This window comes from Oncorhynchus mykiss, chromosome 5 (genome assembly GCF_057628025.1).
Source record: "Oncorhynchus mykiss isolate SJ-2025 chromosome 5, ASM5762802v1, whole genome shotgun sequence".
Taxonomy (NCBI): Eukaryota; Metazoa; Chordata; class Actinopteri; order Salmoniformes; family Salmonidae; genus Oncorhynchus; species Oncorhynchus mykiss.
Genome location: NC_143026.1, coordinates 29,443,824 through 29,586,522, shown reverse-complemented (window position 1 = coordinate 29,586,522; position 142,699 = coordinate 29,443,824). Strand labels below are relative to the sequence as shown.

At 42.7% G+C, this 142,699-nt stretch overlaps 10 protein-coding genes and 1 long non-coding RNA gene across 28 annotated transcripts in view; 5 read left to right on the top strand and 6 right to left on the bottom strand.

The window, feature by feature from the left end:
* Positions 1–11,332, top strand: part of LOC110523577 (paired box protein Pax-8) — a 13,253-nt gene extending 1,921 nt beyond the window's left edge. For 2 of the 9 annotated variants that reach the window (XM_021602384.3, XM_036977224.2), the window contains 11 exons: positions 2,941–3,069; positions 3,872–4,037; positions 4,279–4,476; positions 4,676–4,752; positions 5,044–5,169; positions 5,561–5,730; positions 5,919–6,039; positions 6,650–6,886; positions 7,334–7,435; positions 9,186–9,272; positions 10,208–11,332. In XM_021602384.3, the coding sequence (XP_021458059.1) occupies positions 3,000–3,069; positions 3,872–4,037; positions 4,279–4,476; positions 4,676–4,752; positions 5,044–5,169; positions 5,561–5,730; positions 5,919–6,039; positions 6,650–6,886; positions 7,334–7,435; positions 9,186–9,272; positions 10,208–10,278 (1,425 nt within the window). In that variant the 5' untranslated portion in view covers positions 2,941–2,999 and the 3' untranslated portion in view covers positions 10,279–11,332. The remainder of the gene's footprint in view (positions 1–2,940; positions 3,070–3,871; positions 4,038–4,278; positions 4,477–4,675; positions 4,753–5,043; positions 5,170–5,560; positions 5,731–5,918; positions 6,040–6,649; positions 6,887–7,333; positions 7,436–9,185; positions 9,273–10,207) is intronic. The other 7 variants (XM_021602387.3, XM_021602386.3, XM_090234405.1 and 4 more) reach the window with 4 other exon arrangements.
* Positions 11,333–25,170: 13,838 nt separating this feature from the next.
* Positions 25,171–38,776, bottom strand: LOC110523576 (uncharacterized). Of its 5 annotated transcripts, none has more exons than XM_090234397.1 (17): positions 38,693–38,776; positions 37,979–38,119; positions 37,738–37,886; positions 36,490–36,584; positions 33,956–34,647; positions 33,555–33,615; positions 28,963–30,205; positions 28,704–28,784; positions 28,403–28,574; positions 28,180–28,269; positions 28,012–28,055; positions 27,632–27,804; positions 27,363–27,433; positions 27,065–27,210; positions 26,601–26,745; positions 26,194–26,340; positions 25,171–26,078 (listed from the first exon to the last, which is right to left on the bottom strand). In XM_090234397.1, the coding sequence occupies exons 5-17, from the start codon at positions 34,490–34,492 to the stop codon at positions 25,794–25,796; spliced, it is 3,195 nt and encodes a 1,064-aa protein (XP_090090523.1). In that variant the 5' UTR covers positions 34,493–34,647; positions 36,490–36,584; positions 37,738–37,886; positions 37,979–38,119; positions 38,693–38,776; the 3' UTR covers positions 25,171–25,793. The 5 variants fall into 5 exon arrangements, with proteins under 5 accessions (XP_090090523.1, XP_090090525.1, XP_090090522.1 ...); XM_090234399.1 differs by having other exon boundaries at positions 33,956–34,513; XM_090234396.1 differs by having other exon boundaries at positions 37,738–38,119.
* A 40-nt stretch (positions 38,777–38,816) lies between these two features.
* On the top strand, positions 38,817–41,664 carry LOC110523575 (uncharacterized). The gene is made up of 2 exons (XM_021602382.3): positions 38,817–39,157; positions 39,413–41,664. Exons 1-2 carry the CDS (start codon positions 38,959–38,961, stop codon positions 41,005–41,007), a joined length of 1,794 nt encoding a protein of 597 aa, XP_021458057.2. The 5' UTR covers positions 38,817–38,958; the 3' UTR covers positions 41,008–41,664.
* Positions 41,665–42,107: 443 nt separating this feature from the next.
* Positions 42,108–45,058, bottom strand: LOC149983235 (proteinase-activated receptor 3-like). Its single transcript, XM_090234403.1, has one exon. The coding sequence runs from the start codon at positions 43,082–43,084 to the stop codon at positions 42,191–42,193; it is 894 nt and encodes a 297-aa protein (XP_090090529.1). The 5' UTR covers positions 43,085–45,058; the 3' UTR covers positions 42,108–42,190.
* Positions 45,059–47,354: 2,296 nt separating this feature from the next.
* LOC110523574 (suppressor APC domain-containing protein 2) lies at positions 47,355–72,240 on the bottom strand. 4 transcript variants are annotated; one of them, XM_021602380.3, is made up of 6 exons: positions 70,959–72,240; positions 55,976–56,106; positions 51,228–51,374; positions 50,394–50,498; positions 49,925–50,044; positions 47,355–49,658 (listed from the first exon to the last, which is right to left on the bottom strand). In XM_021602380.3, the coding sequence occupies exons 1-6, from the start codon at positions 71,767–71,769 to the stop codon at positions 49,530–49,532; spliced, it is 1,443 nt and encodes a 480-aa protein (XP_021458055.1). In that variant the 5' UTR covers positions 71,770–72,240; the 3' UTR covers positions 47,355–49,529. The 4 variants fall into 4 exon arrangements, with proteins under 4 accessions (XP_021458055.1, XP_021458056.1, XP_090090527.1 ...); XM_021602381.3 differs by having other exon boundaries at positions 49,925–50,041; XM_090234401.1 differs by lacking the exons at positions 55,976–56,106; positions 70,959–72,240 and adding an exon at positions 55,233–55,773.
* A 5,352-nt stretch (positions 72,241–77,592) lies between these two features.
* On the bottom strand, positions 77,593–79,183 carry tmem141 (transmembrane protein 141). The gene is made up of 5 exons (XM_021602378.3): positions 79,040–79,183; positions 78,701–78,767; positions 78,500–78,583; positions 78,240–78,347; positions 77,593–78,080 (listed from the first exon to the last, which is right to left on the bottom strand). Exons 1-5 carry the CDS (start codon positions 79,091–79,093, stop codon positions 78,013–78,015), a joined length of 381 nt encoding a protein of 126 aa, XP_021458053.1. The 5' UTR covers positions 79,094–79,183; the 3' UTR covers positions 77,593–78,012.
* A 12,367-nt stretch (positions 79,184–91,550) lies between these two features.
* On the bottom strand, positions 91,551–96,687 carry LOC110523572 (zinc finger MYND domain-containing protein 19). 2 transcript variants are annotated; one of them, XM_021602376.3, is made up of 6 exons: positions 96,213–96,687; positions 95,071–95,130; positions 94,812–94,918; positions 94,508–94,648; positions 94,071–94,251; positions 91,551–93,861 (listed from the first exon to the last, which is right to left on the bottom strand). In XM_021602376.3, the coding sequence occupies exons 1-6, from the start codon at positions 96,261–96,263 to the stop codon at positions 93,718–93,720; spliced, it is 684 nt and encodes a 227-aa protein (XP_021458051.1). In that variant the 5' UTR covers positions 96,264–96,687; the 3' UTR covers positions 91,551–93,717. The 2 variants fall into 2 exon arrangements, with proteins under 2 accessions (XP_021458051.1, XP_021458052.1); XM_021602377.3 differs by having other exon boundaries at positions 96,359–96,466.
* A 1,359-nt stretch (positions 96,688–98,046) lies between these two features.
* Positions 98,047–108,565, top strand: LOC110523571 (B box and SPRY domain-containing protein). The gene is given in 9 exon segments (XM_036977217.2): positions 98,047–98,554; positions 99,352–99,373; positions 99,376–99,449; positions 99,599–99,829; positions 104,906–104,931; positions 105,056–105,071; positions 105,073–105,181; positions 107,893–108,248; positions 108,250–108,565. Coding segments are annotated over 9 exon segments (1,407 nt in total). The 5' UTR covers positions 98,047–98,161; the 3' UTR covers positions 108,430–108,565.
* Positions 107,055–107,833, top strand: LOC149983234 (uncharacterized). Its single transcript, XR_016495974.1, has 2 exons — positions 107,055–107,525; positions 107,648–107,833. It is a non-coding gene; the product is annotated as an uncharacterized LOC149983234 (long non-coding RNA).
* A 5,719-nt stretch (positions 108,566–114,284) lies between the features above and the next one.
* On the bottom strand, positions 114,285–138,289 carry coq4 (coenzyme Q4 homolog (S. cerevisiae)). The gene is made up of 9 exons (XM_090236668.1): positions 138,180–138,289; positions 137,501–137,690; positions 130,189–130,270; positions 117,839–117,991; positions 117,279–117,375; positions 117,038–117,140; positions 116,823–116,952; positions 116,641–116,734; positions 114,285–115,957 (listed from the first exon to the last, which is right to left on the bottom strand). The coding sequence occupies exons 1-9, from the start codon at positions 138,287–138,289 to the stop codon at positions 115,765–115,767; spliced, it is 1,152 nt and encodes a 383-aa protein (XP_090092794.1). The 3' UTR covers positions 114,285–115,764.
* Positions 119,928–142,495, top strand: traf2b (Tnf receptor-associated factor 2b). Of its 2 annotated transcripts, XM_021602372.3 has the most exons (12): positions 119,928–120,414; positions 120,601–120,654; positions 127,602–127,800; positions 128,950–129,028; positions 129,332–129,430; positions 131,176–131,337; positions 131,463–131,537; positions 136,147–136,221; positions 137,466–137,702; positions 137,997–138,300; positions 138,461–138,609; positions 138,758–142,495. In XM_021602372.3, the coding sequence occupies exons 3-12, from the start codon at positions 127,631–127,633 to the stop codon at positions 138,974–138,976; spliced, it is 1,569 nt and encodes a 522-aa protein (XP_021458047.1). In that variant the 5' UTR covers positions 119,928–120,414; positions 120,601–120,654; positions 127,602–127,630; the 3' UTR covers positions 138,977–142,495. The 2 variants fall into 2 exon arrangements, with proteins under 2 accessions (XP_021458047.1, XP_021458045.1); XM_021602370.3 differs by lacking the exon at positions 120,601–120,654 and having other exon boundaries at positions 120,188–120,414.
* Positions 142,496–142,699: the final 204 nt, after the last annotated feature.

The window sequence follows — 142,699 nt, the reverse complement described above, 5'->3', positions numbered from 1 at the left end:
ACCCTCTTGTCGCCTCAGACGCGCCATCTTCTTTCATGTTATCATAGCACCCTCTGTCAGGGGTTACAATAACCGTTCAGAAGTTATAGTGCCGCATTGCACCTCAATGTTTTTTTTTTTTTGTTGGTTTATGGATGTAATCAAATTACGTGACATACAAATGTGACATAATACATATTGTTTAAAATTGCTGGGAGTATAGGATAGTCAATAGTCAACCAAGTTGTCAAATGTAGGCTCGATCTCTAAATTAGTGGTTGATAAATAATTGTAGCTTATGGCCTGTGAGCGCAGGAGCAAACACCTGCTTATGTGAAACATAGTCTTAATTTCTTGTGAAATCAAGCAATGTTGGACAGATCACAGACAAACGATCTTGTTTTGAATTTAAACTAAATAATGGGTAAGGCTAATCTTGACCAGTGTGGCCACACATTGATTCCATAGCCTAATGGTGAGTTAGTGGGATATAGCTTACAAAACCAAAGGGTATAGGAACAAAACAGTGTAACATAAATGCTGCATTATTGAAGTTATTATGGAACCAACATGGTTTTCATGAAAGTGAGAGGTTCTGCAATATTTCGTGTATATTCTATTTAATATAAGCAACAACAAAACACTTATGGCAGATATTTCCTCAGGCGTTTCGACGGCACCTTATGTTACATTGTAGAGCATGTTCTCGTAAACATGCATCCAAAACGGTAGGCCTGTAGTAGACCTATATCATTAGGTTATTTCCCGTATAATTCAAATCAAACCAAATCAAAAATCGAATTGTGTTGGTAGCATACATATATTTAGCTGATTTTATTTCGGCTATAATGAAATCCTTGTGTTCCTAGCTCCAACAGTGCAGTAATATCGAACAATATACAACAATACACACGAATCTAAAAAGTAAAATAATGGAATTAAGATAAATTAAAATATTAGGAGGAGTCCAGATATACTACATATTCTATCCATATACTGTCCATATTGTCTATACATCCCATCACACATACATATAGATTCCTGTGTATTGTTGTATATATATGTGTGTGTGATGGGAGGTATAGACAATATGAACAGTATATGGATAGAATATGTAGCATACCTGAAGAAAAGTGTATGTACAGTTGGCTCAGTTGGTAGAGCATGGGGTTTACAACGCCATGGTTATGGGTTCGATTTCCACGGGGCACCAATACGAAAAATGTACGGCGAAGTATGAACTCACTACTGCTAAATTACAAAACACGTCAAGTTATTAACTGGAATACGGTATATACATATGAAGTGTGTAAAACATTATTTCAAGTGACCAGTGTTCCATGACTATGTAGCCTCAAAGGTGCATGGTAGAGTTAGTTACCGGGTGGTAGCCGTCTACTGACAGTGACAAATATGAGGTCTAGAACCAATAAAATTGTACATTTTACAGAGGATTATAAATTCGAATCCACTTTGATGGGGAAAACTATAAAGATTAATTATTTCAAGGGAAACAACCTAAAGAAGAAGTTATGGCATATCTATAAATGGCGCATACATGGAGACCATATAGGCTTATAATTGTGCAATTACAATAAAAAGTCAGTATGAGGGATGTGTGTGTGTGTGTGTGACAGAAAAGAGAGAAGAGAGAGTGCGCGCGCGTGTGTATATGCGTGTGTTTATTCCCTTGGGGTTGCTTGGCTTTAATATCCTGCAGGTTGGTGAAGCTTGGCGGGGAGATTTTTACACACTCCGCTAGCACCGTTAATGGTGCTCCTGTTCCCCACCCAGCCTCGTCCGGCCTCCGTTTGATGTGGAAATGAAAGCTGGGAAAGGACTGAAAAAAAGAGCCAGGGGAAGCAAGCTGCTGAATGGGTTAAATTAAAAGCATTGGGATTCTTACAAAGTCACTGATGCAGTCCATAGAAAGACAGAGTAGCTGCTGACAACTTTCAAAATGACATGGCAAACCTCTCCACAGCTGCATTTCCAAGTCCTCACATAAAGGATAAGTCGATTGTTGTATTTATTTTTTTACGTTAAAATGGCCAACTATAACTAGAACATGTAGCCTATTCCCTGGTGCAGGCCTGTGGTATTATTTTCAGCCTGGACACAAGGGAATGAATGTTCTTCTACAAATGAATATACGCATTATCCTGAGCGCATAAGTGGTGAAACATGAGAGTTTTATAGGCCTAGGCCAAATAGGAGTAACTATTTCATTAAATCCCTATAGTTCAAATACAGACAAATCTGCCATATAACCTACAGCCCCCTATATTGTTTTTAGAATACTAACCTTATTATACCAACTGACTACCGACAGCCGGAGAAGCCTATAGCATTTGTGTGGGGTGAATCAAGTTATTGAAAGCCTATTTGAGTGATATTTGACCTAAACAGTCATTGGAAACGGTCGACTTGCTCACAATGTAAAAGTGTCTAATATATAAATAACGAATGGTTAACATTTCTTTTGCGTAATTGTAATGTTTTTTTTTTCATTAGACTATTAACGTGTTATACATGTCAATCAAAGAGCTGGTTTCACATTGAACTTTGCTGTGTAGGAGGCACCCGTTGACCTCGCATACATACAACAATTTCCAAAGAATAACTAACCAAACTCCAAAACATAACATGATGACAAATAATGTACCGTGTTATTTAGGCTATCGAATTGTAGCCTAGACAGTATCACTTCAGGGTATGTTGAAATCGAAATTATGGCAATAGGGGATCATTGTGCATGTGAGCTGTTTTTCCACGTCGCGTGCTAGAATATGCCTAAATTATGGCATTTTATAAGCCCCAAACTTCTGACAAAAATAATACATCTAAATCTATCCGTATTATAACGTTTAATGTGACATTAATTTATATCAAAGTTAGGATAAACTTACTTTCTCTGCGAGGAATGACTACCCTGCTCTCGCTGCCTTGTGTGTCCCATAGGAAACCCAAACCCGGAGAGAGGAATCTAGAGGTCAGAACCAGGATTGAGAACATCTAGAATGTGGAAGACATACACAGAGCTGTCTAGACCAGAAGCTGTCAAATTTCTAGCTAGATCCGACTTAATTGGTCAGTTACCCTCTTTTACCACTCTTTTAAAACAACAATGAATTATGCATGGTACCTTTACAAAACATGTTCTGATGTGCATCATTCACATCGCTGAAGTCATCCTTTTTATATAGCCCTACTGAGCAGTATACCCGGGTTAGGGTTACTTATATTTTGATTAACTGTTTTATGATCCAACGTTCATATCAATTATATATAAACTTGAACTGGCCAGACATGCTTGTCTCCTCTCCTCAACATAAAAAAAACAACTTAAATTAACTTTATTGAAAACAATGCTTTTTTAACAAATTCCAGGAAATAAATGCACATTTTTTGGTTCATGACATACACAATTTTGTGAAGAAATTATATAAATAATATATTGATTGTACTTCACTCATACTTGTTTACTTTGTGCTGAATTTTCCCAACAGGTTCAATTACATCTTCTCTTACAAATCCAAATGACCCACTTTTTTTATCCTATTTGTTTTATGCATTCTGAAAATACTTTTGCCAATAGACACCTAAATAGTATTTTATTTATTTCATTAACTAATCTATTTTGTTCTACCTGACTGTAGTATGTCATAATCCTATCTATGTAAGAATGTTAGGTGCTAAGTAATCCCTGTTTCAGACCAAACAAATAGCCTGAAGACAAGTAAAATCAGCTCAGAACCCGTTTCAGTCAGCCCTCCCTGTGTGTGTGTGTATCTTCTGTATGAGGTAGTGCTGAGTGTGGGTGGTAGCGTGGGTGGTAGTGGGCTCAGGTTCCATGACATTTATGTATGTTTCATCCCCCCTCCTCCCCCAGGTCATGGGGGTCTTAATCAACTAGGCGGAATGTTTGTAAACGGCCGTCCGCTCCCGGAGGTGATCCGGCAGCGCATCGTGGACATGGCCCACCAGGGCGTGCGTCCCTGTGACATCTCCCGGCAGCTCCGCGTCAGCCACGGCTGTGTCAGCAAAATCCTGGGACGGTGAGGACCTCATAAAACTTTTGCAACTTTACACAACGGGGTTATACTGTTTATGGCCCTCCATTGCGTTCTCAAGACACTTAGACCAATAACCACTGTCTCCCATTATTTAATCATTCTGGGTTCGCTATACAGTATGGAATTGGTATCGTAAACACTTATTTTTGTTCAATCTAAATGATGACCATCCACATTCACTATATTGCTCTCTTATGTAGCAAACCTCTCTGTCCTTTTCCAGCTACTACGAGACTGGCAGCATCAAGCCAGGAGTGATTGGGGGCTCCAAGCCCAAGGTGGCCACTCCTAAAGTGGTTGATAAAATAGCAGATTACAAACGTCAGAACCCCACCATGTTTGCCTGGGAGATCAGAGACAGGCTGCTGGCAGAGGGAGTGTGTGACAGCGACACCGTGCCCAGTGTCAGCTCTATCAACAGGTAATGACTAACCTCTACATTATGCTATGTGTAAACCAATACATATCAGAGTGGACCTTTAAAATAACCATTGTGATCTCTTTAGTAATGTAAGACAAGTGTTTAGAAATGAACTGGGCAGAAGAAAAATAGTTTTCATTGTTCACCCACTGAAGTGGTTCAATAGATTTTAAACTCTAATCCCGGCTCTTTATTCCAGAATAATCCGAACCAAGGTGCAGCAGCCATTCAATCTGCCTCTGGATGGCAAAGGCCTAAGCCCAGGACACATACTCAGTGAGTTTCTACACAGACACACGTACACGTACACACACACACACACACACTCACATCAACCCTTGTGATTAACAATGCGCTAACACTCCCCCCACTCTAAGCACAGACACACGCCTTCACTAAGGTCCAGCATTATGATCTGATCATGCAGTATTAAGCCTAAAGAAACTCCATGCTTAATGGTACGTAAGATTAAGCGCTAATGGTCAACGATAATATTGGAGTAATAATGGTCCATTTCCCTCTGTCTGTCTGTCTGTCTGTCTGTCTGTCTGTCTGTCTGTCTGTCAGTCCCCAGTTCAGCCGTCACTCCCCCTGAGTCACCCCAGTCCGACTCCCTGGGCTCCACCTACTCCATCAGTGGCCTGTTGGGGATACCACAACCCAGCCAGGAGGGCAAGAGGAGCCATGACGACAGTAAGTACCCTCAAATTCTCGTGCAATCCCAAATTCTCCTCTCACATTTTAAGATGATTTTATTCAATTAGATTCAATAAGATTCACTCTCCCAATTGAATGAGACCTCCCCACAAACTCAAATAGATTCAGCAGTTTCTTAATATGACACACTCTCTCTCTCTGTATCTCTCTCTGTATCTCTCTCTGTATCTCTCTCTGTATCTCTCTCTGTATCTCTCTCTGTATCTCTCTCTGTATCTCTCTCTGTATCTCTCTCTGTATCTCTCTCTGTATCTCTCTCTGTATCTCTCTCTGTATCTCTCTCTGTATCTCTCTCTGCATCTCTCTCTGTATCTCTCTCTGTATCTCTCTCTGTATCTCTCTCTGTATCTCTCTCTCTCTCTCTCAGGTGACCAGGAAAGCTGTAGACACAGTGTGGACTCTCAGGGCAGCGGGGGCGTTCCTAGAAAGCAACTGAGACCAGAGCACTTCCCACCGCAGCACCTGGACTGTGGCTTCGACCGCCACCACTACCCCCCAGACTCCTTCAGCTCTGCTGCAGCTAGCAAGACCGAGCAGGTACAGCAGCCTACATGGCACATTGGCACTGAGAGCTGGTGGATCCTGATTAACTCCACTCCCAAAATTACTCTCTCTACTCCTTGTCTTTCTTTCTCTTTGTCAATTTCTTATTCTCTCCCTCTCTCGCTTTCACACATGCAACACACACTTACACACAAATGGTTAATCCGATCTATCCTCCACAGACTGTGTACCCTCTCTCGCTCATCAACGGCAGTCTAGAAGACGGGAAGACCAGCCTCTCAACATCGAGTGCTGCTATTGGTCGGAATCTGGCAGCGCACCAGGGCTACACTGTGGTGGCAGGTAAAACTCTTACGATGGATGCTGCCTTCTCACCCTGTACAAATATCAGAGCTTAAAGATGAAACCGAGGACAAACTGAACACGCTGACACATGGGAGCATTGTTTTCCATCAGCATATCTGAAGACCCAATTCACAAAGACAGTTAAGTTTAATGTAATAATGCATTCATAATCTGTGAATGTAATAGCAGTCTGTTTAGGCGTGTATACTCTAAACTGTATCAACTGCGGTTGTCATCAATCTGATTATAGATCTTGGTTTCCGACTGAGCTATCATAGCAGTTGATGTTTATCTCTGTAGTGCAGCCACATTTTAGCTTGCCGTGCCTGCTGATGCGTTGTGCAATTAATTTGGCGTATTATCACAAGCTGCCCAAAGCACCCTTTCAAGTTTAATTTAAAACAGATGTACATGATGTGCTGTATGTCTATCCGCAGCGCAGTTCGCAAACACATCAAACACGATGTAGTACCCATTCACTCATCATTCATTTCAATCAGCCAACAGGCTATTGCTGCTGTGTATTTGTTAATCCATTCATATCAGTTAATTCCATTTTATTTCATTTTCTCACCCATCCACTGAACCACTGGCCATGCCACCTCAGACCCCCTACAGCCCCTCCCACTTTGTCTGAAACAGGAAATGTCCCCAGAGGTGACCAGCACAAGCCCCTCTCCGAATGTGGTGGCCAACTCAGCTTTTCTGGAGCTACAATCGCTGCAGGCCCCTGTGTCTATCAGTAGCAGCTGCAGCAGCTCCAACCATTTCCCCCATGCCTTCAACTCATTCTCCCATCATGCACCAGTGTACAGCCAGTTCAGCAGCCAGTCTCTCATAGCAGGTAATGAAGCATTCATCTCATCCATTGCCACTCCCTGTAGGGGGTTCATATGGACAGTATACTGGTAGACTACACTCTCTTATCATGTCACCTGCCACAACCACCAAACCCCATGTGCAGTACTGTACACGAACATCACTTGCTGTATATGATGGTAGAATATGGGAGTCCCATAGGGCGGCGCACAATCGGCCCAGAGTCGTCCGGGTAAGGGTTTGGCCGGGGTAGGCCATCATTGTAAATAAGAATTTGTTCTTAACTGACTTGCCTAGTTAAAGAAAGGTTAAATAAATAAATAAATAAATACATATGGTGGAATGGTAACTGGCATGATTTCATGTACATGACACATATTTTTGGGGGGCCAAAGAATTTATTTGTTTTTCATGTGTACACTTACCTCCTGAGAAGAGCTGACATTGTGTGTTTTGTCCTTCTCTGTTTCAGGAAGGGACATGGTTAGCTCCACTCTCCCCGGCTACCCTCCTCACATCCCCTCCAGTGGCCAGACAGGCTACTCATCCTCCGCCATCACTGGCATGGTAGCAGGTAAGACTCCCATTCATTGACATTCACACTGAGACAGGCTATGGCATCTCTGATGGGATTTCAGAGAAATAAATGAATGATGTCTCTCCTTTCAGTTGAGCTTACGTAAAGGTCCAATGCAGCCCTTTTTATCTCAATATCAAATCATTTTGGGTTAACAATTAAGTACCATACTGTGATTGTTTTAGCAATGAGCAATTTCTTAAGCCATAATTTTGGGAGGGAGGGGTTTGAGTGGGGAGGGGAAAACAGAAAATGAGCTGTTATTGGCAGAGAGGTTTGGAACTTTCTTTCTTATGGGTCTGTTAACTAATTTACTGCATGGTGATGTCACCATGGAAGGCCAAAACTCCATCCCACCAAAACAGGTTGACATGACAGGCAGTCTTTTCAAACAGCTCTTACACTAAAAGGGCATTCATTTTGCAGTATTATTCCAATCTCATATATATAAAACACAGGAAATCATGTTTTTGACTGCACTGGGCCCTTAAATGCAGTTCATAGTTTTATTTGTGACCCAAACATGATCCCATCTGGGTTTTCCCTTTGGGGAAAGCTAAAACTGAATATGCTATGAGGACAAAGCACCACTGAGAAGAATGTAGACAACAAAACACAACATTGTTTTGGGGTAAGGCAGTGACCAAAACCAACGTTAAAAAAGCAAGGATGGGAGTGAGAGAGGGAGAGATAAGTGCTGGGAGGGAGGATTGGAGATTAACAGGAAGGCATGGTGGTTAATAAGTAGCCTGCTCGGCTGGTGAACTGCACGGCGGTGCAGCCAGGGCCCAGGGGGTACAGGGAACAGGCTGGGGGTTCCGCCCTGCTGCCCGCACCCCCACGCCGCCCCTCTGACCACACATCGCCATGGGAACCAGGGGCCCCACCAGACGGGGAGAGGGTGGGGGGCCACAGGGTGGCAGAGTGGGCCCGGGTGAGAGGGAGAGAGAGAGGGGGAGAGAGAGCACTGTGGTGTGTGTGTGTGTGTGTGTGTGTGTGTGTGTGTGTGTGTGTGTGTGTGTGTGTGTGTGTGTGTGTGTGTGTGTGTGTGTGTGTGTGTGTGTGTGTGTGTGTGTGTGTGTGTGATGTGCCTTTTTTATTTGAAGTCTGCCCTCCGAAGCGCGAAATGAGAGGGTCTGATTTATTATTTTTCTGGTGGGCTCGCTGTGAGGAAGCGTTCATACACAATTACTCACAGAAAGGGGGGGTCTGGGGGGGAGCGGAGGGATTCAATCCAGCCAACATAATTACCAATTAGATATTGGAATGTAAAAAAAAAGACGAAGAAAAGAGGACAGAGAGAAAGGTAGAAAGGCTAAAGCAGGAAGTGAGGGATAGAGAGGAGAGGAGGCCATTTTGGAGGGACAGGGAGGGGAGGGTTAAATGCTATAGAGAGGATGTGGAGACTAGCCACACGCATCAATGAGTCGAGGGATTTTACCCCCAGCCATTCACCTGGCTCATAGATTAATGGTTTACAAGCTACCCTAACCGTTGGTGAATTATGAGCTAAGTCTCAGCAGATGCTGGCAAGAGGACAAACACCCTCAAATGAAGGCAAAATAAAACTTTGAGGAAGTCGTGTCTTTTTAAGAAATATAATGCATAATACTGTCTAGACTGTAATTTAATTTTGTCTATAGGCTACACATACGTGTGAATTTCTTACTGAATGATGTTGGTTACTGTATATATGTCTCAATGTACATCTGATGCATATGTTGTTTTTTTGTTCCCTGTCCTACAGGTGCAGACTACTCTGGCCAGACCTACACTCACTCCCCCTACACCTCCTACAGTGAAGCTTGGAGATTCACCAACTCCAGCATTTTGGGTGAGTCACAGTCAGTCCGGCACAGTGGTGTTCACCTTTCATAAGTATTAGAAGCATGTACTGTAGTCAGTGTTGTTTGTGTACTGGAACGATGTATGATTCCACACAGGACTGTACTGTTTATAAAGCTGATGTTATGATTGGATCGAACGTGATCTTCATGAACAAATACAAAATGAAGGTCTTCAGAATATAACTCACGGATCAGACTGAATTGTTGTAGATAAAAGTTCCAGCCTCCAATTAAAATGTTTGTTTAAAGCTTCCCTTTGAAATGTTGAATACAAACCATTCATGTCATGTCAAGTTTATACTTTAAACCTTATTCTACTGCTTTGAACCTAAGATACAATTAATGAACCCTGAGTATCAATGGGAAATCCGCAAATACATATCCTCACTCCAATCCAGGAAATCATGTACAGCCAAATGTTTGGTTTCAGTCACGTCACATGTATCATGATTTCCCCTAGTCCCCATGGAAACTAGTCACCCAATTACCAGGAGGTCGGCTTCAAACCACTGCCGCCCATTGGTGTACAGTAACTCTCTTGGAGCTGACTAGCCTGAGAACTCGTGTCACCTTGACCCAGCTGATTTCACCAGTTATTAACGACACAGGGGAAAATAAACAGTATTAATGCTTGTGTGTTGTAAATGCTTAATTCTATGCATAACGCAAAACATTCTTTGATATTTCTTCCATCAAGTAGCAGACCCATCCTTTAAAGAGAGATTGCAAAACAGGCAGCTTTATTCATGGGACAAACTATCCAAGCAGGGCAGATTTCCATCTGAACCATCTGCTATTGTCATGTAGTGGATGGGATAAAGAAAGCCTGCTTTACATTGCATTGTCCCTCCTAACACCATCAAAGCCAAGCTAAAGAACAAAACACAATAGTAAACTCCTTTATCTCTGTCGCCCCCTGCAGGTTCACCCTATTACTATAGCTCGGCCTCCCGCACTGCTCCACCATCCACTGCAGCCTACGACCATCTCTAGCTCCCATGGACCAACCCTCATCAAGAGGACTGGTAATGGGGACCAATAGGCAAATGCAGCAAGGGATAGGAAGCTATGATGAGAATTGGACTGTCTCCCAATAATGGACAGGGAAGTGAAAACATGGAGACTTTGGAGACTTTTAATGGTAACACTGGACCAGCAGTGCTTGAGCATGAACTCATGGACAATACCTTCTCATGGCTAACTAATGAATTATTTATTTGTTTTTAATGACAGCCTCATCCAGGATGACTTTACACGTTTACACATGACATTCTAAACACTGTAATACATTTGGGCAACTGATTTCTATGACTTTTTCAGTGGCAACGCCCTGAATCCTGCATCCTGTATACATCACTCTAAAGCTGTTTCACCAAAGACTTTATTTTTAGCACATTTTACAACTCTGACATGCATTTTTGACTTCATGGTGACATCATAGGATGAATTGTGGTGTCACAGTGCGGTAACTGCTTTTATGTGAAGTTAGGCCTGAATTTGCATCAAGTTTACAACAGTTTTATACAATACACATGTCCCTTTCGCATTCTAGGGTATGTTTTTCAGGATTCTCTGTGTTGAATTCAAAATTCAGCCTATTTGAGCTCATCACCCTGCAAAACCTTCCAGATCTTAAATGTAACACAGTGCCAATAGTCTAAATGAGGAATACAGTCACACATGGTATCATTAACATAGCAAAATGTCCTCATGTCTTTGTCAAAGAAAATGTGCTACCTGAATTGAACTGTCTGGGTTACGCTACTCTTGTTTGGCAATATGTATATATAGTAAATTGCAAACTGCTCTTAAGAAAAAAATGCAACTTTATCATGAGGATGATTTGGGGTGAATATTGTGGGGATTAATGACACATGAAAGATTTGGGGGGTTTTCTTCAATGATATTTCGAGTTTGTTGTAATGCTGATGTTTCGTAAGAACTGTGACTAAACACGTTTTTTCTTATACTGTTATTAATATTATTGAAGATGTAAATACGGAATTTCTAAAGAATTATTTTAATAAAATAAAGCATGACAAAGTGATTCTCTGCCTTACATATTTTTTTGGACATCTTACTAAATCAAGTCAAAACTCCTATTGTGTAATAATCACAAAACTGGAATAGTATGTAGGCTTGTGTCACACAAGCAGAATTTAAAACTTTGGTCCAATTCTGTGGGGTCTAATATCAGTGAAAATCTATAGGTGTAAAATAGTTGAAGGCAGTTTAGCCTACAGTTAAAATAGTTGTTCTGCTATTTTAAAATGATCAACACATTATCCGACCATATCTTACTGCTTCACAGTCACACTGCTGTACTGTGTCCTATTTGTGCTGTTTAATTCTCCACAAAGACAGTAGGCCTACTTTGTTGCCATGGATGTAGGACGTAGGGTTCCCATTGTGCACAATAAATACTGTACATAGTGAATTAAATAGTTATAACAGAATAACTTATCATTGTCATCATCATTATTATTAGTATTAGTTGTAGTAGTAGTAGAAGTAGGGCCTATATGGTTCTACTGCAAAACTCTCAAATGTTACCTATTTTCTGCGACTCAGCAATTTACTGGAAACGTAAGAGGACAAAAGCAATGATCCTGAACACACGCACATCTGTTTAATTTATTATTTTATTTTCTGCATCATGTAGTTTTATTTGCAATTATTTCTCCCCTCTTTGCGGCCTCATTATTATACCGCGGTAACGAGGCCATGGTTCGGCAGTGCCACAGCCCACCTGGACCCACCGTCACAGCAAAGGCCGCAGGACTTGACGGATTGCCTCTCCGCCGTGGATACAGCCAATACGAAATACCAAACCACACCCCACGATGCTGGAGAGTAGACCTATACATAAAGGCTATCTCTGGAAAAAAAATGTATTTTGGTTTCGAAAGGGACCCAATCCCGTTTTGTCTCGAATTGTATTATTTTAATGTTAGACTAGGGATCAATTCGTTACTGGCTTGATTTTCCCCTAGTCCTACTGTTTCATATTCAACTTCATCAATGAGTTTCCGCGCAATTAAGCCTTGAATGTGAGCTGTCGAATGTAATAGGTTACATGCCACATACAGTGCCTTCAGAAGGTATTCATACCTTTTGACTTATTCCACATTTTGTTGTATTACAACCTGAATTCAAAATTGATTAAACATGTATTTTTCCTCACCCACCTACACACATTACCCACAAGCATTTCGCTATACCGGCAATAACATCTGCTAATCATGTGTATGTGACCAATAAAATGTGATTTGATTTGAATGACAAAGTGAAAACATGTTTTATGAAATGTTTGCAATTTTTTGTATTCACACACGAGTCAATAACTTGTAGAAGCACCTTTGGCTGCAATTACAGCTGTGAGTCTTTCCTGGGTAAGTCCACATCTGGATTGTGCAACATTTCGCTTTTATTATTTTTAAAATGTTCAAGCTCTGTCAAATTGGTTGTTGATCATTGCTACACAACCATTTTCAGGTCTTGCCATTGTATTTGAAGTAGAATTAAGTTTAAACTGTAGCTCGGCCACTCAGCAACATTCACTGTCTTCTTGGTAAAAAAAAAAACTCCAGTGTAGATTTAGCCTTGTGTTTTAGGTTATTGTCCTGCTGAAAGGTGAATTCATCTCGGTGTCTGGTGGAAAGAAGACTGAACCAGGTTTTCCTCTGGGGTTTTGCATGTGCTTATCTCCATACGTTTCTTTTTTATTCTGGAAAAATGGAGAGTTGTATTGGATTTGACCCAAACAAAACACTTTGCATCCAGGACTAAAAGTGAATTAGTTTGATTACTTTAGTGCCTTGTTGCAGACAGGATGCATGTTTTGGAATATTTGTATTCTGTACAGGCTTTCTTCTTTCACTATGTCAATTAGGTCAGTATTGTGGAGTAACTACAATGTTGTTGATCCATCCTCAGTTTTCTCCTATCACAGCCATTAAACTACGTAACTTTTAAAGTCACCATTGGCCTCTTTCCTTCCACTCTGGCAACTGAATTAAGAAGGACGCCTGTATCTTTGTAGAGACTAGGTGTATTGATACATCATCCAAAGTGTAACTAATAACTTGCCCAAAGGGATCACATGCTCAAAGGGATCATCAATGTCCGTTTTTTTTTACCCATCTACCAAGAGGTGCCCTTCTTTGCAAAGCATTGGAAACCCTCCCTGGTCTTAGTGGTTGAATCTGTGTTTGAAATGCACTGCTCAACTGAGGGTGGTAGCCTACTTCAGAATAAAGATTCATACATTATAGAATTACAGGCTGAAATAGCATTTTGTTTAGTTTACTGTAGTGTTACCATAGCACATTTTTTGTTATGTAGGCCTAGTGTTGTTTTTTTCTTTTACTATATTAATTTATTTCAATAAATGTGTTGTTTTTCTTATGAACATAGGCCTAGGCTACTGTACGCCCTTCAAAGACTGAGTGTATCATGGCCTTAATTTACCACGAAAAGAACCATCAAAAATCTAATACAACTAAGGCTAAGCTGCCTTTTGAAAAAATGGTTTTAAGCACACAATATCAATGATAACTGGCAAGCAATACAATGTAATCAGGGCAGTACTCAGCAACTGACGAAGATGAGTCATGACATCTCTTTATTTACTGTATACTGTGTCTCTCTCACTCCCCTCTCTCTCCCGCCCTCCCTCACCCCTCCCTCCCTCATTGTATTTACAATGGTGTTTGTTCTTCACTGGTTGCAATTTTTTTGTGTGGCAACAGGTCACAAATCTGGCTGCTGTGATTGCACACTGTGGTATTTCCCCCAATAGATATGGGAGTTTATCGAAATTGGGTTTGTTTTTTAATTCTTTGTGGATCTGTGTAATCTGAGGGAAATACAGTGCCTTGCGAAAGTATTCGGCCCCCTTGAACTTTGCGACCTTTTGCCACATTTCAGGCTTCAAACATAAAGATATAAAACTGTATTTTTTTGTGAAGAATCAACAACAAGTGGGACACAATCATGAAGTGGAACAACATTTATTGGATATTTCAAACTTTTGTAACAAATCAAAAACTGAAAAATTGGGCGTGCAAAATTATTCAGCCCCTTTACTTTCAGTGCAGCAAACTCTCTCCAGAAGTTCAGTGAGGATCTCTGAATGATCCAATGTTGACCTAAATGACTAATGATGATAAATACAATCCACCTGTGTGTAATCAAGTCTCCGTATAAATGCACCTGCACTGTGATAGTCTCAGAGGTCCGTTAAAAGCGCAGAGAGCATCATGAAGAACAAGGAACACACCAGGCAGGTCCGAGATACTGTTGTGAAGAAGTTTAAAGCCGGATTTGGATACAAAATGATTTCCCAAGCTTTAAACATCCCAAGGAGCACTGTGCAAGCAATAATATTGAAATGGAAGGAGTATCAGACCACTGCAAATCTACCAAGACCTGGCCGTCCGTCTAAACTTTCAGCTCATACAAGGAGAAGACTGATCAGAGATGCAGCCAAGAGGCCCATGATCACTCTGGATGAACTGCAGAAATCTACAGCTGAGGTGGGAGACTCTGTCCATAGGACAACAATCAGTTGTATATTGCACAAATCTGGCCTTTATGGAAGAGTGGCAAGAAGAAAGCCATTTCTTAAAGATATCCATAAAAAGTGTCATGTAAAGTTTGCCACAAGCCACCTGGGAGACACACCAAACATGTGGAAGATGGTGGTCTGGTCAGATGAAACCAAAATTGAACTTTTTAGCAACAATGCAAAACATTATGTTTGGCGTAAAAGCAACACAGCTGAACACACCATCCCCACTGTCAAACATGGTGGTGGCAGCATCATGGTTTGGGCCTGCTTTTCTTCAGCAGGGACAAGCATTTCGCTACACTCGCATTAACATCTGCTAACCATGTGTATGTGACAAATAAAATTTGATTTGATTTGACAGGGAAGATGGTTAAAATTGATGGGAAGTTGGATGGAGCCAAATACAGGACCATTCTGGAAGAATGGTGGACCAAGCAAGTTGGTCCTGGGGCTCTGTGGGGTCTGTTTGTGTTTGTGAACAGAGCCCCAGGACCAACTTGCTTAGGGGACTCTTCTCCAAGTTCATCTCTCTGTAGGTGATGGCTTTGTTGTGGAAGGTTTGGGTATCACTTCCTTTTAGGTGGTTGTAGAATTGAATGTCTCTTTTCTGGATTTTGATCATTAGCGAGTATCGGCCTGCATTCTTGGTGTTTTACAATGTACACGGAGGATATTTTTGCAGAATTCTGCATGCTATCTCAATTTGGTGTTTGTCCCATTTTGTGAATTCTTGGTTGGTGATCGGACCTCAGACCTCACAACCACAAAGGGCAATGGGTTCTATAACTGATTCAAGTATTTTTTGCCAGATCCTAATTGGTAAATTGAATTTTATGTTCCTTTTGATGGCATAGAAGGCCCTTCTTGCCTTGTCTCTCAGATCATTCACAGCTTTGTGGAAGTTACCTGTGGCGCTGATGTTAAGGCCGAAGCATGTATAGTTTTTTGTGTGCTCTAGGGCAAAGGTGTCTAGATGGAATTTGTATTTGTGGTTCTGGCAACTGGACCTTTTTTGGAACACCATTGTTTTTGGCTTACTGAGATTAACTGTCAGGGCCCAGGTCTGACAGAACCTGTGCAGAATATCTAAGTGCTGCTGTAGTCCCTCCTTGGTTGGGGACAGAAGCACCAGATCATCAGCAAACAGTATACATTTTACTTCAAATTCTAGTAGGGTGAGGCTGGGTGCTGCAGACTGTTCTAGTGCCCTCACCAATTTGTTGATATATATGTTGAAGAGGGTGGGGCTTAAGCTGCATTCCTGTCTCACCCCATGGCCCTGTGGAAAGAAATGTGTGTTTTTTGCCAATTTTAACTTCGCACTTGTTGTTTGTGTACATGGATTTTATCATGTCCTATGTTTTTTCCCCAACACCACTTTCCATCAATTTGTATAGCAGACCATCATGCCAAATTGAGTCAAAAGCTTTTTTGAAATCAACATAGCATAAGAAGACTTTGCCTTTGTTTTGGTTTGTTTGTCAATTATGGTGTGCAGGGTCTGTCGTATTGTAATTTGGTCAAAAGCCAATTTGACATTTTCTCAGTACATTGTTTTCACTGAGGAAATGTACGTGTCTGCTGTTAATGATAATGTAGAGGATTTTTCCAATGTTGCTGTTGACGCATATCTCATGGTGGTTATTGGGGTCAAATTTGTCTCCACTTTTGTGGATTGGGGTGATCAGTTCTTGGTTCCAAATGTTGGGGAAGATGCCAGAGCTAAGGATCATGTTTAAGTATAGCCAATTGGAATTTGTGGTCTGTATATTTTATAATTTCATTGAGGATACCATCAACACCCCAGGCCTTTTGGATTGGAGGGTTTTTATTTTTTCCTTTAGTAAATTCAATGTAATTGGAAGAATCCAGTGGGTCTAAGATTCTAAGATTTGTATTTGATCATGTATATGTTTTTGCCTTTTGTGTTTTGTTGTAAGGCCAAAAAGATTGGAGAAGTGGTTTACCCATACCCTTCGTTTTTGGATAGATAACCCTTTGTGTTGTTGTTTGTTTAGTGTTTTCCAATTTTCCCAGAAGTGGTTAGAGTCTATGAATTCTTCAATTACATTCAGCTGATTTCTGACGTGCTGTTCCTTCTTTTTCCGTAGTGTATTTCTGTATTGTTTTAGTGATTCACCATGGCTAAGGCGTAGGCTCAGGTTTTCTGTGTCTTTGTGTTTTTGGTTGGAAAGGTTTCTCAATATCTTTCTTAGGTTTTTGTATTCTTCATCAAAACATTTGTCATTGTTGTAAAAAAAAACGGGTTTTCTGTTTGACATTTTTAGACTTGATAGGGAAGCTGAGAGGTCAAATATACTGTTTAGGTTTTCTACTGCCAAGTTTACACTATTACAGTCAAACGTCAAATGTTTTGTCCAGAAAGTAGTCTAAAAGGGATTGAATTTGTTGTTGCCTAATTGTTTTTTGGTAGGTTTTCACACTACTTTCCTTCTATCTATAGCCTTTCTTAATATTATTCAGTCCTTTGGCTTTGATGCCTCATGATTGAGTATTGCTCTGTTCATGTAGACTGTGATTTTGCTGTGATCTGATAGAGGTGTCAGTGGCCTGACTGTGAACGCTCTGAGAGACTCTGGGTAGAGGTCAGTGATAAAGTTGTCTACAGTACTACTACCAAGACATGAGCTAACGTAGGAGTCCCTTCGAAGCCTACCATTGACGATGTACATACCCAGCGTGCAGTTTCTCTCTCTCTCTCTCTCTCTCTCTCTCTCTTCACACCTCTCTATCCTATGTCCAAGCTGCAACCCTCATGCTCACTCCCTTCCTCTACAGTCTGTCCTGTCCTATCCTGTCCTGTCCTGTCCTGTCTTGTCCTGTCTACTTTTGACAATGCTCCCTTCTCCATTGTTGTTGAAGTGGGATGCCACTCTAACAGAACACAGTTTTTCAGTTTCCTTCGCAGGCACACAGAAACACACATCACATCCAGAGACACAGAGGAGCTTTAAAGTATATGTCCCCTCTGTTTTTTTAACAGCAGCAAAATGAGGCAATCCCCCCAAAGCATCAAATTCAAATTCCAAAGCCTCCACATACAGAGCCAGCTGATGGACTGCCAGGGAAATAATAACAGCAACTGTTAAACATTAACAATCCTGCAGCCAAAGAGTCGAAAACAACATAATGCTGCCACAAACAACTACAACACAAATACTTAATCTCTCTCTCTCTCTCTCTCCCTCACACACACACATCCTCCCCATCCCAATCCTGGTTCTGGGCGACAGTGGGCCTATTAGTATTGAGGTTTTGGGCCACAGTGCTTCTAGTAATGAGCCCGGCAGCACAATACAGGCACCCGGCCGGAACAGCTGAGGGGAGACAAAGCCAGCAGGATGGGGAGAGCGCTGGGGGCTTGGGGTAACTACATTTAACACAGAGAGGGACAGAGTGGTGTGTGTGTGTGTGTTTGTGTGGTGCGTGCAGTGCATGTGTGTGGTGCGTGTGTGTGTAGCCATTACTGGGACAAACTAAGAGACAGATAGGGGCCCCTGGAGGAGCTGCTGACAAAAAGGCAGTGCAGAGCGGAGTGTGTGGCAATCAGTGGAATGACGGGTCAGAGTTGTCCCGCGCCAGTCAACTGGAAACTTCACCACTTATCTCTGGGCCTGAGACACTGGTGAACCAACTCAGACTCGCAAATAAGCATTGTGCACAAGACAATATTTGTCTGCCTAAATGAAACACAGGCTGCTGTTGTTTTAAACTGTGAATGGCGAGGCTGCAAGGTTGCGCTGAGGGTCTCTTGTCTGCCGGACGCCTTTGTGAGGACAGGCTTTGTGGCTTGGAGAAAAGCACTTAACCCAGACTGTGTGAGTGAACACATCACCTTAATTTATTGATTTGGATGGCGCTGCGTTCATTAATGTGAGCCCTGTTGGTCTGTTACATAAAGGTTCCCCCTCTTTCAAACCAACGTGAATAATTGGAACTATTTAAAATGAGCTCATTGTCCTGGAATGACATTTTTATACCAATTCTGAATGGTCTTTATGACGTCACCATATTTCCTCTTTGTCAGAATCAACCTAAGAAAAGCTTATGTGATTACCAATCAACATATTTGAATATGAGTTCTACTTTCAATTGTACAGATGTAAACAGTTCTGCTCCCTCAAACATTTATAATAAACACCCTCAGCAACTTTAAGGATCTCATCGGTCCATTAAACCATAGAAGGACATAAAACAATTGCAGTGGTCAAACAGGAAAGAAGTGGCCAAACAGACAGTCTCTGTGAGCCTGTGGTAGGATCGGAGGTGAAAGACAGGTGCCCTCTGTTTGACTGGCCTATTAGCACACAGCCCTGAGGGCAGGAAGCACTATTGACTGGAGACATCAAGAGAAACGCACCTTTCAAAGCACACACCTTCCGGACCCAAACACACACGCACCTATATACACCCACCTGGATAAAATCTGCCAGGTATCAGGTACTGCCCCGAGGGAGAGTCCTGAACTCTGGACATGGGGACAGAGTCAACCAAGACCAACACTGGTATCTCCATCAGACTCTTCAAAACATACTTTCCTCACACTCAACATGTCATTTGCTATAAAGTACTATTGTAGATCTATCATGAATAACACCAAGATTAAACTCCATCACAACTACTGATTAAAGATCAGTCAAGCTTAGATTGAAAAGAAAAACACAGTCAACATATATTCAGTGTTGGTCCTGCCTTCCCAGATGAAGAGCTCTAACGGCAGCATCCTGCTGCCTTTAAACGCTATGTATCGTTATGTTTGTCTGCAGCTAGTGTGTCTGAGAAGCACTGAATCCCTGCCCAGGGAGTGTTGTCACAGGCAGGAGTGTGTGGAAGTGGAGAGGGCAAAGTTAGGTCATGCATTGAAATGCCCTTAAGCCAGGCACTTTACCTTAGCTGTTCCAGTGAGAGACTCCACGGGTACAAAGGCCTTCATTCTAAAGGGTATGGAGGAAAGAGTAGAACATCGAAGTGTTATTCATGTTCGGCCTGGGTCTGCTTAGCATGTAAAATAAATATGTCGGGTCTGTGAGTCTAAAAGGGGAAAAACAACATATAGAGTGTTGTCCAGGAATAAGAAAAGGATAGATGTAGCCAGTACTATTTCTGTACTTCCAGCCTCTGTGCCCTCTCATCTGGTCACCTATGACAGAGACAAAAGAAAACAGGAGGAGAGCAATAGGAAATACGATGGTGAACATGAATCTACTGAAATGAAACAATAAAATGGATCAACAATAGAGTTACTTAAGGAAACAGCATAACTATGAAATTGAGCACCTTTTCTCTTGCTCCTTGTGTGTGTGTGTGTGTTCCAGTCCAGGGGTCGAGACGCGCACTAGAGACTCTCTACCTCAAGTGGAATAGAGGGAGCTGACAGAGTGGTTCAGTGAAGGGGGGACCAGGTTCCAAGTGGAAAAGAGACTCCTGAAAAGATCACAAGGAGAAAGAGAGAATTCAAGAGCTGGACCACAGAGAAAGCCACGCCACGACGCCAGCAGTCAAGAGTGGAGCGACTGAAAGACCAAGAATATAAAAGAGGAGGGGGCGAGGTAGAGGGAGTTAAAAGCTAAATCGAATACAGAGGGGTGCGAGAGCGGGAAATAAAGGGTTAGTGTGGATAAAAGATAAAAAGTAACAAGTAGAGCGTGGGAGGCGTCAGCACCAGATGGACAATGTGTGTCGGGAGGGACATAGTGCAGAGGCAGGAGACAGACGGAGAAAGGGAAGCAAAGGGACACATACAGTGTGTGTGTGTCTATATTAGAGCTTTTGGAATGTTATATGGCGTTCAGAACAGGACGAGTGTTTGTGTGCATGTGTCACACCTTATGCATGGAGGGGCTTATTTTGAGCCTGCTGCCCAATGCAACCGTTGGACAAGCCCCTAATGATCACAACTCTGGCTTGGCCTTTTTAATTACCCAACCAGCCCTGACAGAGCGCCACAAAGCTCTCCAGTCCACAGAATGGGGGAGTAGAAGGCGGAACAAAAACAGGACCTTTCCATCTGAAGTATGGCCCTAACCTCTGCTAATGCAAGCCTGAGTCCTGCCTGCCTCACTGCCATGGCCACTCTTTGTGTGGAGCGGAGCAAGATGGCACTCCAACCCAGCACCACTGCTGCTGTCATGGTCCAGAGGCCATGCATAAAGCCTGGGTCAAGACCCATCCATTGATGAAAGCCAAAGTATGCACTGCAATTTCTTCCCTGCATGCATTAAGAAGAAACCATATGTGAATGTATTAAAGTCCATGGGCCTCATTTATCAATATTGCATAGAAACGATTCTACTTAGAACTGAATTTAGAATGGTCATATGCCTCAAAAGTGTGATTTATCAAACAATCCTACCAGCGTCATATGCACACCAGTAGGAGATAACTATTGATAAATTCCAATTTGTTCTCAGCCTCAGTGCTCTTGCAGTACCTTGGATGTTTGTATTTCGAAACCCTCCTAATTAACCATATATGGTCAAAAGCATCCCTTTAAAGCCTGTAGAGTATATACAATGCCGTACCATGAAATACAATGGCACAACCATGGGGGGGGGGGGGGGGGGGGGGGGGGGGGGGGGGGATGAAATAGAGGTGCAAGTGTCCGAAATTGAGTGTAACCAAAAGGTGTTATTTGGCTCGCTCAGTTGTGGCTTGACCAGTGAAAATAAAAACATAGCTACAAAGAGAGGACCATCAGGACAAATTAATAGGCAAATGAGTAGCAACACTCCACAGCCATCCATCCTCAACAGCCCCCTCCTTTAGGCCAGCCTGGTCTCATAGACTAGACTTAACATAGTAAATGTAAATCCAGGACACTCAAATTAGTAAAATATGTTATGTTTGGTATGATTACGTAAGACAGATTGTTACTTAAGGCAAAAACTAAAGTATGGTGGTTGGGTGGACATATGACGCAAACGTCTAGCAACCCAAAGGTTGCGAGTTCAAATCTCATAACGTACAACTTTCAAATTGTAGCTAAATAACAACTTTTTAGCTACTTTGCAACTACTTAGCATGTTAGCTAACCCTTCCCCTAACCTTAACCCTTTTAACTAACCCTTCCCATAACCCTGACTCTTTTAGCTAACCTTAACCATAACAGTACCCCTTTAACCTAATTCCAAAAATTAACCATAACCTTAATCTTACCTCTAACCCTAACCCCTAGCCTAGCTAACGCTAGCCAGCTACCTAACGTTACCCACCTAGCTAGAATTCTTAACATATAGCACATTTTGCAAATTCGTAACAATTGTATGTTTTGCAAATTCGTAACATTATACTAATAGTAATTCGTAACATATCACATGAAATGGGTGATCGACATCCACAAATGAATACATACCATATGAAACGTAACATATCGTTCTAAATGGAGAGTATTGGATTTATGTACAGAATAATATGAAATGCTCTAAGACCAGGTTGCAGCTGTAGGTGTATAGGCCAACATTGCTGTTCTGCAGAATGAACGAGTTGTGCGTTCCACCTGGCCACCACATTCAGCAGCAGCTTTTCCGCATCAAATCTTTCTATCACCTGCACATAAAGAGTGGAAGCCTTTCCTTTTCACATAGTTGAAATTGTTTTGGGATGGTGATTTCATGGCGATGTGAGTGCCGTCTATTGCTCTGTTTGTATTTGGGAACCAATTGATGGCATCATGGCAAAGAAACGCATCTTGACTTCAACATGTTGTGTGATTCTGTATGGAAATTGTATGTGTTACTGTTAGTTTTGCTGATGATTGCATCCAAAACATTGGCTCCGAGGGCTGTGAGATGCCAATCGGAAAGCTCCCACTGAAAGCTCTTGCCAAAAACACGAGGGTGGATTTTATTTCTTTAACCTTTATTTAACTAGTCAAGTCAGTTAAGAATAAATTCTTATTTACAATGACGGCCTACCAAAAGGCAAAAGGCCTCCTGCGGGGACGGTGCTGGGGTTAAAAATAAAATAATAGGCCAAAACACATATCACAACAAGAGAGACACTACAACACTACATAAAGAGAGACCTAAGACAACAACATAGCATGGCAGCAACACATGACAACAACATGGTAGCAACACGACATGACAGCGGCACAACATGGTAGCAGCGCAAAACATGGTGTAAACATTATTGGGCAAAGACAACAACATAAAGGGCAAGAAGGTAGACACCAATACATCAGGTGAAGCAGCCACAACTGTCAGTAAGAGTGTCCATGATTGAGTCTTTGAATGAAAAGATGGAGATAAAACTGTCCAGTTTGAGTGTTTTTGCAGCTCGTTCCAGTCATTAGCTGAAGCAAACTGAAAAGAGGAGCGACCCAGGGATGTGTGTGCTCTGGGGACCTTTAACAGAATGTGACTGGCAGAACGAGTGTTGTATGTGGAGGATGAGGGCTGCAGTAGATATCTCAGATAGGGGGGAGTGAGGCCTAAGAGGGTTTTATAAATAAGCACCAACCAGTGGGTCTTGCGACGGCTATACAGAGATGACCAGTTTACAGAGGAGTATAGAGTGCAGTGATGTGTCCTATAAGGAGCTTTGGTGGCAAATCTGATGGCCGAATGGTAAAGGATATCTAGCCGCTTGAGAGCACCCTTACCTGCCGACCTATAAATTACGTCTCCTAGCATGGATAGGGTGGTCATCTGAATCAGGGTTAGTTTGGCAGAAAAGACTTGGATGTGAACCGGAATAGCATGTGTTTGTCTTTTTAAAGTAGGTCTTAAATCCTCAAAAATCCTATAACATTGGTTTTGAGACATGATATCGGATGATCCAATCTGTACTTTCTGCAGAAAAAGTCCCACCTGTCTCTAAAAACGTGCTCTCGGAGAAATGCAGCGTGGGCCAAATCTTCAAACGGAGCAAGCCATTCCTCATTCCATTTCCCATTATCTGTCTTCTATAGTATTTCAACAATAACTTCACTTTCACACGTACCTCTAATTTAACAAATGACTACTTTATATGGATTATCGTAATAAATGCACTGATGTGGTCAAATTATAGGCTACCGCATGTCAAGATATTTTGCATGAATTCACAATGGAAATACTATGAAATCGAACATTTATTTAATTATTACTCTCACAATTTCACACATTTTCAACATACATTTTCCCAATTCTACTCTTGACAAGGAGTTCCCTTATTCCCACCACTGGCCCTGTGCGTATGCATGGTCATGGCTGTGTGTAAATCTACGCACACTCTCAATCAACCAGTCATATTGATAAATCTCACTCTTTGCGTCGAAATAATCCCACCCATGATTTACACCTAGATTTGTGCCTATGCATGATTGATAAATGAGGTCTCATGTGTTTAACAGGTTAACATTGTCCCAGAACAGCAGGATTTTGGATTTCTCCTACTGTTACAATTCATGTACAACAGACCAATAACATGAAGGTTTTCCAAGATGGCGTCTTTTCAGTTTATCAGGCAGACACACCTGGAGCATTGCCATGGCCTGATGCTCCTGCCAATCATTTGCTCAATCAATCATCCACATCTTTAGAGTCTGACTTCATCTTAATAGTCTGTTGTTATTAAAATAAAGGAATAGGAACTATTGTCACAGAAAATACATACACATAAGCATTATCACATTAACCCAGGTCCTGTATCAGCAATATCATAAAATGACATATTTGATGAACCCATGTCTCATAAGAAGGGTCCCTCCTTTATCCTTACCAAGTGACCTGAACAAGAAAAACTCTGGGCCCTAGTAGTTGGTTCCCAATAAAATGATGAATGTATCATTTATTTATGAATGATAAATGTTCCTGTATGTTCCTGTTAAAGCTACCAATCTTGATCCTGAAGAGACCAGCCCAGTGAGACAAGGTTAGCCCCATCTGTATTGTCTGTACCCCTAACTGTGTTCCTTACTGTCACATCACATTCCTGTGTGTCATCCACAACAGTGACATTAAGGAGCAATGTGGGGGTCTTCTGAAACATCCTGTTCTTTATTGAGACACTCCAGGTTGACCGCGGCTGAAGATGTCACTCTGAAAGAGAACAAAACGGCCCAGAACTCCTCCATGTGCCACCAAGAGAGATCAAAAAGTTGTCTTTGTCTGCTATTAATTCCCTTTATGCCATTCCTATTACCACAAGGGGATATGTGACTGGCCGGCTCAATGAATCGGGATGGATAATTGAACTAAACTCAAAAAGGCTAATTGGGATTGAAATAAATTAACTGTCATAATCTTCTCTGTTCTCAGAAAATAATTGTGATACTTATAGTGTAATATTATGGTAGTGTTAGTCTTTCATGGAGATGCAATCCAAATATGTTTATATGAAATGACATAAAAGATACAAGAACTAAAATGAGCATATTGACATAATTTTGATGATTTTTCAAACTGTACATGCCTTCATGTGTAATATGTTGTTGTATAGCACCCTCTTGAGGTTACAATTGCACACTGCATACATAGACCATATGGCGCAGACAAGTAACATTTTGTAACTGCAGAGACACATTTCTAATAGAAATAAACACGAATCTCAACATATCACAGGAAATTCAGAGGGGTAGGTATGTTCATGTGCATTTTAAAGGGAATTAAATCATTCAGAGACAAACATGATCACTCTTCTTGACCTGTCTCAGCAGGGAGCATTGACTTCTGAGGTTTAATTCATTTTGTTCAATAGAAAGTGCACAAATATTAATTAAATACTTTTATGTAAAGCAAATATAACAAAGAAAATGACACAAGCAAGATCCCTGAGATTGATTAATTCTGTTTTGATGACTTTTGCTTTCTTGCTGAAAATGAAAACGAAAAGGACAGTGCTTAGAAGTAACACATTGTGTCTATGTCCTCAAAGGAGCCCTTTAAAAACTCATGGTAAGAGTCATATTTTAATCCCTTTTGGGCACCTTTTCTCATATGTCCCGGTTGCGTCGAGGTATGACGATCTTGCGATAGGTCCGTCTTTCCGAGATGTTGCGTTTGACTTTGACCACGTGGGGCAAGGCCATCTCCACATCCAGGGAGGGGCTGGAGTGGGACTTCTTCAGGGTTCCCTCCTCTCCCTCTTCATCCACTGTGTCCTTACACACAGCTCTGTCAAACAGGCTGAGCTCGCTGGTTCCCACCTCAGTGTCGACTGACTGATTCAAACCCTTCCAGACCTCCAGCATCTGGATGTAGGCCTCGTAGCGACATTTCTGTAGGGAGAGGTGGGGTGAGAGGGACTGTGAGTTAAAGACCAAACAAGAACATACTCACACACACACAAACCCATACCCACACACCACGCAGACTCATCGTCCTCTCACACACCTCATGCTGCAGGTACTCCTCTCTGACACGGTGTTCCTCCAGCTCCTTGGCCTTGGCCCTGCGGCTCTCAGGGAGACTCTGCTGCAGGTAGGCCAGGTCCTCCTGGAAGGACAGCAGCATGCGAGCATGGGACTGCAGCTGTCTCTCCTGCAGGGGGCAGCAGAGAGCCAGGCTCAGTGAACAGGCTCACAACACACTAGGTACAAGGTGTCCCTAACCACAGATATAGGATCAGATGAACCGACTTGCCTCAGCACAACTATAGTACATAACAGTCACAACGTACTACTAGACCACTAAATATCACAATTTACAAAGATGAAAACAATGCATTAGATTGGAAAACAAAGAGACAGGGACTATGGGGAGTAAACCAAGAGTGTGAAAGTGTGTGGTGAGTACAGTACCAGTGTGTGAGCAGACTGGGAGGCAGGCAGGATGGGTCTGCAGAACCTCCTCTGAGAGCCCACGGCAGCAGGGAAGGGAGGAGAAGAGTGCAGGGCTGACACCAGGTTAATACGGCTGATCCATGAACTCATCTCTGCTGTGGAGCTGAAGGACGACAATGGGTCCATGTACATAGAATATACATATGAACATAAACATATGTCTAATTAGTTTTATATACCGTATAAGAACATATCATGTGAATTAAAGGCAAAGTCATGCGATTACCGGACTGTTGCATCCTGATTCATTTGTTTGTTCCTTCACACCATCAAACACATTAGTCTCATGTATAACAAACGTACATTCACAATTCCAATACTACATAGATATAGTTCTTGTCTCTCTTTGACACTACCACACACACACACACACACACACACACACACACACACACACACATACACACACACACTAGACTCACGAGGCCTGGAAGAGGAAGACCCTCCAGTCGGCAGTCTGCAGACGGAAGACATGTGGTCTCTTAGTGTAGTCTGCTGCCTGCTCTGCCAGGGCATGGTGCACACTGACCACCTCCTCTGTACTCTGCCACTCCATATTATACTCATCCTGGGGAGGGGGGGGGGGGGGGGGGGGGGGGGGGTGGACAAGGTAACTAGCAGTGAGGGGTTAGTGTGAAAGGCATCCTGGACATTATCAAGAGGCTGTTCAATGGTAAGTATGGAAAAGGAGGAGTTGACAAGAAAGAGGAGGAGACTAACCTTCTGTAAGTAGAGGACCATTCCCTTCAGCACTCCATAGAAGGTCTTCCAGCTTCTCTTCCCCCAAGGAGCTGTCACACACAGTTACATTACATCACTCCTGAGGTCAAAGGATGCTTCTCAAACACACTCACACACTAAATCATTTAGTCAGACTGATGAATCATCAAAAGATTAATCAAAACACTATGATGCTCTTGTACATGGTTTATTGCCCTGACATTTTAGTTCCTATGTTTTTGTGCAAACAGTGTCACAATCTAACTCACTGCGTTTGCCATCGATGTCAGCGTGGGCCTTGCGTTTGAGAAAGCCCTGTTTGAACACTGTGGCCTTCTTGTCATGAGGCACATCTTGGAACGGGTTGCTCTTGGAGCGCAAGGGTGCGTCCTCTTTAGCGTCCTCCACCAACAGCATGGAGCTCTTCAGTTCCTTCTCATCACTGCACAGGGCATATAGAGAGATGAGGGGAGAAATGAAGAAGCAATGGGGATTAAATAAAATAAGAATTAAAATATGAAAGGTGAGAAGTGAAACAAAATCAAAATCTATTGGGGAAAGTAACAGAATACTGTGATACTGAACAGCTGGTGGTAAATAATTTAGAATAATGATACCCATTTCCTTGTTCTTAAGTCAGACTACTTACACTGCCCATTCCAGAGGCTCATTCTTAATGGTGTTGTAGAGAGCCTGAGAAAGAGACAAGAGGACACTGAAAGAAGGACACTGGAAGGACACTTAAGTCTTACATAAGGACACTTAACAGTCTCTACTGAAATATTGAGTAGGTGTAGAATGAGGAGTGTAATCTTACCTTTAACAGCTCCTTGCTGAAGTTCTCACCCTCATTCATCCCATCCAGGTTGGACACGAAGCTGGACACAGACATGGCTTTACCCACATTCTGAGGACAGACACAAAAACATTATGTTTAAATGTGTACATATCCCACAACCCACACAACCATTTCCTTACAGTGAAAGGCCTAAATATCTACATGTTTGCCACAGTATTTCATCACTGCAGTGGGGACTCACCTGTCCATGCAGATCAGAGTTCAGAAGCATCACAGCACAGGTGAGTGTGAGTACTTCTCCTGAAGAGGAGAAGGTGTGAGGGTTGCACTGCTGGAAGCGGCAGGAGAAATGCTGCAGTACTCGCTCTCTCTCCTGGGTCTCACCGATCAGCACCACCACCCTCAGGAAAGACCTGGGAGAGGAGGGCAAAATAGAGGAAGTAGAGAATGATTTATCAACGGAATATGATAATTTAAGAGCATTACTTGTTACTATTATAGTGAACTAGGAGAAATCTCATTAGGACGTGTGAAGGACTTACCTCAGGCCTTGGTCTAGACTCTGACCGGTGAAGTCAAAGAACTTGAGGTACTCCTGCCCAACAGCTTGGCTAAAGCCATTGCTGAATTAGAGAGGAGCAGGGAAACAAGGACAGGTCAAGTGCATGATTCAAGGTGACATCTTCTGCGAAAGAAACTCTGAACGTACTTACTAGATCATTACCCTGATAGTTACTACTGCATAAGAACCATGTAATGTAATGTTTGGTCACTCCATGTTTTGCAGCCTTTAGTTCTTACTCTTTGTCTAGGTGTTTGACCACATCTGTCTTGTGGATCCCATCCAGCCTGTAGAGTCTTTCAGCCAGCCTGCAGGCCTTCTCCCTGTCCAAAACTCCACCATTCATATGGACCACCACTGGTTCTGAGGCCTCTGTTTGCTGTACCTGAGACTCCAGTTGCTCTAAACTTCCTTCCCTGGGCGGCAAACATGAATCCTCTTTATACTCTTTTGGTTCCAATTCTTCTACCTGCTTGGAATGCTCTGTTTGCGCATCCTCTTCTGTCAACTCAGTCAGTTCAGTCTGCGCTGGCTGTTCAATCTCTGACTGTTTCTGTTCTTCTGTATGGTCTGACTGTTCAAGTTCCTCTGTGCAATGGAAACATAGATCTAACTGCTTTGAATGTACTGGTTTGTTATCTGTCTGATCTGACTGTTCCGTCTGCTCTGACTGTTCCGTCTCCCCTGATTGTTTTGACTGGTCAGAATCTTCTGAGTGTTCCATCTCCCGCGATGGTTCTGTCTGTGGTTCCGTCTGCACTGAAAATTCTGTCTGCTCTGAGTGCACTGTTTGTTGAGAATGTTGTGTCTGTTGCAATTGTTTTGATTCTAAACATTCTGTCTGCTCTGACTCTGACTGGTCTATCTTGTCTGATTGTTCTGCCTGTTGTAAACGGGTCTCTTCAGTTTGCTGTTCTTCCTCCCCTAACTGATTTGAATGCTCTACCTGGTCGGACTCTACAAGTTGCTCAGACTCTTCTGGCTGCTCTGTTGTCTTGGTGTTGTCTTTGTATTCACTCTGTTTTGTGTGGTTAGGCTCTGACTGCCAACTGTGTTCAGACTTCTCTGTGAGTTCTGACTGTTCTTTCAGTTCAGCTGGCTCAAACAGGTGCTCTACGAGTTCTATAGTCTCGGATTCCAGCTCCCTATCTGACTGTTCCCTCCCCTCTGACTGCTCGGTCTGTTCTGTCTGCTCGTCACAATCTCCATTATAAACTAAATTAGTTACAGCCTGTTCCTTCTCCTCATAGTTCGCAGAACTTGATCCTTGCTCTGAATTGATCGTTATTGTTAGCACTATGCTAGTCTGTTCCTGTTCCTCTCCCAGTACAGAGTCTAGACTCTCACTATCCTGCCCAGTCTCTGACTCTCCTGTCTGTACAGGGCTAGGAGCTCTGTCAGAGGGTGGGATAGTATCTTCTGTCACAGGCTGTCCCATCTCTTTCTCTGTCTCCTGCCGCCGAGAGCTTTCTGAAAGAGAGTCTGAACACAGAGATACCCATATTAACATTGACCAAGTCACTCGGTACTTTATGATGTAAAAGTGGCACGAGAAGTCAAAAGCATTTGAAATGGTAGCATCTATCAGAATATGTCAAAAATTGTTCAATAAACTGTACAACATTCAAATTGGGTTGGAATGATCAGTGTTTGGAAAAATGCAAGCTGTGTGCTAATATAAGTGGCAACGCACATGCCCTGCCCACCTAAGGATCTCTCCTTTTCAGCCATATATTTCCTGTGTTTAGGGGGTGCAAAATCCACTTGTCACTTAACTCATCTCGCTGGATTGATTGCTTTCATTTTACTCAGTTGACTCTTTCCTACTCTTGCTTGTGCCATTGTTTTTTTCTCTTAACGTAACGACTGCGGAAACTTTGGTAATTACCCATCAAACACACTCTGGTAATGGCTGAAATGAGCTCAATGGATTACATTGGCTTTCCACTGTATCTGAAACAATGCTTCATCTGAGACTTAACACACCGTCTCACACACCGTCTCGTCACAGGACAGAGGAAAAAAATAACTTGATTTTGATGGGGTGTTGATTTTTTCAAATTAAATGCTCTGAAATGAAAGCAATTTCCAAAAATGAACACTTGGATTATTACATTTTGTCTGATTTCGCAAATAATGTAAAGTATGTATTGATAGGTGTAATCTAGAGCCAGGAGTTTTTTTATTTTAAATTGCATAGTATCCTTCTCTTGACACACTTGTTGAATTAGGCAAGGTTACATGACAACAACAGTAATGAATAATTCATGAGGCAGTCTAGCCACAGGTATAAGCCTAGTAACAGGAATAAGTCTAGTGACAGGTATAAGACTAGTGACAGGTATAAGTCTAGTGACAGGTATAAGTCTAGTGACAAGTATAAGACTAGTGACAGGTATAAGTCTAGTGACAGGTATAAGTCTAGTGACAGGTACAGTATACGTCTAGTGACAGGTATAAGACTAGTGACAGGTATAAGTCTAGTGACAGGTATAAGACTAGTGACAGGTATAAGACTAGTGACAGGTATAAGACTAGTGACAGGTATAAGTCTAGTGACAGGTATAAGACTAGTGACAGGTATAAGACTTGTAACAGGTATAAGTCTAGTGACAGGTATAAGACTAGTAACAGGTATAAGTCTAGTGACCGGTATATGACTAGTGACAGGTATAAGACTAGTGACAGGTATAAGTCTAGTGACCGGTATATGACTAGTGACAGGTATAAGACTAGTGACAGGGCAAGTTTTTAGTGGTTGCAGCCCTGTTCCACCCCTTTATATTCATTTAGTAATTTATGCAAATAGTGGATACAGTGCATTCGGAAAGTATTCAGACGCTTCACTTTTTCCACACTTGTTATTTTTTTTAATTGAATTAACCAGATAAGTTGACGGAGAACACATTCTCATTTACAGCAACAACCTGGGGAATAGTTACAGGGGAGAGGATGAATGAGCCAATTGTAAGCTGGGTATGATTAGGTTACCATGATGGCATGAGGGCCAGATTGGGAATTTAGCCAGGACACCAGGGTTAACACTCCTACTCTTACGATAAGTGCCATGGGAACTTTAGTGGCCACAGAGAGTCAGGACACCCGTAAAATATCCCATCCGAAAGACAGCACCCTACACAGAGCATTGGGATATTTTCTGTAGACCAGAGGAAAGAGTGGATCCTATTGGAGTTCCAACACCACTTCCAGCAAGATTTGGTCTCCCATCCAGGGACCGACCAGGACCAACCCTGCTTAGCTTCAGAAGCAAGCCAGCAGTGAGATGCAGGCTGGTATTCTGCTGGCACAATGTTATGTTAAAGCCTTATTTTAAAATGGAATAATGTTGGCAGCATTGAAGGTCCCCAAGAACACAGTGGCCTCCATCATTCTTAAATGGAAGAAATTTGGAACCACCAAGACTCTTCCTAGAGCTGGCCGCCTGCCCAAACTGAGCAATCGGGGGAGAAGGGCCTTGGTCAGGGAGGTGACCAAGAACCCGATGGTCACTCTGACAGAGCTCCATAGTTGCTCTGTGGAGATGGGAGAACCTTCCAGAAGAACAATCATCTCTGCAGAACTCCACCAATCAGGCCTTTATGGTAGAGTGGCTAGACGGAAGCCATTCCTCAGTAAAAGGCACATGACAGCCCACTTGGAGTTTGCCAAAAGGCACCTAAAGACTCTCAGACCATGAGAAACAAACTTCTCTAGTCTGATGAAACCAAGATTTAGCCTGAATGCCAAGCATCATGTCTGGAGAAAACCTGGCACCATCCTACGGTGAAGCATGGTGGTGGCAGCATCATGCTGTGGGGATGTTTTTCAGCGGCGGGGATTGGTAGACTAGTCAGGATTGAGGAAAAGATGAACGGAGCAAAGTACAGAGAGACCATTGATGGAAACCTGCTGCAGAACACTCAGTACCTCAGACTAGGGAGAAGGTTCACCTTCCAACAGGACAACAACCCTAAGCACCCAGCCAAGACAACACAGGAGTGGCTTCGGGGACAAGTTTCTGAATTTCCTTGAGTGGCCCAGCCAGAGCCCGGACTTGAACCCGATCGAACATCTCTGGTGAGACCTGAAAATAGCAGTGCAGCGAGATGCTCCCCATCCAACCTGACAGAGCTCTTCGAGGATCTGCAGAAAAGAATGGGAGAAACTCCCCGAATACAAGTGTGCCAAGCTTGTAGCGCAATACCCAAGAAGACTCAAGGCTGTAATCGCTGCCAAAGGTGCTTCAACTAAGCACTGAGTATAAGGTCTGAATACTTATGTAAATGTGATATTTCAGTTTTTTATTTTTAATACATTTGCAAAAATGTCTAAAAACTTGTTTTTGCTTTGTCATTATGGGGTATAGTGTGTAGATTGATGAGGAAAATCTATTTTTAAATAAGGATGTAACGTAACAAAATGTTTTTAAAAAGTAAAGTGGTCTGAATACTTTCCGAATGTACTGTATATGCAAATGAGGCACATATAGTTTTCTTTATTTTATCACAATGCATTTTTTTAAACTGATATAAGAAAACATTTCTATATATGAGTGCATAAAAAAAGTTAAATTCTACTCTAAATTGAATACCTGAATTCCCACCAAAATGCCTAAACTTCTTTCATTCTTTGTCAGTGCCAGTACAATGTTATATAAGCTAGGATTTTTTTAATTCTATAAGTTTGGAGCATCCTCATCTATTGTCCAACTCATGCATTTAATAGAATCCATTTTTTTTTTTTTTTACCTTTTAACAATTTCGATGACCGTTGCTAACATAAGAGTTAGCCTGTGATTTGCTTGTGAACAATGACTAGGGCCTGCACTCACCATGTTCCTCAAATAGCTGTTGTGCTGAAGCCTCCACATCTGGGCTCGGTGTGTCACATGCCTGGAATTGCAACAGCAGCTGTCAACAATAAACATCGGGCCGGGGAGAACTTGTGATTAAGTAAGACGTGGGATGATCAGCACTCAGACAGAGGGGACCTGGGTCTCAGATGACTGATACGTATAACGGTATATATTCCATCCACCTCTTCTCCGCCTATGACTGAAACTTAAATACTGGTATCTATGAACACAGAAGTATTGGTATTTATCACTCTAAATATGATCTTCCTCTTGCACTCTCGCAGACAGACAAACACACACACGCACACACATTGTACCCAATGCTATCATCTCAAACAGACACAAAACCACAGTCCCTCCCTGTTGGGCTGACGTACCGGATGGGAGTTTTTACTGTCCAGAGGCAACTGCTGTTCCGGTCTATTGTGCTTCTCTGTCTTCTCCTGGACAGACAGCTCTATGTTTATCCCTGTCACACAGGATTGATGCTGCTGCTGTTGGTGGTGGTGGTGAAGGGACAGCGGGTTCACAGTCCAGTCCAGACTGGCTGCTCCACTGGAATCCAGCTCATCGGCCAAGCTATTGTCAGTCATGGGGAAGGGTGTGTCAGGGGAAAGGTCAGGCATGTCCCACTGCACTGTGGCAAAGGACAGAAGGACACTGGGACAGGTAATGGGGTACACGGGTAAAGTCATGGAGTCCCAATGCTCCTCTGGCTCCTCAGAGATCCTTCCAGTTTGAGGAGAGTTGTCCTCTTTCTCCCTGTCGGCCTCATTCACCTGCTTCTCCATCTCTCCCCACCGAATAGCCTCCTCCAGGGGCCTGCTCGGTGGTAGGAGCTCCAAGGAGGTGCATGTCTGGCTGTTTGGCTGCTTGAGGTCTGGGAGAGGAGAGCACACCATAGCCTCCTCCATAACCTCTCTCTTCACTCAGTCCTAAGCAGAGAGATACGGTTCAGCTTAGTTCAGTCTCATTACTCTGTGCAGGGCAGGTTATCCATCTCGGAATTAGGTCACAATGATGCTGTCATGGTAGACTCCTGTGGTTGGTTACAGCTTTGGGTGCTGCCCTAGTAAGCAAGAACATTAATGTACAACAAAATGACTACCGGTACACAACACACATGAATCCAAACCCCAGAGTAACTACTGACTCCTTGTTCATAAATTCCCAAAGTAGTGTTTATAGAGTAGGGTGACCAGACGTCCCCAATTTCCAGGGAGAGTACCTGATTTTGGTGGCCTGTCCCTGTCTAGAGCTGTCCCCAGAATTGTCCCATATTAGCCTTCAGAAAGAAAAAAGCAACTCTAGAAGTTGAGGCTGATATTTCAATTATCAAACGCTGTATACAAAAACAATTTGCATGAAAAAAGGTCTGTCCCTGTAACAAAATCTTTGAGAACCTCATGAGAACATTTGATCAGTGATATATTGTGACCACCGCATGAACAACCATGGCCATGGCCAGAAAGTGTTGCCTCAAACAGCATAGGCTACCAAACTTGGGTGATTATGAAATTACTAGATAGACTAATACTAAGAAAACTGTTGAGAGGTAAGGGCTATTTGACCAAGAAGGAGAGTGATGGAGTGCTGCATCAGATGACCTGGCCTCCACAATCACCCGACCTCAACCCAATTGAGATGGTTAGGAATGAGTTGGACCACAGAGTGAAAGAAAAGCAACTCTTTCAAGACTGTTGGAAAAGCATTCCTCATGAAACTAGTTGAGAGAATGGCAAGAGTTTGCAAAGCTGTCATCAAGTCAAAGGGTGGCTACTTTGAAATATCTCAAATATAAAATATATTTTGATTTGTTTAACACCTTTTTGGTTACGACATGATTCCATATGTGTTATTTCATAGTTTTGATGTCTTCACTATTATTCTACAATGTAGAAAATAGTAAAAATAAAGAAAAACCCTTGAATGAGTAGGTGTGTCCAAACTTTTGACTGGTACGGTATATATATTATGCGCAGCTATGAAAGGAAAGCCTATCTAAACAGGTGCAGTACATCCAAGAGAAAATACCAGTCTGCTGCCTCATGTCTAAAATCTACTCACCAATACTGTCTACCTGACTAATATATTGAGACTCTTACAGTAAGACATTTAAATTAGTAAATTGTATACAATTTCTAAAACTGGACTATGGTGTGAGATTAACATTCTTTAAATTGACAGAAAGACAAAATCCCTAAATGTAGACCTGTTGCGGTTCATGTCACTCTCACACACAAACAGCCATGGTTCAGTGACAAACAAACCAAGAGCCTCTAAAACATATTAAAACGTAAGCCAACACTCACCATTCACTTCTGTATACCCAACACTGTTCATTTATTTTATTAACCCTGTTTACTGCACTCTCTTTTGGCGTGGCATGGCGGACGCGCCTTGCAATGACTTTTGTTGAAACATTAAAGAGGCGCATTTACTTCCTGACCACAGAAGAGTATTCTCTCCGAATGAGAGAGAGGGAGAGAGAGAAAAGGTGGAGAGCAAAGATAGAGAGAGAGATTGAGAGCCAGAGGGTTGGGGTGTGAACAGATGCCATGAATATTCATGTCTACTGCTAACCATGAACCTGAGCTATCGCAATGTACATTCATGTCATGTACGTAAATGTATGTCACTGTCCATGGACAGACCCTGAAAATATCAGTGAAGATATACAGTAGTATGTTGTTGATCCATACCAAGGACACTATCTGATTTAAACACAGCATTTTGGTAACGATTCATGTGAAGCCTCATTTTAAGCCTCAAGTCTTCAGAATTGCACTGTCATAAAAAGTAGGTTCATGTGGAAATTTTTCAAATACTGGACACCTATTCCCTCCATTTTAAACTTTCACTCCATTTCTCTCTGTCACTCTCTCAGTCTTTTCTTCAATAGTCTACTCACGTCACACAACCGACATCCGGGACAATGCTTGGCCACACTTCCTGTTTGGGTGCTCATTTCTCATTTCCTGTCAGGCTGCTGGGCTGGCGCTGCATCTACCAATACCAAAGAGTGGAAGAAAGTTAGAATGATCAATGGACACGTTCTTTCTGCACCTCATAGTTCCTCATTGAATTTTTGCGATTGAGATTTTCAGATCATTGAGATTGTATAAAGACCCACACGTATTGTACCAACTCTTTTACTCTTACATTGGAGTCTGGAGAAAACACTTTACAGTAATCAACTTTCCTTAGGTATAATATTTGAAGCTATTCAGGAGGTCATGGGTTCCACTTGAAATCTAATTAGTCCCTTGCAGGCACAATATAGGCCTATCTATTGTTTGGTGTAATAACAACACTAATCTGTGTACTTAGATTTGAATGATGCTGGCGATTAAGATTTCAGATTTTTAAAGTTGAGGAATAAACGTGCATTGATAAAACAGAGATTTTAGCCAAATTAGGGAATGAAAGTATAAGGAATAGCGACAAGAAGACAATGGCAAAGGTTTAGCACAGCTGATGAACCATTACATGAACTTGTGGATGTCCCAGTAATTATGTGGATCTGTTGGTATCCCCTACCAGTGGACTGTTGTATTAGCATACACTTTGCATGAAACTCTAGTCTAGAGGTGTTGAAGCAGCCCACAGGCTATCAGAGTGAGATTCCAAACTGATTGTAACCACATTGACTCTTAAACAACACAACCAAAGCCGCTACATGACACATAAAAATATGCAGAAATCAAACCACAAACTTGAATGAAAACATATATACCAACAGACTAACATGGTTAAAATACAGTATATTACTCATGCGTGGAAAAACTCTAGATAATAAGCACTACTGTTGTCTGGAAACTAGACATAGCAGAACATGGCTAAGATCATTAAAAACTAAAATACATTAAATGCACAGTTAGAGCTACAAAGTAAAAATAAATATATATTTTACCTTTATTTAACTAGGCAAGTCAGTTAAGAATGACAGCCTAGGAACAGTGGGTTAACTGCCTGTTCAGGGGCAGAACAACAGATTTGTACCTTGTCGGCTCGGGGATTTGAACTTGCAACCTTCTGGTTACTAGTCCAACGCTCTAACCACTAGGCTACCCTGCCGCCCCAGAGTGTCCCTAAAAACGACCAAGGTTTCACAGAGTAACACTTGCCAATTTCATAGTAAACTTGCATATCGACTTACCCTTTCAAGTTTTCTCAAGGGGTATCATATGATCAGTTAGCTAGTAGGGCTTTAAGTCAGTCTGGGGGGGAAAAAACTCTTTATTGCCATGTAGATAGACGGCTTACAGCACACGGCGTAATCCCTCCAGTGACTTGTCAATCTGGGTGCTGCAACACAGACCCACAACAAACAAGTCTTACAGCCTCTCTCAGACAGCGCTAGCCTGGGGTGTCACAGAGAGAGGACGCATGCAACTCACAAGTCCTGATCCACTCCTCTGTGACAGATACCTCTCATCTCCAGGCAACAGATCCCAGACTTCCGCCACTCTCTGCTCATCTGCAACACGGATATGCCTGGGAAAGACAGGGGAAGGGGAAGGAGGAGTGGAATGAGAGAGCTGAAAGAGGCAACAAAAAGGAAGAAAAGGCACATTGTGATTGGCAGTCAGAGAAAGCGCACAAAGACACCTGAGAGCATTGGGCCTCTGCCCACAGCCTAAAGGCACCCACACAGGTTAGGGGAGTGTCTGAACTTCATTCCTGAAACTCAGACTGACACAAGGGAGTGAACTCGTAGAGCCTCAGAACACAGCAGGTATTCTTTTAAGCAAATAACGATGTAAGCCATTGGACCCTATTCCCAATGTCTACTTACAGAGGAAGAAGACAAGACAACATTCCCTCTGTTTTTTCATAAGGATTGTTCCATGTAAACCTCAAAATAACAATAAAGGTAAACAAGCACTTTACATGTGTTGACTTCCTAAATGATGTTGTTTTGTAGCACTACATACAGTAGGACACCACATGAAGAGCTAGTTGTTGTGACAAGTAGTATAACTTGGATCTATGCTTCTTGAACACTAGCTACTTGAACAGTAAACACGTGTCAAATCACCAAACAACCCCCTACAAGCTCCCCTCGACAGAATGCACTAAATGCATGTCATATTAACGAACATTAAACCTACCTTTACCTGCCTGCCAGGTGGCTACTACGCTTGAATAGACGGCCAACACACATGCTATGCGTACTCCTAAACTGCGGAGGCGGTAAAAAGGCACTACGGAAAGAGAACAACGAAACGAAGGAAAGGGACGTCACTTTCACGCGACGTTTACTGGTTCGCTTTGTTCCGTACACGGCAGCAACATCATACACACCCATCTTGTAAGATAGTTTAGAAGGTTTTAAAATATGTTTATCGTTTATTTGTATGCTATTTATTAGCAAACTATGGCCAAGTCAAAAGATTTAAAAGTATTCTTGGAGTCGTCTCTGAATGCGATTTTTAAAGCCACAGTGAGTGACATATTGGAGTCAGTGGACCAGACATTGTCTGAGTACAAGGGTAAATTACAAAGAATTGAAACTGAGAATGAAGATCTTAGACAAAGGTTGCACGATCAAGACAACAAGGATTCGATAGTTAAGGGTATGTACATAATGCACAGTTGTTTTAAAAATGTGTGCATCTATCGATGCACACCTGGTTGCATAATGACGAGGTAGGCCTAACTGTCCTTTGTTGTCCAAACTTGAGGTACAAGCCGCCCTCAATATGGCCACCGAGCCAAGCTGACCCTCACTCTGTTGCATGTTTACATGTCCTTTTCCAGGCACCCATTGAAACCATGGATAACAGTTTACTTTAAAAAAAAAACTTAAACATGTGTTTTGTTTTGCACAGACCCTGGAAGTAACCAGGATGCTGTTCACCTCCCTGACTTGTCAAGGAAGACCTGTTCCAGCCATTCAGTTGTTGGCCAATCCCAGAAGCCAATCAAAACACAGGGTGATGAGCGAAGGAGCTCCAGGAGACAGCAGAAGGACAAAATGCCTCAGAGCAGAGGGTCTGTCTCTTTTACAGATGCAGCAACTCAGCAGGAACCAGAATGCCTCCAAAACGTTTCTGCCTTAATGTTCAAAAACATAAAGACAGAACCTGATATGGAGGATGACTACGCCATAGACCTCTCAAAGCCCCCGTCTCCTCTCAACCTGGCTTCTAAGCAAATTAAGACAGAGAGTGCTGAGGTGAATTACATCATTCCTGAAGAGTATGATGAACACCTTCAGTCACCACTGGACACAGATGTGGACTCTAGAGACAGCGACAGTGAAGTCAAAGTCACCATAGTGTCTGACAGTCACATGGAGATGGGAGACGAGTGCGGCCATTTTGTTGAGTCAGAGGGAAGGCTGTGTCACAATGTAACTGGAGAGGCTGAACCAGAAGAAGACCCCTTCCTGACATACTACCCTGACATGGCATCTAACCCTGCTGGGATGAGTGGGGAGGATATTTTACCCACTTTGAACTCTGCAGAGTCCTCTAAAAACGCACAAGGCTTCTACAACTGCACCCAGTGTGAGAAGACATTTAGTCGAGTGCAATCCCTCAACATCCACCTGAGGACTCATAGTGGCGAGAAGGCCCACTGCTGCAACTACTGCGGCAAACGCTTTGGCCGAGCAGACCTGCTCAAGTCCCACAAACGCACTCACACGGGAGAGAGACCGTTCAGCTGCGACCTCTGTGGTAAGAACTACGGTCACCCGGGCCAGCTCAGGATACACAAGCGTGTTCATACGGGAGAGAGACCGTACTGCTGCCCACACTGTGGGAAACGCTTCAGTGAACACAACCAGCTTAAAGTCCATTTACGAACTCACACAGGAGAGAGGCCATACAGTTGCACTGTGTGCGCCAAAACCTTCAGCAACGCAGGTAACCTGAGGATACACCAAAGAATCCACACTGGTGAGAAGCCTTACTGCTGTGTACAGTGTGGCAAGAGGTTCAATGGTATGGGGGACTTGAAAACACATTACAGGATTCATACAGGGGAGAGGCCGTACCATTGTGACCTGTGTGAGAAGACCTTCAGCCAGGCAGGCCACCTCACCATACACAAGCGGATGCACACAGGAGAGAAACCGTACACATGCTCAGAGTGTGGTAAGAGGTTCAGTGTGGCGAGCAGCCTCAAGCTGCACCTGAGGACTCATACAGGGGAGAAACTCTTCAGCTGCTCTTACTGTGGGAAGAGCTTCAGTAGGTCTGGCCATCTGAAGAGACACGAACAGGTCCACACCAAGGAGAAGGTCTACCCTTGTGACCAGTGTGGGAAGACCTACACCGACCAGTCATCCCTCAAAAAGCACCAGAAGACTCATGGAGCTGAGGAGCTGAGGACCGAGGAGCTGAGGACTGAGGAGAATGAGAGCAGTACCAGTGGGACTGATGTTCCCCATAACCTGGAAATAAAGACTGAAGACTAAGACTGTTATGTCATGTTACTGTATGTGTTACAGTGCACTCTATATGACTATTTATGGTTGATGTATCAGTACGTTGTAGAAACACTGCTGAATTTCACAAGAACTCAAGCTTAGATATCCGCAAGTAGTAGGACAGGAAACAGCTTTGAGTGTATGTAGCCTAAGAGCCATTCTTGCCAGTAATGAAGTATGGTAATGATTGTCATTTGTGTTAGACTTTCTATGTATAAAGCGGTAATGTTATTTTCTAACACTGTACATAGCTTTTAAGGCATATTCTCGATCAACAAAATGTTGATTTTCTTTAAAAGAGTGTCATGCATTTTAGGCTGTGCAAGGTGTAAATAATGATTGGTTGCAATGGCTTTTACCTAGAGACGAACCATTTTATTTAATCTATGAACATGTCACTAATTTTCACAGTTAATGGTTTTAGAAGCCATACTTTTAAGACATGAATGTTATGGTAGAATATTGGATTATTTTGGTAAGAATGATGCCAAACTTTCGAAATTATTTATTATTCAAAGTGTAATTAATTGGCCGATGTATTGTGGTAAATGATACATAAAAATTGACTTGTTACTGAGGATCTATCCTTAATATGGAATATATTCTGCTGTTAGTCGAAATTAAAAATAATTTATCAAAACCAAATACCTCCATTCCTAAGTTTCTATCTACAGTGTTGTATATATTTCTACAATTAATTTTTTACCTTTTATCAATCTGACACCAGCATTCAAATCAGTTGGTATACAGACAACCAAATGCATAATCCTCGAAGACATGATAGAGTATGTGTTAATATTTGTGTTACTAATTCATTACACACCTTTGATACAACAGAAGTAACATGAAATGACATCGGCATACAAACACATGTTAAAAGAACTGAGTATGCTCAACATTTTATTGCATTTACTTTCTAGATAGGCTTATTTTCTCGAAGGCATTTCCATCCCCATATATGCAGCATGAAGTAAGTAAAAACAAAGATATAAAGGAAGTTACAAAAAAAACATTTTGCCCATATGCTAATTTAGTTTCACCTTAAATCTGAGAATAGTTGTCTACTAGTAGTCTACCAACATCTTGTGTCCTCACATTTTCCGTTTTGGACCAAAACTACTTCCCACCATAATAACCAGACTTCTACCAGTACAGTATGTGTGTTGAGGGATCATCCTGAGTTGGCTGTATTTCTGATAGAGCAGCAGCCAGGTTTCTGTGGTAGTATTTTCTCTTTTGACAGGTAAAGCACAGGTTGGATACTGCTGCTAATGTCCATGAAGCCAAAGGCAATGTAGTGGATGTAGCACTGGAATACATCTGGGGAGAAGTATTGCTGGAAGGGGAACAGAGCCACGGGAGGGAAGTAGTTCAAAACAATGATTGCCAATATGATGAGGACCATTTTAAAGGCTCTCTTCTTGACAGGGTGCATCTCGTCACGGCCCGGCCCAGACTGCCTCAGGGCCCATAGGATGGCGACATTACAGAATACCATGAAGGCGAATGATGCCAGGATCATGACTGTGAAGACCTTGTCAAAGTTCACGATGTTGCCCACGCACTTGGCGGTGGAGTAGGCCAGCGTGACAATCCACACGACGACGGCAAGCACGGGCCGGTGGCTGCGGTCCTTGAGCTCTGTGAATGTGATTGGGTGGAGCACGGCCATGTAGCGGTCCAGGCAGATGCAGGACAGGAAGAGTGGAGAGGAGTCCTTGACGCCGTAGAAGAAGCGCAGCACGTACCAGGTGCTGCTGGTGGTCAGGTAGACTATGTTGGCCAGCTCCAGAGGGGGGATGAGGCAGAAGAAGGTGTCCAGGATGGCCAGGTGCAGAATGAAGATGTCCGAGGTGGTGGAGTCACTCTTGTTCTTGTGCAGGAGCCACAGCACCATGACATTGGCTGGGATCCCCAAGAACATGTTGATGAACTGCAGCACCAGGTAGAAGAGAAGAACGGCTGGCATGCCGTCACACTGCTCATATACAGTCTTGTCCCCTATGCTGGAGTTGAATGGTTTGTGTGAGATGAAGAGCAAAGACGAGTTGAAGAACACCTCCATGATGACTGGACTAGTGGGAGACTCAGTGGACACCGAACAAGAACTCTATATCTGGACAAACAAATAATACAAACTTGTCAGATTTAGCACAACTTCTTTAACAGCTAGTTTGACACTTAAAACAACCTTTCCTGTAGCATCTTCATTTTTCTCTTTACCCACTGAATAACATCAACATGACTTAATATCTGTCTTAAAAAAGAAATCATGTTGCCTAATTCCAGAATCTAGTTGTCTGATATATTCCCCTTGCCACATGTTTGTAATATGTACCACTGTTTAAACGTAAACTGTGAGTACATCCCGTTTTAGTTTCTAGGCACGTAATAAAGACTGAGACTTGCCGTATGTACTCTGTTTCCTAGGAGATATTCCTATGTACGGTAGCTAAAGCCCAGACTCATATACTATGCTTGACAATATAAATTAAAACTTTGGTTCTTCTGTTCTGTTCTAATAATAGTCTACATTCTGGACACCTGACCTGGAGCTCGACTGATAAGAAGCCCATTGATGGTTTCTGAAAATATTTGAATGGACAGAAACTCCCAGTATATACAAAACAAAGAGACAGACTTTCTGGTAGGTTACAGGGCTTTTGGTAATAAAACATTTGAATGGAGAGAACCTCCCAGTATATACAAAACAAGGAGACAGACTTACTGGTTACAGGGCTTTTGGTAATAAAACATTTGAATGGAGAGAACCTCCCAGTCTATGCAAAATAAAGAGACAGACTTACTGGTTACAGGGCTTTTGGTAATAAAACATTTGAATGGAGAGAACCTCCCAGTCTATGCAAAATAAAGAGACAGACTTACTGGTTACAGGGCTTTTGGTTTGAAGGAACCGTATGTCTTCAGCTGGTTCAGCTCTGTGTTGCAGTGAATGGTGTCTGCTCTGTGGTGTCTCCACTGTATGGTGTCTGCACTGTGGTGTCTCCACTGTTGCTCATCCTCCTTAATTCTTCATCTGTGTTCATCTGTGAGTGTGTGAGTATGGACTGAGCCCTCACCTCAAAATAAGGTGTAGAGAACACCCCCTCACCGATGACCCAACACTACGGGGATCCTGACGCTCCAATCACCACATGAAGATAAGGGTGTGGAAACCTGGAAAATGTTTCCCCTGGCATCCATAGCACGCTTGGCCGTTAACTCACTGTACACACATCACTAAGCCATTTGCATGGCTAAGACACTATGTAACAGTACTGTTTTGTCATTTATTAAACAGTTATAGTATAATAAATATAGTAATAATCATACATTTAAAAAGAGGTATGGGTACAATGGTTCCATTGGTTTGTTTGGAGAACGTGTCGTGAGAAGCCATTGCCATTCACACTGATTGGCAATGATGCAACACGCCATTGGAGCCTGACGGAAATTTGGTGGTAAACAACTGATGTAACAATCCAAAAGATCACTTCTGAAATTCAGTGTAACAAAGGGTAATCTGTTACATGGGCATGACATGCATTATTTTGTGATCCGTGAGCCGTGATGACTGTCAGTGGTGTACACAGTACATTGGCAGTGAGGATTTTGTGTTTGGCTTCATTGGCGAAAAAGGCTCCTTGATGCATAGCCTGCATGTGCTGTTTGGCATGTTATCTGTGCAGATATATAGAATAGCTCCTAATAGCCTACTCTTAATGTCAGAAACGGATCTCATAAAGAGTTCGTTTGACCTTTCAGATGATCTCTCAAATTACAGAGCACAGATTGTTCTTTCTTCATTTTCATACAATTATGGAAGAACCGTAACTTGAACGTGACTGAATCCAAGGTTGTGTCTACATTAGTTCTATGTTCATACAGGACATATTTTGCTCATATAAGGGAAGACTCCCAGACACGTGTCACTTTCAGCCCGGGGCTCTGAGCTCCACCTGCAGCCACAAGACCAGGTTCTGTTTTTATCAGCAGACAAAAGATCTAACCAAAGTTCATTTAAACGTCCCCACATTCAAATGTCATATACATTTGAATTATTCCATTCTGATTTTGTTTCATGTAATTTCCTTGTAATTTCAGTTTCCGTTTCAGGAAATGTCTCATTAGATTGCCAATTTTGATGAAAATGACAGCAATGAAACTGATAGGTTTAAAGGAGATACCATTTAGTTGAGTTAAATCCCTTTCTCTTGCAAGTATCTTAGAGAAAAGTGACAACCTGAAATCACATAATTGAAGAACACATAATGCCAGACATTGTTTTCATGCTTCTCCTATCCCACAGACAGTACATTGTGTAAAAGTCACGACCCCACCATGCAGCAGTCAGTCATGCAGACGACATGATGCCCCTGGGATGCCATTGCCATTCTGTTTAGTTAGTCTCTGAGAGAGAGATGAACAGCAGAGGAAAACTGCCCTTGGAGTCTCTGACTCAATATGCTTAGTTGTTGCTGCTTTGGGTGCCATTTTAATTAGTGGGAATTCATGCTTCAAGTGGAATCAGTGGACTCTAAGATAATCGTAATTAATTAGGAATGTTCATGGTTGTTGTTGTTGTATTTCAAGCTGGTGAAATGTAGAGCAATACAAAATGTGAATGTCATATGTTCATTGTTAATTTGCTCTATAGTTACTACATATATAATATATTTTAAACTCATGTCTCTAATGAATAAACCCCGCTGTCTCACCATTTCTAAAACTTTGGCAAGACATTCCACCAATTCCAATCAAGTTTTTCCTGAGAATTATATGCCCAGGACAAACAGAATTATATTCATTATTAAAATCTCCTCCACTGGATCTGACCTAATAAAATCCAAGGGTACAAAATGAATATTGGATGAATTATGTCACACAGTGAGAACGTAGTAGGGCATTTCCTAATCGGATGGTTATCTGTGAGGCAAGAGCCCCCTACTCAACTTCAATGGGTGTCATTGATCTGTCAGAGAAGCCACATGTATTATTTCTCAACAGAGAAGATACAAAGATCTCTATCTGAGAGTTGACTATATAGCTTCTAGCAATCTGGAAGTGGTGCCTAATATTCTCAATGATATTCTTATTGATAGACAGATCATTAAGCATGGCAGATCTTCTGGTTAGTTACACTGTGTGTCTGTCCATCCCTCCTGTTACAATAACACACAATCAAAGGTTATTCATCTCAACCTGTCTATCAACTTGGCACTGGTGACTTTTATATTTGATGAGAATGGACAATTTGGAAACAAAATCAGTCATAACCTTTCAGTGCTAGTGTATATGTGTGTGATTATGTAATAGTGCTATTAACAAGCAACAACAGACATAAGGAGTTATACAATAGAAGGGGAACAAAGTGTATCAGATGAGGATGTATCAGTCAATCTCTCTCTAGACAGACCTCTCTCCACCATGCAGGAGAAACACATCACATCTCATGGAATACCTGTTCTCTTCCTCACTGACATACTTACATCCAGACATTTGTGTACCAGCAGTTTTAAGATTCTAGATTTTCCTTAGACACCCCGCACTGGCAAACATTGTTTGAGACTACGTTGTTCCCATAATGTAAACATTGTTTGAGACTACGTTGTTCCCATAATGTAAACATTGTTTGAGACTACGTTGTTCCCATAATGTAAACATTGTTTGAGACTACGTTGTTCCCATAATGTAAACATTGTTTGAGACTACGTTGTTCCCATAATGTAAACATTGTTTGAGACTACGTTGTTCCAATAATGTAAACATTGCATCGACATGGCTCTTTGATAGATGTTTCCGATTTCTAAATTTAACCCAGGTTCCAACTACAAAATCAACAACAAGGTTTGGTTGATTTCGATTTGAATTCATGTTTTCTGACAACTCAATCAAATATTAATACAAATGTGTCATTTTTTCCCAGTGTGCTGTCCATATAAACATTTGTTTAACCAAAGTAAGTCTTTTTTCAATTTTACTTCATTTTCTAAATGTTTGCCGTGCTGGAGAAGAGGTTGGAATATTAATTGAGGAGTAATATGAAAGGTCTAGGCTCCCAACTGTGCCATGTAAAACATGACTTGGAGACATCTGCACCCAACAGCTTTTCAGTCAACATCCTATAACACCCCCCTGAATAGAGGTGACCTCTTTCTAAATCAAGTAAACTTTGTGCAACAAGAGGCAATATATCAAATCTTCAAAACCCTCTACCACTGATGACTGCCATCTGGATTGACCCTGTAATTACAAAGGAATAGAAGAGTGAAGTCAAAGTGATCCCAAGGTGAAACACGACACGATAAATAAAAAGGGGGCCTGATTATAGCACCTTATGGTCAAGTTCATTTTACTGTTAAGTGGGAATACTTAAATAGAAAGAGGAAAGGATAGCGAGGCATTCACTAACATGCAATGTGAAGCAAGATAATCACAAGACCAAAGACATAAAATCAAACAGGGGAGACAGCTAGGCAGTCAGTCACAGCAGAGAGTATTTATATGCAGACATCACAACAGTACCTAATAAGAGTTGCATTGCAAAATCATTACATAGTTGCGTTAAATAGCAATTACTGCCACTAAAAAACATCTTGTCAATTAGAAATGTAAGAGGATTCAAGATTGAATGGGCCCAGTTGACTATGTGGTTTATGAGGCCACTGGTTTAGATTCTGGTTCGGTGGGACCATTATGAGCACAGCATTGAAAGAGCAGCAGTACCTATGCTTGGTTTTAACCTCTCAGCGAACCAGGTCTCACAAAGCACATTCTGTTCATCCTGTACTAACATGGCATTACTCATTTTTGACACAAAGACTCTGAGACACCTCTGTAGGAAGGCAGCGAGGAAGTGGCACTATAAAGCCAGTCTCGCATGAATCATTACAGCACATTACATTACATTTGAAGTCTATCAACCAAGGAGGACTCGTTTTTTTCCCACTAGCCAATCCAACATTACTCTTCTCTGAACCCTGTCCCGTTCCAGTGGTCCCTCTGCCACCAGGGACCAGGGCTCAAACACATTCAGAAAATACCAATCCTTCTCATCTTCAAGTCTCTTCTACGTGCAAACTTCTCTCCTACCCTCTCCTCTACTAGGTCTCCTTGGCTTGTAGGACGTGTTACTTTTCTAGTGCTCTCAATACATTCCCTTCAAGGGAAACAAAACAACAGTTACATGCTCCGCTTCTGTTATACTCTTAAGATGATGGGTAATTAAGCAATAAGGCCCAAGGGGGTGTGGTATATGGACAATATACCACGGCTAAGGGCTGTTCTTACGCACGACGCAAAGCGTGCCTGGATATAGCCCTTAGCCTTGGTATATTGGCCATTTACCACCAACTCCCCACCAACCCCCAAGGTGTCTTATTGCTATTATAAACTGGTTAACAACGTAATTAGAGCAGTACAAATAAATGTTTTGTCATACCCGTGATAATCGGTTTGATATACCATAGCTGTCAGCCAATCAGCATTCAGGGTTTAAACCACCCAGTTTATAATAGACTATATATACTAGTGCTTCACATCATGTGTATTTGGCTCACTTAAGGGTACAAAGAGTGACAATCAGTAAATGAGATACTATATAGTCATGTTGTCATCCTTAGGGAAAGGGGGATACCTAGTCAGTTGTCCAACTGAATGTATTCAACTGAAATGTGTCTTCCGCATTTAACCCAACCCCTCTGAATCAGAGAGGTGCGGGGGCTGCCTTAATCGACATCCACGTCTTCGGCGCCCAGGGATGGGAAAAGCTCTATAGAAACCAGTAAGCTCCTCCAGGTCAGGAGAGCCCAGCTTCTCATCATACCAACCATTTCAATTAGGTTTGAGATACACAAGTGGATATATTGGAATACAAGGGGAGAAATATCTACCAAAGTATGACTGAGATCAAAGTATCTGGAATAAATGTTTCATAAAAGAAATACATTTTGTGTGGTGTGTGTCCAATGGAACCCCTCCAACTAATGCATTTGTACAGGAGCTGTTGTCATGGTGATTGTCAGGGATCCAGTAGCTCCATGTAGGGGTTTGAGATTTAGTTCATGATGTCCAATCAAATAGCTTATACTGTGATGGGAGGGAAGTCTGGAAAGTCTGGTAAAGTCTGGTCCAATAAGGTAGGATCCTAGTGGATCACAATAGATCCTTGGAGTATTTCGAGGGGGAGTAGAATCCTGGGTAGGTCCCAGTTAGGAATGGTTAGACTATGGTGTTCCAGGCTTTCTGCCCAGTGGGTGAGGTATCAGAGGACGGTGGACTTGGGAGTCTCTTTCCTCTGGGAGAGGTCGGCCCAGATTAGTGTACAGGCCATTTATTGGAGTTGTCAGTTGGGGAGATCCAGAGGGTGTGGTCAAGTGGGGGGGTCAAAGTTCAAGGTGCTTTCATCATGCCAGGAGTGGTGAGTTGAGTCTGATACAGTTGTCTTGTTGTGAGTGGAGGGGGGTCAGATAGAGCTGGAGACCACTACAGTTGTATTATGGTGTCTGTATTCAGATGAAGGTGGAGTCCATGGTACTGCTGTCATGCGTGCTCCGGGCGCGAGCCTCAAACAGCTGTTTGATCAGAGCAGACTTCTCCTGCTCCAGCTGAGTGATGCGCTCACTCTTATCAGTCACCTCCTGCACCAGGGTAGAGAGGGATGGAGGGATGGAGAGAGGAGGAGTGGTAGAGGAGGAAATGAGGAGGGGAGACATGGACCGGGGAGAAGAGAGTTTAAACAAGCTTTTATTGTGCATTTAAGGAGTGTACATACAGAGCTTCGATGCAGCAGAGAGAAGAGAAGAGATAGGTAGAGGTTAGACGATCATAGAGGGACAGTGGGGACGGATACAAATACAGTATATACAGTACATTTAATTGACATCTAACAGTATCTTCAGTTTACCTGGGTGAGAAGGCGGTTCTGGTCCTTCAGTCTCTGAATGGCTTGTGGTGGGGCAGTGGCAGGAGGCTGGGAGCTGGAGGAGATTGCTGTGGGCTGGGTGCCAGAGAATGGGAAAGACTGCTAAGAGGGAGAGAGAGAAATACATTATTCACCATTATTTACCATGTTTCAGTAAAGACTCCAGTGTTTAGGGTTGACTATACTCTCTGTCTAAAACATAGAAAGAACTTTCAACATATAATTGCCACTGAGAGGATTTCAGTAAGAGTTTTCCTCTTACTGGAACTTGAACTTAGAAACTGAACTTAGAAATTGAACTTAGAAATTGAACTTAGAAATTGAACTTAGAAATTGAACTTAGAAATTGCACAATTATATGAGACAACCATTCCTCATAGGGCAGTGAGGAGGCTGAGTTACACACAGTCAGGTAATATGTCTTCTTTCAAGGTGAATCATCAATATTCACCATTCCAGAGCAGGAAATGAGGTCATTAAGGCAGCGGTTAGCTTCCTGCAGCTTGGGAAGCAGAACATCCATGCGACTTTGATTCTGGGATTCTGTGAAGAAATCCTGGTGGGAGAGAGAAAGAGAGACAGTAAGAACTAGACAGTTTCAGATCATTTATATATTATCCATACCTATTGTACTGCATTATACTGTACATGACCTGGGTCATCTTCATTAGGACATATTCATATTTTTTTACTTGTAATTTAAAAAAAAATATATATATATACAGTATATATATATATATATATATTTTTACTCCCTTTTCCCCGCACAATTTAGATCTTGTCTCATCGCTGCAACTCCCCAACGGGCTCAGGAGGCAAAGGTTGAGGCATGAATCCTCTGAAACTTGACCCGCTAAACCACAATTCATGACACCCACACGCTTAACCCGGAAGCCAGCCACACCAATGTGTCAGAGGAAACACCGTCCAACTGACAACCGAGGTCAGCCTGCAGGCGCCCGGCCCGCCACAAGGAGTCACTAGAGCACGATGAGCCAAGTATAGCCCCCCCAGCCAAACCCTCCCCTAACCCGGACAATGCTGGGCCAATTGTGCGTCATCCTATGGGACTCCCGATCACGGCCGGTTGTGATACAACCTGGGATGGAACCCAGGTCTGTAGTGACACCTCTAGCACTGTGATGTAGTGCATTAGACCGCTGTGCCTCTTCGGAGGCCCTTGGGACATATTCATTTTTAAAATGAAAATGGACAAGTCCAGGAGGTAGTCCCTCCCTGTTTCAGTTTGTTTTCTTCTGTTTGCTGCCTAATGAACAGTCCTTACCGTGCAGTGGTTGCTCTGGCCCACGTGTCTCTGTCTCTCTGTGACATTGTGGATCTGGTTCTGGTACCACTCTCTAGCCCGCTCCACCACCTCCAGACCAGCCAGCAGAGAGTCCTTCTCCTGTTCCAACTCCTTCATCTGCTTCAGCTGGAGCAAGAGGGAGTCAACATCTATCTCACTATGATCATCAACTTGGGTCACTAACCTGAAGTCATTTGGCGACTCTGTGTGCTTGCTGCTTGCTCCTCAAGCTTAGACTCATCCTGAGTCTAAAAAAAGGGGTCCCTAATTTACAATTATCCCAGGGTAAATGTTGTGTAATAGCTAAGGTGCATGTCACATTTATGATGGTCAAAAATCTACATCTCTACATGTTGTCCTGAGACAATGGCCCAGGGCCAATTGTGCCAGCATTGTACCCTGACCTCAAAAGGAAGAGCAATATTCATAGGAGCAATCAGCCCAGCGCCATGGCAACCGTGCATAGACCTAAGAATGGGTAAACAGTAGCCACTCCAACAGGCCGTCCTGTCCCAGTGGCAGGCAGACAGCATTGAGTTCTGCTGACCATCTTATCCTCCAGTGCCACAGCACAGCACAGGCCCCATTCCTGGCATTCAGCCACCTGATGTGTCATCCACTCTCTCTATACACTATCACTGTTGGGAAAACCATGTCTGTACAAAGGCCTATTTCCCAATGACATAAACCAACCAGCATTGTCAAAGTGTGCTGATACTGTTGTTGTTATCTGATCTGGACTATAACCAGCCAGGATAAACCTCTTGTGCCATCACTGCATACTAAACACATTTCCCCTTTCAGCTCTGGCCCTGCTGGGTTGAATGGGACCTGCAAAAAGAGGACAGAGGAGAGGAGAAAGAGAGATGAAAGAGAGAGAGAGCACGGAAAGACGGAGAGGGGTGGCGGGGGATTGTGGCTGGAATTAGGCGTGACCCAGTGTCAGGCTGTGTGTTTGTGTGGTGGGCCACAGGCAGGGCAGCTCTGTAGAGAGAGGGGGGAGGTGCAAGGGGAATGATAGAAAAGTTAGAGAGGGGAGAGGGGGTACATGTCCCAGCTAGCTGACAAGGCTAACATCACCCGTGTTAAAATGACAAAGTATACAACACCAAGAATGGCATGACACTGATGATGTTGTCATATCTAAAATCACTTTTTAAATTTTTTTTTACCTATAATTAACTAGGAAAGTCAGTTAAGAACAAATTCTTATTTACAATGACGGCCTACCAGGGAACAGCGGGTTAACTGCCTTATTCAGGGACAGAACGACATATTTTTACCTTGTCAGTTCGGGGATTCAATCCAGCAACCTTTCAGTTACTGGCCCAACGCTCAAACCACTAGGCTACCTTCCGCCCCAGAGTTTCCTGCAGTCATATGTTCTGGTGCCACTCAGGCAGTTAAATGATTGATTGGGGACCTCTATGTAGTTGAATGTGATTGCTTTTATTAAATATGTTTATTTTAATTGTGTACACACACATATGTATGTTTTATTATGATGTTTTTATTGGAATGTAAACAGGGCTCTCTTGTAAAATATATATTTAATCTCAATGTGACTCCCTGTTCAAATAAAGGTTAAAAAAATAAAACTCAGCAGATCGTTCCACAAAAATCTGTGGAGACTGAAAGGATCTCTAGTGTTATCCACTCCTGAGACTGGGTTTGGTAACTTGTGATTTTAATGAAGTTACATATGAAGGGAGTTTCTGGAACATTGCTTTTTCTCTTACAGACAGAGAGGTCCATCCCACATTTTTATACAGACTACAATGATGAGTCCTAAAATTGTCCCCTGTGATAAAACGGATTGCAGGGGTTGCCACATGCATACAGTGCCTTGCGAAAGTATTCGGCCCCCTTGAACTTTGCAACCTTTTGCCACATTTCAGGCTTCAAACATAAAGATATAAAACTGTATTTTTTTGTGAAGAATCAACAACAAGTGGGACACAATCATGAAGTGGAACGACATTTATTGGATATTTCAAACTTTTTTAACAAATCAAAAACTGAAAAATTGGGCGTGCAAAATTATTCAGCCCCCTTAAGTTAATACTTTGTAGCGCCACCTTTTGCTGCGATTACAGCTGTAAGTCGCTTGGGGTATGTCTCTATCAGTTTTGCACATCGAGAGACTGACATTTTTTCCCATTCCTCCTTGCAAAACAGCTCGAGCTCAGTGAGGTTGGATGGAGAGCATTTGTGAACAGCAGTTTTCAATTCTTTCCACAGATTCTCGATTGGATTCAGGTCTGGACTTTGACTTGGCCATTCTAACACCTGGATATGTTTATTTTTGAACCATTCCATTGTAGATTTTGCTTTATCTTTTGGATCATTGTCTTGTTGGAAGACAAATCTCCGTCCCAGTCTCAGGTATTTTGCAGATTCCATCAGGTTTTCTTCCAGAATGGTCCTGTATTTGGCTCCATCCATCTTCCCATCAATTTTAACCATCTTCCCTGTCCCTACTGAAGAAAAGCAGGCCCAAACCATGATGCTGCCACCACCATGTTTGACAGTGGGGATGGTGTGTTCAGGGTGATGAGCTGTGTTGCTTTTACGCCAAACATAACGTCTTGCATTGTTGCCAAAAAGTTCAATTTTGGTTTCATCTGATCAGAGCACCTTCTTCCACATGTTTGGTGTGTCTCCCAGGTGGCTTGTGGCAAACTTTAAACGACACTTTTTATGGATATCTTTAAGAAATGGCTTTCTTCTTGCCACTCTTCCATAAAGGCCAGATTTGTGCAAAATACGACTGATTGTTGTCCTATGAACAGAGTCTCCCACCTCAGCTGTAGATCTCTGCAGTTCATCCAGAGTGATCATGGGCCTCTTGGCTGCATCTCTGATCAGTCTTCTCCTTGTATGAGCTGAAAGTTTAGACGGACGGCCAGGTCTTGGTAGATTTGCAGTGGTCTGATACTCCTTCCATTTCAATATTATTGCTTGCACAGTGCTCCTTGGGATGTTTAAAGCTTGGGAAATCTTTTTGTATCCAAATCCGGCTTTAAACTTCTTCACAACAGTATCTCGGACCTGCCTGGTGTGTTCCTTGTTCTTCATGATGCTCTCTGCGCTTTTAACGGACCTCTGAGACTATCACAGTGCAGGTGCATTTATACGGAGACTTGATTACACACAGGTGGATTGTATTTATCATCATTAGTCATTTAGGTCAACATTGGATCATTCAGAGATCCTCACTGAACTTCTGGAGAGAGTTTGCTGCACTGGAAGTAAAGGGGCTGAATAATTTTGCACGCCCAATTTTTCAGTTTTTGATTTGTTAAAAAAGTTTGAAATATCCAATAAATGTCATTCCACTTCATGATTGTGTGCCACTTGTTGTTGATTCTTCACAAAAAAATACAGTTTTATATCTTTATGTTTGAAGCCTGAAATGTGCAAAAGGTCGCAAAGTTCAAGGGGGCTGAATACTTTCGCAATGCACTGTATAAACAATATCACCTAAATCCAATACAGGGAGAAGCATATAAACAATATCACCAAAATCCAATACAGGGAGAATACAGGGAGAAGATTTCTCCTATTTTCAATACTGAGGCATGATTTATTTCTATATAATGTGCATGGGGCTAGTCTACACAGCAGCTCCAAACAGTACAAACTACCATACAACTGCTAGAGCATTAACATGACAACTAGGGGTTTACATGTTATCAACAAGACACAACCTGATACAAACCCACACTAGCACTATCCACTGGCACTGTTCACTAGCTTCAACAACTCATTAACCACAGACACACAACAGAACTGTCAAACATTCAGCTAGTTGACAACTTGTTATCTCTCTCTGACTCTGCTCATAACTCCATAGTTAAATATTGACACAGCTTGACATGCATCTGGAGTGGGTAGTAGACATATATATACATGGAAACTCCTCAATGGCCAGTCTAAATATCCTTCCTTCTCTTCGTCTCTCCTGTAATTGTTCTCACTCACCCAAAGGAAAAAGTGCAGCGCCTTGCTGCTGTACAGACTGCTGCTGAGAGGGATGAAGACAGTGGTGTAGGCTGCCCAAACTGCTGTCCAGGTTGGGCCGGGTGGACCAAGCGAGTCCCCTGCTTCCAGGCCCCTGGGTCCGACCCGGCTCATTACCATGTGGACAGGCAATCAGAGGGTGGAGGAGGGAGGGGGAGGGGGAGCAGCTCCCTCTACAACTCAACACAGAGAAAGAGTGGAAGGAGAAAGGAAAAGACAGAGAGAGAGGGAGAGAGAGTAGGGTTCAGAGAAATGAGAGGCAGGGGGAGAGAGAAAGAGAGAGAGGGAGAGAGGAAGAGAGAGAGAGAGAGAGAGAGAGAGAGAGAGAGAGAGAGAGAGAGAGAGAGAGAGAGAGAGAGGAGGCATGGAAGGGGGGCAGGAGATTGGGAGGGCAACAGTAGGGGAGGGGTTGGACTGAGAAAAAATGGGGAGGGAAGTAGGGAGAGGGGTGGAATGGTGGGTGTTGGCCAACAGAAACAAAGTGCCAGAGAGCAGTAGAAGTCTGCACAGAGCAGAAAGGCCTGTTTATATATGGAACTGTTCCTCAGCTCTCAGCTCCACCCTCTAGAACATCACCAGCGTTGAGAACATGGTTGTTTGACTGCCTCTCTTAAATCTGTGCAACAGTGTGTGTGTGTGTGTGTGTGTGTGTGTGTGTGTGTGTGTGTGTGTGTGTGTGTGTGAGTGTGCACGCGTGTACGTACCATTCCGTAACCCACTCCGTTGGTGATGGTGTGGCGTCTCTGCTCATCCCGGCTCCGCCCATGGCGTCTGGAGGCAGTGAATCCTGTGGCTGATTCACTCTGGGACCTCGGCAAACCAGCCTCCACAATACCTGGACCAGAGAGAGGGCAGGAAGGGGTGGTCACCAACTGACTTCCAGATCTTGTCTGGAACACAGGTATCAACTGTCTGGTTAGTACATTGTACAGTGAGCTCCAAAACTATAGGGACAGTGAAAATTCTGTTGTTTTGTCTCTGTACTCCAGCACTTTGGATACAATGACTATGAGGTTAAAGTGCAGACTGTCAGCTTTAATTTGATGGTAATTTCATCCATATTGGGTGAAATGTTTAGAAATTACAACACTTTTTGTACATAGTCCTCCCATTTTAGGGGACCAAAAGTATTGAGACAAATTCACTTATATGTGTATTAAAATAGTAAAAGGTTAAGCATTTAGTTTCATATTCATAGCACACAATGACTACATCAAGCTTGTGACTTGGCTGTTTTTTGGGGGGGAGGTGGATCAGCTTTAATATTGCGGGTAGATTGTTGCTTCCATCAATGTTAATTGTCTGCATCATTTCCAATCTCCCATATATATTTTTGGTATATATATATATATTCCACCCAATATATATATATTTATATATACATACAGTACATACATACATATACATAACCACACATATATATATATATGTGTGGTTATATATATATATATATATATATATATATATATATATATATATATATATATATATATATATATAAAAGCATTCATACATATACACATATATATATGCATACATACACATACATTTATACATACAGTTGAACTCGGAAGTTTACATACACTTATGTTGGAGTCATTAAAACTCATTTTTCAACATTGTTTTTTCAAAATTTTTCAACATTCAATATTGTTAACAAACTATAGTTATGGCATGTCAGTTAGGACATCTACTTTGTGCATGACACAAGTCATTTTTCCTACAATTGTTTACAGACAGATTATTTCACTTATAACTCACTGTAGAAGTTTACATACACTAAGTTGACTGTGCCTTTAAACAGCTTGGAAAATTCCAGAAAAGTATTGAATGGCTTTAGAAGCTTCTGATAGGATAATTGACATCAATTGAGTCAATTGGAGGTGTACCTGTTGATGTATTTCAAGGCCTACCTTCAAACTCAGTGCCTCTTTGTTTGACATCATGGGAAAATCCAAATAAATCAGCCAAGACCTCAGAAAATAAATTCTAGACCTCCACAAGTATGGTTCATAGTTGGGAGCAATTTCCAAACGCCTGAAGGTACCACGTTTTGTCTCCTAGAGATTAATGTACTTTGGTGTGAAAAGCGCAAATCAATCCCAGAACAACAGCAAAGGACCTTGTGAAGCTGCTGGAGGAAACAGGTACAAAAATATCTATATCCACAGTACGAGTCCTATACCGACGAGTCCTATACCGACATAACCTGAAAGGCCGCTCAGCAAGGAAGAAGCCACTGCTCCAAAACCGCCATAAAAAAGCCAGACTACGGTTTGCAACTGCACATGGGGACAAAGATCGTACTTTTTAGAGAAATGTCCTCTGGTCTGATGAAACAAAAATATAACTGTTTGGCCATAATGACCATGTTTGGAGGAAAAATGGGGAGGCTTGCAAGCCGAAGAACACCATCCCAACAGTGAAGTATGGGGGTGGCAGCATCATGTTGTGGGAGTGCTTTGCTGCAGGAGGGACTGGTGAACTTCACAAAATAGATAGCATCATCAGGAAGGAAGATTATGTGGATATATTGAAGCAACATTCAAGACATCAGTCAGGAAGTTAAAGCTTGGTCGCAAATGGGTCTTCCAAATGGACAATGACCCCAAGCATACTTCCAAAGTTGTGGCAAAATGGCTTAAGGACAACAAAGTAAAGGTATTGGAGTGGCCATCACAAAGCCCTGACCTAAATCCTATAGAAAATTTGTGGGCAGAACTGAAAAAACGTGTGCGAGCAAGGAGGCCTACAAACTTGACTCAGTTACACCAGCTCTGTCAGGCGGAATGGGCCAAAATTCACCCAACTTTTTGTAGGAAGCTTGTGGAAGGCTACCCGAAACGTTTGACCCAAGTTAAACAATTTAAAGGCTACGCTACCAAATACTAATTGGGTGTATGTAAACTTCTGACCCACTGGGAACGTGATGAAAGAAATAAAAGCTGAAAGAAATAATTCTCTCAACTATTATTCTGACATTTCACATTCTTAAAATAAAGTGGTGATCCTAACTGACCTAAGACAGGGAATTTTTCCTAGGATTAGATGTCAGGAATTGTGAAAAACTGAGTTTACATGTATTTGGCTAAGGTGTATGTAAACTTGTATATATACATACACACACACTTTTTTAAAAGAATATACCTTCCTTTATTATTTCCAAACCCTACCCCCCTCCCGCAATTGGAGTAAACTAATAAACAATAACACTTCCAGCTTATGCATACTAATCACATTTTACAGACACAATCTATTTTACAATAGTTATATTTTGTTTGTTTTTGGTCCTGGCCTCTATTTCTGATGTCCATCCAGTTTGATTTCTATTTGCCATATATTTGTAACTGTGCTATTTCACAAAAGTTCTGAACCTATATACATTTTACAGACCCCGTATGTTTTTACATTGGTTATCTTGTTGTTATTAGTCTCATCATTCAGCTCCATTCAACCCCTCCCATCTATCTCTTAACACCATCAATATTGGATTTCTATTTGCCATACATTTTTCAACTGTGCTGTGATGCTTCACAAAAGTACTGAACCTTTTATTCTCATAGTTTCTACAGATTGTAAATTAAAGAAAAATTTTTGCTAAAATAAATATTATTTTAATAATCCATTGACTATGACTTTTCAAATCACCCAGTATTGCTATCTGTAGTGTTAGTTCTAGGTAAATGTTGCAATTCTTCATCCATTCCTGGACCTGGACACGCTACATATGGACAGTACCAAAATACATGATCTAATGACTCTGCCTCCTCACAGCAAAATCTGCAGAGCTGGGAAGATTGTATCCCCCATATATATAACATTCTATTGGTTTCAAGAATTTTGTATAATCATTTAAATAGAAAATTCTAAGTTTTGAATCCGGCGTCGTTTAGCGTGTCAATTCATAAACCATGTGCCATGGAATTGGTACATCAAAAATTTGTTCCCAACTATTTTGCAATTTATATGGCACAGCTGTCAATTTTTTGGTCCTTAAATGGAACTGGTATATATTTTTATTTATCACAGTTTTCTTTAACAAATGATGGTCTTTAATGCAGGGCGGCAGGGTAGCCTAGTGGTGTTGGGCTAGTAACCGAAAGGTTGCAAGTTCAAATCCCCGAGCCGACAAGGTACAAATCTGTCGTTCTGCCCCTGAACAGGCAGTTAACCCACTGTTCCTAGGCCGTCATTGAACATAAGAATTTGTTCTTAACTGACTTGCCTAGTTAAATAAAGGTAAAATAATAAATAAATAAAAAATGCAGGGCCCCCTTCTACCTGCCTCCTCCCTTTTTTGTGGTAATGCTGCAACTAGTTGGTTGTAATTTTGGATAGAGCAGACATTTCCTTGCTCGTTTTGTTTGTGTTTCAGATTATTTTGTGCCCAATAGAAATGAATGGTAAATAATGTATTGTGTCATTTTAGATTCACTTTTATTGTAAATAAGAATAGAATATGTTTCTAAACACTTCTACATTCATGTCGATGCTACCATGATTACGGATAATCCTGAATGAATCATGAATAATGATGAGTGACAAAGTTACAGATGCACAAATATCATACTCCTCCAAATAATTCTAACCTCCCCTGTTATTGTAATGGTGAGAGGTTAGCATGTCTTGGGGGTTTGATACTTGTGCATCTGTAACTTTATCACTCGTCATTATTCACGATTCGTTCAAATTACAGCTGACAGTCTGCACTTTAACTTCATAGTCATTGTATCATTTCAAACCCAAAGAGCTGGAGTACAGAGCCAAAACAACAAGAAAAATGTGTCACTGTCCCAATACTGTTGGAACTCTGTATATGCTTCTGGGTACCCATCACCTAACACATTAAATGAAAACATAACCATTTGTAAGGAATAACATAAACTTTAGGTACATGTTAGTGTTTGGGTATCTTTGCTCTTATATAATGTTAGTATCAAATACATAGAGCTAGGTGGACATGAAAGCCAGGGACGAGAGAAGTTCTGACTCGCTCTGTTGTGTTCAGTGGATGAAGGTTTTTATCTACAGTGGCAAGAAAAAGTATGAGAATCCTTTGTTTATACATGGATTTCTGCATAAATTGGTCATAAAATTTGATCTGATCTTCCTCTAGGTCACAACAATAGACAAACACAGTCTGCTTAAACTAATAACACACAAACAATTATAGGTTTTCATGTCTTTATTGAACACACCGTGTAAACATTCACAGTGCAAGGTGGAAAAAGTATGTGAACCCTTGAATTTAATAACTGGTTGATCCTCCTTTGGCAGCAATAACCTCAACCAAACGTTTTCTGTAGTTGCGGATCAGACCTTCACAACGGTCAGGAGGAATTTTGGACCATTGCTCTTTACAAAACTGTTTCAGTTCAGCAATATTCTTGGGATGTCTGGTGTGAACTGCTCTCTTGAGGTCATGCCACATCATCTCCATTGGGTTGAGATCAGGACTCTGACTGGGCCACTCCAGAAGGCATATTTTCTTCTGTTGAAGCCATTCTGTTGTTGATTTACATCTGTATTTTGGGTCGTTGTTGCATCACCCAACTTCTGTTGAGCTTCAATTGGCGGACAGATAGCCTAACATTCTCCTGCAAAATGTAATGGCGCCAGAAAGGATGGCTACCGTTTCATGGGCTCTTAACCAACCATGCTATTTTGTTTGTTTTTTCACATTTTTTGTAACTTATTTTGTACATAATGTTGCTGCTACCATTGTTTTTGCCCGAAAAGAGCCTCTGGAAATCAGAACAGTGATTATTCACCTTGATCTGCTGACGCGTGGCTAATCTGTCCTTGCCATCCGTACTACTGGCCAACGCACAATCGCTGGAAAATAAATTGGACGAGCTAAATGCATGTATATTCTTCCAACAGGACATTAAAAACTGTAATATCTTATGTTTCACTGAGTTGTGGCTGAACAACGACATGATTAACATACAGATGGCGGGTTACACACTGCATAGGTATGATAGAACAGCAGCCTCTGGTAAGACAAGGGGTGGCAGTCTATGCATATTTGTAAACAAAAGCTGGTGCACGATATCTAAGAAAGTCTCAAGGTTTTGCTCGCCTGAGGTAGAGTATCTCATGATAAGCTGTAGACCACACTATCTACCTAGAAAGTTTTCATCTGTATTTTTCATAGCTTTCTACATACCACCACAGACTGGCACTGGCACTAAAACCGCACTCAACGAGCTGTATACCGCAATAAGCAAACAGAAAAATGCTCATCCAGAGGCGGCGCTCCTAGCGGCTGGGGACATTAATACAGGGAAACTTAAATCTGTTTTACCTGATTTCTATCAGCATGTTAAATGTGCAACCAGAGGGGAAAAAACTCTAAACCACATTTACTCCACACACAGAGACGCGTACAAAGCTCCCCTTCGCCCTCCATTTGGCAAATCTGACCATAATTCTATCCTCCTAATTCCTGCTTACAAGCAAAAATTAAAGCAGGGTGCATCGGTGACTCAGTCAATAAAAAAGTGGTCAGATGATGCAGATGCTAAGCTACAGGACTGTTTTCCTAGCACAGACTGGAATATGTTCCGGAAGCTTATAAGAAATCCTGATTTGCCTGATCTGATGAACAATCAAACAGGCAAAGTTTCAACACAGGACTAAGATCGAATCATACTACACCGGCTCCGACACTCATCGGATGTGTTAGTATCACCATTACAGACTACAAAGGGAAGCACAGCTGAGAGCTGCCCAGTGACACGAGCCTACCAGACAAGCTAAATAACTTCTATGCTCGCTTCGAGGCAAGTAACACTGAAACATGCATGAGAGCATTAGCTGTTCTGGATGACTGTGATCACGCTCTCCGCAGCTGATGTGAGTAAGACCTTTAAACGGGTCAAGATTCACAAGGCCGCAGGGCCAGAAGGATTACCAGGACGTGTACTCTGAGCATGCGATGACCAATTGGCAAGTGTCTTCACTGACTTTTTCAACCTCTCCCTGTCTGAGTCTGTAATACCAACATGTTTCAAGCAGACCACCATAGTCCCTGTGTCCAAGAACACTAAGGTAACCTGCCTAAATGACTATCGACCCTTAGCACACACATCTGTAGCCATGAAGTGCTTTGAAAGGCTGGTCATGGCTCACATCAACACCATTATCCCAGAAAACCTAGACCCACTCCAATTTGCATACCGCCGCAACCGATCCACAGATGATGTAATCTATTGCTCTCCACACTGCCCTTTCACACCAGGACAAAAGGAACATCTATGTGAGAATGCTATTCATTGACCGCAGCTCAGCATTCAACAACATAGTGCCCTCAAAGCTCATCACTAAGCTAAGGACCCTGGGACTAAACACCTCCCTCTGCAACTGGATCCTGGACTTCCTGCATGCTCAGTCCCCTCCTGTACTCCCTGTTCACTCATGACGGCACGGCCAGGCACGACTCCAACACCATCATTAAGTTTGCCGATGCCATAACAGTGGTTTGCCTGATCACCAACAATGATGACACAGCCTATATAGAGGAGGTCAGAGACCTGGCAGTGTGGTGCCAGGACAACAACCTCATCCTCAATGTGATCAAGAATAAGGAGATGATTGTGGACTACAGGAAAAGGAGGACAGAGCACGCCCCCATTCTCATCGATGGGGCTGTAGTGGAGCAGATTGAGAGCTTCACGTTCCTTGGTGTCCACATCACCAACAAACTAACATGGTCCAAGCACACCAAGACAGTCGTGAAGAGGGCACAACAACTCCTATTCCCCCTCAGGAGACTGAAAAGATTTGGCATGGGTCCTCAGATCCTCAAAAGGTTCTACAGCTGCACCACCGAGAGCATCCTGACTGGTTGCATCACTGCCTGTTATGGCAACTGCTTGGCCTCCGACCGCAAGGCACTTGGGCCAAGCTTCCTGCCACCCAGGACCTCTATATTAGGAGTTGTCAGAGGAAGCACCAAAAAATTGTCAAAGTCTCCAGCCACCCTAGCCATAGACTGTTCTCTCTGCTACCGCACGGCATGCTGTACCGGAGTGCCAAGTCTAGGTCCAAGAAGCTTCTAAACAGCTTCAACCCCCAAGCCATAAGTCTCCTGAACATCCAATCAAATGACTACCCAGACCATTTGCACCCCCCCCCCTATTTTATGCTGCTGCTACTCTGTTATTATCTATGCATTAGTCACTTTAATAACTCTACGCACATGTATATATTACGTCAATTACCTCGACTAACCGGTGCCCTCGCACATTGACTCTATACCGGTGCCCCCTGTATATAGCCTCACTATTGTTATTTTACTGCTGCTCCTCAATTACTTTTTACTTCTTAAGACTGCATTGATGATTAAGGGCTAAGGGCTTGTGAGTAAGCATTTTACTGTAAGGTCTACTACACCTGTTGCATTCGGCGCATGTGACAAATACAATTTTATTGTATTAGAAAATGTCTTGATAAACTTGGGAATTCCTTTTTCCGTCAATGGTAGCAAGCTGTCCAGGCCCTAAGACAGCAAAGCAGCCCCAAACCATGATGCTCCCTCCACCATATTTTACAGTTGAGATGAGGTTTTGATGTTGGTGTGCTGTGCCTTTTTTTTCCACACATAGTGTTGTGTTCCTTCCAAACAACTCAACTTTCATCTGTCCACAAAATATTCTACTGTAGTGCTGTGGAACATCCAGGTGACTATTGCAAATTTCAGACGTGCAGCAATGGGTTTTTTTGGACAGCAGTGGCTTCTTCCGTGGTGTCCTCCCATGAACACCATTCTTGTTTAGTGTTTTACGTATCGTAGACTCGTCAACAGAGATGTTAGCATGTTCCAGAGATTTCTGTACATCTTTAGCTGACACTCTAGGATTCTTCTTAACCTCATTGAGCATTCTGCGCTGTGCTCTTGCAGTCATTTTTGCAGGACGGCCACTCCTAGGGAGAGTAGCAACAGTGCTGAACTTTCTCTATTTATATACAATTTGTCTTACCGTGGACTGATGAACATCAAGGCATTTAGAGATACTTTTGTAACCCTTTCCAGCTTTATGTACTTCTACACCTGCATTGCTTGCTGCTTGGGGTTTTAGACTGGGTTTCTGTACAGCACTTTGAGATATCAGCTGATGTAAGAAGGGCTTTATAAATACATTTGATTTGATTATACAAGTGAACAATTCTCTTTTGTTTGAAGCATGGTTCACATCAGGCAAATTTGAGTTTGAATCACCAGAGATAACATCAGACTAACACATTATCACCACAAACCCACCCCAAATCTTGTGAGTGTGTGTGTGTCTCACTGACAATGATGAGACAGCCTATAGGGAGGAGGTTAGAGACCTGGCAGTGTGGTGCCAGGATAACAAGCTCTCCCTCAACGTAATCAAGACAAAGTAGATGATTGTGGACTACAGGTAAAGGAGGTCTGAGCACGCCCCTATTCTCATTGACGGGGCTGTAGTGGAGCAGGTTGAGAGCTTCAAGTTCCTTGGTGTCCACATCACCAACAAACTATTATGGTTCAAACATGCCAAGACAGTCGTTAAGAGGGCACAACAACTCCTTTTCCCCCTGGCATGGGTCCTCAGATCCTCAAAAAGTTATACAGCTGCACCACTGGTTGCATCACCAACTGGTATGGCAACTGCTCGGCCTCCGACCGCAAGGCACTACAGAGGGTAGTGTATACGGCCCAGTACATCACTGTGGCCAAGCTTCCTGCCATCCAGGAACTCTATACCAGGCGGTGTTAGAGGAACCCCATAAAATTTGCCAAAGTCCTCAGCAAGCGGTACCGGATTGCCAAGTCTAGGTCCAAAAGGCTCCTTAAAAGCTTCTACCCCCAAGCCATAAGACTCCTGAACAGCTAATCAAATGGCTACCTGGACTATTTTCATTGTCGTCCCATATTTCCATTACGCTGCTGCTACTCTGTTTAATATCTATGCATAGTTACTTTACCTCTACCTACATGTACATATTACCTCAATTAAACTGTGCCACCGCTCAATGACTCTGTACCGGTACCCCCTGTATATAGCTTCGTTACTGATATTTTATTGTTGCTCTTTAATTATTTGTTATTTTTCTATTTTCTTCTTTTTATTTATTTTCAGTTTATTTGAGTAAATACTTTCTTTTTTTTTAACTGCATTGTTGGTTAAGGGCTTGCAAGTAAGCATTTCACTGTAAGGTCTACACCTATTGTATTTGGCACATGTGACAAATAGAATTTGATTTGATATTGTGTGAGACATCCTGCAGTGCCTATGGTGGCCACACGAGGAAGCTAACCTCCCTGCTAACCAATATCAACTGAGAGACAAGAGGTTTCCCTCTGGTTGTTTTGAATGTGGACAATTTACATTTCTGAGGGGGGAGATGAGAAGAAAATGCAAGTTCAGGTGATAACAGAGCAGGAAAAACATGATACTCTTCCATGTTGTGTCATGACTCCCAGAAATCCTGTTAATCGGTAACTGGATATAATTCCTTGAGGGCAGAAGTATGTGGGGTTCAGAGTGGCCAAATATGTAAGGAGAAATATGTAAAGCTCCTAGTTTAGTGTTTCTATATAGTCTTCAAGTTGGACTCTGGCACCCGAAGAGGATATTGTTTACCAGTGTATGTAAGCCTCATTTGCACACCTTATAACAGCATTGCTAATTGAAATGGTTTCCTCTGTCGATGTGCCATTTCCCATTTGGTCTAAACACATAAACACAACATGTATTGTTTTTCCATTCTAGCAGCAAGAAATTGTGATGAAAAACTTTTTTGATTGTACAGCAGTGGAGAGGTTAGTTTGAGGGAGCATGTGAGAAAGAGCCAGTCAGTGAGAGAGAGTATAGAGAAGAGAAAGAGCGAGACAGTGGGAGAGACAGCAAGAAAGATAGTTAGTTAGTATTGAAATCATCATATCAGGGTCAGAATCTGCCCTACAGAGTATGAATGCTGCTCAGCTGAAGATAAGATGGTGACCCACAGGGGAACCTGTAGGCTTATTCTATCACACTCAACTGATCTAGACTCAGCTCATTTTATTTGCACTCATTATAGAGTCTCTTTAACACTTGGATAGAAGGCTAACAATAGTTTAACATTTACCGTAGCATTGTCTATTATTAACTCAGTGTTGATGGAAATATTGACATTATCAAATATGGCACTGACTTTGCCTGTGCTACATTCCTAACTCTGTTGTGCTGTGAATGAATAACATTCCAGGCAGTTGAGGGACGTCTTTATAGTAGTTTCTATTGCTCCATGCATCCACAGGTTGTCTTGAGCAGTAACGGCTGACAAAGAATGTCCCTCCTGTACTCTGCGCCTCTCTCTCTCTCTCTCTCTCTCGCTCTCTCTCTATCTCGCTCTCTCTCGCTCTCTCTCTCTCCAGAGCCAGTTTTTCCTGAGGTGAGTTGTTCCTCACACCTCACAGCTAATCTGCAGTCAGACAGGTCAGGAAGGCAAGCTCTGACAGGCTCTCTCTCTCTCTCTGTCCAACCACTTCCACACAGCCTCCTCCGCCTGTCTGGCTGCCTACAGCTCACTGCTCAGATACACAAAGATAGAACAGCAGGATCTGCAGCCATGAAAAATGTTAAATCTTTCCTAATGTTTAGAGCATCATATAGCATGGATGTCATTTCACCCACACAGTGATGCTGTCCAGAAGCTGCCTTTAAAAGCGTGGGAATTATTTTCCAGTGCTCCAGAGGAATGATAATTGTTATTATGCCTTTAATTCAGCATAACCTTGGCAGGACACTAAAGCATTGGGGTCAGTAGCTCTGTAAACCATAGCCCACAATCCAGCACCAGCCACTGGCCCATTACCCTGCTCCAATACCACATCAGCCTCTTCACTGAGTACCACAGGGGCAGCCGTGACCTCTATCCATGGTTGTGGACATCCCCCAAGAAGAGACAGCATCCCAAATGTCACTCTATTCCCTATATAGTGCACTATGTATATAATAGGGTGCCAGAGAGAGAGGGAGTGCAGGGTAATGGCCGCTTCTTCAGGGGTGGGCAGGATTTCACAGCTGCCGTGCCTCAATTACCCTGCGTGTGGTAATCTGCTCTAATCCAGCGGGTTTGCTGGGGGAGTTAACATCACCATTCACCACACTTTCCAATCCCATGTACAGGCTCCTCTAGAGTGGCTATGTGGCACTGACGTAAGTAGCTATCCAGGGCCTCCAGGCTGCTTCTTCACGGACATGTCACAGTTATAGCTTCAGACATTCCCAGTTATACAGACAGACAGGCTTGGATTCAGCAAGGCCATTAGAGAGAGAGAGAGAGAGAGAGAGTGTGTGTGAGAGAGTGAGTGAGAAAGTGTGTGTGTGTGTGTGTGTGTGTGTGTGTGTGTGTGTGTGTGTGTGTGTGTGTGTGTGTGTGTGTGTGTGTGTGTGATGCATGTGACAAAGCAGGATTTTCTCCATGGCTTTCCCGACCTCGGTGAACACAGGCCAGTCTAATGAGGGCACCGGGAAAGGACCAGTAACGGTTGGGCTGATGATCCCGTTAGCAGCAGTCCAAACCCCAGTCTAAACTCTGGCTAAGCATCCTGAGGAATTTGAGACATGATCTGTGACTCACGCTGGACAAGTTGGAGGCCAATTACTCAATTACACACTTTTCACTGGAGCGGAGAGATTTAAAAGGCATACCAGGGCTTTGAAATAATGGTGGTTAGTTAGCTGAGCTCACCCATTAGTAAAATACCAGCGAGTGTGGAAGGATTGACCCCTAGCTGTGGTCCCTAGCTGTGGGCTCTGGTTCTCTGTTCTAATGTGGCAATTTGGCAGTGGTTCCAGTGGTTCAATGGCTAGAAAATGTACAGCAGCGGTGTGGCTGGTCTTATCATCTTCACATAGAGGGAGAGAACAAACAGCTAAGTTATTGAAGAGAGCTGTCCATAAACACTGACACTAGCAGTATGTGTGTAGTGTAGGGTAAGGTTTGGTGTTAGCATGTGTGTAGGTGAGGTCAAATTAGAAGTTACAAGGCTGTGATGACAAGCTCAGAGTAGGCACCTTCACACTAAAAGAAAGGATGTGATCAAAAGATCTGGGAATCAGTTAGCTGACTGAAAATGGAGCCTATTGCACAGTACTTGTCCTGCACTGTAAAAAGTAGGACGGCACAGTTCTTCATCTGAAGTGTTTTTTCTGATTGGTATGATCCAAAATTACGCTTTGGTTCTTTCAACTTATTCAATTAGTCTGAAATCAAATAACGACTTTGACAGATCAATGTGATTTTGGAGGCTTGGCCCTATTGGGGCTGTGGCTTTCAGTTTGTTATTTTTGGCCACCTGTGAGAGTGAATGTCATTCCAGGTAATGTGTTCTGTTTTTTATTATTTTATTATTATATGTTGACTGCCAGCACTGAATCTTAAATGGAAAATCCACTCAAAAACTAACTTTTGGTATCTTTTTCATTAGTCCACTATTGATACAGTCCCAAAATGTTTTGCATGTCAGCAGTCAAGATTTTAAGATATTGGACTTTCAAGAAAAGTGGATTGGTCACTATTGTCTAGACATGTACAGTACACAGCTATCTAGCTAACATTAACAGTTTTACCTACCTGCAGATTCATACTCTATCATTTCATGCATAGTGGCTAGCTATGACAATCCATTTGTACTGTAGCTATGGGCTGGGATTATGGTTCATTGTTTAGCTAGCTAGCTGGCTACATGTCTAAACAAAAGACTCTACTTCGCAATAGAATGATTACATGACCCATCAAGTTAGCCAGGTATGTCTGGGGGTGGTTACGGACATCTATTGTATATCATGAACATGTGTACTGTACATGTCTAGACAATAGTGACCCATCCACTTTTCTAGATGTGGTTGGGGGTGATTATAGCGTTTCTTTCACATGACCTATCAACTTCGACAAGTGTCTGGGTAAGCATCATCTAATAGGCTAATTATAGAATATAAATAAAATATTTTTATCTGGACACTTTCAAAGTCAGATTAGGATATAGGCCAAGTACTAGATGAAGTGTATTTTTACCTGGAGTTTTGTAAAGAGATAGGTGGGGCTAAGGCTTAAGGGTGTGTGAACGATGCTGAATAGGTGTAGACAAAGACGAGCTCTCCAGTAGGTGTACCAAAACATTCAAGGGACATTTTCTCAAAAGTGGGGTTACAAGTTTGTCAACTTTCAAAGCAGAATTGCTTTCTCATTGTTTCTCAACTGCAGTGTATGATGTACCATTTTGTAGCTCTGAATCTCTACTTTTATTCAATGTAAAAAATGTTAAAAAAAATATTTAAAAAAGCCATTTCAAATGTTACTAGTCTACATAAGGCTAGTGGAGGCGGTGGATCACACATAGGGGCGGCAGGGTAGCCTAGTGGTTAGAGCGTTGGACTAGTAACCAGAAGGTTGCGAGTTCAAACCCCCGAGCTGACAAGGTACAAATCTGTCGTTCTGCCCCTGAACAGGCCGTCATTGAAAATAAGAATTTGTTCTTAACTGACTTGCCTGGTTAAATAAAGGTAAAATAAAAAAATAAAAAAAATAGCCAATATTGACTTTGCAGCTGGCCCATCTAGAGGAAATCGCTCAGTTCTGCCTCCAGGGCAAGATTCATGACAATAAACGTCAACCTGCGAGACTGCATGCATCAAGAGCTCAGAGGGCAGCTGACAAAAAAAAAGTGGAAAAAGTACCCAATTTTCCTACTTGTGTAAAAGTAAAGATACATTAATATAAAATGACTCAAGTAAAAGTGAAAGTCACCCAGTATAATACTACTTGAATAAAAGTCTAAAAGTATTTGGTTTTAAAAATACTTAAATATCAAAAGTAAATGTATTTGCTAAAATATTCTTAAGTATCAAAATTAAAAGTAAAGGTATAAATAATTTAAAATTCCTTATATTAAGCAAACCAGACGGCACCATTTTAGTGTTTTTAAAATGTACAAATAGCTAGGGGCACACTCCAACACACAGACATCATTTACAAACGAAGCATTTGTCTTTAGTGTGCCCAGAGGATCAGAGGCAGTAGGGATGACCAGGGATGTTCTCTTGATAATCATTCAAAATGTAATGACTACTTTTGGTGTCAGGGAAATGTATGGAGTAAAAAGTACATTATTTTCTTAAGAAATGTAGTTCAGTAAAAGTAGTCAAAAATATAAATCGTAAAGTACAGATACCCCAAAAAAGCAATTTAAGTAGATATTTAATGTATTTTTACTTAAGTACTTTACACCACTGATTTAGTTTGATGATAAACATTTTGTAACCTGGAACTTAACCTGTTGTGCTGCAGCGGTTTAGTGAGAGGATGTCTGTGTGTCTGGTATAGCGATGATAAGTGCTCGTGTGTGTGTTTCATACTCCTCTATGTCCACACCTGGGTCAATGAGACTGAGACAGCAGAATAGCCCTGGCCGGTTTACAACCCACTTGATCTCATTACTGAGTGACGATCAATGAGCTTTACATCATTGAGTCTTTCCCGATCGCTTACCCTAGTGAGAAACAAAATACACCCATGGAGAGAGACAGCGAGAGAGAGAGAGAGAGGTGGATGACTGGTCCTGATCTTAGATAATTAATCTGTCCTGCAGACCCACTCAATACTCATTCAGATATGTATTTAATTTATCACAATGTGAAATCAATCAAGAGTGACATTCAAACTTACTTGGTTTTTGGAGGCTTGGTGACTCGAGCGCAAGGGACTCTATGGACCTCACCCGACTCTGCTGTGGATGCGCTTGCTTCACCATTCGAACCGAATCTTCTCGATACGAACCGCTTTCGAGCACAATGGGAATCCGTTCCAAACTTCTGCCTGATCTCTCATAACCCGCATTGGTGTACCGCACGGGGCCACCTGCGGCAGAGGTGACTGGGTATCCAGTGTTCCCCTCCTCATGTCTGGACCGACTCTGAAGTGAGGACGCGCGGTTGTGATGCGTTTTGTTGGTCCCGTTGCTCGGATCCAGTGGAATAACTTTGTTTTCAATCCGAGTTCCGACAGAGCAGGCAGAAAGCGGGGCTGGTTTTTGCGCTGGCAGATGGTGCTGTTTAGAGTGCGGGTGTTCCGGGTGCACGGCAGACGGGCCCTTCATTTGGTTGTTGTTGTCCGGGTTCAGCATGGAGTATCGCAGCCCCGCCACGAAGCGCTCAAATGTCAGGCAACCATGCGGTGGGGCCACCCGCCTCAGGCACTCCAGCACCCCGCCGGGCAAATCATGAGTATCTGCCCCTTGCCATCGACTCTCAATCTCCGATATGTGCACATACCCTCTCTTCCCGTCATCAAGGATGTCAAAGAGTGTCCTCAAACTGTGTAAAAATGCTTTGGGTAACCCATCTGTTGAATATTCCGTGTCTTTAGGCTGCATTTTACCGGTTCTGCTTGTCTTGCCTTCTCTTCTTGTGCCAATCCTACCGTAAATTGTCGATGACCCGTTCAATTTGCACCTCCGATCAGTCACTATCAGAGCCATTCATTTGTCAATCGTTGAACTGAATAATGGCAAACTCAAACCTCACCAAGATATATCTTATAACGTGGTTATAAAGTCGTATTACTTTGCGCGTGATACAACAACTATTCGTTTGTAATAAGTAGCCTAGCCTACTATATTTATTCAAAATTAATTATAAATTCTACCCATTTCTCTTTATGCCTTCCATTGACGAAACACTGCTTTCCTTTGCAGCTCCAGGATACTTTTTTTCAACTGGACAGTCCTTCAAACGTCTGCGCAGATTTGTCTAGGGACACAGCCATTGGTCATCGTCAGAATTGCCGTGCGCTTATTGGTAGGAACTTGTGGAAGGTAGAAGTTTGAGTTGTGCTTTTGTTATTCATTGAGCCGGACGTTATTCGCCCAAGGATTCATACCCTACCCACTTAATGAGTCAGGAAATATGTGTGTTTACCCTACATCTGGGTCTAATTGTAAAAAAAAAAAAAAAAAGGCAGTCTTTATCCAAGATGTTTACAATAATGGTTATACATAGTAATAGGCGTATGATACATTGTAGCCTATGAGTGATACATTGTAGATTAGAGCATTGTATCACCACTATATTCCATAAATAAAACACTTTCAACTGACTAAGCCACTAATATTTCACATTGTTTAACATATAGGGCTTTGTAAGCTTTATAGGACCAAACATATCGTAATGTATCTTTAGAAAAAATGTTCTTATAGCTAACACAAGTCACAGCTATCTCGTCTTTCCTCCATGTAGATACATCATTAGAGAAGAGCAGTCACTTCCATTTCATCCTCAAGCCTCGCTTGCTCAGACTTGAATTCTTCTCTCATCCCTTGAGGACAACTTTTAATTTGATGTAATTTAAGTTTCACTCTGTCACAGGGAATGCTGCAACTTATATAGGCTACATTTATGATGTATCCCTGTTTCTCTCCTCTCCTCTCACTGTAAACCAACCAACACAGTACTAGTCATTATTGATAACATATTGATTTTTGGAACAGAATCACTGAATGCCTGAGGGTGAGATCAAATTGATTGTCATAGTAAAGGATCTGACAATTGCATACAGTAGAAAGTCCTACACACAGTGGCTTTGGTCATTAATGGAGGGAATTATCCTAACAGTAAACCCACTTTGGCTACTCCACCGGGGTCAGCTAGTGCACGCTCCTATGTAGTAGCATAGCCAGAGAAAAAGATGGTGTGTGTGCGTGCGTGTGCATGCTCATGTGTGTGTGTGCACGTGACAGAGAGAGATAGACTGCACTGCCAATGTGAGTGGTGTTCTTTTACTGATCGGCAGGTTCAGAGTCAGACAATTTAATCCTCAATTCTCTACCAGCCTCCCTCCCCTCCTTTTCCTTTCACCCTGTCTCTCTCTCCCTGTCACGCACATTCACCGCCACAGTCACACAAACACATAAGCCTGCGTGCACATGCACATGCACGCACACACACACCCACACTACAGTGCCCACAGTTCATGAGTGGAAGCTAAACCATGAGTGCACTGAGGGAATTATCCCTGACCCTGCTATTGTTTATCTTACTTATTAGAACCATAGGTTTACCCTCACCCCACTGGCCAACTCACACGCACACACATTATATATCATTTTTACTTGTGCTTTGTATCTCTGTCTCTCCCTTCAGCAATATCACTGTGCATGTGGCAAACCATTTGAGAGCTGGGTCACTGCATTATTTTCGGGAAGTGCTTCAAATCTTAGACTTTTATCCTAAGTTGAGTCATAATGGAAGACAGAGAAGAAGTGGAAGTACATTTAAGCGATGGAGGCTGTAAGCTTTATAGTCTTTCTCTCATTTAGCCTTCAGATTAGACTGTGAATGTCTATTCCCAAATAATGAAACCAATCCAATCCTCATCTATGACAAGGATTGCCTAGTGGTTAGAGCGTTGGGTCAGTAACCCGAAAGGTTGCTGGATCAAATCCCTGAGCTGACAAGGTAAAAATCTGTCAATCTGCCCCTGAGCAAGGCAGTTAACCCACTGTTCCCTGGGTGTTTAAGATGTGGATGTCGATTAAGGCAGCCCCCCACACATCTCTGATTTAGAGGGGTTGGGTTAAATGCGGAAGACACATTTCAGTTAAAGGCATTCAGTTGTACAACTGACTAGGTATCCCCCATTTCCAAGCCTTCATTCTGTTCCTGCTTTTCTGGTGTTTCTGGGTTTATTAAGAGGGTTTATTTAAGCACTTCTCTGGGTGCCTAAGGGAATGAACTTTGGTCACCTAGTTTCTCCAGATGGTTATGTGTAAAAAGACTCTATTGTTTCACAGGCCTCCATTAAGAGAGAAAAACACATATTTGCACAAATTTGAAAAGGAAACTAGTTCAGCTATGCAAATGGTGCCACAGTAGGGTTTAAGATACAATACAATCTCATCGTGTTCTATTTACACACATACTGATTTTTACCACACATGAAGCTGATCCTATGTTTTTTATAACAATAATGATGCAAAGGACTGATATCTTAGCCAAATTCTTCAGACTCCTATAAATACATGCAGTATGTATTTATAGATTGTAATGCATGTCTTGCTCTAGTCTAAGCCATCTATCAAATTCATCATGTGACAGGCGGCTTATGAAGAATGTGTTCTTGTTCTTGGAAGCATTGTTAATCAGTGTATATACCAAACTACATAGTAATGACACACTGTGCCTCTAGTATGTATGAAGACAGAAATATCAGACCAATTCCAATATGCCTGTTAGCACTAGTTTCAAGTCTGATTTTGAATGGCCTTGAGAAAAGGAGCTTGAACCATACTGCATCTTCATGTTTTACCCAGCATCAAGATATTTTGAATCCTTACAAACTCTGCTCTAGAGAAGGCTAGTAACAGTGACTAAAGTTCAGGGCAGGGTACTGGGTGAAGGCCATCTAGTGAAACTATTTAACAGTCTGACAGCCTGGAGATAGAGAATGTTTGTCTCACAGTCCCAGCTTTGATTCACCTGTACTGTCTCCGCGTTGTAGATGGTAGCGAGATGAACAGGCTGTGGCTCGGGTGGCTGAGATCCTTGACAATCTTCAAATCAAATACAATTTTATTGGTCACTTACACGTGTTTAGCAGATGTTATTGCGGGTGTAGTAAAGTGCTTGTAAAAGTGTATACCTATAGAAAGGGAGGAGCAAAATGGTGTTGTGGCAACTACTACACCGGATCAAGCTTGGTGTTATCGTTTTTGGATTATCAGCTAATGCATTGTGTGGGACGTACACATTGTCTTGAATGTCCTGAAAAGTCATTCAGTCAATAGTCAATAGAATGAGTTAAGCTGGTCATTTGGGACAAGAGAAGATTAAGACACACATAAGACTATATGCCGTTACTGCAATGAGACAGGACATGAGGTAGAATACACTGACTTGAAGTGTCAAATGGTCATAGTTTCACGCTCTCATGCCTCTTCTTCAACCAAATGAGCAAATCAGCACGAGAGGTGTGAGTGGCTTTACATATACGTGACCCAGCTAATGGTGGCATGTCTAAATAATGGTGACCAAAGCCCCCTCTCCAGACTCACATCATTTACTATAATATATATATATATATATATATATATATATATATATATATATATATATATATATATATATATATATATACTGTAAGTGACAAAGGCAAACATGATCTGTTTAATGGATGTTTCAGAGGGAAATCCTGTACGTCGTTAACACTAATGCTTATCACTAACAGGAAATCAACACATTGTGCTAATCTGTTTTAGCCTAATAATTTTAAACTGCTTCAGTTCAATGAACATTATGTCATGTATCATTACAGACATCTTCACATTAGCGTACCCTCGTGTGGACTTCCCTCCCCTCCGGTCATCACTTCTTTGCCATCTCTCATCAACGCAAATTCCATTGACTTTAAATTGAACAGAATTAGGCAAATCATGCAAAGTACTCACAAATGTGTTAATAAAAAAAATCCACTAAGTATTTAAAGCTATAATCATAAAACATCCTAAATAAATTGATGTAGTATTAGCCTACATAAAGTGTGAGACACATTCACCAAGTGGATGAATACAGACAGTACAGTCCTTACAATGAGAAACAAAGCATTATACCTAGTGATATACGGTATGTACTGTATGTTATGCTGCTAGTATAACCTTTCCCAAACTGTGTTAAATGCACAAGAATTCTACAAAACCTCAATGATCCATACTAACCACTAGTGGCACTTTAGGAAACTATTGGTTTGTTTCAGCCGTACAGCATGCCAACCAAGGCATAAAAAATAATACTGGATCATGAGCTTAAAATTTGAATCCCCCCAAAAAGTGAAAACAAATTTGTGGAATGCTGTCAAAATGCAACATTTGCCCTCGTATCCTGCTCCAGGGATTTTTCTGCCATTGTAATCCTTGGGCGGGCCCACCTAAGCGTTTTTTCGGGTCACCTAAGTGCAAACAGTGTAAAAAAAATAAAACTAAGTGTAAACTTAAACGACTAAAACCAGATATAAAGTATGTTGAAAAGATAATGGACCTTTTAATAATATAATCTCTGGGAACTAACAATCACCAAAATAAAAACTAGACTGCAGGGAGAAAGGAAAATTCCCAAAACAATTTAGCAGTATTCATGTCTTTATTGTTTGAGCAAAAGAAACTACCTTTAAAACTACAAAACAAATCCTCAGCTCCATGGCAGAATATGTAGAATCGTGGGAAATTAGCATTAAACCTCTTAAGGATTAGCCCCTTTTTTTCAATTTTCATCTAAAATGACATATCCAAATCTAACTACATGTAGCTCAGGCCCTGAAGCAAGGATATGCATATTATTGGTACCATTTGAAAGGAAACACTTTGAAGTTTATGGAAATGTGAAAGGAATGTAGTAGAATATAACACTATAGATCTGGTAAAAGATAATACATCATCTTTGAAATGCAAGAGAAAGGCCATAATGTATTATTCCTGCCCAGGTGCAATTTAGATTTTGGCCACTAGATGGCATCAGCGTATGTGCAACATTTTAGATGAACCATTGAATGAACTATTGAATGAACCATTGAATTTCTGTTCAAAATTTTAAATCAAAATGCCCAAATGTGCCTAATTTGTTTATTAATAACTTTTCATGTTCAAAATTGTGCACTCTCCTCAAACAATAGCATGGTATTCTTTCACTGTAATAGCTACTGAAAATTGGACAGTGCAGTTAGATTAACAAGAATTGAAGCTTTCTGACAATATCAGATATGTCTATGTCCTGGGAAATGTTGCTTACAACCTCATGCTAATCGATTTAGCCTACGTTAGCTCTACCCTCCCGTGGAAGGGACACCGAATCCGAAGAAGTTTTAAAATGCAACATTTTCTCTCAGCTGCATTACAAAAGGCACCCGGCTCACTAGAGAGTGATGAGCCAAGTAAAGCCCGCCCTGGCCAAACCCTCCCCTAACCCAGACGACGCTAAGCCAATGACACAGCCTGGGATTGAACCCGGGTCTGTAGTGATGCCTCAAGCACTGCGATGCACTGCCTTAGACCGCTGCACCACTCAGGAAGCCCTAGATAAATAGCTTTAGACTCATCTCCAAGATGGGAGCCTCTAAAATGTGTTATAAAATGTAGCCACACTCTTTGCCACACCCCCTACCAACCACCCTTTTTGATCCAGAAAAAACCCTGCGCTCCAAATCCAAATCTCACAGCCTATTGGTCTGGAAATCTGACCCTTACTCATGTGTCAACAGTGGTTAACCTTTGAGGAGATAAAAGCTTAATGATAGACATGATTTCTATTCCATTAAACCCAGTAAATCAAATCAAATTTTATTTATCACATGCGCCGAATACAACAGGAAGTATTTACAGGATGTGATCAAACGGACATTGTTTATTCAACCCTCAAGCCCACTCTATAACATATAATGTTTTTCCCTTACCTTTTCCATATATTAAATAAACTATGTACTATATAGTACTCATCTGGACACAAGTCAGGGTGGCCCAATCTGACAAAATGCCATGATCAACTTACAAGGTTCTCTGATCTATATAAAGGGTGCAATCACTGAACCCACGTGAAACTAAGTCCAGCATGGCAGAACATTGTCCAATGGTGACGCAGTTGAACCATAATACCTAAATAAATGTGTTTATTGATAGGGTTGAGTGGGTGAGATGTGAAGCAGAGGACTGGGGTTGCCTGTACATGAGTATGTCCTGTGGTCATTCCATCACATCTCCATATGGGGTCTTCTTAGGCCCAGCTGGTTCCTCAGGGGCAGGCTCTGCTACTGCAATACAGACAGACACATAGAGATGTCAGAGACCTGAGAGCTGAATAAACCGCTGACCTAATGTCTACCCCTCTTATTTCTTCACAACCGGCATTGAGATTTAGTCCACGTAGTATAGAATGGCATAGAATAGAGTAGAACCACAGCTATACTCACTGAGTGGTGTTCGGTCTGGTACTTTCCCTGTCTCTATTAGCATCCATAGGTCAGTGCACTTCATTGTCTCCCAGCGTGTCACTGCATAGCTGCCCACTGATGAAGCCGCTGAAGGGGAATAGAGAGGGCAATGAAAGGAACAAGGTGAGACAAAGAGGTAGACATGATTGACGTTTAGACAATCATTCTAAACTCTATATTACTGCAAGTTATAGCTAAACATCACATTCTGTAATTTGAGTACACAGGCACACTCTCACCTGTTGAAATCAGCAGGTTCCACTGCAAAGGATATGGAAGCCTCTTCTGAATAACTTTTTGTATGAGAAATAATCCACTTGTCCCTACAATAGAGTACAGGAAATGTTAGGATACATGAAAGAGGCTCCACGATGCATTCATGCATAAATAAATTGCTATTATATGAAGTGAAAATAAAGCATTGGGAGAGTGTCACTCACCCAATATAAAGGTCGCTGTCCCTTTCATGAAGGCATGAGACTGACAGGCAGCATACTGCTGTAAACCCTGAGAGAGAAGAAAGATCGCAAATGGGTTGAATACAAAATGCAATCATCATGAGAGATTATTTTATGTTCAATATGTGTCCCAGGTTAGGTAGCTCTGGTAAGAAATCTGAGAACACAACTAGCAAGGAAGGCTGTAAAACCTAGCAAATGTATATAATCGTGTTTAAAACGTCAAAACACAAAGCACGTGTAATCTACAGTTGAGCTACAGCAACCATTCAGCAGTGTCTTGCGTAAAAGGTTGAAGCAGTAAAAAGAGAAAGGACCAACCGGATGTTTTGCTGCAAGCGCATCGTCCACTTTTGTGAGTCCAAGGTTGACCATTTCGTAAATAAACACTTGAATTAAGTTGACGTATTTATTATACCACTAAAATATCCAACATATACAAGCCAATGTGTACATAACTGTTATGAAACTTGCAACTTCCGCATAGAGTAAAACAAATCCCGAAGGGTATACTTTTATGAAGGTTTCTGTGATACTAAAATGACTCACGACGCCTCGTGGTGTGGGGGCGTCAGTGCAGCTCTTAACTAATGAGGCATAAAGTGTGCATTACTGTATTCACTTTTATGGGTAGATAAATCATATTGGTATAGTTTGTTTTCTGCTGTGTAAAGATTTGTAATTTATATATTATGCAAAAGTTTAAGATTTAGCATACAAAAAAATGAAAAGACCCATAATCAAAACTACAATAGAACATGCTTGTCACAGTCTTGATTATTTTATTCTCTGAACATGTAAGATTTTTCAGTGTGATCCAATGCTTTACTCTACTGGTCATAGTCAGATTTTATTTAGGCAAGTCAGTTAAGAATACATTATTATTTACAATGATGGCCTACCAAAAGGCAAAAGGCCTCCTGCGGGGACGGTGCTGGGATTAAAAATAAAATAATAGGACAAAACACGCATCACGACAAGAGAGACACTACAACACTACATAAAGAGAGACCTAAGACAACAACATAGCAAGGCAGCAACACATGACCAAACAGCATAGCAGCAGCACAACATGGTAGCAGCACAAAACATGGTACAAACATTATTGGGCACAGACAACCGCACAAAGGGCAAGAAGGTAGAGACAATAATACATCACGCAAAGCAGCCATAACTGTCAGTAAGAGTGTCCATGATTGAGTCTTTGAATGAAGAGATTGAGATAAAACTGTCCAGTTTAAGTGATTGTTGCAGCCCATTCCAGTCGCTAGCTGCAGCTAACTGAAAAGACGAGCGACCCAGGGATGTGTGTGCTTTGGGGATCTTTAACAGAATGTGACTGGCAGAACGGGTGTTGTATGCGGAGGATGAGGCTGCAGTAGATATCTCAGATAGGGGGAGTGAGGCCTAAGAGAGTTTTATAAATAAGCAGCAACCAGTGGGTCTTGCAACTGGTGTACAGAGATGACCAGTTTACAGAGGAGTATAGAGTGCAGTGATGTGTCCTATAAGGGGCATTGGTGGCAAATCTGATGGCCGAATGGTAATGAACAGCTAGCCGCTCGAGAGCACCCTTACCTGTGGATCTATAAATTGCGTCTCCGTAATCTAGCATGGGTAGGATGGTCATCTTAATCAGGGTTAGTTTGGCAGCTGTGGTGAAAGAGGAGCGATTACGATAGAGGAAACCAAGTCTAGATTGAACTTTAGCCTGTAGCTTTGATATGTGCTGAGAGAAGGACAGTGTTACCATCTGACCATACTTCCAAGTACTTGTATGAGGTGACTAGCTCAATCTCTAAACCCTCAGGAGGTAGTAATCACACCTGTGGGGAGATTCTTCTTACCAAACCATATGACCTTTGTTTTGGAGGTGTTCAGAACAAGGTGAAAGGCAGAAAAAGCTTGTTGGACACTAAGAAAGCTTTGTTGTAAAGCGTTTAACACAAAATCCGGGGAGGGGCCAGCTGAGTATAAGACTATCAACTGCATATACATGGAGGAGAAAGCTTCCTACTGCCTGAGCTATGTTGTTGAAGTAAATTGAGAAGAGCGTGGGGCCTAGGATCGAGCCTTGGGGTATTCCCTTGATGACAGGCAGTGGCTGAGACAGCAGATGTTCTGACTTTATACACTGAACTCTTTGAGAGAGGTAGTTAGCCAACCAGGCTAAAGAGCCCTCAGAGACACCAATACTCATTAGCTGGCCCACAAGAATTGAATGGTCTATCATATCAAAAGCTTTGGCCAAGTCAATAAAAATAGCAGCACAACATCCCTTAATATCAAGGGCAATGGTAACATAATTGAGGACCTTTAAGGTTACAGTGTCACAGTCCATAACCTGAGCGGAAACCAGATTGCATACCCGAGAGAATACTTTAGACATCAAGAAAGCCAGTCAAGCCTCCCGGGTGGCGCAGTGGTCTAAGGCACTGCATCGCAGTGCTAGCTGTGCCACCAGAGATTCTGGATTTGCGCCCAGGCTCTGTCGCAGCCGGCCGCGACCAGGAGGCTCATGGGGCGGCGCACAATTGGCCCAGCGTCGTCCGGGTTAGGGAGGGTTTGGCTGGGCAGGGATATCCTTGTCTCATTGCGCATTGGTGCAGCTGGCTTCCGGGTTGGATGTGCATTGTGTCAAGAAGCAGTGCGGCTTGGTTGGGTTGTGTTTCGGAGAATGCATGGCTCTCAACCTTCGCCTCTCCCGAGTCCGTACGGGAGTTGCAGCGATGAGACAAGACTGTAACTACTACCAATTGGATACCACGAAATTGGGGAGAAAAAGGGGTAAAAAATAAATAAAAATAAAAGCCAGTCAGTTGATTATTCAAGTTTTTTCAATACTTTTGATAAAAAGGGCAAAATAGAAATAGGCCTATAACAGTTAGGATCAGCTTGAGCTCCCCCTTTAAATAAAGAATGATCCATGGCTGCCTTCCAAGCAATGGGAACCTCCCCAGAGTGGAGAGACAGGTTAAAACGTTTGGAGATAGGCTTGGCAATGATAGGGGCAGCAACCTTAATTGAGAAGAAAGGGTCTAAACCATGTTTAGAAGTTTAAGAAGCTCATTTAGCACCTCGGACTCAGTAACCACCTGCAGGGAGAAACTTTGTAGCAGGGCAGGGGAAAAAGAAGGATAAGCATCGAGGATAGTCACATTAGAAGGGGTGGGAGATGAGGAAATGTTGATGGGCAAGGATGAATGGCAGAGTCAAATAGGAATCCTGACTCAATGAAGTGGTGATTAAAGAGCTCAGCCATGTGCTTCTTGTCAGTAACAATCACATCATCAACATTGAGGGAAATGGGCAGCTGTGAGGAAGAGGGTTTATTCTCCAGGTCTTTAACCATTTTCCTGAACTTCTTGGGGTTAGACCCACAGAGAGAGAACCGCTCCTTAAAGTAACTAACTTTGGCCTTCGAGATAGCCTGAGTGCACTTATTTCTCATTTGTCTGAACAAGAGCCAGTCAGCCTGAGTATGCATGTGCCTGAGTATGCATGTAAATCCGCAAGATCACTGTCGAACCAGGAGCTGAACCTGTTTTTATTTGTGAGGATAACGTAGAGGAGAGGAGCCTTTTCTGCGTGTATGGAGTCATACCTTTTAGGATTGGTAATAATATGAGAAAGATTTATGGAGTCCCATTGCTTTAGGACTAGGTCAGATGGTTTAAGCATGTCCCAGTTTAGGTCACCTAGCAGGACACATTCATACTTAGTGTATGGGGGCAGAAGAGAGTTTAGGGCAGGTAGGGTACAGGCCGGTGCTGGAGGAGGACGATAGCACCCAGCATCAGTCAACAAAGAGATATTTGAAAGTTTAATACTTAAAACCAGCAAATCAAATTGTTTGGGGACAGACTTGGTGGAGACAACTGAGCCCTGAAGGTGATTGTTGGTAAAGATTGCCACTCCCCCACCTTTGGAAGATTTGTCTTGTCGAAAAAGGTTACAACCAGAAAGGTTAACATTAGTATTAAAAAATAGTCTTCCTTAACCACGTCTCAGTAATAACCAACACATTTGGCTTGGAGCTGTGAACCCACACTTTTAATTGATCCATTTTAGGTAATAAGCTTCTAGTGTTAACCTGCAGAAAACCCAGGCTTTTCCGAGAGCAGAAATCAGTGTAGCAGATATCAGAGCACAAGTCAGAATTGTGGCTAGCAACAGTAGATGGGTCAGGGTGTACATGCACATTTCCAGACATCATCAGCAGTAATACAATCAAGGCACGGCAGAGGACAAGGAGAGCTCTGCAGTGTTGATTTATGACATTTGAATGTGCATTAGATGACAACAAGATAATATTGTACAGCAATTTCAGTAACATTAATACAAAGCCGGAGAGAGGTGGTTAGAATAGGATGGAAGGCCAAAAGTCAGTGTAACCAATAGAGAGTCAGAGTCCCGAGTGTGGGAACAAACAGTCTGTCCCACGGTTGGGTAAACAAGAAAGTTCATAGTCAACAAAGCATGCAGGAGTCATGAGGCAAAAAACAAAATAGCAAAATGCACACAATTTTTTTTTCATATTTAACGACTTGGGGCTAGTCATTGTAAGTTCAGAGTCACTCGCCCCAACAGTGCGTGTGTGCTCGATGCGAGCGAAAGCTTGGGGGTACCTGACATGGGGAGACAGAAGGTGAACAGATCACCAGGTGGAATTCAAGCAGCAGTGCAGCAGGCAATAGGAGTAGGTGACACACCCACTTGAGATAAGCTTTTATTTCTGGAGGCAGATTTATTGTAGAAAAGGCCAGTGGATGGTCTCTGAACAGCAGGAAGGGGCTTCAAATGCCTCTGGATTTGGGTGGGGCAGGCTGCGAGGGACTCCTGCACTTGTTGGGCCCAAAGGCCTCAACACCTCTCACTTCACGCCCCAGTGCTAATTGAAGTTGCATCTGGTCTGTCCTTGCAAGCCTGGCAGCCTTAACTCAGCATTCAGTCCCCATAAAGTTTGGTCAAGTTTGTTGTCAGAGAATGGCTTCCTCTGATTTCGCTCTGTACTCTTGGTCCTGTTATAAGCCTGGTCCTAGAACAGAGAGGGTTATTGTTATAGGAAGGGATTTCAAAGCATAATACACGACACGACGATGAGACGGTCTACATGGAGGTCAGAAACCCGACAATGTGGTGCCAGGATAACCTCTCCCTCAACGTCACTAAGACAATGCAACTGATTGTGGCATGGACTCTACAAGGTGCTGAAAGCATTCCACGGGGATGCCGGCCCATGTTGACTCCAAAGCTTCCCACAGTTAGTTCTCCTTCGGGTGGTAGACCATTCTTGATACACAGGAAACTTGAGTGTGAAACACCCGGCAGCATTTCAGTTCTTGACACTAACCAGTGTGCCTGGCACCTACTACCATACCCAGTTCAAAGGCACTTAAATATTTTGTCTTTCCCATTCACCCTCTCAATGGCACAAATACACAATCCATGTCTCAATTGACTCAAGTCTTAAAAAAATCCTTCTTTAACCGGTCTTCTCCCCTTATCTTCACACTCCCTAAGTCCAGAACAGACTCCGGGAAACACACAGTACTACATGGAACTCTATTCCACGCCAAGTTACTCACGCAAGCAGTAAAATCAGATTGAAAAAAAAAAACACCTTATGGAACAACAAACTGTGAGGAGACACATGCTAGCACACGCACTCCACACATAATGGTATTGTTGTATGGTGCTATTGTACATTTTTGTGTTGTGGATAAGTAGTGGTGTAGTAATGTTATATGATCTGTTTTATTTGCAATTTTTTATGTGATGTGTCTTAATGTTTTTGGACCCACGGAAGAGTAGCCGCTGCCTTGGCAACAGCTAATTGGGATCCCTAATAAAATACATGGATTAAAGTGTATTTAACAAGTGACATCAATAAGGTATCATAGATTTCACCTGGACAGTCATGGAAAGAGCAGGTGTTCGTAATATGTTGTACACTCTATGTACACATCTACCTCCTTCTACCCTTGCGCGTCGACTCGGTACTGGTACCCCGTGTATATAGTGGAGTTATTGTTAATCATTGGGAATTTATTTATTGTGTTATTTTTTTCTATTATTTCTCTGCATTGTTGGGAAGGGCCCAAAAGTAAGAATCACTGCTAGTTGTTTATGAAAACGTGACAAATAAAATTAGATATGATATACACTGCTCAAAAAAATAAAGGGAACACTAAAATAACACATCCTAGATCTGAATGAATGAAATATTCTTATTAAATACTTTTTTCTTTACATAGTTGAATGTGCTGACAACAAAATCACACAAAAATGATCAATGGAAATCTAATTTATCAACCCATGGCGGTCTAAATTTGGAGTCACACTCAAAATTAAAGTGGAAAACCACACTACAGGCTGATCCAACTTTGATGTAATGTCCTTAAAACAAGTCAAAATGAGGCTCAGTAGTGTGTGTGGCCTCCACGTGCCTGTATGACCTCCCTACAACGCCTGGGCATGCTCCTGATGAGGTGGCGGATGGTCTCCTGAGGGATCTCAGACCTGGACTAAAGCATCCGCCAACTCCTGGACAGTCTGTGGTGCAACGTGGCGTTGGTGGATGGAGCGAGACATGATGTCCCAGATGTGCTCAATTGGATTCAGTTCTGGGGAACGGGCGGGCCAGTCGATAGCATCAATGCCTTCCTCTTGCAGGAACTGCTGACACACTCCAGCCACATGAGGTCTAGCATTGTCTTGCATTAGGAGGAACCCAGGGCCAACCGCACCAGCATATGGTCTCACAAGGGGTCTGAGGATCTCATCTCGGTACCTAATGGCAGTCAGGCTACCTCTGGCGAGCACATGGAGGGCTGTGCGGCCCCCCAAAGAAATGCCACCCCACACCATGACTGACCCACCGCCAAACCGGTCATGCTGGAGGATGTTGCAGACTGCTGAACATTTTCCATGGCGTCTCCAGACTCTGTCATGTCTGTCACGTGCTCAGTGTGAACCTGCTTTCATCTGTGAAGAGCACAGGGCGCCAGTGGCGAATTTGCCAATCTTGGTGTTCTCTGGCAAATGCCAAACGTCCTGCACGGTGTTGGGCTGTAAGCACAACCCCCACCTGTGGACGTCGGGCCCTCTTCCACCCTCATGGAGTCTGTTTCTGACCGTTTGAGCAGACACATGCACATTTGTGGCCTGCTGGAGGTCATTTTGCAGGGCTCTGGCAGTGCTCCTCCTGCTCCTCCTTGCACAAAGGCGGAGGTAGCGGTCCTGCTGCTGGGTTGTTGCCCTCCTACGGCCTCCTCCACATCTCCTGATGTACTGGCCTGTCTCCTGGTAGCGCCTCCATGCTCTGGACACTACGCTGACAGACACAGCAAACCTTCTTGCCTCAGCTCGCATTGATGTGCCATCCTGGATGAGCTGCACTACCGGAGCCACTTGTGTGGGTTGTAGACACCGTCTCATGCTACCACTAGAGTGAAAGCACCGCCAGCATTCAAAAGTGACCAAAACATCAGCCAGGAAGCATAGGAACTGAGAAGTGGTCTGTGGTCACCACCTGCAGAACCACTCTTTTATTGGGGGTGTCTTGCTAATTGCCTATAATTTCCACCTGTTGTCTATTCCATTTGCACAACAGCATGTGACATTTATTGTCAATCAGTGTTGCTTCCTAAGTGGACAGTTTGATTTCACAGAAGTGTGATTGACTTGGAGTTACATTGTGTTGTTTAAGTGTTCCCTTTATTTTTTGAGCAGTGTATGTAACATGCTCTGATACTCACCAACAGTGCATTCAGAAAGTATTCAGACCCCTTGACTTTTGTAACATTACAGCCTTATTCAAATGAAATCCCCCCTCCCCTCAATCTACACATAATACCCCATAATAACAAAACAAAAACAGGTTTAGATGTGCAAATGTATAAAAAATTAAAAACAAAAATATCACATTTACATAAGTATTCAGACCCTTTACTCAGTACTTTGTTGAAGCACCTTTGGCAGCGATTACAGCTTCAAGTCTTATTTGGTATGACGCTACAAGCTTGGCACACCTGTATTTGGAGAGTTTCTCCCATTCTTCTCTGTGGATCCTCTCAAGCTCTGTCATGTAGGATGGAGAGCATTGTTGCACGACTATTTTCAAGTCTCTCCAGAGATGTTCGATTGGGTTCAAGTCCAGGCTCATTTACTCAAAGACATTCAGAGACTTGTCCCAAAGACCAGGCCTTGTCCCTCCATCCTCTGATTCTATGGCATGATTCAGAGGTAGAGTGGAGTAGTCGGGGTGAGAGTTCAATGTCCATGTTTGAGGATAAAGACAGACAAGGTCACAAGACTTAGGGTTCCAAGATAGAGAACAGTCTCTGTCCAGAAGGCTGAGGACCGAAAAAGAGTATCATGCAACTGCTTACACAATGATACCTTTTGATATTGGTTGACTATTTCCAATTCTACATTGATTGACACAATGTTGCTTGTCCATGTAACAATTTTTCATTTATGTTTCTGCTAAAAATATTGAGCCTTGGAGTGGGTCTATTTGGTGAAAAGGTCCCTATAATAAAACTCATTTTTATTTGGCAGTCAGCTGACCTGTATGTGATCTCTAGGCCATTCTCAAGGAAACACTTCTCCTAGGACACAGTGCAGGCCCCCAATGGGAGGAGTCTAGTTGTCAGGGGCAATGGCTTGGAAAACAGCTACAGGTTCGTAAGACATGAGTTCACATCCACCCTGAGCTCCTGGCCAATGGAGGGAGAGCTGGATAGAGACTGGAGGGGAGTCAGAATGGGATTGAGACCACAGGAGGTTGGTAGTACCTTAATTGGGGAGGATGGGCTCGTGGTAATGGATGGAGCAGAATGGTATGAAATACATCAAACATTGTTTCCATGTGTTTGATGCCATTCGCTCCGTTCCAGCCATTATGAGCCGTCCTCCCCTCAGCAGCCTCCCCTGATTGAGAAATAAATGCAAGTAACAACAAAATGTAAATTTCATTGGTTGAGGTGTTGTTTATCCATATTGAAAAGAATATGCCATTGTCATTTTCATGTAATTATACCACCAGTAACTGATAACTAATGGATATTGATATATAATCAACCTTATAGTAATATGATCAATACAGTAATAGACATCCTATTGATATTACTCTATTTTTCAAGCTATGTAATAACTGACCAACCAAGCATACATGGCATTCGAGGTTTGTTGGAATAATCTGGTTCAACAGAGATGTTCCAGAGTGTACTGTAATGAGCCAATTTTCAGTCGCTACTCGAGGAACCTGTGCTCTCACGTGTAATAATTCCAGCTGTTCGTGACAGTACTTTCACTGCCCTGTGAGAGCGAGAGAGGATGGAAAGGGTGAGGGGCTGTGCTTCAGCCAGGTATCTATCTGGCTACACTATGATAGATTGTGAAATATTTTCCATGTTCTCTAATGGTACAGTAACAGCGAGATTAATGCTTCTTGATGACAGAATGAGCCAGGCACTAGGGTGTCAGACGGAGTGATGGACATAGATGGCAGCGAACCAGGAACTGTCCTGGTCTTCTGTTTGTAAGCGGTAAAGAAGGGAATCAAGCAGACTGGGGAAGGAGGGGCTACCCAGCACCAGATCGTGTCCATCTTCTGTTACTAGGCAACTCAATGCAAAACAGGCCGTCTGTCCCGCCTCTGGCTCAGCCACCTCACTCATCAGGGCTTGTAGACGGTGAACCTGGAGAGATTAACAAAACAATACCCCCTTTGAATAACAGAGCTTGGTGTGGATTCAAAATCAAGATAACCTGTCAGTGTCAATATTTGATGAAACAATCTGAGGTAGTGAAGCAATAACATCATTCCTACTGGCATGGCATTCTGGGATCAACAGCGCAGTATCATGGCAGCGCTGTGTTTTGCCACACAAGACCTTATCCCCCTGTGTCCTTGCCTCTGTCCGATGTGGCTTTGTGCCAGGTGGCTTAAGGTGCTGGGGACTGAAGGGTGGCATAACAAGCCTTGGCAGGCCACCTTACACAGAGACAGCCTGGCCAGGATCAGGGCAGCAGAGTTGACTGTTCTCCCGTCTTTGGTCCAGCAGGGTCAACAGGCTGGTCAAGACCTGCTCAAACACAGCCTGATCTCTCTGTAGCCACCCACGCCCAGCCGAGCTCTCAACCTGAGAGAGAGATGATTCAAGACAGAGGGTTACTGGTAAGGCTGCCACACCCACACACCAAAGAGGCTAAGGCACCAGCAGCATTCATCACAATGTCTGGATCATGTCTGGTTAGGTGTTGCCCTAGAGTCCCTACAAGGGCGTTGCTGCACTTTGGAGCCATGGCCTGCAGATGCTGCACAACCTCTTTCCACCAGGACTCCAAGAAGATAGGCTGCAGTACTGCAAAGCCTGAATGAGCAGGGGAAAAAAACATTAACCACCGGTCAGGAGCTGTCACATTGTAAAGACTGACATTAATATGCTTTAGAGATTATGTATGTGTGTCTCAGAACCATGATTATACAAATTACAAACAGTAGCAGTAAACATTATTTTCAGTAGTCACCTTATACTCAGGCGTAGTCAAGTGAAGCCAGCTTCCAGCCTCCATATCACTTATTGGTGTGACATGGGTCAGGACAGGCCATCAGTTGTCATGTATTGTATTATTTCAGGACTTAAATGCCTTTTGTGGTTAATGTAACCTTTATTTAAAAAGGCAAGTCAGTTAAGAACAAATTATTATTTACAATGACGGCCTACCCCAGCCAACGCTGGGCCAATTGTGCGCCGCCCTATGGGACTCCCAATTACAGCCGTATGTGATACAGCCTGGATTCAAACCAGGGACTGTAGTGACACCGCTTGCAGTGAGATGCAGTGCCTTAGACCGCTGCGCCACTCGGGAGCCCTATAAAAAGGGAGTCTAAGTTTAATGACTTGGATATGATTGCCTGTGTAGCATTCCAACAAGATGCAGTCTGTCTTAAAATAATACCCATTTCATTATATTAACATAACCCTTAAAATACTCACTGGGTCAGTGCTGAGTGAGAGTTGTGGCTCAGATACAGACGTTTGAAATCCATAAAGGCTGTCCGTTATGTCCAGTTAAATATCCACTGTGCTCAGGTGTGCAAAGATATTGTTTTGTTGAAAGCATTGCAATCTGTCCTTTAGTGCCACGATAACATCATTCGAGCCTCTGGGCAAATTGTACCGCAATGAAGATAGACTTGTGACATTTTCTAGTAGCAGTCGCAGTGTTTTTCCAGAAAAAAATGTTTATCCTTTAACCGCTTTTTCACATAGGTCCTAATTCATTAGTGAGGGTTTCTCACTCCTCTGCCTGGGTTGGGTTCGCTTGGGGAATGTGAAGGAGAGGGAGGGGATAAACATCACAGGCTCCTTATGCTCCTATCTCTTGTCCTAGAGAGCTGCACAGTACCAGACCAGCCCACTGATCACCATGTTGATGTTGAGTAAAGATTATTCATTCCATTTTACTTAGACACACATTAAACTGTCCAGGCTCCTTAATTTGTACATTTGCCTACTGTCCCCTCTTTACTCTAGTTTATTCACACCTGCAAATAGATTTAGGCAATAGCCTACATTTTCAAGAGGTAACGATCTGATTTTACAAGCTCCACCAATAAATTCCCTGCTATCATTTTCTGAGCCTAACCCTGATATGCAACCCCTTCAAATTGCCCCTTTGTAAAACTATTATAGTATGCTAAATGAAAGATTGACCGTTTCGTTAATATACAGTGCATTCGGAAAGTATTGAGTCCCCTTGATTCTTCCCACATTTTGATGCATAACAGCCTTATTCTAAAATTGATTAAATATCATCTGTCAGGTTGTATGGGGAGCGTCGCTGCACTGCTATTTTCAGGTTGCTCCAGAGATGTTCGTCAGGTTCAAGTCTGGGCCACTCAAGGACATTCAGACTTGCCCTGAAGTTACTCCTGCTTTGCCTTGGCTGTGTGCCTAGGGACCGTCGCCCCCAGTCTGAGGTCCTCTGCACACTCTTTAGCAGGTTTTCATCAAGGATATCTCTGTACTTTGCTTGATTGATCATTCCTGCGATCCTGACTAATCTCCCAGTCCCTGCTGCTGAAAAACTGTTGCACCACCATGCTTCACCATAGGGGTGGTGCCAGGTTTCCTCCAGATGTAGCGCTTGGCATTCAGGCCAAAGAGTTCAATCTTAGTTTCATCAGACCAGAGAATTATGTTTCTCATGGTCTGAGTCCTTTAGGTGCCTTTTGGCAAACACCAAGCACGCTGTCATGTGCCTTTTACTGAGGATTGGCTTCCATCTGGCCACTCTACCATAAAGGCCTTATTGGTGGAGTGCTGCATAGATGGTTGTCCTTCTGGAAGGTTCTCCCATCTCCACAGAGGAACTCTGGAGCCGTCAGAGTGACCATCGTGTTCTTGGTCACCTCCATGACCAAGGCTCTTCTCCCCCGATTGCTCAGTTTGGCAGGGCGGCCAGCTCTAGGAAGTCTTGGTGGTGCCAAACTTCTTCCATTTAAGAATGATCGAGGCCACTGTGTTCTTGGGGACCTTCAATGCAGCAGACATTTTTTGATAGCCTTCCCCAGATCTGTGCCTCGACACAATCCTGTCTCGGCGCTCTATGGACAATTCCTTTGACCCCATAGCTTGGTTTTTGCTCTGACATGCACATAGACAGTTGTGTTCCTTTCCAAATCACATCCAATCAATTAAATTTACCACAGGTGGACTCCAATCAAGTTGTAGAAACATCTCAACGATGATCAATGGAAACAGGGTGCACCTGAGCTCAATTTCAAGTCTCATAGCAAAGGGTCTGAATACTTATGTAAATAAGGTATTTCTGTTTTTATTTTTAATACATTTGCAAACATTTCCAAAAACCTGTTTTCATTTTGTCATTATGGGGTATTGTGTGTAGATTGGTGAGGGGCAAAAATATTTAATACATTTTAGAATAAGGCTGTAGCGTAACAAAATGTGGAAAAAGTCAAGGGGTCTGAATACTTTCCGAATGCTCTGTATCTAAATGAACCAACATCATAAATCATAGGTATGTGAAAAACAGACATTTTTGCGGTGACATACCAAGAGGGTCCCTTAAATTCCCACAAGGGTCATACATGGTGAAACATTTTATTTCATTTTACAGTTATCCCCAACTTTAGTCTTTATTCTGATTCATGCTTTTTCCTTTACCATTTAAACTTTTTTTTTTTTTAAAGACACCCAATGGTCCAAACTCTCCCTTCCTCTGAAAAAAATATAACAGTGGGGTATGTTTAAACAACTCAGTGCAGTGTTATAAACCGGTCTACATAACTAACAATCAATGTGTTGCATGTATTACATCTGTCTGCTTGTTACATGCTAGATCTGTGAATGTTTGTCAAGATTCATCAACTTAAAAGAAAACAGGAAGACTAATGCCACATTCAAAACAACTGGGAAATCTCAGACTTCCGACTTCAGTGCATTCAAGACAACTGCGAAGTCAGGAAAAAACTATCCCCGACTGGGAAAGTAATTTTTAATGGTCATTGAACTCAGAATTCCATGTTGTAAGCTGGCATCTTTCTCGAGCTCAGACTTTCCGACCTAAAGATCCCCAACGTCATGATTTGACCTGGGTTATTTCTGAATTCCCAGTTATCTTGAAAGCACCTAAATCTCATTCCCAGACACTTCTGCCCAAATGCGAAGAGCCTGGTAGACCAACGGTTCAAACTTCTCCAGCCAACACAGAAAAACCAAGAGAAACTCCCGGCGCATACGCATTGGGTTAATTTACCAATCATCTCCCACAACACCTTCCCCTAATTCTACCCTGTATGCCAGCACACCCCAAGCACAGAGTCACACGACTAGCTAAAATTAAGCTACAAATACTTTACTCAGTAAGTTCACTCCCATAAAATGCTATGGTCACTACCACTAAAAAGCCAACTTTGAATCATTGATGTACCAGGCTTATATTCACTGTGTGGAATAGCATGGGAGCAAGGTTACAGGAAGACAAACTTTGAGCAGGTATGCATCAATAGTACACTGAGGTGGTGATCTGGAAAATGTATTATTTCATCTACGATCACTTGGACATAGAACAGATCTTTTTAATGACTGATGTGTAGAAAACAAAACATATTCGGGCCATTTCATACAATCCCAACGTAGCCTGTCCAATGGCCAACCTGGGTTTAAGTTGTTCCCAGGACATCCCTCAAACATTAGCGACAGGGACTGGGTGTGAGCTTCTGGAAGGGAAACCGAACAGATCGCATTGAGAGAGATTCATTCAGGGATGTTCAACACAGGAAAGTAACAATGTGATCAAGTCCAAAAATCACTAACCCCTTTCCACCATCAAAAAATAATAATAATACACAGAACAAAAGAACCTCCCCCCCAAATGTTCACCACTTCATCTATATCCTTCAGTCCATAATGGCAGCACACACAATACTGCTAGCGTGAAACAGCATGGAAAATCTATCAGTTTTATGTTGGTCTTGGAGCATGACAGGAAGGTGTCTTGAGTATGTGCACCAAAGGTCCAAGAGGGAGTAGTAGTACAGTGAAAAGGTCCATGTCCATTGTACCAGGTGAACAGCAGGCACTGTCATCCCTATATCCCTGTACACACGGCATTACTGGTTGGTGGGTGGGAGTAAGGAGAAAGCTGATGACAACTGTAATCAATTGTAGTCCAAAAGAAGCACAGCCAGTTTCATCCATGTGACCTCTTCTTACTCAAACATACAAATTCATAGCAGCAGGTAGAGCTCCAGGAGGACCTCCCTCTCCAAAAAAAGCAAGTTATGGAGATTTGTAGTTCTGTGAACTGGTTGTAGTTTTTTTTTTTTTTTTTTTTTTTATCTTCCCACCCTTTCAACCAACCAACATTGTCCTCTGTCATTTGTCTCTGTCAGCAGATTCCCCCCCCTTGCACTTCATTTCCACCCCCCCATTCCCCTATTCTGGTGATTGATTCAGAGATCATCGCTCAGGTTCAGACTCTAGGGCTAGGACCCTCTTGCGCTCACGACACTGCTTCTTGTGGGCGGGCCAGTCCCTCTGCTGGCATTGGGAGCCACAGTAGCGAGCCACCTGACAGCGGCCACAGATGTTGAACTCTCTAAGCTGTGGGCAGATGGAATACAAAGTCAAACTGGTGGAAAGACACTGTACGGAGACTTATATTGAACACCTCAAAATAGCAAAAATAATCTATGTCAGCCTCTGATCACAAATATTCTCAAAGCCATGTACTTCAGCACTCCCTTCCCAAGAGTGAGTATATAGAGTGAAAATAACAGAAGAAAGCAGAATATATGGGTAGCAGTACATACTCTCCTCTCGATGAGCGAGCAGGGCGGGTAGTGACACTCGTAGTAAGTACAGGAGCACTCCTCCTCCTCCACCAGCTCTCCGTTAGCATTGTAGTAGCGGGTACGACTGAGCTCCAGGTACTGCTCCTCTACGGGGTCAGCTGGTACCTGCTGGATGGCCAGCCAGTACAACGACTGCTCTCTACAGGGATAGAAAAAAAGACCCGTTCAAAGTTATGTTCTGACAAGTGAAACATTTAAATGGACAAGTAATACCAGGCGAAGTCTGAATAACCTTGTATTTTCTCAATATTATGTTGTATTTTCCTCAGTAAAGAAGTGATGAATGCTAGGAGAGCAGAATGTAGCTTTAGTAATTGTAGTGGAGAAGTGATGAATGCTAGGAGAGCAGAATGTAGCTCTAGTAATTGTAGTGGAGAAGTGCACAGCTGTAATACCTTTGCTTGCTGGAGATCTCCTCTGATTTAGGGCTCCAGCCAAGGGGGACCAGTCGCAGGTTGTCCAGACGGTTATCCACTGTAACAGAGTTTATGTGGACTACTTGGAAGCTGGGAGCGATGCCTCCTCTGTGTTTCTCCCTGGATAAACATTGAAATCGCCTTATGACTCAACCGGTCTGCCAGCATCACACACTGAATATGAAGCATGCAGTTTGTTAGATAAAGGCAAAAAAGCTGCCCTAACCGACAGACTATGAGGATGTATTTAGTTGCAGATTTTGGTGATGGGACATCAACTCACCAGAGCAGCTCGTGCAGTGGCCTGCCAGCCCAGCGCCCTTTGCCAATGTCGAAGGCATAAGCAAAGATCTTTGCCCCATTGCCATCTGCATCTACCTCCATGCGTGCCTGAAAAATATGGTGTAACATTGATTTATTTATTTATCCCAGGCCTCATAGTCAAGACCAGTTGTTTTTACCAGGGCCAGGATAGCGTGGGAATGGTCTCTGACTATAACGACCCTCACACAAAACCTCCACATAAATCCTCACCCTCTTACCTCAAAAGCATAGTTCTCCACCAATGGTATGTCCTGTTCATCAATCAGTGTGTACTTTGTCTGCAAAATAATGGACAGTTATTGCCACATGTAATGTGGGTTTACACTATTATTGTGTGGGATTAAAAACAATGGGGTAAGATTACAACAATGAGGTGTGCGAGATGACGAACACATGTGATGGTATAATCAAGACCCTGATTCAAGTTACATTTGCTATGATCACACTGACTGGCACGCAAAAGCACAAGTGTTGATGGACTATTATATATGGTCTCTAGATGGATTAATGTTCCAGGGGGTCACTCCATTACACGTGATATGTATTATATATGGTCTCTAGATGGATTAATGTTCCAGGGGGTCACTCCATTACACGTGATATGTCCAAGTGGTTCTCATTTCTACAAGTGACATTTCAATGTTTACCAACTGTCCTAGCTAAAAACAAGAGGACACAAATATTAAAGTCACTGTTCAAATTCGTCTGGTAAAAACTGTTTGACGTAGCTAGCCTAAACAAAATATTAGCTAGGAGTAACGTCAGTTACATGTCAATAATAATGGAACATAATAGACGAAGTTTGACAGCCTTCAAATGTAAAGACAAAACAATAAGATTGTTTAAACAATAATAATACCGTAGTTAGCTAAAACACAAAAGGTAACAAACGTTACTTGAGAGCTGTCATGCCGGTGTTCCTGGTAGAGCGTGGCAATGGCTTCCTACTACTACTTTGCTAGCCAGTGTCGCCAGTTAGCTACATTACAATTTGCTTGACCGTTTGTGAAGTGTGCATTGAGGCCAGGACATGTTTTACTTTTTTAACATTGACCCATACAATCGTTGCGTCCATACATTAGCTAGTTAGCTACGAACGTCGGTTAACTGTAGCTAGCTTCAGCATGGCTAGCTAATTAATAGGTTGTTCTGGGCGGCTTCGAGAGAAGACGAATCCAGCGAAACATTTATATTAGACCACCTAGAATTCGAAAAAGATCCACGACTTATGTCTGTCTGTTTTCCATATTAAAACATATTCGATGCCAGCCATCGCCTATCTCAACGAGCCATTTTGTAAGCACTTTTGTGATCCCCTCCCTTCTTGTCGCACACATGGCAGCCCCCGGATCCAGCTCACCTTCCCGGCCACACGGCCAAGTCGAACAATCCCGAGCTTGAAATCCGACATTGGAAGAGCGGTCGATCAAGGGGCGAAATGTAAGAACAGGTGAGGCGATCTACTCGTGTAAAAGTCGTCAGGGCGACCCCCCAGACCCGACTTACTGCCAGTTTGGTTAAATAGGGTCAATCGATGTCCGAATTTGGTCCTCCCCACCGGCTAACAAACCTCCGTGACACACCGCTGGCGTAGAAGAAAGCCAGGCAAGATTTGGGGGAGGGTTCGAAGAAGCTAAACATTTTTCAACCACTGAGAATACCGTTTTGAAAAGCTTCAATCCAATCCAAAAAAGCGTTACATATTTTGTGTTCTTAATCTATTGTCCTATCCGATTCTCCAATCAAAGACGGGGATTTATTTTGAGCACCACCCATTTCTCTCCTGACGCCATCACGTTTCTGTTGCTTGTTCCTGTGTATTCCGACAGTGAGCTGTCATTTTAGCGCGAAAACAGAAACGGTAGGATTGCCGGGTGCCAGACAGGAGTAGCCCATGGATTGAAAGAACCCTTGGATTACCCTGCCCTGTTTTTTGTGATTGTAATCCCTGTCCGATTCCGAGTAGATTTAGAGTAGGCCTAGCTATTCGATTTAGAGTAGATTTCTACACTCGGATTCTAGTCTTCTGCGTTATTTAGTCCAGTGGTTCTCAAACCTAGACATTTCGCAATTGTATTGTAGCCCTGAACTAACTCAACTGGTTCACATGTTTTGTTGACAATTTAAAACTGGTGTGCTAGTTGTGGAATAGTTCAAATGTCTGGGAGTCCCTGAGGAGAGAACCCCTTATTTAGTCCACCAAACAGGTGGTTGTCTGTTTCCTCCTTCAAAATAAAAACGATTCCATTTTTAATGCAACATGTTTTATCCCCCTTTCCCTTTTTGTGCATTTTATTTCCGTCAATGGAAATGTATCTCTGAAATTGCACTTTAAATACATTTGATATAATGTTTATTTAGGCCTAAGTAAAATGGCCAAAAGTGCTAGGCATAGACTAGAAACCAAGATTAGCCTACACGTTTACTGTGGGGTTTACAGTAAGCCATTTATTTTATAAAACGTTCTAATGCCACATTGAAATCAAGTTGGAAACTCGGAACCTCCGAGCTAAAATGAAGGTAAATTATTTGCATAGAGCTTCCTAATGGTTTATTCTGATACTTCCCAAATCAGAAACTCCAGGCAGTCCTATCAGAGTTCCGGACATGAAGTGAATGAGCCACGGTATAATCAGTCATGTGCATATTGCTGTGTTTCAAAACAACTGGGAATTTGGGACTCTCCAACTTCAGTGCGTTCAAGACAAATGGGAACTCGGAAAAAAATGAAGCACGGACTTTGAATGGTCATCCAATTCAGAATTGCAAGTCATAAAGTCGGTCATGTTGCCACTTACAAAACAATTGGGAACTCGGAAAAATACGAGGTCAAATCGTGACGCCAGTGATCTTCAGGTCAGATAATCGGGACTCTAGAAAGAGGCCCGAGTGCCCAAATTGTAATTCTGAGTTGGATGACGGTAGCAAATCTATTTTTCCCAGTCGTATTTATCCGAGTTCCCAGTTGTTTTGAACGCGGCACAAGAGTCTCAAAATAAATGTTCATAATTGAAATACCATTCCAGGACGCTAAATGTAGGCTTATTTTGTTTATTGAATTATACAATATTCAAATATATAGCCTATACTAAACTATAATACATGTAAAGCTAAAAGATCATGTAGTTTTTTTTTCATTGATACTGCCCCGTTGTTGCAGTTGTTGCTAAACTTGCTTTTCAGCACTAGTGTACGTGTTACTTCCGTGTTCATACCTTGATACACCTGTGTTATAACTGCAGTAGATTGGCTACTGAAGCCACCTGTCGCGTTCTATTGCTATTAGGATAGTAGGCTATTTGACGTGCCATGAGCGCGGAGCCAGAATCATGTGGTTTGACACCTGTGTCTTTGCGAGACGACCCAGACACTGGAGTGGAAGTTCGAGAAAGTTCGGGAGACTTTAATATGGATTTACAAAAGCCGATTTTCTTCTCCTTGGATGTACACCAACATGAAACTCAGTCAGCTAAAGTCGTCTCCAGGTTGTCTAGAAAGGCTGCCGCTACATCAGTGGTGACCACCTCCGACTCAGAATCCGTAAAATTCTCAGGTGAATCGGAACTTTGCATGGAACATGAATCAGACCTGGACTGGTTCTGCAGCTCCGAGCAGAAACGTATATGCTTGCACTGCACCATAGTGGGACCCTGCCAGAGCCACATAGTGACACCCCTGGTCAGCAGAGTGACAGGCGTTAGGGTGAGTGCCCAGACTTTTCCCGAAATCATATTATCCAGATGTAGTCTCTTTGTAGAGACAGTTGGCAGTTCGGGCCTCTTTCTAGAGTCCCGATTATCTGACCTGAAGATCACTGGCGTCACGATTTGACCTCGTATTTTTCCGAGTTCCCAATTGTTTTGTAAGTGGCAACATGACCGACTTTATGACTTGCAATTCTGAATTGGATGACCATTCAAAGTCCGTGTAATACCATTGGAATATACCACCTATTAATTACACCATGTCCTTTTTGAGCAGTTACATTTAAGCTGCATATTGTGCGTCATATGGACCTTGGTCACAGTGAATGGGGCCAGGAGACTTTGTTTACCTAGAGTTAGGAGTGAGAATGCAACAGGCAAACTGAGTATACCTTTGGTTACCTGGGGTACAACAGTACAAAGGGTCAGCTGGTTTGTGTTTTGAAAATGTGTGTTCACATGCCCGGTGGGTGTGTAGGGTGTGCCACACTTATCCCACACCAGACTGAAGAGTTTCCCCTGTTGATGTGTCATGGGTTGTGAGGAGACAAGAGTTTCAAGCTGTTGGGAAGAGGCAGCATCAATTCTCATCAGTGCTCTTCTAAATTATTTTCTATTTCAGGATACACAATGACATGTTGGTGATGGCAGTTCAGCACTACAGGAATAAGCTTATCAGGATAGTGGGTCCCTACTTTTGAGAATGTACCTGATCAGCTCTGTGGTTTTCAAGTCCAACACCAGTCTCGTTTTATGTCAGTCACTGAATGTGTGTGTGTGTGTTGTCCTGAACAGAACCAACTGGTTAACATATGTGAGAAATGCAGCTGCAGGCCCAGCGCATGGAGCGCTTTATCAACCAGACCCTGACTGCCAAAGAGCGGACAATGCAGGTGAGCAGCCCTGTGACACTCACACTGTCCCTTATGTGCTTACACTTCATACAGCTTTGGAATCGCAAGCTCTACACACAGAAATCCTATGGATTCCATAAAAAACGTTTTGCTGTGTCCCCTATGCCCTCTGCTGTGTGTCCATGCAGGTAGAGGCGAGCGGGGCTCGGGAGCAAGTGGTGGCCCAGGTCAGTGTGGTGAGGGAGGCGGTGGAGGAGGAGGAACAGCGGCTGCTGGAAGCGGTGCAGAGGGAGGAGGAGAGGGTGGAGCAGTGCCTCCTCACCCAGAGAGCCCACTGGGGCTAGGCCCTGGCTATGCTCACACAGACGCGCACACGTCTGGTGCACACCCTCACAAACACACCGGACATACAGCTGGCAGTGAGTAAGGGAGATGGGTACAGGTAGGGAGGGAGAGACCAATGATTTATATATACACTGGGGCTACAACTGACTCCTTCCATTGTGACGTCCCTCTAAGGCACTTCCGCTAGCTGTCTGAATCGTCGTGTCTCCAGCTCGTCCAGCTACTCACTGGACCCAATTGATCACTCGGCCACGCATGCCTCTCCCAAATGTCAATATGCCTTGTCCATTGCTGTTTTGATTAGTAATTATTGCCTTATTTTAGTGTAGAGCCTCTAGCCCTGCTCAATATGCCTTAGCTAACTCTTTAGTTCTACCTCCCACACATGCAGTGACCTCACCTGGTTTAAATTATGTTTCTAGAGACAATATCTCTCTCATCTTCACTCAATGCATAGGTTTACCTCCATTGTATTCACATCCTACCATATCTTTGTCTGTACACTATGCCTTGAATCTATTCTACCGTGCCTAGAAACCTGGTCCTTTTACTCTCTGTTCCGAACGTACTAGACGACCAGTTCTTATAGCCTTTAGTCGTACCCTTATCCTACTCCTCCTCTGTTCCTCTGGTGATGTAGAGGTTAATCCAGGCCCTGCAGTGCCTAGCTCCACTCCCATTCCCCAGGCGCTCTAATTGGTTGACTTCTGTAACCGTAAAAGTGCCCTGGACACCATATGTGAATTGATTGCCCCCCATCTATCTTCAGAGCTCGTGCTGTTAGGTGACCTAAACTGGGACATGCTTAACACCCCAGCCATTCTACAATCTAAGCTTGATGACCTCAATCTCACACAAATGATCAATGAACCTACCAGGTACAACCCCAAATCCGTAAACACGGGCACCCTCATAGATATCATCCTAACCAACCTGTCCTCCAAGTACACATCTGCTGTCTTCAACCAGATCTCAGCGATCACTGCCTCATTGCCTGTGTCAAACGCTCCCTAAAACACTTCTGAGAGCAGTCTTAAAAAAAAAAAATGTATCTCTTTTTTTTTTACTCTCCTTTTTCTCCCCAATTTCGTGGGATCCAATCGTTAGTAGTCACTGTCTTGTCTCATCGCTACAACTCCCGTACAGGCTTGGGAGAGACGAAGGTCGAGAGTCATGCGCCCCCCGAAACACAACCCAACCAAGCCGCACTGCTTCTTAACACAGCACACATCCAACCCGGAAGCCAGCCGCACCAATGTGTCGGAGGAAACACCGTACACCTAGCGACCTAGTCAGCGTGCACTGCGCCCGGCCCGCCACAGGAGTTGCTATTGCACGATGAGACAAGGATATCACTACCGGCCAAACCCTCCCTAATCCGGACGACGCTAGGCCAATTGTGCATCGCCCCATGGACCTCCCGGTTGCGGCCGGCTGTGACAGAGCCTGGGCTCGAACCCAGAGTCTCTTGTGGCACAGCTAGCAATGCAATGCAGTGCTTTAGACCACAGCGCCACCCAGGAGGCCGCAAGCAGGCTTTTCTAATCAACCTGGCCCGGGTATCCTGGAAGGATATTGACCTCATTCCGACAGTAGAGGATGCCTGGTTATTCTTTAAAAGTGCTTTCCTCACCATCTTAAATAAGCATGCCCCATTCAAAAAATGTAGAACCAGGAACAGATATAGCCCATGGTTCACTCCACACCTGACTGCCCTTGACCAGCACAAAAACATCCTGTGGCGTACTGCATTAGTATCGAATAGCCTCTGTCATATGCAACTTTTCAGGGAAGTTAGGAACCAATGCATGTTAGGCAGTTAGGAACAGGCAGATAGGGAAGCAAAGGCTAGCTTTTTCTAACAGAAATTTGCATCCTGTAGCACAAACTCCAAAAGGTTCTGGGACACTGTAAAGTCCATGGAGAATAAGAGCACCTCCTCCCAGCTGCCCACTGCACTGAGGCTAGGGAACACTGTCACCACTTATAAATCCGTGATAATTTAGATTTTCAATAAGTATTTTTCCAAGGCTGGCCATGCTTTCCACCTGGCTACCCCTACCCCGGTCAACAGCCCTGTACCCCCCCACAGCACCTTGCCCAAGCCTCTGCCATTTCTCATTCATCCAAATCCAGATAGCTGATGTTCTGAAAGAGATGCGACATCTGGAACTCTTTCGTATCGTCTGAGATTCCCAAAGATTGGAAAGCAGCCGCGGTCATCCCCCTCTTCAAAGGGGGAGACACTCTAGACCCAAACTGCTACAGACCAAAATCTATCCTACCCTGCCTTTCTAAGGTCTTCGAAAGCCAAGTTAACAAACAGATCACCGACCATTTCGAATCCCACTGTACCTTCTCCGCTATGCAATCTGGTTTCAGAGCTGGTCATGGGTGCACCTCAGCCACGCTCAAGGTTCTAAACGACATCATAACCGCCATCGATAAGAGACAATACTGTGCAGCTGTATTCATCGACCTGGCCAAGGCTTTTGACTCTGTCAATCACTTCATTCTTATCGGCAGACTCAACAGCCTTGGTTTCTCAAAGGACTGCCTCGCCTGGTTTTCCAACTACTTCTCAGACAGAGTTCAGTGTGTCAAATGGGAGGGCCTGTTGTCCGGACCTCTGGCAGTCTCTATGGGGGTGCCACAGGGTTCAATTCTCGGGTCGACTCTCTTCTCTGTATACATCAATGATGACGCTCTTGCTGCTGGTGATTATCGGATCCACCTCTACGCAGATGACACGATTTTATATACTTCTGGCCCTTCTTTGGACACTGTGTTAACCAATCTCCAGACGAGCTTCAATGCCATAGAACTCTCCTTTTGTGGCCTCCAACTGCTCTTAAATGCAAGTAAAACTAAATGCATGCTCTTCTACCGATCGCTGCCTGCATCTGCCCGCCCGTCCAGCATCACTACTCTGGACAGTTCTGACTTAGAATATGTGGACTACAAATACCTAGATGTCTGGTTAGACTGTAAACTCTCCTTCCAGACTCACATTAAGCAACTCCAATCCAAAATTAAATCTAGAATCGGCTTCCTATTTCACAATAAAGTATCCTTCACTCATGCTGCCAAACATACCCTCGTAAAACTGACCACCCTACCGATCCTTGACTTCGGCGATGTCATTTACAAAATAGCCTCCAACACTCTACTCAGCAAATTGGATGCAGTCTATCACAGTGCCATCCGTTTTGTCACCAAAGCCCCATATACTACCCACCACTGAGACCTGTATGCTCTCGTTGGCTGGCCCTCGCTTCATATTCGTCGCCAAACCCACTGGCTCCAGGTCATCTATAAGTTTGCTAGGTAAAGCCCAGTCTTATCTCAGCTCACTGGTCACCATAGCAGCACCCACCAGTAGCACTCGCTCCAGCAAGTATATCTCCCCCAAAAAAGCCAATTTCTCTTTGGCCGCCTTTCCTTCCAGTTCTCTGCTGCCAATGACTGGAACTAACTGCAAAAATCACTGAAGCTGGAGACTCATATCTCCCTCAACTTTAATCACCAGCTGTCAGAGCAGCTCACACATCACTGCACCTGTACTTAGCCCATCTATAAATAGCCCATCCAACTACCTCATCCCCCATACTGTTATTTTTAATTATTTTTAAGTATCTCTACTTGCAAACTCATCTTCTGCACATCTATCACTCCGGTGTTTAATTGCTATATTGTAACGGTTGTCTTGGGAAGAAGGAGAGGAGGACCAAAGCGCAGAATGGTAAGTGTCCATAATGTTTTTAATAAATACAAATTAACACTCGAACAAAAACAATAAACGATAACGTGAAATCTACAAAACCCGAAACAGTACGGTGTGGCGACAAACACACACACGGAAACAAACACCCACAAACCAACAGTGAAACCCAGGCTACCTAAGTATGATTCTCAATCAGAGACAGCTAACGACACCTGCCTCTGATTGAGAACCATACTAGGCCGAAACAGAAACCAAACATAGAAAAACAAACATTCTGCCCACCCCAACTCACGCCCTGACCATACTAAATAAAGACAAAACAAAGGATATATAAGCATATATTGTAATTATTTCACCACAATGGCCTATTTATTGCGTAACCTTCCTTATCCTACCTCATTTTCACACAAAGTATATAGACTTTTTCTATTGTATTATTGACTGCATGTTTGTTTATTCCATTTGTAAGTCTGCTGTTGTTTGTGTTGCACTGCTATGCTTTATCTTGGCCAGGTCGCAGTTGTAAATGAGAACTTGTTCTCAACTGGCCTACCTGGTTAAATAAAGGTGAAGTGAAGTGAAGTGAAATAAAATAAATAAATTAAATTAACACTAGATGATTGATAGGGGGTGCTGTGTTGAAGCCACAGTGCCTCAAACTTGGCCGCCCCCACCATTGTAAAAAATATTTTGGAAGCTATAGAATTGCATTTGTTAATGTCTACATTTAGTTTTTTGCCACGTTTATTCTATTACAGTCATCTTAAAGCAGCAATCAGCAGTTGAAACAATAACAAAGCAATCTCTCTGCTACTGTTTCGCTAAGAAGCTGAGGAATGGGGCTGGAGAAATGTAACCACTCTCATATTCATTGACCGAGCTATGGATGCAAGGACTAAAAGTCAATTATATAAAAATTATAGTTTTAACTATGATTTGCGGCTATACCGTGTTTGTTTACATTCACTTTGTTGGCAAACATTGGAGTAAAACAAGCTTATATTTTGGGTACTGATGAGGTACGACAGTTGAAGTAAGCTCATGAGGCATTTAAGTTATATTCTTCAAGAATCAATGGGTGCAAATCATTAATTTAGAAGTCCAAAAATGAATGTAGCTACTGCAGATTGCCCCTTTTAAGGCATACTTTTACATTATATTCCATACATTCCTTTGGAGAACTGCTCTTACTGGGGAGTACCAAAATGGCTGACCGGTGGCTTCACAGCATCCTAATACATAGCATCAGCATTCTAGTGTGTATATAAATGATTTAGAACAACTATAGAGGGTGGGACGTGGGAGTGTATAGATGTGGAAGAAAGAAGGATGAAAAAAATAGGTGGTGATGGTGGTGCAAATGATGATGATAATAATGATACACTTGATTGCTGTAAATCATCGTTGACGCTCTCTTGTGTTTCAGACCTCTGGCCAGGAAATAACTGAGAGGTAAATATTCTGTTTTGACATGTATATTTGCTCAACCACTTGGTAAATCCTGCGTTGTTCATTATCCAGATTTACATGACTTTCCTTGTGTGTGTGTGTGTGTGTGTGTTTGTGTGTGTATCAGGATTGAGGAGGCAGAGGGGGGTGGATGAGCCTCATGACACCGACCATCTCAACCTGAACGCCAGCTGTAGTGACAGCAAACTCATGAGGGGCCTGTGGGCCAGCGCCATACTGCTGGGACCAACTGGTAACATGATACAGGCCAGGGCAACTTCTAGTTCAGGATACAGTAGTTTCAAATAGTTGTAGTTAGTGTCTGAACAACTGGCAATAAGTGCTTAATTAATTCTGAATAAAAATACACTCTTCTCTTCCCTCTCTCTGTCACGTTCTGACCTCTATTTCCTTTGTTTTGTATTTATTTAGTATGGTCAGGGCGTGAGTTGGGTGGGCAGTCTATGTTTGTTTTTCTATGTTTTGGGGCAGTTCTATGTTTTCGGCCTAGTATGGTTCTCAATCAGAGGCAGGTGTCATTAGTTGTCTCTGATTGAGAATCATACTTAGGTAGCCTGGGTTTCACTGTGTGTTTGTGGGTGATTGTTCCTGTTTTTGTGTTTGCACCAGACAGGGCTGTTTTGAGTTCTCACGTTTCTTGTTTTTCGTTAGTTTGTTCATGTATAGTGTCGTCAATAAATTACAATGAACAACCACCACGCTGCGCTTTGGTCCGCCTCTACTTCACAAGAAGAGAATCGTTACAGAATCACCCACCACAACAGGACCAAGCGGTGTGGTAATGGGCAAAGGAGAAAGCAGCAGCAGGAGCAGGGCGAGGAGGTATGGACATGGGAGGACGAATTAGACGGTAAAGGACCTTGGGCTCAGCCAGGAGAATATCGCCGCCCCAAGGAAGAACGGGAGGCGGCGAAAGCAGATAGGCGCTGGTATGAGGAGGCAGCGCGGCGTCGTGGATGGAAGCCCGGGAGTCAGCCCCAAAAATGTTTTGGGGGGGGGCTAACAGGGAGTATGGCTACGCCAGGTAGGAGACCTGAGCCAACTTCCTGTGGTTACCGGGGGGCTAGAGAGACCGGGCAGGCACCGTGTTATGCTGTGGAGCGCACGGTGTCCCCAGTGCGGGTGCACAGCCCGGTGCGGTACATTCCAGCTCCGCGTATCGGCCGGGCTAGAGTGGGCATCGAGCCAAGTGCCATGAAGCCGGCTCTACGCATCTGGTCTCCAGTGCGTCTCCTTGGGCCGGCTTACATGGCACCAGCCTTGCGCACGGTGTCCCCGGTTCGCCTGCATAGCCCAGTGCGGGCTATTCCACCTCGCCGCACTGGCAGGGCGACCGGGACCATTCAACCGGGTAAGGTTGGGCAGGCTCGGTGCTCAAGAGCTCCAGTGCGCCTGCACGGCCCGGTCTATCCGTCACCACCTCCACACCCCAGCCCTCCGGTGGCAGCTCCCCGTACCAGGCTGTCTCTCCGGCCCATCCGTCCAGAGCCTTCCTCCTCTCCAGCGCTGCCGGAGTCTCCCGCCTCTCCGGCGCTACCAGAGCCTTCCTCCTCTCCAGCGCTGCCGGAGCCTCCCGCCTGTCCGGAGCCTCCCGCCTGTCCGGCGCCTCTGCCGGAGCCTCCCGCCTGTCCGGCGCCTCTGCCGGAGCCTCCCGCCTGTCCGGCGCCTCTGCCGGAGCTTCCCGTCTGCCCAGTGCCGCCCGTCTGCCCAGCGCCGCCAGTGCCGCCCGTCTGCCCAGCGCCGCCAGTGCCGCCCGTCTGCCCAGCGCCGCCAGTGCCGCCCGTCTGCCCAGCGCCGCCAGTGCCGCCCGTCTGCCAGGAGCCGCCAATGCCGCTCGTCAGCCAGGAGCCGCCAGTGCCGCCCGTCAGCCAGGAGCCGCCAGTGCCGCCCGTCAGCCAGGGGCCGCCAGTGCCGCCAGTCAGCCAGGGGCCGCCAGTGCCGCCAGTCAACCAGGGGCCGCCAGTGCCGCCAGTCAGCCCAGCGCCGCCAGTCAGCCAGGGGCCGCCAGTGCCGCCAGTCAGCCAGGGGCCGCCAGTGCCGCCAGTCAGCCAGGGGCCGCTAGAGCCCCTCCGCCCGGAGCAGCTGCCCCTATGTCCCGAGCAGCTGTCCCTCTGTCCCGAGCAGCTGTCCCTCTGTCCCGAGCAGCTGTCCCTCTGTCCCGAGCAGCTGTCCCTCTGTCCCGAGCAGCTGTCCCTCTGTCCCGAGAAGCTGCCCCTCTGTCCCAAGCAGCCCCTCTGTCCAGTGGGGTCATTGAGAGGGGTGGGCATGGTGAGTAAGCCACGGAGGCGGACAATAAGGCGGACTGAGACAATGGCGAAGTGGGGTCCGCGTCCCGCGCCAGAGCTGCCACCGCGGACAGACGCCCACCCAGACCCTCCCCTATAGGTCAAGGTTTTGCGGCCGGAGTCCGCACCTTTGGGGGGGGGGGTACTGTCACGTTCTGACCTCTATTTCCTTTGTTTTGTATTTATTTAGTATGGTCAGGGCGTGAGTTGGGTGGGCAGTCTATGTTTGTTTTTCTATGTTTTGGGGCATTTCTATGTTTTCGGCCTAGTATGGTTCTCAATCAGAGGCAGGTGTCATTAGTTGTCTCTGATTGAGAATCATACTTTTGGTGCAAACACAAAAACAGGAACAATCACCCACAAACACACAGTGAAACCCAGGCTACCTAAGTATGGTTCTCAATCAGAGGCAGGTGTCATTAGTTGTCTCTGATTGAGAATCATACTTAGGTAGCCTGGGTTTCACTGTGTGTTTGTGGGTGATTGTTCCTGTTTTTGTGTTTGCACCAGACAGGGCTGTTTTGAGTTCTCACGTTTCTTGTTTTTCGTTAGTTTGTTCATGTATAGTGTCGTCAATAAATTACAATGAACAACCACCACGCTGCGCTTTGGTCCGCCTCTACTTCACAAGAAGAGAATCGTTACACTCTCTCTTAAGCTTATGGTTCAGCAAATCTGACATTTGATGAGCGCACTGTCAGCTCCGCACTTTCCCTCTCAGAAGACCTTTGCACTCTGACCTTCCTGCCTAAGTGGTCACGCCAGTCCCCGCCCTACAACCCAGCGCGCTTCGACTGCTGGCCCAATGCGCTGGGCACCCTGGCCATCTCCTCCGGCACCCACAGCTGGGTGATTGACATGGGTGAGAGCGGGGCCTTCAAGGTGGGGGTATGCTACTCCAGCATGGGGCGCAAGGGCTCGGGCAACGACTCCCGCCTGGGCTACAACATCCAGTCCTGGGTGCTCTCCAAATACAATGGGGACTTCTCCTTCTGCCATGTGGGGAAGAACACACACCCTGCATGTGGTCCACAAGCCCAAGAGTCTAGGGCTACTCCTGGACTGGCCTAGTCAGACCCTGATATTTTATGACCCAGACTCCAGTGCTGTGTTGCACTCGGTCAGACACGCCTTTAGTGGCCCGCTGCTGCCAGCATTTGCTGTGGCTGACTGCAGTGTCAGCATACTGCACTGACCTCTGAAGTACTGTAACTGAAGTGTCAATGATATAGAATTACGGGTTACACTTTCATAAGGCATATCATATGAGTTGATAATATAACAGTGAAAGGGCTCATTAATGCTTACAACAAGTAGTACTACATTATACCTGCTGATAAAATGATACTGAATTACTTAGAATATTTGTACATCCTACTAATAGAATACTATCAAAGCTTCACAATTTATTTGAATGTAATCAAATTGGCCAAATTTAGGCCCCTATGTCTCTCTGCATTGAAGAGGTATGCAGAAGGTTTTTTGATGGGAGATATATATCTAATTTATTCTTTGTTTATTTTAATCTGAAGTAATGAATCTGTAGAGATTTCTGTATGAGTCTCTTGATCAAATTATACAGTAGTCCTAATGAGTCATACTGTAGTCATTTTAGATATAGGAGTATGTTATTTATATTTCTGTTATTATATGTTATGATAATTTACTGTAAGTTAAGTGACTGTTTGATACCTTTTCTATCTTTTAAAACCGACACATGTCTGAAGGAATGGTTGATCCATACGCATACAAATATTTGTTAATTGTCTGATATGCAATGTATGTCTCTATTGAAACTCACATCCTACTTTCCATCCATCCGTCAGTGGGAAGAAAATTAATGAAACTCAATGCAAGAGAGTCTAGAAATGAACAGCAGGAGGCAATGTAGTGTCATAGTGATGCGAAGGTTGACTCGGAACCCGCAATCCCTGCGGTTAAAGGGTTGAATAAAGAGAAAACAATACCTTACAAAAAATCCATAAATGTATAAGTATTGTGCAATTTATGTCTATAGGCTACATTTACGCTTTTATTTCATTATTTTAGGCTATCTGGTATTAGTGCGTAAGCATAAATTTAAGGCTGCGATCACACCGACAGCGCATGCATTTTGGTTGCGTTGCAGAGGCAGTTGCAGTGCGTTCGGTGTGATGGCTTGACAGAAGTGGTAGCAGAAGGTGAATGTTGAACTTTTGTTGCATACATATATCCTGATGATGCTGTGTACTATTTTGTGCCATGAGACTGTCAGTGTGATGAAGCCTCAGGTACACACCGACAGTGTCATTGCGCAAAGTAGTACGCAGCATCAGGATATGTATGCAACAAAAGTTCAACATTCACCTTCTGCTACCATTTCTGTAAAGCCGTCTGCGCAACTGCCTCTGCAACGCAATGCTGCATGGCAAATGCAGCGTTTCATTGGAAATGAATGTAATTCTGGTGTACCAAAATGTAACACTGTTGGTGTGATCAAAGTGTGTGCCTGTATGCGCACCAAATAGCCTACACGCCAATCGCCAAATGGTATTGGGAACAGGCAGAAAAAGTTATGGAGGCAAAATGGACAATGTCCGAGTTTAATTAAATAAGAGAAAAGCTGCGAAAAGTAATGCTTGGTGAAATGTTAAAAGAGGATAACAGTTCCGGCTATGTTATGTGTGATGATTGTGAAACTCTACTTGTGGAGAAATATTGATTTGTCGTTGCTCGTTAAAAGAAACAAAGATGACAGAGAACTTTACCAATGTCAACTAGATTGAAGCATTCACTCTATCATTTATGACATTCTGGGGAGCATGGGGTTATTTAGTCTTCTAATCTAGGGCAACATATACAGTTGAAGTCGGAAGTTTACATACACCTTAGCCAAATACATTTAAACTCAGTTTTTCACAATTCCTGACATTTAATCCGAGTAAAAATGCCCTGTCTTAGGTCAGTTAGGATCACCACTTTATGTTAAGTATGTGAAATGTCAGAATAATAGTAGAGATAATTATTAATTTCAGCTATTATTTCTTTCATCACATTCTCAGTGGGTCAGAAGTTTACATACACTCCATTAGTATTTGGTAGCATAGCCTTTAAATTGTTTAACTTGGGTCAAACGATTTGGGTAGCCTTCTACAAGCTTCCCACAATAAGTGAATTTTGGCCCATTCCTACTGACAGAGCTGGTGTAACTGAATCAGGTTTCTAGGCCTCCTTGCTCGCACAAGCTTTTTCAATTCTGTCCACACATTTTCTATAGAATTGAGGTCAGGGCTTTGTGATGGCCTCTCCAATACCTTGACTTTGTTGTCCTTAAGCCATTTTGCCACAACTTTGGAAGTATGCTTGGAGTCATTGTCCATTTGCGACCAAGCTTTAACTTCCTGACTGATGTCTTGAGATGTTGCTTCAATATATCCACATCATTTTCCTGCCTCATGATGCCACCTAGTTAGTGAAGTGCACCAGACCCTCCTGCAGCAAAGCACCCCCACAACATGATGCTACTACAACCGTGCTTCACGGTTGGGATGGTGTTCTTCGGCTTGCAAGCCTCCCCATTTTTCCTCCAAACATAACGATGGTCATTATGGACAAACAGTTCTATTTTTGTTTCATCAGACCAGAGGACATTTCTCAAAAAAAGTACAATCTTTGTCCCCATGTGCAGTTGCAAACCATAGTCTGGCTATTTTATGGCGGTTTTGGAGCATTGGCTTCTTCATTGCTGAGCGGCCTTTCAGGTTATGTCGATAAAGGACTCGTTTTATTGTGGAAATAGATATCTTTGTACCTTTTTCCTCCGGCATCTTCACAAGGTCCTTTGCTGTTGTTCTGGGATTGATTTGCACCAAAACACATTCATCTCTAGGAGACAGAACGAGTCTCCTTCCTGAGCGGTATGATGGCTGTGTGGTCCCATGGTGTTTATACTTGCGTACTATTGTTTGAACAGATGAACGTGGTACCTTCAGGTGTTTGAAAATTGCTCCCAAGGATGAACCAGACTTGTGGAGGTCTACAATCTTTTTTCTGAGGTCTTGACTGTTTTCTATTGATTTTCCCATGATGTCAAGCAAAGAGGCACTGAGTTTGAAGGTAGGCCTTGAAATACATCCACAGGTACACGTCCAATTGACTCAAATTACATCAATTAGCCTATCAGAAGCTTCTTGAGCCATGCCACTATTTTCTGGAATTTTCCAAGTGACTAGCCTAGTTAGGGTCGGGTGCCGGCCTCAGATTTTCACTTTTCACTTTTGCCAAAAGTTTGGCAGTTGCAGATGTGTTATTGTGAATTGCAGGCGGGTGCGGGTGAACACACAGATGACCCATGCATCCTGTAGCACAAACTCAAAAACGTTCTAGGACACTGTAAGGTCCATGGAAAATAAGAGCACCTCCTCCCAGCTGCCCACTGCACTGAGGCTAGGAAACACTGTCACCACCGATAAATCCATGATAATTGAGAATTTCAAGAAGCATTTTTCTACGGCTGGCCATGTTTTCCACCTGGCTACCCCTACCCTGGTCAACAGCCCTGCACCCCCCACAGCAACTCTCCCAATCTTCCCCATTTCTCCTTCACCCAAATCCAGATAGCCGATGTTCTGAAAGAGCTGAAAAATCTGGACCCCTACAAATCAGCCGGGCTAGACAATCTGGACCCTCTCTTTCTAAAATTATCTGCCGAAATTGTTGCAACCCCTATTACTTTTGTATCGTCTGAGATTCCCAAAGATTGGAAAGCAGCCGCGGTCTTCCCCCTCTTCAAAGGGGGAGACACTCTAGACACAAACTGCTACAGACCAAAATCTATCCTACCCTGCCTTTCTAAGGTCTTCAAAAGCCAAGTTAACAAACAGATTAACGACCATTTCGAATCCCACCGTACCTTCTCCGCTATGCAATCTGGTTTCAGAGCTGGTCATGGGTGCACCTCAGCCACACTCAAGGTCCTAAACTATATCATAACCGCCATCAATAAGAGACAACACTGTGCAGCCGTATTCATTGACCTGGCCAAGGCTTTCGACTCTGTCAATCACCACATTCTTATCAACAGTCTCAACAGCCTTGGTTTCTCAAATGATTGCCTCGCCTGGTTCACCAACTACTTCTCTGATTGAGTTCAGTCTGTCAAATCGGAGGACCTGTTGTCCGGACCTCTGGCAGTCTCTATGGGGGTGCCACAGGGTCAATTCTCGGGCCGACTCGCTACTCTGTATACATCAATGATGTCGCTCTTGCTGCTGGTGATTCTCTGATCCACCTCTACGCAGACGACACCATTCGGTATACTTCTGGCCCTTCTTTGGACACCGTGTTAACTAACCTCCAGCCAGACAAGCTTCAATGCCATACAACTCTCCTTCTGTGGCCTCCAACTGCTCTTAAATGCAAGTAAAACTAAATGCATGCTCTTCTACCGATCGCTGCCTGCACCTGCCCGCCCGTCCAGAATCACTACTCTGGACGGTTCTGACAATATGTGGACAACTACAAATACCTAGGTGTCTGGTTAGACTGTAAACTCTCCTTCCAGACTCACATTAAGCAACTCCAATCCAAAATTAAATCTAGAATTGGCTTCCTATTTCGTAACAAAGCATCCTTCACTCATGCTGCCAAACTTACCCTCGTAAAACTGACCATCCTACCGATCCTCGACTTCGGCTATGTCATTTACAAAGTAGCCTCCCACACTCTACTCAACAAATTGGATGCAGTCTATCACAGTGCCATACGTTTTGTCACCAAAGCCCCATATACTACCCACCACTGCGACCTGTACGCTCTCATTGGCTGGCCCTCGCTTCATACTCGTCGCCAAACCCACTGTTTCCCGGTCATCTACAAGTCTTTGCTAGGTAAAGCCCTGCCTTATCTCAGCTCACTTTTCACCATAGCAGCACCCACCCGTAGCACGCGCTTCAGCAGGTATATCTCACTGGTCACCCCCAAAGCAAGTTCCTCATTTGGCTGCCTTTCCTTCCAGTTCACTGCTGCCAATGACTGGAATGAACTGCAAAAATCACTGAAGCTGGAGACTCATATCTCCCTCATTAACTTTAAGCACCAGCTGTCAGAGCAGCTCACAGATCACTGTAGCTGTCCTTAGCCCATCTGTAAATAGCCCATCCAACTACCTCATCCCCATACTGTATTTATTTATTTTGCTCCTTTGCACCCCAGTATCTCTACTTGCACATTCATCTTCTGCACATCTACCATTCCAGTGTTCAATTGCTATATTGTAATTACTTCCCCACCATGGCCTATTTATTGCCTTACCTCCCTTATCTTACCTCATTTGCACACACTGTATATACTTTTTCTACTCTATTATTGACTGTATGTTTGTATATTCCATGTGTAACTCTGTGTTGTTGTATGTGTCAAATGGCTTTGCTTTATCTTGGCCAGGTCGCAGTTGTAAATGAGAAGTTGTTCTCAACTAGCCTACCTGGTTAAATAACGTTGAAATAAAAAACAATAATAATAAAAACAGGTTTATGGGGGTTTGATCGCAGTGGAGGCACTAGAAATGTCTGTAGTTTTCGGTTTGGCTATTTGTTTCAAGTGTATTAGTCTGTATATAAATCTCTTTTCCAAAATTCGTCATCTTTCCCATGTCTTATTCGACTAGTAGTTGTTCTGAAATGTTTATTGCTTGCCTACATTTTACTCCCTCTATGTTAAATATAACACACATACACAAATTATTCATTTCGCTTTCCTATCCTGACGTGAAGTTCGTTCTACATAAAGTATTTGACTCTGATGTGTGCCACACAGAAAGTATTTGACTCTAGCCACAAAATTAAGGAAATTAGAAGGGGGGAGGGGGATTTAGGCAGGCAAGAAAATGGCCTTGGCGAAATCCCCCCCCCCCTAATTTCCTTAATTTTGTCACTTGAGTCAAATACTTTCTGTGGCACACATCAGAGTCAAATGACCTTGGCTAAAGCAGGTCTGATTGAATAGAGCCTTTAGTCTTTTCATAATGCTGTACTACTGTACTCATCCCAGAGTCATTGAAACGGGCATCAACAATGTGCAAAGCATTTATTGATGAGCGACACATCTCACCCCTGAGATACATGAACAGCCCTGTGCTCATCATGAATACATATAAAACATATTACATGACTGCCATTCTTTACAGTAAATGTGCCATGTGTGATACCAATAGGGCTATGTCAGATATTTAAAAAAAAGTAAGTCTTAGTGTTTTACTGATACCAGACATTACTTTTTCTATCAACAGTCATCAATTGATGACTAAATAACCACTCACTTCCACCTCACATAGCCTAACTGCCAGCAACATTACTTGTATTAGCAGGTTAGGATAATTAACGTAGCAGATTAGATGAATTAGGTTAAGATCGCAGGAAAAGCGTTAGGGTTCAGGTTAGCTAACATGCAAATAAAATCACATTTAGGCATTCATTTTACAAAAGCTGTATCTTATCCCATTTAGCCATGACCTACAAGATCCTCAACAAGGTTGTTACAAAAAGTGCCTTGCACTCAATAGGTAGGTTTATAGTGAATCATTGTGACATGTGTAATGGAAATGGCAGATATAGTAGAACAGAGTACCACAGTATGAACCATAATACCCATAAAAGCCAACTGTCAAACAGGGAAAAGGTTCCAATCGTTTTTCCACCATTCATTTTCCCCATAGGGGATTTTTAGCAACCACTACAAATAAGGGCTGTTTTGTGTAGGCTTACCCTGCTGTGATGATTTGGTAACGGTGTAAATCTCTCTAGGTCAAGTTGACTTTTATAAACAACAAATACACTTTTTCACAAAAACATTGCTACAGTGTCCAATAAAAATGAAGAGGTGTTTCCATTTAGGCAAATTGCGTGTATGCCCTCCCAGGAGTGCAAGTTTCCCCATGGCACGGTCCGTGGTGATACTTCACACATAATTATTCCAACATGGCACATATTAGTCAATTATTGCATTATATCCATGCTACCTGAGGCATGAAACAGACAAGTGGGAGGGCATGCAGATAGGTCAGGTCAGATCGTATTGGTCACACACACATGGTTAGCAGATGTTATTGCGAGTGTAGCGAAATGCTTGTGCGTCGGAACTAGAAGCACAAGCATTTCGCTACACTCGCAATAACATCTGCTAACCATGTGTATGTGACCAATACGATCTAACCTATCTGTATGCCCTACTGCATGCCCTCCCACTTGTCTGTTTCATGTCTCAGGTAGCATGGATAGAATGCAATAATTGACTAATATGTGCCATATTCAAATAATTATGTGTATCTGTGCCATGGTGAAAATTGCATCCAGCCCTCTGGTGATCCTCTGCACCCACTGTGAATATTGGCCTTTTCTTCCTTCACTTGAAATCATGGGGGAAGCTTGACACAATTGCTATGACTCAGTCAGTCCACATACAATGCCTAAATTACTGTATGACATCCCTCCAAAGAGTCCCTGCATTCTGTCCCATCTGGTTGTACAGTGACCTCTGACATTCGAGGTCAGTGCTACAAATCTAATGTGGCTTTCTGGCTGGTGGCCGTGATGGTGAGCGGGGGAGGCTCGATGTTCAGCTCCTTTCTCAGGTCCTCCAGACTCTGCTCCCAGCGGCGCTCGTAGAAGATGCTGAAGACACAGCGGGCCTGCCGGCCATTCCTCACAGCCCACGGTCCCAGGGACGTCACCAAGGGCTCCAGACGACTGCGAGAGTGGCACAAGGAAACTATCAGGCCGTAATAACTGCATCACTCTACAAATACCAGACTGTGATGTCAATGGTTATTGTATTACAGAGCAGAAATGATTTACAGTCAAAGCCAATACTCAATCATGATGACACTTTCAGTAAGTATTAGTTTCCACACACATGGGGGATGTTTTTCAGCCAGGAAGGAAACTAGACTTCCCTTCCAGAAAAACAATACGTGTGAACTGTAATTCTTTCAGAAGACAGAATTCCATTCCTTTCAGTCAATAACTACAGTGTGTTGAATATAACTAGCTCAACTAGCTCTGTGACACTTGCAAATAAACCAACTATATTGTCTTAGTTCCCTGAAGGAAGTCATCCACCTAAATGTCAGTTCTCTTTACACCTCAGGGTGCTGCTCAGGTGTGTGATTGATTACCAAATATCAGAGGTGTCCAGAAAGTGTATGTTCCATTTACCACCAGTCTCCCTTAGAATATACAGTACAACTTCCTGGAAACTGATGACATCACAGATAAATCTTGGGATGTATTCAATAAACATTGCAGAAATGTAACGAGTAGAGCCAAGACTACTTCCTATTCAACATGGCAGACAGTCAGTCTCCTGAAAAGGCCCCTGGTTTATATTACTACATACAGTATGAATAAGAAGAGAGCCTGATGGGCAGCACCTTGTGGACAGACGGAGCGGTCCCAACGCTGCTCCCAGGATGCACATGGGCAGGCCAGTTTGAGCAGCCTCAAACCACTTTACTGCCACTTCACCTGAGTTTGAGGAAGTGAGAAAGAAAATACATGTAGTGAAACACACTAATACCAATACTCTCAGTGAATCCCCTTTCCCCAGACTCACCCAGCATGTTAGTGGGCATGCCTAGTAAGGTGTGCAGTAAATCGTGGACTTCTCGGTACCGCTGCATGACATACGCCAACTCCTCATTATCTACAAATTTCACGTTCACCCTCGAGTCAGGGGTCACCCTCTGAGAAAGAGAGACGTAGAGGGATTGGCAAATAACCACTACGCTTCCTCTATAAAGAGATCCATTATGTCCTTCACAAACTCACATTGTCCTCAAGGAAGCGCAGGTACTCTCTCCCAAAGGATCCATCTGGAAGGGAAGCCATCTTGGACAGATCCAATGTGGATAGTCTGATCCGTGGGCGCTCACTTACACAGAAATAGGTGAAACATGCACACATGAGCATTCACAGACCAGCAATTGTACACACAACTTATTTAAAATCATAGAGATGTATATTTCAGGGTGAACATAGAGTGAGATAGACAGCAGAAGTTTTGGCATACGTTAGAATGGTATAGCCCTCAGGGTCTCCTCTCATTCGATCCCGAAGCGTCATCAGGGCCAGGTGTCCTGTCGTCTCTCCCAGCACTGCCACCATGTCTACATGGGGAACACGGCTTACAGTGAAGAGAAATGTGGTACTTTTTATTGAGATAATGCAGTACAGTATGTTACACCAAGAGTCACTTTCAAGTTATTTCTCACCCTTTTGAATAATTTATATTTCAAGGACTTGTTTAAATCAAAATAACATCTACGACATAGTTTCCCTATGACTCTTTTAGTTTCTTGTTTTTCTAAAATGTCAGTGTTTTCCACACCTTGATAACTAGGGATCTAAATGACAAATGACAACCATTAAATAACCCTGCATGGTATTGTGTACTGTGCGTAATGAAACGCATTCAAATAGTTTGAGTTTCAAATGCAAAAGAAAGGAAAGTAAAACAGTGAACACAGCCTACCCACATGTTCTGTAAGAACAGTTAAGCATGCCAAACTCCTTACAGATGCAAAATGACCATATGAAAGTATCACAACTGGAAGTGGGCATCCCTCTCACCATGTCTGTAGGGGTCTTGCAGAGCTGCCACCCCGGAGCCGACAGCCAACAGTGCTTTCTGGATGGGGCTGGTGGGGATGTGGCCTGGGTACAGTCCGTCATACTGCACGTCTGCAGAGTCCACGCCATGGTGAAGCTGCCGGACACAAAGGGCTGTGGGTGACACCAAACAGCATCAGACATACAGTAGAGTACACATGTACATCCCATCAGGACATGGTATTAATACTGTAGTGACCTTAGTACTGAGAGATCATGGGACCACAGGTGGTTTCCAGTGCTCTGTTTCCAGTAAACACCTTCAAACTGGGCACATATGCCAATTCAACATCTATTCCACATTAGTTCAACGTAATTCAACGGTTCAACACAAGACAAAAGAGTTGATAGTGGACTACAGGAAACTCCAACACCATCATTAAGTTTGCCCGACGACACAACGGTGGTAGGCCTGATCACCAACAATGATGAGACAGCCTACAGGGAGGAGGTCAGAAACCTGTCAGTGTGGTGCCAGGACAACATCTACCTCAACATGAGCAAGACCAAAGAGCTGATAGTGGACTACAGGAAAAAGGGGGCCGAGCACGATCCCAGGGCTATAGTGGAGCGGGTCGAGAGCTTCAAGTTCCTTGGCGTCCACATCACTAACAAACTATCCTAGTACAAACACACCAAGACAGTCATGAATAGGGCACAACAACATCCCCTCAGGAAACTGAATAGACTTGGCATGGGTCCTCAGATGCTCAAACAGTTCTACAGCTGCACCATTGAGAGTATCCTGATTGTTTGCATCACCGCTTGGTATGGCAATTGCTCGGCATTCGACCGCAAGGTGCTACGGAGGGTAATGCGTATGGCCCAGTACATCACTGGGGCCAAGCCTCCTGCCATCCAAGACCTCTATACCAGGCGGTGTCAGAGGAAGGCCCCAAAAAATTGTCAAATACACCAGCCATCCTAGTCATAGACTGTACTTTCTGGTGCCGCACGGCAGGCGGTATCGGAGCGCCAAGTCTAGGTCCAAAAGGCTCCTTAACAGCTTCTACCCTGAAGCCATAAGACTTCTAAACAGTTCATCAAATGGCTACCCGAACTATTTGCATTGACCCCTTTTTTTACACTGCTGCTACTCGCTGCTTATTATCTATGCATAGTCACTTTACCCCTACCTACATGTACAGTACATATTACCCCAATTACCTTGAATAGTATGTACCCCCGCATATTGACTCGGTACCGGTACCTCATGTATATAGCCTTGTTATTGTTATTTTATTGTGTCACTTATTTTTCTTACATTTGTATTTTATTAACAAATATTTACATTGGAAAAGTCTGCATTGTTGGTTAAGGGCTTGTAAGTATGCATTTCACATTAAGGTACCTTAGGCTAAGGTTAAGGTACCTGTTCTATTTGGCACATGTAACAAACCAGTGTGTGCCCAGTGGGTTGTGATAGGAGTTTTTCCTTTGCGCTTCATGAGATCATATGACAATGAATAGGTAATCAATACCGAGTCTAGTCCAAGGGGTACTCGGCCCACTGTACCCTTTTCTAGGGAACCCCTACACATTTTTAAGAATACAATGTGAGGCCAAAATTAATTGTAGACACTCAAAATATAAAATTGCAAAACTGTTTGTCAAACAGTTCTTCCATTATAGGTATTTTGGCATTGCTGCAGTTATTTCCATTTAGTTAATTTTATCCCTGTTTTTTCAGGGAAAAGTACTCTGAGCACTTCTTGTTTCAAGTTTTATTAGTCGTACTGTATGTACAGGATATGTACGGTATACATAGCCCAACGAAATGAATAGTTGCAGGTTCCTTCTCAAAAATGCTACAACAATAAGAAATAAAATAAGAATACGAATATAAAGTAAACGATCCCAAAATCTTAGCATAAATATAATAAGGTACTATTTATAGTCTAATATTTGAGCAGTATAATACATCTAGCTGTAGTTGTGATGTGTCTTGCTTGAGGAAACCCTGGTCTAGTCTGCGCAGTAGATCTACAGATGAGTAGGGGAAAACCAATTTGGTTTGCCCTATTTATTAGCCGTAGTTCTGTGAAGTGATATAATGGAGAACCCCCTACTGTGGAGTTGTGGTACACTCCGCTAACCGCTACTATACGACCTTATAGCTAAATAAAACAAATAATACATTATCATTCTCTAATTATCGAAATATATATTGTCCATGGTTATTTAGTTACAATACAGTCTCACTTGCATACCTTCGAACATAAACGCACCCCTACCAGTGCTTCTTCGACTTGAAACGAGGAGTGAACGCAACATTTCTTTGTTATGCGCTGGCTGGCACAGGCGCCTTTTACCAAAAATGAAGCGGACGTGATGACGTGTCATGACGGTTAAAAGAGTGTTGAAAAGGGCAAGGGAATAATGAGTTAATTTTAAATGGACTGGAAATGTGTCACTCATAATGGAACTATTGTGTGTGCGCCTTCTATGTGCTACAGTCAATTATGGTTGCATTTCATATCTTGGCTAGAAGACAACGCATCAGCAAATATCGAATGTTAGCCATCCTACTATATCAGGTAAATCAAATATTACAATGTATAACGTTAAGTGTGATGTTAGGGAAAGTTATGTGCTCAAGTTAACGTTTCCAAAAGCTAACTAAACAAAAACATGACTTTCATGATACGTGTTTGAGACATCATGTTGTGTTATCGGCTGTACGTTTGTTTAGCCCATGTGTAACTGTTGTTTTTGTCGCACAGCTTTGCAAGTTACATTACAAATGTTCCAGTAACATCACATTGAAGCACGTATTGGTGAGTGTAACACTTGGGTTACTTAGCTAGCAGTTAAATGATTGTGACGATGACTCATACACAGAGCAACTACATTTTTGAGCATGAATTCAGACTCGATCTTAGCCTATGCCTGCCTAAACATGGCTGCGTATTTCGGGTGCAGCACAGAGTAGGAAGATCCGCTTTACTGTTTATACGTATTTTTTGATCCGGCAGAAATATATATATATATATATATATATATTACGTACCTAAACTTTACAGTACCTCGAAATGTCGGATGGATCTCTACTTGAGAATTACTTAATGGCAATCTTGTTTACTTTTTTCCAGGGTCAATGTCGCAGCATATTCATTAGTTTATGCCATTCAAATTCTCTTCGTGAAGTCACAATTGATAAGACTATCTTATTGTATTGATTACATTGGCAGTATAATATCATTGACCTTGCTCCCGTTTGGACTTATGATACACAATTGTAATGGCTGATTCCTCATGAAACTAGAACAAAAAAGACTGTGCTTTTCTATATATAGAAAGAAGGTATGTGGACAACCCTTCAAATTAGTGGCTTCGGCTATTTCAGCCACACCTGTTGCTGACAGGTGTATAAAATCGAGCACACAGCCATGCAATCACTTTAGACAAACATTGGCAGTAGAATGGCCTTACTGAAAAGCTCAGTGACTTTCAATGTGGCACCATGCTAGGATGCCACCTTTCCAACAAGTAAGTGTGTCAAATTTCTGCCCTGCTAGAGCTGCCCTGGTCCAAACTGCCTAGGGAAGCAATGTCAGCACAAGAACTGTACGTCGGGAGCTTCATGGAATGAGTTTCCATGGCCGAGCAGCCGCACACAAGCCTAAGATCACCATGCGCAATGCCAAACGTCGGCTGGAGTGGTGTAAAGCTCACCGCCATTGGACTCTACCTGCCAGAATGTATAGTGCCAACCTTAGTTTGGTGGAGGAGGAATAATGATCTGGGGTGGTTTTCCATGGTTCGGGCTAGGCCCCTTCATTCCAGTGAAGGGAAATCGTAACGCTACAGGATATAATGACATTCTAGATTCTGTGCTTACAACTTTGTGAAAGCAGTTTGGGGAAGGCACTTTCTTGTTTCGACATGACAATGCCCCCGTGCACAAAGCGAGTTCCATACAGAAATTCTTTGTTGAGATCAGTGTGGAATAACTTGACTGGCCTGCACAGCGCCCTGACCTCCCATTGAACACATTTGGGATGAATTGGAACGCTGACTGCGAGCTAGGCCTAATCGCCCGACCTCACTAATGCTCTTGTGGCTGAATGGAAGCAAGTCCTAATGCTACGTTCATGACCAAGTGGGAAGGTTGTAGTTACCAGTTATGTCGTAATGAGTTTTGTATATTAATGTGCTTTTAAGTGGGAAATACAATCAAGGATAGAGGTCATTAAAAAGCTAGCTATGATTGTTTTGCTCTTTTTTTTTCTGCCCATAAGTATATCCAGAGCTGCTTTTGATTTCTGAATCAAACGGAAGATGAAAGGACACATCAGTACATTAGAAGTTTCAATAAATAAATAATTAGCTAGCTGAATGACCTGCCAAGACGGCACATGCCTAATCTGTTCTGTGCTGGTTACATTGTCTAGCTGGCTACAGAACAGTTTTACCTATCAATTTAGAAAATGATCACAGCCATTAATGTAAATGCATGTACAAAAATCAATTTAAGCATGTGTTCAAAAGCTTAAACACATTACAATTTGTATTTTGTTATTTCTGTTAACACAACTTTTTTTTGACATGATATGATGTCAGAGAGCTGCAAGTGGGTAACTTGGAGCACAGAGAAGATGCTGTGTTTACGTGCTATGAGTTATCGGAAGTTCCTAGTTCACTAGAACGACCCTACAGGCTGGAATTTCAAGTGGGGAAACTGAGAAAATGTTGTTGCCGAGTTGTGACGTTTTTTATATATATATTTATATTTAAACCTTTTATTTAACTAGGCAAGTCAGTTACGAACAAATTCTTATTTTCAATGACGGCCTAGGAACAGTGGGTTAACTGCCTTTTTCAACCAAAAGATGACCACGTCCGTTTTTGTCAACTACAATATGGGTAATGTAGCTAGTTTGACCATATTGTCAATGTTAAACAAGCAAGTGAACTTTATTATAAGCCTGTGAAAATGTTACCTGTTGAAGAATTGTTCTGACCAAAAACCATGTGAATGAAACGAAGTCCTATTTCCGACATCACAGCTAAGAAATAGGAAGCTCCAACGAGCACTAAAACGCATCTTGATAGACAGGTTTCCCAGAAGTAATACGAGTTGGAGGGGCATTCAAGTGGATTTTTCCCAGTCCTATGTTTGTATTTACGAGATGTCACGAATGCAGCATAAAGGAAGTGGAAATTTGACCTGCAGAACAACAATTAAGTTTAGGTATAGGGGGTTGAAACGAATTAAGGTTAGGTTTAGGAATTCGGGTTAGGTTTAGGAATTCAGGTTAGGTTAAGGTTGGATATAGTTTCAGTGAGGGTTAGGGAAAGGCATAAAAGCTACCATCTGCCGGTCAAATATAGCATAGACTGACAATTGTCATTTGTACAAGTACTTCCTTTTTACAATCTTGAACACAGATTTTTGGTTTTCAATCTAGCTTCCTAGTGGTTTATTTAAACACTGCACTATGAGACTGCATTAGGTCTTCCAAATTCTCTTACCTTTCTCCCATAGTGTGCACTTGTGTGAAAGCATCTGATGTTCAGGGCCTCGAGTGGCGGATGTGACAGTGGTAGGGTGTCCATCTCTGCGCTGGGGCTCCTGAATGGTGCAGCGGTCTAAGGCACTGCGTCACTACAGACACCCTGGTTCGAATTCAGACTGTATCACAACCGGCCGTGATTGGGAGTCCCATAGGGCGGCACACAATTGGCCCAGCGTCGTCCGGGTTTGGCCGGAATAGGCCGTCATTGTAAATAAGAATTTGTTCTTAGCCGACTTGTCTAGTTAAATAAAAATGTAAAACAGTAGTGTGTGTGTGTGGAGTCAGACTGCTTCATGGACTGCCACTTTCGTTGATCTTCTTAGGTCCTTGTTTCCAAAGACCTATTGGGACCCAGTGCATATGCAGCAAAGGTGCATCTGATGGCTTGGTGCATCTCTATTTGCCTTCCATAGACCTAGACGTACGTTTTATTGGCGCCCTGGTCAGTTGGAATTTATTTCCACTCTGTTCGAGTGTTGCATGCTGCATGGAACGTTTCTCGTTAGTTGTTGCATCCCTTTGTCTGTTAAGAGGTGCTACTACCATCTGTCCAGGAGAGATTAGGCTCTGCCCGGCTGTTGGTGTTGCTGTGGGAGAAGGAGGATGTAGCAGATGACTAAGTGTATCGCTGCTGCCTTTGTGAGACCAAGAAGTAGGCTTCGTTCACCTCGGCCCGGATCTAGAAATGCCTTGGCTTTACTGGGTCAGTGGGAGGCCTATTGACAGTGCTTCTTGAGTAGGCTACGTCTTTACGGTGTGGAGCTGAGGACTGTGAGATTGCGCCCCTTTAGCGTGGGAATTTCCTTTCTGGGACACTTGTGATGAGTAGGCCTGTCCTGGAGATACTGAGTATCCCAGAGCTTGGCTAATATGGTCTTGATTATTGAGTTGCACAGAGAACCGTGATTCAAAACCAGAGCGTTCATACCTTGGTTCAATTCTGAGATCCTCTGTATTTATTGTAGCCTACACGAAATAGCCTACCAATGATCAGAGGTCTGTTGAATATCAACCCACCATCACTGGATGGTCCAAGTTGCCAAACATTTTGAGAAACTAAAGTTGATAAAAATAGATGTGCTAATGATTGAAAGAAATCAAATCTGTTATGGATTGTATATGGCACCTCCCATTAGTTTCATTGGATAAATCTTTCTCAGATAGCAAACTGGCCAAGACAATAGATATCTACTGTCAAAATTATATCCACAAAGTGACCATGTACCTCATGTGCAAGAGCCAGTGATTCACCCTATCCAACAAGTACATGAAATTAGGGTTTGGAAAGATGAAGAACTTAAAGAGGAACGTGATTGATTAACTTTATTTTTGGTGGAGGGGCTGCAAAGTTGCACTATGAGCAGTGGTGTAAAAATAATTTAAAGTTCTACTCAAGTTGTTTTTGGCGTATCTGTACTTTACTATTTATATTGTAGACAACTTTTACTTATATATTTTCCCTGACACCAAAAGGACTTGTTACATTTTGAATGCTTAGTATGACAGGAAAATAGTCCAATTTACTCGCTTATCATGAGAACATCCCTGGTCATCTCTACTGCCTCTGATCTGGCGGACTCACTAAACAACAAACGCTTTGTTTGTAAATTATGTCTGCATGTTGTAGTGTAACCCTAGCTATCCGTAAATACATTTGAAAAACAAGAAAATTGTGCCCTCTGGTTTGCTTAATATAAGCAATTACTTTTGATATTTTTGCAATTACATTTACTTTTGATACTTAAGTGTATATATAAAACCAAATACTTTCAGACTTTTGCTCAAGTAGTATTTTACTGGGTGACTTTCACTTTTATTTGAGTCATTTTATATTAAATGACTACTTTTACTCAAGTAAAAAGAGTGCCATCTTGTAGTAGTAACAACAAAATAAATACAGGGTACCGAGTCAATGTGTGGGGGTACAGGTTAGTCGAGGTCATTTGTACATTGCATCTACTTAGCTGGTTTGATTGGATCGGTAAATTGTGTGACAAACCCTTTGCTGTGGGGTGGTCACTCTCTGCTGTATAGGAATTGATAAATTGCCACAGACCGCAAACTCTCTTTACCTGACTCTACCAATTGTTTACTGATTAGGGAGAACAAATCCCTAGGTACGCTATGGTCTCCAGGATACCAGTAATGTGTTTTATGGTTCTGTTTTACACAGGCCATCTTTTCTCCGCTTGGCCTGTCTTACTGATATGGTTTCTATGGAGACTCAAGCAAGCCTAAAACTTGTAATAATGCTGCATTTACAATGTTATATATTGCTATATGTTATATATTGCTGTCGTGATTTTAGCATGTAAATCTTGGTGGGGCAATTTCACCCAATTTTTATAGATGCATGCCAGCAAACCCACTACACAACACTAAACAATACATTAATTGCACTATAACAGTGACAAACGGTGCCCACAAACTGTTAGGGCATATATAAAGCTGTCCCAACAGTGGCGCTTTCCTTCAGCACCACTTACCACCGCTACACCTGGCTATCAGCGGGGCCTTGTCTGGCAGCGAAACAGTTCATATGGTTTCTACTGACACCTTGTGGATTTGTGTAACTCGATAAGAACCGCAATTCTCCTTCAATAATAATGAATGCCGACATGAGTTGTGACTTTTGAACAATACACAAACATTATTACATTTATGTTTAGTAAATTTCATAATGTTTGTTCTCATTAACGCTTAGCTCAAAGTATAAGCAAGTGCAAGCAAACAAGCTGCGACGAGGTAGGCCTATTTGTTCAGCACTTCAATGGACACCAACAGAGGTTTATCCTTTTAAACTTGAAAAGAGAACTTTTCAGACAGATGTTTTAAATCCTTAAACCCAGACTTGGACCACACACCCTCTCCATCGACTAGCAGGCAGGCGAAGCAAAATGGGGATTGCTTTGCGACACCCGCAGTTAACCACTTATTCCTTCCAAACCACTCATTGTTGAATTTGTGATTTCCGACTTGTGTAATGTTTATGGTCGATGAGCACCGATACGTTTTATCTATACTTTCTCTTCATTTGACAAGAATTGAAAAGGATTTGCCAGTAGAATGTCGATGTGATTCATGATGATCACTGCTTGTTTAGCTAGCTAGCTTGCTAGCGACGATTTTGAAAATATGATGTTGACATGATCAGTCCAATCAAAGCTAGGATAGCTATTACGTGATTTGACATTTTATCTGTGGCCAATGACCTTGGGCCTTCTTGGACAGGCACTTCTAATGTAAATCTATGGCAACACCCAAGGGTGTTTGAACAGCCTAGCTCGCCCTGTAGATTCTGCAGTGTCCCCATGAGTGACAGAACACTGAGCCAATCATGGCGAAGATTACCAACGCCTACGCTCTGTATTTTCGCTGGCTGCCCCTCCACCACAGTAAGCACTGAGATGGGCTGAAAACATCTGTATTTTGGTGCTGCCTTACTCAAGAACGAGGCCATGTTTATGCGGCTCTAAGAAAAAAAAAAATTACAACTATTTAAAAAAAACGTTGTTTGCAAACTGATTTGTGACATGAATTAATGCCAAAAGAACATGCTCTATTTTTCAATTATTATATACAAACTAATAACAAGAGCCCCACCTGCCCTTAATGGCAGGTCACCATTGGTATATTGTATGAAATAGGGTTGTAGTCTGTTGCACCTTACTCCCAAGTCATGCACTTGTCATCACAGCTTTGTTCATCACAACCCACATTTAGCCTAGTTCTTCCCAGCTGTGTCATATGACAAAACATGCATCACATGCTGGATCACAAGTTTTGATAAATGCTTTCTCATTCTTACCTCTGTACAAAGCAACCCACAAGCCAGACCCTGTGTATTCATTCTACAATGGCCTTTATTCTACTTTACCCAACTGGCAGTTGGTAGGCCTATCGGTTTCACAATACATCCTCTTTCACATCTTATTTCTCTTTCACAAGATGTCTTGAAGGGACATCACTATACCCTTTGATAGTATACAAATTATTCTCGTAATACTATGTGCTGAAGTTGTATGTGGATGTGTTAGGGGGGTGCACAACTGTGAATGCATCCCACGTGCAACAGCTGCAAATGAATTAACATAACTGTTTTGAGTTCTGTAGCTAGCCTAAACTTGCAGTGGCCTGGGAGGGGGTAGGGGGATTCGCTGCAGTTGATCTATCTACTCATAAGTGTTTGATGTTTGTTTACACAGGAAGCTGTATCAGAAGTTGATGGAGGAGCATGGCCCTGCCCTCTTTAGATTCCTCCCTCCAAGGGATCCCGAAGAATGTGCTGGCTGTTTCCATGGAAACTAAGTACCAATGCCAGCAGTGTCACCAGGTCCTGAGGAAGCCGGTCCAGGCTCAGTGTGGACATCGCTTCTGTGTCCACTGTTTCAAACTGCTCACCAGGTAGACAACAGGACCTCCTCACCTCAGCCACTCTCTGTGGCTCTGCAAACACTGCTCTTTCCCCCGCCTTTAAAAACCCTTTCTCACTGAGCATGCTGCTCTACCCCACCTTGTCCTGCTGTAGTTGCAGTACTGCAGCGTCTCTCTGTGGCGTTGTTGTTGCTCCCATCAGCATCTCACCCTTCCACTTGATGAGCCATCATGGACTGTGTGTCTGTCTGCGGTGGGAGTGTGGTAGTGCTGTCAGATGATCAACACTAATGCAGGTCCAGCCTCCACTGGGATTATCTGGAATGGATTTTAGCTCTGGAGGTGGTAACACTGGATCAAGCTGCTCTTGCTGATTACTACTCAAGATGTCTACTCACCAGAGTTTTTACTCTCCATATCACACTGCCTAATTATTTATGTTTGTTAATCTGATCATTAACACACTGGTGTTCTTTTAACTTTGTGCACCTTTTTTTTTTCCTGTGATTCCCCCTTTTTAACAATGATCTTACATTTTTGTCACACACTTTTAGTCCTTTAAAGAGAAGTGGAATCATGGATTTTTTTTATAATTCACATGCTGCTACAATGTTTTTGCCCCTTTTTTAATTTGTGAGCTCCAGTCAAAAAATGTGCAGTGGAATTGAAAGATGGAATGGAGTTGAGCATCAGCATTATGTAGTTACAGGATGTCCTGATTTTCTCACCTGATTATCAGTGAGGTTATTGGATGTATGTTCAAGACTGGACATTTCTGACTTGTGAAATGTAAAGAAATCATAGAATCTGTACTGGGAAAAGCTATGAGTGAAGGAGTACGTGGAAGGTAATTTGTTGCCTTGCATACTGATGCGCCTGTCCTTGTACTGTATGTCTTGCCCGTGCTCTCTAATTCTAGCGTTATTAATACCTATTATTACTGTCTTGTTGTAGATCTGAGTATCACCTATTTTTATCCCTCTCTTGACATGACTTGCCCAACAAAAGTGACCTGTATTTTGCAAAGTGCTACATAGTTACATGATTCATCTTTCTAGTTTAGCCCTGTGCTTTATATCCCACTGGTGATCATCAGAGATGCTGGTAGTGGATCCGGTGAGGTTAATCCACTGAAATCATGTTTAACTGTAAAATCCCATGACGTATGTCTCCCATCAGCTCTGGACCCAAGCCCTGTGAAGCCTGTCAACAGGAGGAGATATACGAGGAGCCCCAGTCCATTCTCAATAGCAATGAGGTAAGCGTTTGTACCATTAATTTGACTTCTAAGAATATCACTGGTGACTCATGTTGCTCCTGGTGAATTCACAAGATTCCGATTCATTACAGTTCGAAGCTTGCGGGAGAAAATGAAACTTGAGGGGGAAGAACTATGTAGGATATTCCCCTGCTTAGGTAGTTGGCCAGATGTCATTTTCACAAGGCACCAACCACATACTTCAACCATACCCCACATTGTCTAGACAGCTCACAGTGAACCAGACAGCTATGTAATTATAGTACTCTTTGTCGTCCCCCCCCCCCCCCCCCCTCCCCCAAGGCTTTTCCAGACAATGCAGCCGGTAGAGAAATCGCCAGCCTGCCTGCCAAATGTTTCAATGGGGGCTGCTCTTGGACAGGTTGCATCAAAGAATATGAGGTATAGTAAGGACTTAAATTCATACCTGTAGGTTTACTATTAAATTTGTGGTGCTTGATTTGGCACATATTTTGAACTTTTGGTTTGAAACAGGATGCCTTTGTCTCATTGAGGCTCAGCCTGGAAAGTCCCTACATGCTTTGACTGGCACACTATGAGGTGGAAAGTCCCGAAGTCTCCCTGTGCTAGATTAACCATGTTTACAGTATTCAGTACAATGTTTAGCAATAATAGTCATGATAGTGATACTGGCTGCTATACTAAACATCTCAATGTCCTTTGACTTTAGTGCCTTAAAAACAGGAGGGAAGTATATTTTTGAGGAATGAACTTTGCCCTACAGCGCTGAAGGTTAAAAAAACATGTACTGTTGTATAATACAAGACATGTCAGCCTGGGGGATGTTTTAAAAGGCCATTTTCCTTTTTTATTTGGTCAGAGTGTTGTATTTGCTTCTTTGGGTTATAAAAGGGCTGTCAAGCCTGTCAATTATGTGACATTCTTGTCTATGCTAATGCAGTGAAAAGGGGGTTTTGGGTAATGATTGATACCGGGTGCATGTATGTCTCCAAGCTGTGGGTAGAAGTTTAGCTGAAACTTTTCCATTCAGGGAGTGATGTTGATGCTGGTTAAAGTTAGTGGTGGGTGGAGCTATATTTGGGTTTGTTTATGGTAAGAGTTAGTCATAGAAGCCTACAGTGGGCCATGCCTGTATGGTTAGTCCCAGGTCGAAATGAAGAAAATAGATGTGTACTCACCAGTTCTGCTGCTCCCACTGATGCTCAGAGAGGAGTGATTACACAGAGCAGAATTGCCATACACCCTCTCCAACCCACCCTCCTTTACCCGACCACATGTTTTTGAGATGAGACAAAGAAAAACAAAACACAGTAAATGTTGAGTTATAATTTGCTTGTTACTGCATGAACTGTGCAGCAGTTTTGTGCTTGCGTTTCATGAATGCCAAATACTTTAGTTAGTAGACACAAAGGCTTACTTTGCACATCCTCACAAATACTCCTAGACCCCACACTCTTATCATGCTTCCCGCTCAGAGGGGGATGTTTGTATTTGAACTTGAAAACGTCCCTAACTGCCTGCTTATCTGCTGGGTGCAACAAACTGCTTCAACTGTTGCAACAACCACAATCAATTGCTAACTGGGGTGCATCCCACTATTACACTTTATATACCACAGAAGAATGAAATATAGCAAAACCATTTGATATAGAAACACAGGATTTTCAGCAAATAATTAAAAAATAATAATAATATGAACATTAATAATAACATTCCACCCATGAGGCCACTCGAGGGTGATCAGGTCATTTGACTGCAGGAAAGGGATCTATGCACAAGTTTACAGTCATTGTAAACTACATTTCCTCCCACGGTACACTCATAAGTAAATGTCAGGTGTTAAACCTACCTACAATTCGAATACCATTCAACTTCAATGTAAATTCTAAGACCAGTAATAACGCCACTCCATTTTGTTTGAGGAATTTACATAAAGTCTGATAAGGAATGACTGTCCTTTACGGTATAATCTCAAAACCCAGAACTAAACCTCATTGTGCACAAAATCTAACAAGCACTGTCAAACTACTCAATTTGGTTCTGGGGGTTTTCAAATGTGGTGTAACATGTACCATTATTCCTCTCAAAGCTTGTGTCCATGTGTTTACAATCTGGGCTGCATGTGATGAATTTTTTGAATAGTGTCTCTTTATTTTTGTTTCTAGGCACAACACGAGGGCAAGTGTGAGCATGAGCACGTACCATGTGAAGCCTGCCAGGTCCTCATCCTGCGTAGTGAAAAAGAGAGGCATAACGAGAGAGAATGTGAAGAAAGAACATTGAACTGCAAGTACTGCAAAGTCTCCTTCAACTTCAAGCAGATCAAGGTGAGGGAGCTTATCTGGAGAACACCAATGGCCAACAAATGTAATGAGATGCTTATGGAATGTCCTCCTTACACTCTGGGATGAACTGATATTCTCTTACCAACGCCACTTCTCATGTGTTACAGGCTCATGATGAAATCTGCCAGAAGTTTCCCATGCAGTGCAAGGACTGTGGAAAGAAAAAGATCCCACGGGAAAAGGTCTGTGCTCTACTAGGGCTGGGCGATATGGACAAAATATCATATGTTTTTTTTTCAAATTTATGACGCTACTTTATGTTTTTGATTAATAAAAGTTCTGAAATGTGCTTTCTGAGTAGTGTGGGACTAGGGTGGCAACACAAACTCAGCAAAAAAAGAAACGTCCTCTCACTGTCAACTGCGTTTATTTTCAGCTAACCTAACATGTGTAAATATTTGTATGAACATAAGATTCAACAACTGAGACATAAACTGAACAAGTTCCACAGACATGTGACTAACATAAATGGAATAATGTGTCCCTTAACAAAGTGGGGGTCAAAATCAAAAGTCACAGTCAGTGTCTGGTGTGGCCACCAGCTGCATTAAGTACTGCAGTGCCTCTCCTCCTCATGGACTGCACCAGATTTGCCAGTTCTTGCTCTGCAATGTTACCCCACTCTTCCACCAAGGCAAGTTCCCGGACAGTTCTGGGGGGAATGGCCCGAGCCCTCACCCGCCGATCCAACAGGTCCCAGACGTGCTCAATGGGATTGAGATCCGGGCTCTTTGCTGGCCATGGCAGAACACTGACATTCCTGTCTTGCAGGAAATCACGCACAGAACGAGCAGTATGTCAGGATGAGCCTGCAGGAAGGGTACCACATAGCTCAGTCCGATGATGCTTTGACACACCGCCCCAGACTATGATGGACCCTCCACCTCCAAATCGATCCCGCTCCAGAGTACAGGCCTCGGTGTAACACTCAATCCTTTGATGATAAACGTGAATCCGACCATCACCCCTGGTGAGACAAAACAGCGAGTCGTCAGTGAAGAGCACTTTTTGCCAGTCCTGTCTGGGCCAGCGATGGTGGGTTTGTGCCTATAGGCGACGTTGTTGCCGGTGATGTCTGGTGAGGACCTGCCTTACAACAGGCCTACAAGTCCTCAGTCCAGCCGCTCTCAGCCTAGTGTGGACAGTCTGAGCACTGATGGAGGGATTGTGCGTTCCTGGTGTAACTCGGGCAGTTGTTGTTGCCGCCATCCAGTACCTGTCCAGCAGGTGTGATGTTCGGCTCTACCGATCTTGGTGTTTTTCAGAGTCAGTAGAAAGGCCTCTTTAGTGTCCTAAGTTTTCAGAACTGTGACCTTAAATTGCCTACCATCTGTAAGCTGTTAGTGTCTTAACCTCTCTGGGATATGTGGGATGGTTGTGTCCCACCTCGCCAACAGCCAGTGAAATTGCAGGGAGCCAAATTCAAAACAACAGAAATCCCATAATTAAAATTCCTCAAACACACAAGTGTTTTACACCATTTTAAAGATAAACTTCTTGTAAATAGAGCCACCGTGTCCGATTTCAAATAGGCTTTACGGCGAAAGCACACCAAACGATTGTTAGGTCAGCACCTAGTCACAGAAAACCATACAGCCATTTTTCAGCCAAGGAGAGGGCTCACAAAAATCAGTAATAGCGATTAAATTAATCACTAACCTTTGATCTTCATCAGATGGCACTCACAGGACTTCATGTTACATTTGTGTATGTTTTGTCTGATAAAGTTAATCATTATGTCCCAATACCTCCTTTTTGTTTGTGCGTTTAGCCCAGTAAACCAAATGCGTAATGCGCGATCACTTGTTCAGACGAAATGTCAAAAGTTATTTTACAGTTAGTAGAGATGTCAAACGATGTATAGAATCAATCTTTAGGATGTTTTTATCATAAATCTTCAATAATGTTCCAACCGGAGAATTCCTTTGTCTTTAGAAATGCAATGGAACGCAGCTACCTCTGATGGGTGCACACGTGATCAGCTCATAGCCTTCTGCCAGACTCTGGTTGAAACAGCTCTCATTCTCTCCTCCTTCACAGTAGAAGCCTCAAAGGTTCTAAAGACTGTGACATCTGGTGGAAGCCTTAGGAAGTGCAATATGACCCCATAGACACTGTATATTTGACAGGCAATGACTTGAAAAACTTCAGATTTCCCGCTTCCTGGTTGGATTTTTTTCTCAAGATTTTGCCTCATGAGTTCTGTTATACTTACGGACATCATTCAAACAGTTTTAGAAACTTCAGTGTTTTCTATCCAAATCTACTAATTATATGCATATTCTAGCTTTTGGGCCTGAGTAGCAGGTAGTTTACTCTTGGCACCTTTTTATCCAAGCTACTCAATACTGTCCCACAGTTAACGACCATTCCACAGGTTCATGTTCATTAATTGTTATGGTTCATTGAACAAGCATGGGAAACAGTGTTTAAACCCTTTACAATGAAGATCTGTGAAGTTATTTGGATTTTTACGAATTATCTTTGAAAGACAGGGTCCTGAAAAAGGGGCTTTCTTTTTTTGCTGAGTTTATATTCTAAATGATTTCAATGCGTATTTCTCCATTCGGATTGTTTTATACTGTTCAATTTTTTAACTTCAACCTAAAATAATTTCCTGCATTTCCATCCATTTCTGCATTTCCTGCACTCATTTCCCCACTGCCACGATATGGGCAAAAATACTAGGACTTATTTGAAACCAAATGTTGCAATTGTGATTTAGATTAAAAAAAAAAAACTTGGGTGAACTTTTGGAATCAAGGAAATTGAATGTTTATTATAATTAAATAGTTAGAATATAAATAAGTGTTGCTTGACATGACAACAAATTAAAATATCATGGAAGAGTTGTGACAGGGTAGGAACCAAAGTGATGTTCAGTGTTTCCTAGGGGACCCTATATTCTTTGTCTACATTAAGTCTTTATTCATATAGCCAACATATTCATGCTTTGCCTATTCCTCTTTGTTTTAGATACTGTTGCACAAACCGCATGCTGATTTAAGCCTCCACTAGTACTGGTATAAGGCTGTATTAGCTAGCTTAGCTGGCTAGCTAATAAAAGTACTAACTAGCGATTAGCATTAGTGGCTAACACGATTTATCTTAACTTGCTTAGAAATTACAAACTAGCTGTTTGCAGATGTAATAAACACAAACTAATATTGTAATTATAGAACGCTTGTGGATTTAAATTAAGATCAAAGTGAAAACAACATCGTTGTCATCAAAATTGTTGCATGTGCTGCATTGACCATGCAGACTACAACAAATGCGCTTCTTGAGTGACGGGGTGGGACTAGGTCTGTGTGGAAAGTGGCATGTAGAGCGAGAGAGTGGAGGGAAAAAATGGACGTTACACACGGCGTATCACATTTAACAAACCAAACAGTCAAATGCCGTTATAGAAGGTAAAGTAAGAACCCAAACTGGTTTGTGCATAAATACCTGTGTCTATAGTAAAATACGGTATACCGCACAGCCCTATGCTCTACTGTATCTCTGACCTTTCAGGCAGCCTAGCTGTTAAGAGCGGTGGGCTGGTTCGAATCCCCGAGACGACTAGGTAAAAAATCTGTCAGTGCCCTTGAGCAAGGCACTTATCCTAATTTCTCCCGTAAGTCGCTCTGGATAAGAGCATCTGCTAAATTACTAAAATGTAAATGTAATTTAGTTTAATTTTTAGGTCAGTTAATCTTAGTTTATAGCATTGTTGGTGCCATACTGTTTCTGCTTTCAATAAGGATGCATTATTGCCTAGCCAAGAATAGCCCACATAAAAATAATACAGTTTACTATAGAATACTGTAGTACTTACTATAGAATTCTGTAGTATACTGCAGAATCCTATAGTCCACACTAGTATCCCTCGATCGTGTAGTAACAAAAAAACAAGGCAGTAAGAAAGGATATGTAAACAACATAGTCAATTGCTGGGTTTCCAGACGAGTGCCAGTCAGTCATCAATGGAACCTGTATTTGCTTGTGGGTCCCCTCCCCCATTTCCCAATGTGTGCCACCCATTACTGAAAAACCTACATGCCAAGTATAGACCATATATTGTGTTGCCTACAGGTTATAGAAAAGAGCAGAAGCGTGGAACTTAACCGTTCAGACCACAGTCCTACCTACATACAGGTTATGGACAATTTGCTCTTTTTAGTTTGTCCAGTAAGTTTCTTCTAGGAGAAAGTAACGACAAGATTACAAATAAATAATTTAAAACTTAATTAAGCAAGACTATAGTATACAGAATACAGTAATGTCTGCAAAACACAATAGTAAGTACTTCAGTAATATCTTTCTCTCTGCATTGTTGGGAAGGGGCTGTAAAGTAAGCGTTTCACTGTTAGTCTACACTTGTTGTTTACGGAGCATGTGACAAATAACATTTGAATTAATGTCTTCAAAACACTGCAGCAAATACTACAGTATTCACTGTACATTATAGTGAATACTACAGTAAAGTCTGCAAAAAAACTACAGTGTATATAGTGATACTACAATATACTGTAGTATTTTTTTTCACGTGGGAGGCCAGAGCATGAACAGAATGGCCTATGTTAATCATTTATCACTCTTTAGTAGAAGTCAGTCTTACTACAAAGTCTTCTCATAACACAACTTAAAAGGTAGTTGCACTTTCCATTTGAGTTGGACCTTTGAACTTAGATCAAAATAACCTCAACTGTCAACCTTCACATTTTAAAATATGGTGGGTAATTTCAGGGTTTGCCCCCCATTCATCTTCATAACCCTGACCTTTCTCTTTCTGTTCTTTCCCTTCAGTTTCTAGATCACAGCAGATCCTGTGCCAAGTCTAAGACTGCATGTCCATTCAGTGAGGTTGGCTGCAAGGCTGTGGTATGTGTAGAAGATAAATTATATCTAATCAGATAAAACCTTATCTATATGATGATCTTTGAACATAATGTCCCAAGCCAGCTCTTTAGTACTGGTTTCTTGTTTGTCATAGAGGGAACAGGTTTATATTTTCCTATGACCTGACCTTCCTATGACCTCATTTGTTAGTCAAATAAATATGCCTATATTTGTAGCCATGTAGATCAAGATAAACTTGCCCATTGTTGGGGTGCAAAGATGACTATCATACTGTAAAAAAGATTTTACTCAGTTACAGTTCATATAAGGAAATCAGTCATTTGAAATACGGTCATTAGGCCCTAATCTATGGATTTCACATGACTAGGAATACAGATATGCATCTGTTGGTCAGATGCCTTAAAAATGGGCATCGGGATCTCATTACGATATCTCTGTGCATTCAAATTGCCATCGATAAAATGCAATTGTGTTCGTTGTCCGTAGCTTATGCCTGCCCATACCATAACCCCACCTCCACCATGGGGCACTCTGTTCACAACATTGACATCAGCAAACCGCTCACCCACACGACGCCATACACGTTGTGAGGCCGGTTGGACGTACTGCCAAATTCTCTAAAACTACGTTGGATGTGGCTTATGGTAGAGAAATTAACATTAAATTCTCTGGCAACAGCTCTGGTGGACATTCCTGCAGTCAGCATGCCAATTGCATGCTTACTCAACTTGAGACATCTGTGGCATGGTAATGTGTGACAAAAGTGTACATTTTAGTGATCTTTTATTATCTCCAGCACAAGGTGCTCCTGTGTAATGATGCTGTTTATCAACTTCTCGATATGCCACACCTGTTAGGTGGATGGATTATCTTGCCAAAGGATAAATGCTCACTAACAGGGATGTAAACAAAAAATGTGTGCACAAAATTTGAGAGAATATTTTTGTGAGTATGGAAAATTTAGGATAATTTTTATTTACTCTCATGAAACATGGGACCAACACTTTACATGTTGCGTTTATATTTTTGTTCAGTGTATCTCTGCTTTAGATCTGCCCTTGGGTATTGGACACATCCTTAAGAGAGCCATGTCTCAAAAGAGACATCTAGTGTTTGTAGAGAGTAAATTATCTTTATGTGCAGCCTTCTACAATTTAATTCCAGCTTTAATCTCAATATTGAAGGGCATCTGAAATTGACACTGAACAGTATCGAACAGACTAGTTAACTCGGTGTGCTAAAGGCCGTGTGTTGTGTCACCGCAGATTGATAATGGAAAACACAGTGACCACGAGCAGACGAACGTCGTGGAGCACATGCGTCTGATCCTGGCGACGTCTATGGTGCGGCTGCAGCGTCCGGAGGCCCCGGGGCTGGGGGAGTGGCAGGAGGACTCTGGGATTGGCCTGTACCGCGCTCCTGAGGAGGGAGCCACAGCTTCTGCAGCCACAGTTGGGGGCGGAACCGCTGCCTCTGGACAGACCAGTGGCCTTGACCATAAGGTGGGTCTCATTTGAGCAGATATTTGCTATGTAGGAAGGCTAGCTGCTGTAGTTTCCTAGCTTGTCTAAATTTTGCAGTCCAAATGTGGTGGTTGTTGTCCCTCCTCCTGTGTGACAATGATAATCAAGCTGGTAAATTATGAAACAGACTGGCGTCCTACATGTACCGTGTTGTTATTTAACTATAATAGATTACCTGAATATTTGTCCATCTGAAGTTGTTGAAGATACAGCAACTCATAGTGTAGGATTGGTAATCATTGTGTTCTCTGGTCTCCCCTTGTGGTCCTGCAGGTGACAGTGCTGGAGAATATAGTGTGTGTACTGAACAGAGAAGTAGAGAGGAGCTCTCTCACTTTAGAGGCCTTCTCGCGACAACATCGACTAGACCAGGACAAGATGGAGAACCTCAGCAACAAGGTGCGTCAACTAGAGCGTACTCTCACCATGCGGGATCTACAGCTAGCCGAGACAGACCAGACTCTGAGGGAGCTCCAGTTCTGCACCTTTGACGGTGTGTTTGTTTGGAAGATCGCTGACTTCTCACGCCGCCGGCAGGACGCTGTGGCCGGGCGAACACCCGCCATGTTCTCACCAGGTTAGATCCACGCTGATTCTTATTCTCTACACCTGCGTATCTTTACTGTATTGTAAATATACCATACCAATACACATTTATGCACTCATGTTTTCCTTGTGAGTGTGTGTTAGAGGCAGATACCGAGGGCCTGTCTAAAGAAGTTTATCTTCCCCCACAGCGTTCTATTCCAGTAAATATGGCTATAAGATGTGTCTAAGACTGTATCTGAATGGGGATGGAACAGGTCGAGGGACACACCTTTCTCTTTTCTTTGTGGTGATGAGGGGCAAGTGTGACGCTCTGCTCAAATGGCCCTTCAGTCAGAAAGTGAGTTTCTCTACCTTTCTGATTCCTTATTCAACTCCATCTGTCATATTAACCTGATGTTACTTATGTCTAACATAATTAACTACAACCGACTGCATTATAAATCAAACAAAATATGAAGTCTCCCTACTCATTTTCTTCCCTATAGGTGACTCTGATGCTGCTGGATCAGAATAACAGGGAGCATATTATTGACGCCTTCCGACCTGATGTCAGCTCCACCTCTTTCCAGCGGCCAATCAGTGAGATGAACATAGCCAGTGGCTGCCCACTCTTCTGCCCATTAGCTAAACTGACAGGCAAGAGCTCCTACCTTAGGGATGATACCATTTTCATCAAGGCCATTGTAGACCTCACAGGCTTGTAAGAGGCTGTGGAAGCCCCCTACACAAAGGCACAAAACACAGACTAATATATATATATAACTTCTGAAAATTACATGATATAAGTAATATTATAATAAAATGCATATATTTATTATTATAAGTATATCATAGACACTGTTTATTTTGCTGGCTGAAGGCACTGGAATGAAAATGAATTCTGCTAGCAGATCTTTTCAATTGGTTAAAACAGAGAAAAATAGGGTGAGTGATATGGCCAACCCAAGTGCTGGCTCTGACTACTAGAAGTGCAGTATTATGCAGAGGATGCCGTGACTTTTTTTGAATGCAAGGCAATAAGAGCTTGTCAAAATTGGTCATCAAATGGGCTCATTGCACATAAATCACGTTATGTATTTCTATTATATTTTCCAATATTTCTTAATTTGGAGACACTGACGTGATCGTGCCAAAATGACACTGTCAAGTTGTGAAACTGCTTTTACTTGAGGTAGCACCTGTTGTACACATGGACAAGGATGTGTTGGCGATCCTGCCCATTCATCATGTGAGCAGGCACAACTTTTTAAATGGCAAAACCCACAGGTCGGTAATTTATATTAAAGAAATGTTCCATAAACTCCGCCTAGTGCTTTCTCAAAAAAAGCTACAAGCCGGTCCCAAGCCCGGATAAAGGAGGATGGGTTAGGTTACGCGTAAGACTAGCAGGCGCAATCTGTAAAAAAAATATTTTAAAAATAAAAATAAATTGTGGGGGGGCAACAGTACAATTATACTAGTTGATCATAGATGGCAAATGCTCCTTGAGGAGCAACGGGTCTAACTAAGTAGCTTAGAGCATTCCAAAAACATAAGTACGCTTTCCCATTTAAACAGTTGTGCACTCGCATCCAGTAGCGGTGCGTGGGTAAAATCACTGGGGGGGGGGGATTGAATACTTACAATGTTGTGATCATTGCGTTGTTTGCTCTATAACCTGTTAGTTCATATGCCTTGACACCGTAATATATATATAGGCCTAAGGCCGAGACAATAAGAAGACACAGTAGCAGAATAAATTCAACCACAGCTTTTTTTCATCACAAAACAGGAGAGCAACCTCTGTCTGGTGAAGTCCACAAAAGATATTGCATGTAACAGTTACATGACCTACAGCATGATCAAGCAAGTTAATGTTTCTGTCATTTTCAGACTACGAAACAACTATTGATTTAGAACCACTGAGTTACCGCAAGTCACAAAGAAAACAGGAGCTGCCTCCACTATTCCAGCACCATTTCAACATTATCTAATCACCTATTCTTAGTCTAATACAGTGACAACTAAAATATACCACAAGTATACCGCAAGTAGAAAAACATGTTGACTCACCCTACACCCTACCCTAGAAACGCCAATGCCATCCTACACTTTCCTGTTGCCTAAACGATCTATGACTCTGTCATACACTTTAAAAAATGTTTTTTGTTGTCCAAGGCTACCTGGCTAAAATACTAGTTCACTAGCCTAACTTCCTTTCATTGGCAATGATGCGCCAGGCCAGCTAGTTAACATTAGCCTAACATTTCTACATGTTGAACTTCCATCCTCTCGGGCCAGGTACACAATGAATGAATTTATGGTTGGATCAGAATTCCCATTATAATCATTGGCCAGTACGGATAATTAAGTAAACCACAAGTCCAATTCTCTATCCATTGCTAATTTAGGAATGGGACAATTTTAGCTAGCTAGCCACTGGGGGACAACGACACAATGGGATGCAATTAATTCAAGTTTTCTGTCAATGATGTTTGGCTTCTAATGTGATGTGATTGGTCTGAAGCCAAATCCAAACTGGCTTACCTTGAGATTTTTTTTTTTGGTGTGCCAGGACCATTCACAGCTGATCTCACTCAGTTTAGCTCAACGTTGATTGGCTATTTTATAGAAAAAATCAAGGGAGGCCAAATGCTCCTTGGCATCCATGAATACACACCACTGCTCACATCCATGCTGTATGCGCTGTACTTAAAGCCTAATAAATCATTGAACAAGGTGGGTGCATAATACTGTGCATGTGCACAACAGGCTTTACCTTGAATTAAAGTAATTGAAGCAGTATCAAGTTTGTTACAGTTAATGTCTTCTACGAAGCATGGCAAAGAATTATCAAAATAGCTGCAAAGCGGACCAAATTTGACACCTCTTAATTGACCTTTCAAAGGCACCACATCCTCTGCATTATCCTGAGCTTCAGGCAGACATGGGCAATACTTAATTTGAGCATTATATGCCATTTTGACTGAATGGCGCCGGAGGAGATGGCTGCCGATTTTACGGGCCCTTAACCAATTGTGCTATTGTGTGTGTTTTCGTGTTATTTGTAACATATTTTGTACCTCGCTACTATTATTTTACTGCTGCTCTCTTAGTTAAAAAATATATTTTTTTTACTTAACAATTATTTTTCTCAACTGCAATGTTAGTAAAGGCTTGTAAGTAAGCATTTCACGGTAAGGTCTACACCTGCTGTATGCAGCGCATGTGACAAATACAATTAGATTTTGATTTGATCCGCTCGAGGCTCAGATGAACCGATCATCGTATCTTTCCTCAGTATACTTTTTAGTCTAGTTCTGTTAGCTAGGTAGATGAACAGTGCCTATATAGCTGTAGTGTACAAGAGTACGCCACAGTAGACATGTACCCAATTAAGATATATGATTAAATATACTGTAATAAAATACAGTATATTAACTAACAATTATATGAACTATATGTTATAGGCTAAGCTGAGAAAGCTCCTGCTCTTTTCAAATACGAAATGCATATTTTATCTCAAATTTCAAGATTAGTATTTATACTGAGCTAGCGCATAAATAAATGGTAAGTTAGCAGACTATTATGCCAGCATAATTGTATTGAATAGAACAATTAAGTGTTTTTGAATGTCATACTTGTGACAGGTTAACCTTATCTATCTTGTGTAGAGTGGATGAGAATTATTTAAGGACATCTCCTTCACTTGTTGTTGTTGGTCATTATTCAGCTATAACTAATATACAAAGACATTTGATGTGTTAATGTAGATTATGTATGTTTTTGTCACTAATGGTAGAGTCATATGTAGGTGTATTGTTGAAGGGCAGGTTACAGAAATATAACAGCAGTGTGTAATGTTAATTATATGCATGTGTTAAAGGAAAGCAATTCTGATTAATATAGTTAGTTACCTGTTTAAGTTTGCCATTGATTTATTTGTCTTATTTAACCAAGGAAGTCGCACTGATCTTGCAGGAGTCATTTTGTTTTATGCTCTCATGATTGTGACTGTCAAGACTTCTGTGCTGTAGAGTCTTGTTTTTATTGGAACATTTTGAGGTGTTTGATTTGATTGCATGTTAATTCAAACGCCTATCTAGCATGGAGTAGTCCTGGGATTATATAGAAGATGTATTGTATCTATAACAATGAATTGGAGGGGGGAAAAGTATACCTGTTTCTCAATACATTATCTACCAATGAGAATGGTGTTGTGAAAATAAATACATTTGATAAAACTGTGAGTCCGTGTGACTTTACTTCCAGAGGGGGATACTACCAAACAAGCTAGATCTACTCAGGGTTTTCTAAAGGTGGCCAGCTTCACATTACTGCTCAGGCTTCATCCATACGACGATGGATATTGATCGTCTCCCTACAACTCTAGCAGGCTTGTAACGGGCGAGTGCATGTCGCACATGGCTACTGGAACTCTTAAGTTC

Bases quoted from the DNA above. Each gene is read 5' to 3' on its own strand.
- LOC110523576 (XM_090234396.1), bottom strand. From the start codon at position 34,492: ATGGAGGAGGCTATGGTGTGCTCTCCTCTCCCAGACCTCAAGCAGCCA. The intron at 28,270-28,402 runs GTGAGTCCCCAC...GTCTGTCCTCAG, and splicing joins ACTCTGATCTGCATGGACAG to AATGTGGGTAAAGCCATGTC. The intron at 26,341-26,600 runs GTACTGTACTCA...TGCCCCCTGCAG, and splicing joins CCCAGTCTGCTCACACACTG to GAGAGACAGCTGCAGTCCCA.
- LOC110523575 (XM_021602382.3), top strand. From the start codon at position 38,959: ATGGCCAAGTCAAAAGATTTAAAAGTATTCTTGGAGTCGTCTCTGAAT. The intron at 39,158-39,412 runs GTATGTACATAA...TGTTTTGCACAG, and splicing joins CAAGGATTCGATAGTTAAGG to ACCCTGGAAGTAACCAGGAT.
- LOC149983235 (XM_090234403.1), bottom strand. From the start codon at position 43,084: ATGGAGGTGTTCTTCAACTCGTCTTTGCTCTTCATCTCACACAAACCA.
- LOC110523574 (XM_021602380.3), bottom strand. From the start codon at position 71,769: ATGGCTCTGATAGTGACTGATCGGAGGTGCAAATTGAACGGGTCATCG. The intron at 51,375-55,975 runs GTACGTACACGC...CTCTTGCTCCAG, and splicing joins ACGGAGTGGGTTACGGAATG to CTGAAGCAGATGAAGGAGTT. The intron at 50,045-50,393 runs GTGAATATTGAT...TCTCCCTCTTAG, and splicing joins TCATTTCCTGCTCTGGAATG to CAGTCTTTCCCATTCTCTGG.
- tmem141 (XM_021602378.3), bottom strand. From the start codon at position 79,093: ATGGTCAACCTTGGACTCACAAAAGTGGACGATGCGCTTGCAGCAAAA. The intron at 78,768-79,039 runs GTTGGTCCTTTC...CTTCTCTCTCAG, and splicing joins CGCTTGCAGCAAAACATCCG to GGTTTACAGCAGTATGCTGC. The intron at 78,584-78,700 runs GTGAGTGACACT...ACTCTATTGTAG, and splicing joins GACAGCGACCTTTATATTGG to GGACAAGTGGATTATTTCTC.
- LOC110523572 (XM_021602376.3), bottom strand. From the start codon at position 96,263: ATGTCGGATTTCAAGCTCGGGATTGTTCGACTTGGCCGTGTGGCCGGG. The intron at 94,919-95,070 runs GTAAGAGGGTGA...CATATTTTTCAG, and splicing joins TGGAGAACTATGCTTTTGAG to GCACGCATGGAGGTAGATGC. The intron at 94,649-94,811 runs GTGAGTTGATGT...ATGTTTATCCAG, and splicing joins CCACTGCACGAGCTGCTCTG to GGAGAAACACAGAGGAGGCA.
- traf2b (XM_021602372.3), top strand. From the start codon at position 127,631: ATGGCCCTGCCCTCTTTAGATTCCTCCCTCCAAGGGATCCCGAAGAAT. The intron at 137,703-137,996 runs GTGGGTCTCATT...GTGGTCCTGCAG, and splicing joins CCAGTGGCCTTGACCATAAG to GTGACAGTGCTGGAGAATAT. The intron at 138,610-138,757 runs GTGAGTTTCTCT...TCTTCCCTATAG, and splicing joins AATGGCCCTTCAGTCAGAAA to GTGACTCTGATGCTGCTGGA.
- coq4 (XM_090236668.1), bottom strand. From the start codon at position 138,289: ATGGCGGGTGTTCGCCCGGCCACAGCGTCCTGCCGGCGGCGTGAGAAG. The intron at 117,992-130,188 runs GTGAGTACACAT...TGTCACCCACAG, and splicing joins CAGTGGGAGCAGCAGAACTG to CCCTTTGTGTCCGGCAGCTT. The intron at 116,735-116,822 runs GTGAGTCTGGGG...CCTCAAACTCAG, and splicing joins CATGCCCACTAACATGCTGG to GTGAAGTGGCAGTAAAGTGG.